A 144,179-nucleotide genomic window follows, 5' to 3' on the forward strand; every position below is an offset into this window, starting at 1 on the left:
GTACCTGAATCTCATAACTGATGACATGGACTTATTAAGGAAGATGATGCTCCTCACTTGCAGCATGAATGATGTAATTTTAATTTATTAAAAGATTATCTTTCATCACTTTTCCTATCAGCTGAATGTGAAATCATACATATATGGATAGTGGAGCCTGGTGACAACTGAAGTACAATACCCAGTTATGTTCTGCAGTCAAGGAAAGCATTAGTGCTCTCCCCATCTGTTCTCACTTCCATTGTAGTGGTTTGTCTGCACATAATATTGAAATACTGACAATCTCCAGCAAAACACAGACTGAATGTTTGTTCCTGTTCTTATCATGTTCAAACAGATGTGCACGTGGTTCTTACTTCACCATCACAAATTGAAACAATACACTCTGATTTAGCTGCAGCATTCCCATGTTACCATGCTTACACCTGCAATGTGCCTCATAAATCATCACTTGATGAAAATTAAACTGGATGAAAACTATTTTATTTATATGTTTTATATAGAAACAAATAGGAATTTTATCAACAGATGTGAAAGTCAACATTGTACACAGCTATAGATGCAGAAGTGCCCAAATCCAATATATATATGTACATATAATAAATTGATTATAAATAAAGAGGTTTATAATATTATATTAGTGTTATGTCTATTCAAGAAGTAAATAAGCAATGAAATACTTTCTTTACTAGTTGCTGTAACATAATTATAAAATCCTGACTTTCCCAGCCTGGTGAGTGGCATTCTCAGAGCAGTGTGTGCTGTTTGCTAGACAATAGTAATTGTGAACAATAAGTTTAACTTTATAGTGTGTAAAATAGGGAGCTCACTCTCAGTTAGGTGTGTGCAGCTTCAATTCAAACCAATTGTGTCATTTGGGAGGTATTTAATACCTTCTCTTTTCTCCATTCCAGAATTGTTTTTTAAACCATTTTTCTCATTACATAAATGCAGAAAACAGGTACTCAGTGTATGCTCTTACTGCTGTGAAAAATCAAGCCATCTGTAAATACAGAGTTAAACTCTGTGTGTATGAGAAAATATGTATGTGTTTATCCTACCAGCCCAGTGTGGCATTAGTTTGGCCCACTCAGACAGAGTGTTCTGTGTGGGATTATAGCATGGGTTTGTGAGCAAAAGTGGGACAGAGGGACAGAAGGACAGAGCTGTGTAATCAGCGCAAACTCATTTATTGTATAAACAAGAATCTCTTCTTGATCCAGATGGATTTTCCTTATGGACAGGGGGTGGCGTGGCCTTCATTTGGGCAGATGGGGTTATCAGGCTGATCTGATTTTTGAAAATATGAGAATTAGGTTTGTAATCATGTTCTTTTATTTGTCTGGGTTTGGGTCTCTGTTCTTATAGGAGTGTGCACACAGTGAGTGATGAGCCCCAGCAGTGCTGCCTCACTCCACACCAGTTCCCACAGCTGCAGGTGAGCTCTTATTGCAGGGCCAGGCACAGGTGAGACACCCTAAACACAACACTGCTCTGATGGGTCAGACATGGAGTCAGTTTGGCTTAAAGAGTGCTCAAAAGCCAAGTCCTGTAGGTAGACTCCACTCTTTGAGACACCGTTGGCTTGCTGCTCATTTTAGACCAAACCAGCCTTTTTAACATGAAGATATTTTGCTGTTAATGGTGATGTACAATCTCATACAGCAATGGAATCATACAGCAATGGCGCCATTCAAATCAGGGCTTATTTCACCCAAGATTAATTCTCCTCAAGGTGAACATCTGGTTTCTCCTTTCTATCACTTATATTTGGGGAGAAGTGCCACATTCTCAGAGATGAAAACCATTCCAGGTACCTGCTCACATTCTCCCATGCACCTTGCTACTCATAGCCATACTGCTTCAGGACATATTCCTAAATAGGTGTATCTTGGAGAAACAAGAACAGGTTCTTGAGACACACCAGTATGTGCATTCTGATTACCCAAGGATGCTGGAGGGACTGAGGAGCCATTGTAACAAGGCAGAAAGCATCTTACTGCAGAAGGAGAAGTTGCCATTCTTCATCTTGACCATAAATTAGCTCTCAAATTAAAAAAGGGAAAAGGTGTAGTAGTTTGTTGATTTCATGAGGTACCCAAGGTACAGGGGGCACTGCAGCGCTGGGGCCAAATACCAGATTACTCTCAAAACCAGTGAACAAAGGATACATAGCCCAGCAAACTGCAAATGCCAAAACCAGCCTTTAACACACTCTCAAATCTGATGTACAGCAAGACATGGAGTGTGGCATGGAGCAGGTAAGGGAACAAACAAGTCAGTGTCAAGAACATGTAAGTCAATATTGCAACCAGCAGCTGCTAGATAGATATAGAATTAGTTTGCTCTACCACGCTCTAATTGAATTTATTATTATTATGAACACTTAGTGCCCTGTGTTGGGTGCCAGGAAGGATGGTGGTGGGCTCATCCTGGATGTCAGCTCAGCCTCATAGATCTGCTTGTTCACAGATCTCAGTGGAATAGGAGGAAGAACTGGCATGGCAGAAATGAGGAAAGTCATACTTTGAGATAAAGTACAGCATAATGAGTAGAGGGCTAATAAAAATAGGATTAAAAGAAAAAAAAAAGAAAACCAAACCAAATAACCCAAAGTGATGCAAAAGCAATCGCTTCCCACCAAATGACAGCTGCTGACCCAGCCCCTGAGGAACCACTCAGAAAACTCACCACCTCACATTGCGGAGCTTGGCATCCGATGTTATGGAATATTCCTGGGATCAGCTGGGGTCAGATGTGCTGGCTGCATCCCCTCCCAAACCATTGCCCACCCCCAACCTTCTCACTGGAGAAAGAGAAGGCTTTTGTGCTGTACAGGAAATTCATCTCAGTCAGCACCCACACCCCAACTCTGTGCTTGTAGAGTTTTAGAGGTTTAAATTTCGATTTCCTCTTGGCCACAGAATGAGTAGGGTCTTTGATGATGTCAAGGGAAAATGTTAGAGCCCTTCCTGAGATTCATACAGCCCTGGATATTGCAGAGAAGAGCAGAGGGTCAACTCAGTGCCTTATGGCCTGGAGTTACCTTTGGGTCTCTATTCCATGTTGGGAAGTGAAAAGGCAGGTTTTGGCATACTCAAAGGGGCAAAGAAAGTCAAATGTCTGCTTTATTGCCCATTATCTAACTGTACAATGAAGCTTAAAGTGTTCTTTTTCTTTTGCATGTCACATTAGATATTGCTTCCCCTCAGCCTGGTGGGTGGTGTGCACCAGCCACGATGAATGTGGATCAAAAGAAATTCTTTCAAGCCTAGTCAGTTTTATTCCTTAATTGACCTGAAGGATGTTAAAACAAATAAACTAAAATTTAGCTGATAATTTTTGTTTGCCTGTTCTGCTGTGCTTGTATTGAGGAGATTTTTCTTGAAACACTAAAAAGTCTACTAATTCAGAAAACCATCCTTGGTTTGAAGCCTGACAAAACATACAAATTAGGACAATTACAGCAACAGGAGTAAGTGCATAAATTTTGAAGCACATGGAGTACATAAATAATTTGTACATATTTTAAGAATAATTATGAAGACATGAAGCTACCTGAAAATTAGGGTAAAACACAACATAAATATACCAGAATAGATGGCACCCAGCTGTCCTGACAGCTCTTCCCTGTTTTCTAGAGAAAGGCAAAGAAATAAATCTCATACGGCTTTCTGTAAACACTTCATTATCATCTAATTTCTTTTGTGAAATGTGCTTGACATTTCTGTACAAATCCTTAAATTTTAGATGAATGGATGCTGTCATGTTTTATTAATCAAGAACTCTCCTAGTGGCCTTCCTGTAGCCCAAAGGCACTATATGGAGAAGTACTAACAAAGGCATAGATGATGGTGTAGAGAGCCAGAGAAGACAGCCTTTAGTCACAGGATGGATCAGGTGCTTCCTTCCCCTTGTGGGTGGGTCACCACAGCTGGGAACTGGTGTGAGAATGGAGCGGGAACGGATGGAGAAAGGAGGGAACAATGGGCTGTGTTGCAAAGGAATGTAACAGGACATGGAGCAGTGGCCAAGGGAACTCCTTGAGCATCATTCCTATCACCGCTCATGTTTGAAATCTCTGATGACTCTGAGTGTCTAAAAATGAAAATTCCTGATTGCATTGAACTTGGATGCTTTGGCAAAACAGAGGAGGGCCAGAATTAGATAAAGGAAGAACTAAACAACCTTGCCCACAGTACAGCTAGGGCTGGCATCAAATTCAGCGCACAGAATGAAAGGGTAAGGTTTTGTGCTCAGGGTCTGGCAGATACAAGTCTTCCTAGAAGGTCAGTGTTCCATTACAAAGCAAACACAAAGAAGAAGTACCTGAGAAGAAGAAGCTGGATACCAATTTATGTTGTCATGGAAAAGGTGAATGTAATTCCAGAACATACCAGGACAAGCATTTCTGGCAGTGCTGGCATGGAATGTCGGTGAGAGTGCCTGGTGACATTCCCTGAAGATTGTCTTGGCAGGACCACTGATGTTTCCAAAGGGCTGGACAAAGAGACAGGCACTGAGAGAGCTGGGGAAGGGGAGGTTAAAAGGAGATCTGTTTTCTGCCTGTGAACTCTTCTGGAGCTTCCCAGGTGAACAGAGGAGCTGTTTAAAATAAGAAGGAAGGTGGCACAAAAGCAGAGGCGTATGTCCTTTTCATCTTCATGTCACTTCACAAAGACTCTTTAGTTTCTGTGCTGGGTCCTTCTATGCCTTACCTGAAAGGAGACCGTAAGGAAGCAGGTTTTTCACTGTTTGTCAGGATGCTTCAGCCAGGAGAGTCTACATAAGGAAAAGAGTGGCTTTTGAAGCAATGCTTATTTCACTCTAGTCCCTCTAGCTGACAATAATCTGTTAGGGTGGGTAAGAAGATTTAACCATTAGGCTTTTGAAGTGTCTTAAAATAATCCTGATTTTTTTTTTTAAATGCTGTCAATAATAGAAGGAAAGCTGGATAGAAAAGAAAAATACCTCTTTGTATTAAATACAGATTTCTGATCACAATAGTATAATTTCTTTTAGAGATATGATGGGTATTTTTTAACATTGGACATATAGTTGTAATTATTTTTCTCCTTAAAGATGTACAATGGCTTTAAAAGAATAGGTTTTTGGCTAGTTATACAAGAATGAATGGAATGAAATACCTGAATTGCGTGCTAACACACCTTCACACATACCCTCATTCTTGCAGCTGATTATTGTCCTTTTCTCCCACAATAATTACAAATTCTCTGAACCATGTAAACAGTCATTGACTATTTGGAAAAAGAAACAATTATGTGTTTTGAGAAAGGGACAGAGGTCTCCCGGTGCCAAACCTTCCCAGAATGATACAAGAGGAAAGACATGGTCTTCCCTTCTTTACCTTTTCTGAGCATTTTTATTTACAGACACAGAAGATTGGCCAGATTATATAAACTGGTACACAATGTGAAATTAAAGATTGTTTTTGTGGCTTTGAAACTATAATTTGTATCTTTCTTATGGGTGGAGACAAATAGTGAAACTTTCCACAAAATTGTCATGTAATAGAGCTTTCCTCAAACATAATTGCGATTGCTCCAGTTCATTAGTCGCAGTATTTGCTTGAAAAAATAGCGGTCTGCAATTATTTGATAGAAATAGTTGTCGCAGAGATTCTTTGCTCTGTAGACAAATCAAACTTGCCCCTTGTTATACAGCAGTTAGTTTTTGAAGCTCTGAATTATTTGGAAAAATAATCCAGTCACTGGAATTTCTCATATTCTAGCCTGTTAATGTCCACAATTAATTATAAGTGCATTCTCATCCTATCCGGATCAATAAAAATCTAAAATTTCAAAATAGAATAAGAAACAATAGGCCCAGTAAGGGTCACAAGCTTCATTAGGTTCTTCCTGCATTACACTTTTTTATTTCCTTAAAAATAACACAGAAGAAAGACAAGTTTACAAGGGGTGTTGGAGGGAAATTTGCCATACAGAGACCACTGCTATAGCAGACTAGTGACAGACAGCAGAAAGGCCTGAAATCCTACAATGCAATAATTACACTTCATTACTGACTTCCATTACTCCATTATTTGGAATTTCCAAGTATTTAATGAAGTCAGTCACAGCCCCAAGGGCTCTTTTACCTCCTGCAAAGCAGCAGCACTACAGTAACAAGAACAAACTTCATCTTTCTATCCCTCCTTATGTCCTGGGAGATGAAATCTTGATGCTCAGGCCAGTCTGCTAGAGCAGGAAGGGAGTAGATAATTCCTCCCTGATCTTGAAAATATTGAACTAGGTGGACCTAATGCTTAGCAAAGGAGCAGTAGGCCAGTCACAAGCACAGTTATTCATTAGTGCCCTTTTTTAGTGCCTGTCCAGAAACCCACTGCCAGGGTGGACATTATAATTTATTCAGTGTTGAACAGTGATCTGAAATCAGTGAGCAACACTGTGAGGAAAATGCTTTTGTTTTAAATGGGAAAAAAATGGTTACGTGGCAAGAATCCTGCATACTGATCCACTGGGAGAGAGAGGGGTTTTGAATTGCTGTACAAAATAGGTATGACAGATTAATTAGTGCTTTGGGCATTAATTATATTAGGGTTGATAATTCTAAGATAAAAGCTGCACAAGAACACTGTGAATATTTTCACTGGAGAATATTCCATAACTGAAATCTGTAAGTCACTGCCACTTCCTTTTTCATGACACCATCATCTGAGTTTCATGTTTTGAGCACTATGCTGAGGGAAAAAGACTGCTTCAGTGGAGACAGGTGCTCTTCAAAAAGCTCAGAGTTTCTGACTGTGTCTTTTACACTTTGTAATTTTTCATCTCTGGAGATGCCAGGTATTTCCCATGCAGAAATGGAATGGAACTCATCCAGCCAGCATAGTCACTTGGTTTGCCCACAATACTTTTCCTTCCTGATACCAGCTAACAAAATCTCAGCTGGTGGTGGCACACAGATGACAAGTGTGAGATACAAAGAGAAGAACTGAAGGCCAGCCTATGCACTTCCTGCTCCTGCACACTTCTTGGAACAAGGTGTTTTGCAAACACTATGGTATGGCTGCAGCTTACAGTTTTCGGGTGTGTAAAAACCCAAAGACAGAATAAGGCACTGGCTTGTAAACAATGAGCAGTACCCATGCAGGGATAATAAACAGTCACTGAGAGAGCTGCTGTCATAACAGATAAGCAGAAAGAGATATTACTACCACAGCACCTCTTGTCTTCCTAAGTAGCCCTGACTGAATACATGGAAAAATCCAAATACTTATAAGCAAAGAGTTGAAAGTAATACAAGTTCTTACTTCAGTGCTTTAAATGTAGCTCATCTGTGCCCTAATGAGTTGCCAGACTCCCAGTTCATATTATTATCCAGGAGAAATATGGAGCAGGATGCAATTTAGCTAGTAGATCCAAAGAATGACTGAATTCAAAGCATATGTGTTTGGACTACCCAGACATCCCTCACATTAAAGATTATAGTATGTAAAGAAATGCATCTTTCTTGCCATAGAATAGCATTAACTGGAAGAGGAATATAGTCATAGCTGTCACAGTCATTAATCCCATGGTTATAATTGCCACCTGCTTACTGCAGTCAGTGGTTGAAGTCAGGACAATTACAGATGGTGCCCACGAAGAATCTGTTGCCTGTTTTGGAGATGTGGTACCCTGCAGTGTAGTCCATGACAACTTTATGGGCTTTATCAAACTACTGTACTGTCTCTAAGGGTGTAGTGGACACTGCATGCAATCCCTCTTTCCACTTTTCATTCAGTCTTTCAAAGCTAAGTCTTACAGTGAAATCTCCTTCTAACATCGGCATAATTTTCAATTAACAAGCTTGTAAATATTTTCTTCCAGCACTTGAGAGTTATTTGAAGGGAATTTAAGCCTGAAAATGTATTTATTTTCTCTTTAGTGTCTTATTGTCTATCTATTAGATAACCCAGGAACAAATTTTTTTGTCTATCTATTAGATAACCCAGGAATAAATGCTGATTTATAGAGCAATACTGCACGTCACTGGTCTGATTTATTGAGTAGCCTCTGTTTTCTTAGTTCAGCAAAACAAGAATGGTATTTTAGGGATCAGAAGTGCCAAAAAATATTGTTTATCATTAAAAACCTAACTTCAGGAGCAAGTTGAATGACTGAGGTGCCAAAGTAGCAGGGTTATGTCATGTCCTTTGTTTATGATCAGCTGTTAGATTAGAGAAGCACAGAGCTCCAAGGTTAGTGCTGGCTCACACGTGCGTGTCTCTATGCCTGTCTCAAGCTGGCTTGATGGTCTAACTGTAGGTTTGCCATCCTTGTGACAGGCTCTGGCATTATGTCATGATCTATTTTATGCATCCCCTGTTCAAACTATGAATAAGTAGAAAAATGTGGTACTCTTCATAAGCAAATCCCTTTTCTGTAGTTAGAAGTGTAGATGTGATTATGTATGAATTCTCTGTTTGCTAAAGAGGCTTGATTTGATTCAATTTTTTTTTCATACTACTTTTTTTTCTGAATCTCAGCCTTTAAATAGAAATCCTCTTTCATGTCTTTATTGGTCATGATATCTAACATTCTTCAAATGTACAAACTAGAAGCTTATTTTTTTTTTAATTATTAGCATTATAGCTGTTAATCTTGCACTGAATTTGGTGCAAATATCACACTAGTATCATTTCTCAAAGAGATATCAAAACTCCACCCACAGTTATTATGTAAAACTTTTAAACTCCTTCTATAAGCTTTCTTCATAAAGCCCTAAAAATATTTTCTCACTTATCTTAATTTTTTCTGTCTCATATTTTTAGTTTTTGCGTCAATTTTCAAAGAGCACTGATTCTTTACAATTTTATGCATTTATTTTTAACAGTAACCAACTGAGGAGGGTGGCTTATTTAAGTACATGTATATCTCTCCATATAGTGATATATCTGGTCATCAGTATCTCTATAATGACATAATTCTACATCTATATCTCTCATATAGAGATATGATATCTCATATAGAGATATTTATATATCTGTTGAGGGTTTTCATCTCTATGAAATTGATTCAGTGTTTTTCCCCTTTTGCTTATTTACTAATGTTTCTAACACTACGGTGTTTAAGCCAGTTTGTCTACAATTTTACTCTTTCCTGCTTGAGTAAGAGCAGTAGGTGACTGCAAGACTGATTTCATTGTTAGTCAAAACAACAGTAGCTAGAATTTTTTTAAAGCATATATTTACTGTTTTTTCCATGAGTCTCATTCACGATCATGTAAACATGAGTTATTAAATTTCATGGGTAGATTAATTCATGTCTGTACTTCCCTGTGTATTGGGGTGTGATCAGAAATTACAAAACTCCGTGCATGTTTAATTTTGAAAGATACTCTAAAGATATTTGGAGAAGTTCAGCCTTTTTATCCCCATTTGACACTTGGTGGTACAATGTTTCTGTCATGAAGAGAATAGAAATAATGCAAAAGAAGTTTTTCTACATGGCATTTTCTGTATTTTGATGGGATCTTTTTCACTGTATTGTTTTTGTAGGTCAAATCTCCACCATATACAGAATAACTATTACTGCATGAGTTATTTCTGAGACTTTCAACTTGAGATTTGGAGATGTGTTTTGTTGCACAGGATTAGCTGTCTCTGAGGCACTGTAATCAGTGATTTCTAGAAGGATATATGGTCTCTTGATGCAGTGTTTTCTGCATTAAGATACCAAACACCTTACACATTGCTCCTTTTTCTGGTGTTATCTAACAACAGTTCAGACATTCTTGGGGTGACATAGGACCAGCAACGACATGATTTGCTCAAGTACATCAACAAGCCCATAACAGAGGTAAACAGTTGCCAGGATGGCTGTGCATGGAGTCCCAATGACTAGATTGCACAGCCTCCTTTAAATTTGCATGTGTTACTATCAATATTTTAAACCCTTAAACCAACCAATTATTTATATCATTTATAACCAAGAATAGTTGGCATGGATGTTAGTGTATGTTCTCAGTGGGTGCAATAGATCCAGCGTTATGCATTTATATTTGAGTTTCTACCCATTTAAGGGATTGTTCTGTAAAATTAACAACTCTCACACTCAAGATGCCAAGGCAGTTTTCCCTGCATAATTGAAGTGGTAGCCAGAGAAATGGCAAAAGACACAATTTAGTATAGCACACTAAAATTCAGGCTCACAGCTGTCTACACTGATGTCTGATGCTGTCTCAACCCTAAGTGTCATTGGAGAGAAAGTGAATAATCACCTCATGCATACATGAGCCCCGTTTCAGGGTTTCACTCTTGTACCAAGCATCAGCAACCACTGTGCCAAATCCCCTGGGCTAGGCTGATGCCCTGCTGCAGAGAGGGGAGCTCATTTTTCACACACTGCTTGCCCAGTGTTGCCATCCACATGTGTGATGCTGCTCTGAGCTGCTCATTGCCAGTGTCGAGCACACCTGGGGGAGGTTCTCCTCTGTGTTCTCTGGGCAGAGACCCAAAAGGGGATTTTCCCAGTTGTACTTCTAAAATGACAAGTCCTGATGCTCTCTGAGGCTCATGGAGAGACTGACAGTGAAGTTTAAAAAGACTGCAAAAAGACAGACACACAATTTTAAGAAATTGTGGTCAGTGTTCAGGGGTCTCGTAAGGACAGAGGATCAATAAAAAATTTAATTCTTCTCTGAAAAAGCTTGAGTAACTTGACTGAGCATTGTTTCCTCTTGTGCTTTTTCACCCCACATTTTGGGGAGCTTTGAACTCTGCTCTAAACCACACCCTTCTTGCAATACTGACACTAAAACAATTGCTATTTTGAACATAGGCACAAGATGTACTGAGATGCATTCTGCAGCAGTTTACATGCCTTCAGCAGACAGTAATACCCCCTGATCAGGCTTGACCACCCAAGCCATAGTCATACATGATACAGCCAAGGGACATACATGGCAGCTCAGTCTTGATCCAGAGGCAGTGGTAGCTGAGGGGTGCAAATGCTGACCAGGAGGGCAGGACTGCAGGCCTTGGCAAGTGGTGTTGCCCTGCCTGAAATTGGTTTCACCTCAGAAGATGCAATGGAAGGAGGAGACCACCTCACAGGGCACTCTGCACTCAAATGTTCACAAATTGCAGATGTTCTTCCAGTTGACAGCAACATCTGCACAGTCAAGGTCTGTGAAAGTGATTTACCAATTAGTCTTCCAGAGCTTGGGTCACCTACTCAAGTGGGTCAGCTACCTACCTCTGGCATGGCAAAATAATGCAGAAGGATGTAGGAGAGGGCTTCAGATGCTGGTGATTATTTTTCCTTCTTCTGCCACTCTATTTCTGTCCTGTGGGAGAAGAAAATGACATTTAGCAAGAAACCAGCTTTTGGTGCCTTGTAGCAGCATGTGTGAGCTCTCCACAAAGATTATGTATGTGGTTTTTGAAACATTCTCTGTCTGTGTCGTATTGGGGCCACAGCATATGATCATCCCCTTTCTGCTAAAGGGAAGATAAGTAAACAACTACACAAATGCGAGAACTTCAATGCTGAGAAATCAACCCATGGCACACAAGGATAATATAAGCAGAAATATTGTCCCAAGAGTGATTATTATTCAAGCCATTTACAAGAAATCTGCTATAAGTTCAGCATGTATATTATTTTCATTTACAAGAATGGCAGGCTGAAAATAGCTGAAAATTTTAGAAAATAGCTCTGAACTAGGCTGCATCGCTTTCTGTGGAAAAACCAGCTGGTGGATCTCAAATTTGGTATTTTAGTTTCCCAAAGCTTCAACATTTATGATTCTTCCTGATACTAATATATGCAATTCAGGTTTCATTTCTGTGCTGAAAATAGAGAGTAAAATGACATCCAGGAGGCATCAGCTCATTGCCTTGAGACTTGCAAGAAAATTGTTCAAAAAGCAGTCTAACAAGGGATCTAGCTTTCACATCCCTCACATTATCTGAACAGAATTCCCCTTAATTGATGAAATACTTGAATAAAACACAATATTGGCAAGGCTCATAGTAATTCATAAATCCTGACTGTCAAACAGGGATCCACAAGAGGAGGAATACTAGGCAGAACATTTTGATGTTTTTTCAGAATAAAATTGCACTACAACAATATCCATCATTGAGAAGTTTTCTAGCCAAATCCACCCACAGTCCTATGAAAAGACAGGGATTAGATTACAAAGGCTAGAGACACCCTAACTAGTCTGAACTTGAAAACAGGATGTAAGTCATGTAAAAGGAAAGACTCACATTGTACTAATAACTTCTACTATTCTGAAGTGATTTAGGTCAGACAGAGATTATCTTTCACTGTTCAGAAGCAGATTAATCTCACCATTTGTGTTTTGTGAATGTCAGATTCATAGGTATAGCTGTGAACTAAAATACTGACCTTGAATAAACTGAAATCCTAGACAAATTTACAGCATTTTTGCTGAGTTACAGTGTAACAAGCCCTCTGAGTGTTGTTGATTCCAGAAGAATTGGGGCATTATAGGAAAAAAAATAAGTTAACAGCCATACCCAAGAAAATAAGGACAAATTTATCCTGGATAACTCTGAAAAATCAGTTCATGCAAATGTTTAACCTTATGTGAAATGACACTTATTACTGTCTTGTAAATGGTGCTGTTTTAAGAAATGGCAAATAAATAGCTGGAAATAACTTTCCAGAAGACAGAACCAGAAAGGGTTCCAGATGGGCTGAGGGTAGGTGGTGTGGAAAAGAAAAAGGCATCTTGAATTCCAGTTTGGAAGAACTAGTCTTGTTTGCTAACTGCATAAAATGCTGAAAATGTTTATTTATTGGTAAAGAATGATGTAGAAAGATTTGATTTGATGGCATTTCTCCAAGCAAGCTTTTTAAAAAAGGAAGGACATTTATTGTAATTCATGTCAAAGCTCAGAACAAAAAGGACCCATTTAACTTTCTGTTTTCCAGTAAAGTTAAAATGGCAACTCTGCTAGGTTATTTAATTATTTCTACACAAAATCTCCATTTCATCAAATTTCAAGTGTGCAGACAAGAGAAGGAATTCAGTATTCATCACATGAAAAATTAAACCATAGTGTAGACACATTCATGAAAGACTTAATCTATAAAACATGAAGGCCATGTTACTCTAACTTCAACCTTGACTTCGTCCTCTTTTGATTGAAGATATTGATATTTAGGTATAGACATTAGCCAGAAATGTTCATTCAAGTTTTTGTTTTAACTTGCTGTCTTTATTAAAGCTGATAATTATTTGGCAACAAAGGAGATAATTGATGTTTCCTGCTGGAATTTTAATAAAGCATTATATGAGTAACTGAAGGACAGCTATTGCATCTGAAAATATTTTAGCCAGCTCCAGTATAGCAGTTAATGCATCACATCCTGCTGCTGCCAGGACAAGGCCATTTCCTGCCAGAAGTAACAAAGAAGTAGCTCAGGCATGATACAAATCTTATAAATGTTAGAATAATCTAATATCAGCCTCTACAATTTACATTTTATAATCACTATAAACATCATTTGGTGTCTCTTAAAAGTTGCATTGCTTTACCAGGAACTCTTACCAATATGAAGTCTGTATCTGCAAATCTCTGGGCAAAGGAACAATCTCACTTCAGTGTAACATCTGTGACCTCCACAAATCAGCTGAGCACTGCTACAGCTGCCACTTGAGTTGTGATGCTGAACTGGCACTTCTTGGTCACCTCCCCAAATACTGTGTTCTGTTTCTGCTACGTTTGACATTACTTTTAGATTTGTTTTTCACTGTTTCAATCATCTGTAATTAACTGCAAATTTTGCCTTATGCTTGAGCCACGTCTGGTGGAGTTGGGGAGTAAACAAATGACTTGTTATACTGACTTCTCATTCCAGTTTCCTCTTTGAGGAAATAACTGAAATTACTGTTTTACTTCCCACACCTCAATAAGTGACTTAAATTGAGGTAACTTTCCACAGCTGTGTCCTGACTGCAAATGTACATTAATTTGACATTTTCTCCTCATCAAGAAAGTTTTCAATATTCAATCTTTATTTAATAGCAATCCTAGATTCTTTTTCAAGGGCACTGAAGCTTCAGTTTAATTATTTGGACAGAACTATGGCTAAGGTTTGGTTCTATTCCAAACAAAATAGATTCCTCAGGCTCTGCTCTTGCACTGGTCTGGCGTGTTGAATGCAACTAGTTGTTATTTACAGCTGGCTGACAGCTGGAATACATTTGTAGCCTTCACTGTTGCAGCGTATCACTGGCAGGAAAGTTTTAGCAAGGAGCATAGCTGGACCATAACAAAATGGTTCAGTGACTCTGCTAACACTCAGACCACTGCATCTCATGCCATGAGTTTGTTCAGCCCTGCTGGACATGGGACTAGGGCTGGGCAGCATCATCAGAGCCACTGCACAGCAGGAAAACCAGGAAAACAGGCAAAGACAGAGAGCAAAAAGTATGGGTTCAGATTGCCACCATCCTACAAACAGCCCAGAGTGGAAGTAGGACACAGGTAGAGGAGCAGGCACAGAGCATCCTCCTGGCTTGCTACCACTGCACTATTTCTCCTGTGGTTTTTCAACAGGGTGTGAACTGGGACTCATCTGTATAACTGTATTTACACTATGCAAAATACAAGGCAAAACCCAGGAGGATTTGACTATGAATTGACTGGATATAACCCTCATCCTTTCAAATATTTTTCCTATGATTAGCATGCAGTTTATAATGTATTACTGTGTTCTTTTCATGGATGACTGGAACTTTGGTTCTTTTTTTTCTTCAATATAAAGCACATGAAGGATTTTGTCCTATTTAACTGTCTCTTTTCAATAAGTTTCCTCTCATCTGATGCAAAAAAGGTTTAACATGATGAAAACACCTGAACAGTATAGATTTTGTTTCTGTTTTGTGGTAGTACATTCAATGTTAAGAAATGTGAGACAACTGTAATTTCAATTTAACGGAGTCTTTTCCTCTTCTCTTTTGTCCATTATATTTCTTTTATATACCCCCTTTTCAGGCACATGCTCTGTTATTTTTCTTAGTTCATTTTGTAGTTCCAGCTAAAATAAGATGCAATGGGAAGTTTTATCTTGTTTTGTACTTTTGTATGCTTTTAGTCCAACTTGAGCTGCAAGAACTGTTCCTTAATTAAAACATAGCAAGTTTTTTGCCTCCATTCCAGTTGCCTATTTTGCTTTTTGTTGCATTTTAACATTGTGAGCTTAGAGAGTAGCATAATTCCATTAGATGTCTGAGTTCCATTTCCAATGCTGTTACTAAGTAGTTGTATTATTTAATGCTTATATGCAGTTCTTTTAAGCAGGTGACAGGAAAAGTATTAAAATAATGACTGCCTACTGCAATTAACTCAGTAATGAGTGCAATAATGATACTGGATAGAAGGCATGAGAGGAATTCTTACCGTTTTCTAACAATTAATGAAAAAAGGGTGCTAAGCTGTATGAAGAAGAGACAACTGCTAGATATACCCTGGAGACTGCTGGGTGCCATGCACAGTCCTCAGTGTGTTACATCCTTCTTGACTCATATGATTCTAGATCTCAAACTGACTTAGGCAGCTTTTGTGGAAAAAAACATATTACCAGCTGAATATCCCAAAACAGCCTGCTGGGACAAAATGTCCTCATTGAAAATTTCAGTTTCCTACTTTTAAGGGCAGAAGTTGTGTAATATTATCCAAAGGCAAATATCCTGTTTCACTTGATTCAGGTTAAGATAACTGGTGTGGAAAGTATTTGTTTACAACTTCTCAAACAGCCAGGACAGCTACACAGTTACAAGAAGTCTTGTAAATGACATCAGTGAAAAGAAAGAAAACTGTACTTTTATCTTTTCATACCAAAAATTAAAAACCAACCAAACAACAACAAAAAAACCCCACACCAAAAAACATTAAGTCTGCCTGCAATCAGACAATCTGTTGTAGGCTCTACGCTGGCCCACACAATCAGAAATGTCTCTCTTCATCCTTTTATGTCAAAGGTCACATTTATCACCAAAAAATCTCATTTATTGGTCCCTTTCTAGACATTCTCCATCTCTGATGTCCTTGAAGATTGCTGTGACACTTCTCCCCTAAACTAAAGACTTTCTCACCCCTTTCTACAGAGCTCATTTTTTCATATATATCCTGCACTTTATTGCTCTATTGAGTTGGTTATTAATAAAAAGTAAACATTCCCCAGCCTGTACCTGCTGAGCTATGAAGTTTGTGTATTTGACAGGCATCATTAATACCAACACACAAATGAGATTTACCCATGCAGTGCATCACTGGCACCTGGCTGAGAACAGTGTGGGAGGCACCTGCTTTGGGGTGATATTTGCATTGTGATGACTGAACTCCAGATTCTATCTTTCAAAGGTGTGGCAATAACAATACAACTTCAAATGCAGCAAGCTCCAAGATGTACATCAGGCACTTTGTCTGATGAAGAAGGTAACTAGAGAAATTATGATGGCAGCTGCAAAGGAGGTTGTGCACTGCATTTCTGTGACTTTAGCTACTAAAGCTCTTGAAGTTGTCATAGTTCAAAAAGTTAATATTTTGCTCTACTGTCAGAATAGTAATACAGGAAGAAATACAGAAGAAATAAGATTTACTTTACTTCATATGTAAGACTTTTCCTGAAACATATGAAGTCTGTTAGGGAGACAAACAAAATCCAGTCCCCTCAGCAATGTGTCCTATCTAGAGCACACTCCATCTACGAAGGGATAAAGAGAAAGTTCCACAAATGAGCAATCGTTGCTAAGTAATGTCCATTAAATAGGCAGAATCCAGTTATCTACTCTGGAAATAACTTTTTCTATGTTATTTTTTGAACACTTTGGAAGAACTAGTGACATTCATTGAAACATTGTTTTTTTGTCTCTCATATAACAGGTATTTTCACAGTTCGCTTTGCCATCTCATAATTTTAATGTCACTTCTAAATTGTTAAACATTTCCAGTGCATGCACATCATCACAACTCTTGCACTCCATTCCACACTGGTTTGATAACAAATTACTGTGGTAATAAATCACACTGTCCTGTGGGAAAGTAGAAGCAGAAAACAGAGAGATACAAACTGCTCTTCAATGTACTTATTTACTTAACCTGAGAATTTGATAAAGGAAAACTCTTTACATAAAACTGCTGGATCATGGGAGCAAAAGGAATGGCAAATCAGAAAGTGTTCCTTCATTACAAAAGGTGAGGGAGGTGGTAGCAGTCATGGAGCAGTGACATTACTCAGATATTATTCCTTTGTAACTAGAAGAGAAGCTGCTGGAGCAATTTCTGCTCTTGCTTTGTCCCCTAGTAGGGACTGTGTCTGTTATCTACACTTCCCTGTTATCTTGTGTTTTCACTATGCACAGGATGGTTTACATACATAAGATACATCTTTGCTCTCTTTGCAATTCCCCTCTCCCCCAACCAGCTCTTCCCAGCTCCCAAGGCTGCATTTCTGTAGTCATGAGTCATTGACCTTCTGTGGTTTGTGCTTCCACCCGAGCTGGAGCCTCCACTCTTGGCCTCCCTGGCACTCTTGGGGGCTCTGTGATGTTCCTGCAAAATCCAACAGGCTTCTGGCATGCAGTGGCAGATCTTCAAAGGGCAACAGTGTCCCAAAGCTCAATATTAGCATAGCAAGCCCCAGTGCCTTAGCTCCCCGCACTGTCAGTGAAGAGAGATAAGCACTCCAGAGAGAAATTCAAAGTTGCAAAACTGGAATTTCACTCCTGAACCTCTTTCTGAAGAACCTCAGCTCTGAATGTTAATGCTAGAAGCCCAAGATGCTAAGTCTCTGTAGGTTATATCAGCATTTGAATGTACAGCCCACATCCATCACCCCCACCTACTGCCTCCACAGCCTTGCAAAGGAAGTATCAATGGGTAACTTAAATTCCCATATGCCAAACACCCCAAATGCCTTTGGATTTCTAAGTGGCAATCTTGTTATATCACTTTTTAATATTCCTTCTGCTTGTAAGGCAACAAATCCACCTTTATGTAAGAAATGCCTATTGCTGTTTTTGATGGCAAAATCACTACCAATATCTTTTTATTTAATTCTAGTTTATGGATCCCTAGCAACAGCTCTCTGATGCCCCTGTCCTTTTTGACAAGTGGAAGATAATTTGTGTTGTGCATCAACCTAATGCACAATACAAATTAAATTTGTTAAGACAGAAGCACAAAAGAATAGTAGCCTAAGAGTATAAAAATGACACATTAAGCCACACTAACCTACCAATCTGTAGCAACCAACAGCAGATGTCTAATGCAGATACAAATCCCTGTGATCACTTAGTGGTATTTTCAGAGAGTGGTTTCTTCTTGCATTTGCCCAACCACTTATTGCATCCATATAAAAATCCATTTTGCATTGAACAACACTGTCTCTAGAGTTTTTATAGCTTATTTACGCATTGTGTGGAAGATCACCTCCTGTTATTTGTTCTGCATCTGCTGCCTGCTTGCTTTATTTGGGAGCAATACTGCTGTCTCTTCAACTGTAAAACACAATTGTTCTCTGTTTATTCTCTGTGTGGCAGAGGCCTCCACGATATTCCCTTCTCAGCAGTTTCTTTCTTGTGCTGGTACTTTCTCCTCACAGAGCTGGTCCAGACTTTGATCATCCCTGCCTTTCTCTGAATCCATTCTAGTCCCTGGGATAGAAGAGTCATAACACCCCAGAATACACAAGATACAGGAACATGGGGTTCCTATAGGGAAAAAAATAATGTTTCCTGTTGTGTCCTCTATTCCTTTCTTTGCAATTTCCAGCATTTGATTTGTTTTTCTGACCTGAGCACTTGACCACCTAGTTGACGTTTCAATAAAATTCTCAATTCCAGTAGCAGTCAGAGAGACTATTATTCTATATATAAGATTTTCCTATGTGAATCATCTCTGCTTTAATACTTTTTTTCACTCTTTGTTTTGCTCCCAATACTCATGGCCATTTTTCCACATAATTCAGTGATGATTTTGAAAATATTGTTTTGATTCAGATCATTTTCAGCTGCTGGCTGCTTTACATGCTGGAAGTACATATCCAATTATTTGATGTAAATCAAGCTTCCAGGCTACTACTCAATTTAAATTTTCCTTCAAAGGCATGTCTAATTTGAATAGAAAAGGTTAATATCCTCTCTTTTTATGCAGATACATATTTTAATTCAACCAAGTTTTCATCACACAAGACAGTACTAAGATTTCTACCTTAGACAATATGAAGTTCTTTTTTAAAAATAAAATGTCCTTATACTTTTTTCCCTCAAAGAGATTTCCATCAGTATTTTTTTTTGTAAATGCAGATCTATCATCTTTTATTTGGTTTTGATTTTGCTTTCATCATTGAAAATGCTACTATCTACTTTTCCTTCAGTAGCATGTATATTCCATGTAGAATCTACTAACTATGAAAATTCCTTATTTTCTGGATTCTTGCTTTTTACGAAACTTATGTTGTCATCTGACAACCTGCACTTAGTCTTGCTGCAATATTTTTTTAGATTCAGGAATCTGAGGCAATGCAGGAGTCACAGACCTGTATAATATGCTATATTGACACTAATTCTCCTGTCATTGCCTACCTTTTGCTTTAATGCCTTAAGTATATGGATGTGCAAAAGATTCTCCTCTGTCAGTGCCACAGAACTGGAAATTGCAACAAAGGCTTTTCCCCTTTTTGTCCTGTCTCCTTCCATGATGGACACCTTAGGGTCTGACCAAAAATTCACCATTAACTGCTCGGTGATAGTACTAAATATTCATTGAAGAAACCTCTCTGGGGAAAAGGCTACCAACAATTTTGAAGGCACACAACATGTGCTATTTCAACAGGGAGAAGAAAAAGGCAGGTATTTCCTCTCCTGAGGTTATGGATAAGTCAACATACTGAAACAATATTATACCTGATTCAGATTGTATGTGCAATTATATGCTAAAGAAGTAGCAAAAAGGCTTTTGAATTGATTTAATTTTTTATGACCATATATAATTTCTCTATTTGCAGTATTCCAGTGGAGGTGCAGAGCACTATCAAATGAGTATATTTTTCCATTTAAATGTTTTCAGGCTTTCAGGCCACTTAGAATTCTGATTCAGTCAATCCCAAGAGAATTGATTTTGTTTTCTATTTGAGTTTGTTTTTCCATTTTGCGTTCTTGCATGTAGAAAAATATTGTAATGTTGTGGGCGTTCTGTAGAGGCTTATTCATCTGCTTCAGTGAGTCTGCTCATTTTGTATCCAAGTACTCAGTTGCTAAAATCAGCAGACCTTATCTTGTGTATGTCTAGACCCTATCTGGTATAACAGCTGATATGAGAACAAATAAAAATTTAAACAGTTTGTATAGATTCTTAAGAAAATCATTAGAATAAATTATCATGAATTCTAAACACAGAAACACATTTGGTAACTGGCACTGACATGAATAATTTCTTTTTTTGTGCTGACAGATATGATATTTGCAATAGAAGAATTTGTGTGTGTGTGCTGCTAGGAGGGACCAGAGGCCTTGAGAACTTTTGGTCTTTTCCTCATGAAAGATAGTGTTAATTGAAGATTATGACTGGGATTATTACCAAACATACTTTCTGCTTGCAAATGTTATGATAACATTCCTGGAGATGAGCATCAACTAGAACCACATGAGGCTTCTATACTGAGCCTTAGTACAGAAGTAAATTCCTCAGCGAATTTACCATCCCAAGTTTTGGGTTACCTTCCTGGACCTACAGCTGATATAAATGGTCACTGTCTTGGAGACAACAAAGCTGTGCCAGTTTCTCACCTAGTTTTATACAAACCTATGTAATAATCCAACTGACTATGCACTTTTAAGAAAGATGTGTTGCATGTTGGGGTAGTAAGAAAAAGTGGTTGAATTGACTGAAAGTCAGTCAATTGCTGCTGACCACAAACCTAGAAGGATGCCTGTGAAAGGAAAAGGCAACACAAAGACTTTGGGCTGCTGGGCAGAGGGAAACAGCTGGAGTCAAGGATTTCCCTGGGTGGTCTGACAGGGCCACATAGTCTCACTCATGAGGTAAAGCTCCCTTCAAATTTGCAGGTCCCCACTGCACTCTACAACGTTATGTACATTCATCCATTATGCCAGCATCAAAGGTAATTGAAAACAAAGACAGGGAACATGAATAGCCTTATGTTTATTCTGAAATGTTCAGTTTGTAGCAGGTTGTATCAAGAGAAATTAAGATCAGAGAGTTAAATGGCACTTGCACAGCAGGTTGTTTCAGGTCTGTCTCTTCAAAATCTGCCTTTTGCTAGTGTGCTCTTTCATCAGTGGCCTGTCCCCCACAGTGAGATTAAATGAGGCTTTTGACTTGCTTCATCACTTCTGTAAACATGGAGATTCAATGAGTTTCAGCTTGTTCATTGACGTCTGGGGCTTGACCAAAGCCTAGTGAAAATCAATGGAAAGACTTCCATCAGCTGTAGTGGATTTTGAATCCTGCCTTTGAAACTTGGAACTAAGATGACAGTGATAAAGGAATACACTTCTGAGCATAAAAAGAATGGATCATACATCCATGTTTTGTTTGGGCCAGTTGATGACTGACTTTTAAACACAAAACTGAACACAGACCTCATGATGTTTCTAATTGTGTTATGAAGTGTCTAGATAAACATTTGTTACAAAAAATAGGAATATGAATTAAGTAAATTTAATATTGGTAAAATTGCATAACAGTGGAAAAGTATAGCAATTTGCACTTCTTAATTTTTGTTCTGCAGAAATATAGTTAAAGGAACTAGCAATCCATGCAGCATTCTGTGTTATTATATAGGTCAGTGATGTGAGTTGGGCAAGGGCTTTAAAATTCTTTTGAAGAGGTAGATGGGGTCTTGGGGACATTCAGGTATTTTTTTTTTAAGCAGGACTCTCAGAAACTCTCAGTAATAACATGAAAACAGACTGTTAATTTGCTTCTAGAATAAAATGCCTGTTTAAAGCTAAAAGTCTAAACTCAAGATCTTATACAGAAAAAATAGTTCATTTTAAGGACTTAATAAATTTAATAAAATTTAACTCCAGGCCATGTTTTAGTAATAATAATGCAAATTAAAATGCACTACAGTAAAGTAACAGTATAGGGAGTGTCTCCTGTGGAATTTTACTGTGCTGTTTCCCTTTATGTTGAATAGTTTCCAGAAATGGAGATGCTCTATTCTCTTGAAAAAAACAACAATCTGCAGTTCCTGGGAAATGTATTCTAGTCTTGGAATTCTAACTTGACTAAATTCCCTGTTGAAAACCTCATTATTTTATGAAATTATTTACTGTAACTAAAAATATCACTAAGGATGCCTGCTGAGACACAAAATTGACTTCAAAAAACCAAATAAGCTCATTAGGTGTATTCAAAGATTACCTGCATCCATTATCTGTTCCAAATAAATTAATTTTTTTAAAATAAACTTTTATTTAAAAATAGAAATCCTTTCTACAACAGTGCACCTTTTTTTCCAATGGTGATTACAAGACTGAACACGTGTAAAAAAAATAAAAAATTCAGAATACATATATGTAAGTTTTTCCCCAGCATAAGCTGTCTGTATCTATTTCCTTCCAATGGAGATTGTAAAAGCTGCAAAAGAAATGAGGTGAATCAGTCCTTAAACAGAAGCTCCCAGGTGTCAAATATTCTGCCAGCACAGTTCTTCTCCCAACACAGTTCTTCTCCAGAGCTGTTCTCTGGACTGTCCAGACTGATGCCATCAAACCAGTCACAGGCTCCTAAATTGTGAAGCCTAAGAGACTTCCCCAATTACTTGCGTAAGCTCCCACAGATCACCAGGTATCTCTGGCCTTTTGAAATTGTGTATAGAACTAAAGAGGTTTAAAGCTCCCAAGAGAAGAGACTAACTTTAGGTATGTGGGGTTGAAAGTGGTTATAGTAAAGAGACTTATTTTTTAGCCTCACCTCAAGTAATTTATTATCATCCTTCTCATCTGGCTACATGTAAAATAAAAATATCTATATATGTAGTGTATTGGGAACAAGTGTGACTATTTATTAGATTGTATTTAGCACAGATGATAATGCAAGGTTTATAGCGTTCAGTCTGTTTTACCTGATGCTTACAAAGTTGTTTTTCAGATATGTGAGCACCCAAGGTTTTTGAGGCTCTATTTTGGAGCTGTTTGGTAATGTGATGCAATGTTTCCTCTCACTATGCTTATAACTATGTCAGAAGACAAGGAATTTGGTAATATTTCTTTTGTGATTGTACAAATATGAAACATTACCTCTTCGCTCCTTAATATTAGACTGGAGAGAGTGAGTGATTGATGTAAAAGAGCAATGAGACTCTCCAAACAGTAATGAAATGGTAGTCCACCACTGTGCTGGATTTACATTAATTGATATTAATTAATTAATTTTGCATTAATTGACATTTGGTGAGAAGGGAAGAAGCCACCCATGGAAATGATTTTTCTGGTAGGGGCTGCTAAGAGCTTCCCCTGTGCCTAGCAAAAGCTAATAGCTGGCTGGCTCTGAGAATTGACAACCTTTTGAACCACATAGAAGCTAGGTCTTCCTTTATGAGATTCACATTTTGTAGTTGGGCAAGGCCAGGAAATCTCTCTCTTGGCTTCTGCCTTTTGAAGAGGGAATTGTGTGCTGGTTGGACCAGCCCCATGTGGCCTGTGCAGCCAGGCCGAGATTTTCAGCCCCTGAGGGGTGGTGAGCGGGCTGAGCCCCTCACCGGGGAGCCCACCGGGCCCTCTCCCAGTGGGGCCAGGCCCCTTCCCAGCAGAGCCCTCTGGTCCTTTTTTCAGTGGTGCCGCCAGGCCATGCCAGCCAGGGGCTCCATCACACTGGGAACAGCCATGTGGCCAGGACCAACACCAGGAGTGGCCCTGCAGTCAGTGCTGGGGATGGCCCTGAGGCCAGGAGCGGCCTGGAGTGGCCGCTGCCATCTCGTACAGGGAGCGGCCACATGGCCAGAACTGCGCGGCTGGAATCAGCACAACAGGGACAGTGGCATGCAGCCCTTGTTTATCCCAGAACTTTGTTTATCCGCTTTTAGCCAGCCATGCTGTGCAGAGAAGGAAAAAGTGGCAGCAACAGCTTTTCTTGTTTCCAGTGCTCTGTGTGAAGAAAAGCTCAGAGTGGAGCCGGCGGCCGGCACGGCTCGCATGGTGTCGGCAGACACCGCAGGAGCAGCAGTGAGAGGCACGGTGAGCGATCTTCCCGATGCACAGCCTGGGAGAGATCCACCTTTCAGTGCTGCAGAACTCTATAAAACTGTGATAAAGCTTGAGAACAAATGAACTTACAAACACCAATTCTCTCTCGAATCAGGAAAAGGAAAGGGTGAAGACACATAAGGAAAACAACATGGGACACTGAGTAAAGAAGTAGTCAAATTCTAGTTACGACAGGATTGAGGAGATGACTTGGTCTTGGGCCGAAATTCTCTTTGTAAGGCTTTGGTGAAGATATATTTTTGATATATTAGACTTTGTTTTTTCCCTGTAATTCATGAAGTGCATGGGGGGATGCAGCATCTACCCACAGTCCATGAGAAGAGGGCATTTGTGCTGGAGCGTGCAGATGCTGAAAAGCTATAATCCAATGAGAAGCTTGAACAGAGAGAGATGAGAAACTTTGCCCCAGGGATAGAAGAAGAAAAGCCTCTGTTCCCAGAGATAAGAGAACTTTTGGGTTTTTTATGCTAGAACAGCTCATTCTTAAAATACTACCCCATTAGTTGACATGGTTTATGAAAGCAGCTTTGGGAAAGCTGCAAGGCATGGGAGGAATTTTCCCACTGGGAACAGATTTTCCTGGGTGGCTGATTTGCTGTGACATTGAAGCCACAGGAGAACAGTTTCTTGTGGAGAAGTCTCCATGGCATGGTGAGAGAAACTCTTCTCCCTACAAGAACTGATGAAAGACTATTGTAAAGGTGGCAACTGATCAAAAATCCCAGGTTTTGTTGTCAGTTGGGAAAGAAAAGTAGTTGTGGAGAGGGGAGGAGAAGTGTTCTGAAGGTTTTATTCTGATTCTTATTATTCTTTTAGTTCTGTTAATACAGTTTTCTTGATACCTTTTAAGTTTTGAGCCTTCTTTGCTCTCCTCCTAATTCATATCTCACAGCAGGAAATGAGTAAATAATTCTAGTAGATGCACTGGTGATTTAAGCCAATGCTAAACCCACTACAACCACAAAGAGAGTTCAATAAACACTTGTGACTCATTGAAGTGGTATGTAAAATGCATTTCATGTCAAAGCCGCCAGAGCAGAGGGAAACTTAAAAAACAGATGTCTTAAGTATGGAAAATTTGAGATTCTGCAGTGTTTTCTAAAATTCAGGTTATTTTACTTCAAATAATAAATTGGGAAATAACTTCTATAGTAACAGGCTTGCTGGAAGACTGCCCTAAAAACTTCACTGTCCTCTTAAATTGCACAGATACAGCATTGGCACCCTTAACTATTAGATGTTAGAAACACTTTACAGCATCTACAGGCTCAGGAAAAAATGTATGTAAGCCATTTTTTAGCCAGCCTGTAAGCTACAAAAAAATTTAATCTTCTCATCTGTTTCTAAGATGAATTAAAGAATATCAATTAAGAAATTAAAATATGCCCCTTAAATATGATTTTGATCCAAAATTAGGCAGTTTTGATACCACATCATGTCTCAGGGTTGCACTGAAATCTCATATTTCATAAAGCACATCTCAGGCCATTCATGGTGCTCTGCGCTGACAGCAGCTCCAGTGCTTTGTGATGTTGAGCAGCCAAAAGAAAATGCTGTTCTCAGGCTTGACTGAAACACATATTTACTAATTCTAGAACCCTGATAATGACCATTTCCTTCTACTAATTCTTCACCTTTACTTCTTCAGGAATTAAAATTCATAGATACAAAAGTAAAATACAAGTGATAATGATGTCTTGGATTTCTGAGTTACTGGAGAAAAACAAAACCAAAAATGGCCCCAAATCCTATTTTGCCTTCCCTCATCATTCTAAATAAAAAGGTACTCATTAAGCAGTTTGGATTTGCATCATTCCTGAATATTTTTTTTATGTGAAACTAAGATACTTTTAGAAAAACTCACACAATAAAATTCTTTTAAATAAAGGAATGTCATTTAAAACCTCTATGGCTTTAACAGGGTTTAACTATGTACAGATTTAAGAGGGATAATCTGCTTGTCTCTAATTTCCTCATAGATGGCAAAATTAAAAAAACCACAGAATGTGTAGTTATCGTTGTTTATCAGTTTATTTATCTGAAAAAAAAACCCTCTTGTAATAGTTGCAACACCTAGAGTAATCTAATGCAATGAAATCTGAAAGGCCTAAAAAGAGTATTATGACTTATTACTGGTATCTGGATAAGCACTATTTTTCTAAATTTTGTGTAAAATGCAAGACTCTATTTCAGATTTCTCCTGCTGTATTAGTTTACAGGACACATCTTTACTATGAATATATTTTACTGCCTGATGAAGAATGGTATTCTATCCCTAGGTTGTTTCAAATATTTTTTTAAGGAATAGATGTGAGCCACAAAAATAAGTGATGAGAGAGAACTGTAGACTTGTAACTGGGTGCATTTTTAATCTAACTGATTGAATATTAATTTTTGCTTTTGCTCACTTCATCTTTCCTGCCCATTCTCTTTCTAGGCAGCTGTAAGATACCCTGGAATGCTCACCACTTTCTTCCTGGGGGCTGCCACTGGAGATGTGCTGGCTGATGGCTGCAGTCCCCGGGCCCTTACCCTGGGGCTTTTCTTAGCCCAGCCACCAGCAGGGAACACGGTGCCAGGAGGGCCCCAGCTCATCTTTGGTCTCTTTCTTGCAGGTAATCATTGCTTGCTGCTCTTCAGAAAAGTGCCCAAGCTATGCCCAAATTGATGATTGCTCACAGCCTGTCTGTTGAAAAGCCATTGCAGGAGTTCCAGGCTCCAGCAGTTCAGAACCTCGTTCCAGTTTCTGCCCTGACCACATTCTCAGCCGGCTCTTCTCTTCTCCACCTTGACTTTCATCTGCTGACCTGAGTTCCCAAAGAATCGAGACATGTTATTGCACAGCCCACAGCCTTCACCCTTATGCTTAATGTATTCCCGAATGAAACAATTTGATAAATGAGCTGAGGTCTAGATGGGAGTGTTTCCCGTAAGACTCTAATGCTTGCTGGAGGACCCACCAAGAGCAGCAGGGCGCTGCTGCCAGCAGCCGCCCAGCCGCGCTTTGCCCGGCGAGAGGCGGCAGAGGCGCTGCCACGTAGCTCCGGAACACGGGGCGAGGCTTTGTGTGTGCTTTGGGGCGGAGAACAGACCCTGCCGCTGCGGTCACCGACGAACGGGGACGTAGGTGGAAATGCTAGAAATGCGGCGGCCAGAGATGACGGAAAAACGCGAGAGGCGTGTGCGCTGTCCTCCGCGGGGCTCCGAGCGAGGTTCCCTGCAGGCGGGGCGGCGGCCGCTGGGGGGCAGCAGAGATCCGCGAGCCGGGATGCGGAACGGCCGTGGCGTGTGAATCCTCCTCCGCGCCCTCCGCCATGGCCGTAACGCCCTCCGGCCCGGAAAAGCGGCAGGGGGAAGAGATCTGCTCACCGGCAGCAGCCTGTATCTACAGAAGCCTAGAGAATACGTCATGTGTTATACGCACTTTGCTCAGCCACTGCAAGAGGGGACGTATCAAACAGCATCGAGAACAGCCACAGAAACGCGAAGCAACAACCCAGCTGTTTTTCAAAGTCCTTCTAAGTTCAAGCCTGCAATATGTAGGGCTGGGAAACTCAGAACTGAAACTTCTGCTCTTGCTGTTTTAAATCCTTATTACTGTCATTGTATGCACGTTTTGGAAAACAGAGAATGTATTTCTCTTTTTTAAGTGCTCTGAATGCTTACAAAGTAGTATATTTTTACCCTGAAAGCCAAATGTTCCACCAACATTTGTACAAACTGCATTTCCTGAGTTTACTAGACTGTACTATTGCATTATTGCTGCCTATAGAGTGAAAAAAACCCATATCCACTTGGCTATAGTTTCATCAGCATCCTGAAAGGAGACAGGAGAAGCTGTTACGTAAAGGTACTGCAATGGCTCGGAGAGAAATCTTGTTTGTCTCAAAAAAGTGCCCCTCCTCATTTTCAACTTGAGTTATCACTGCTGGTTTTCCAGCACATTGTTTTGGTTATTTTTTTATTTTTATGGTAGGAGTGTTGGAAATTATACAACTTTCCTAGTAACTTTTCCAAGTAACTGTTTTAATTGACTTTTATAATAAATGTTTTAATGAACCATAAGAAGTCTCATTTTCCACTCTGTCACGTGCCACTGTAGCCAGCATATAGCAAGTGCTGGGAGGAAGGGGTTAAAACTGGAAGATTTAGTGAGGAGGGACTAGTTCTGCTAAGGATGTGAAAACTCCATTTATTATGCCTGGTGTTGTTTATCCTCTACCTGTTTTGAGGAAGCAGTGGTCCTGTGTAGGGATAACACACACATACATGACCCTCCTGCTGGGAGAGGGAGAGATTATGGGATAAACTCACCTTGGGATAAACTGTGCATGTCTGAAGTCCTTTGATATCCAGGGGCAGGCAGTGAGCTCCTGCCCATCCTCATGGTCTGCTAGGCTGCATTGTGTCTGACAGAGCCTGTGTCCTCATGTGCCTCTATTTCCTAGGATGAACTAAGCCTGACAGAACCTGTGTCTCTGCCACCTGCTGTTGTCAGTGAGGTAATGAATGAAATAAATGCACTGCACTTCAACTGGGACTTGGTGGTCACCCTGGTTACCTCTATGCATTGATTCACACAACAGGCTTTGCCACAAGCTGCTCTAGTGGGAACACAGCTTGGGAAAATTACTGAAACTTTAACTTTCACTCAAACAACTGTAATCAACCTTGAGATGCTTCAGTGAACCAGACCTGAGTGAGAGATATATTGCTGAAACTGGGCACTAGGAATGCAGAATTGATGAACCACAAGGACATTTTGCAGAGCCCTGAGATAAAGATGAAACTAACAAAGACAATTCAGCAATTGTACTGAAACCCTCTCTACCTTGAAAAAAGGTAATAAAAAGACTGAAAATATGGGCTAATTAGCATGAGAAGAAACAAATCAATCAACAACCAGTAGAGGATAGAATAATAATTAATGAATAGAATTATATAAATTATAGCAAATGAACATTAATTTCTTTGTTTGCTAAAATGTGCAAACAGTGAAAAGCTTTGAAAGTGGTTATGCATGTTCAGGGAAAGATGTGGCATGCAAGCAGTGCTGTACTAAAGTAATGCCTGCAATCTAGTACTAAAAATAGTCTTAGAGTCTGATTTTCAGTGACAAAAGGGCTTGTGAATTTAGTAACACACAAAGCAAAACTGTTCAAAGAGAATCACCTAGAGCACCTGATTTGCCTTGTAGCTCATTTACTTGCCCTTGTTATTTTCTTTTTTTGTGAACCTTCTCTAAACACAGCTGTTTGACAGTTTTGTAGTTGAGCTTCAAAGCTGAAGGAGGTGGGCTTGTTCAGCCTCAAGAAGACACAACTGACAAGACCTCACCAACATCTGTAAGTATCTGAAGGGAGTCTTCATGAAGAGAATGGAGCCAGGCTCTCCCCACTGGTGCCAAGCAATAGGACAAGAGGCAATGGAGAGAAATTAATGCACAGGAAATTGCACCTGAATATTGAGGAATAACTTCTTTACTGTGCAGGTGACTGAGCACCAGAACAGATTTCACAGAGAGGTTGTGGAGTCTCCATCATTGGAGATTTTCAAGAATCATCTGGACACAATCTTGTGCCATGTCCTCTGGGATGGCCCGGCTTGAGCACAGAAGTTGGACCAAACGGCCCACTGTGGTCCCTCCCAGTCACACCATTCTGTGATTACATTATTCTGTCTACCTGTGGTTCTCACGGATCCACAAGCAACAATCAGCACTTCATATCAGATAATTTTGTTAGAGGATGGAAAGGAATGCAGGATGGCAACAGGACAAGCAGTGGCAACTGAGAAGCCATGGTGAATTCCTGGTGACAGGACCAATTTCATGGACAGCAATACTGCAAAGGATGCAGGAAGTTAAAGAGGCTTCTTGTTTGCATGCTGATTCTGTTTGCCAATTAGCAGCGCTGCTACCAGCGTTTCCTACTTGGGTAACAAGCCTTGGCATTACCAGCTGCCATCCCTTTGGGAGCCTCAGCCAGAAGGCTCACGAATGCCCAGCCAGCACTGTGGGGGGCTGAAGCACAGGACAAACCAAGAAGGAACGGAAGACCAGGCAAGAGCTGGGAATTCAGAGGTCACCAAAGATGGCTTGCAAATGGCAAACCAAAGGGGACAGATAAGGTGGAAACTGCAGGGAATTACTCCCTGTTTGGTGTTCTAAGTCAGTTCAGGGCTGGAGCCTAAGTGAGAAAGAGGCTCTATGATCTGATCAGATCGGGTCCCACTTGAGTCTGCAAAGAAGAGAGAGCGTTCATGTGACACGAAGGGAAATCGAGTCGCTTTGAATGCCAAGTTAGAAAATGCAGGGGACGGACTGCATTTATGTAGCGGTAAAACATTGAGGAAGATGCAGATTGTCTCTCAAGCATTCCATAACAAAAGCTTTTTTTGGATGACATTGCTTCATTTGGCCTTATTTAAATACTGAATAATCTATTTGCATTTGCTAGAAGAAATTGCTATTCTAACTCAGAGCTGGCTAGCTACAAATATCTAAGATAGAGAGATAAAAGTGCTTAATCAGTGCTGAGTATCAGATAACTGATTCCATTTTACTGATACGAAAGTATACGTGGACTTTCTCAGATACAGATAGCTAAGGTGGGAAAACCTGTTGGGTAGCAAACTATTTCTTGGATTATTGTGTAAAATATTATATAATCTTGTGTTTTAGGAGTGTTCCTAATTTTTCTGGTTTTGAAAAAAAACTCGATCTGCTAAGTGTAGTTCACTTTTATGAAAATTTCCTCTTTTGGTGCTGACCAAGAGAGAACAGGAAACAAGGTATACAATTACAAGAGTAAATATTTATTCATGTGCATGAGGTATCCCAGCCAAATTGGGTCACCCTGAATGTGGTTTTACACAGGGTTCTTTTACCCTTCAACCACTCTAGTACAACATGATTTGACTAATAACTAAAACCCACACTACTGTTTTCTAATTACTGTAAAATTATGCCAGGCAACTATTTCTGCAGTATTCTTGCTGCTTGTCTATTGATCCAGATTACCCTGGGGTCAGTTTTGACAGATAACACTGGAAGAGTTTCAATGACATATTAGAGGGATTAGAATTCTGGCTTTATCTGGGCTGTCCATGGCTGTCCTTTATCTTTCATGGACAGTTCTATGCTTCCAGGAAGCAAAGTCCTTATTTTCAGGGCTGGACTGTCCTTTAGTTTGTTTTACTTGGGTATGAACAAACTCAAAGTCTCCAGTAAAATTCCACTATCTCGTTCCATTTCACTGTATTATGTGAACTAATACATAGTAACTAAGTGAATACATGTTCATGTGTCAAAGACTGACTGATTTAACAGTTAGGGAAGTAAACTTTCATAACACTACATTAACCATCTTTGCAGAATAGCTGACACCAGCCATTAATTAGTAAATTGTGGTGGCTTTCATGGGATCCACACACACAACTTCCAACTGTAACTGCTCACAATTACAATGATCACTCATGATTTTTAGCCCTTTGTTATATCAATAATCTTTTTTTTTTTTTCCTTTTCAGATATAAACTTCCTTAACTGTTCCTTTCATGAAAGTTGAGAGCAAAGTACCTTTGATCATCCTTTTCACCTTTCACTGAACCTTTTCCACTACTATTCTATCTTCTGAGCTGAGGGAACTTAGAAACTCAAAGAGCTTTTAAAATGTGTTAAATCATGAATTTACACAGCAGCATTAAACTGCTTTGTTCTCTGTTCTCTTTTGAATTTCAGCATAAGGCTTATTTTTATCAACTCGATTAAGCGCTGCAGTGAGATTTTCACAGAAACTTTTTCTAAGGCCAAGATTTTGCTCCTGTACAGTACTAGTCAGCTTAGAGTTGATAATTTTTAATTTGAAGTCAGGATGTTTTTTGTCACTGTGCAGCACCTTTATCTATCCAAAATCTAATCTGCTCTTTCACTGTCATATTGACTATATATTCATATAACGTTCTTCCACAGATCTTTAGTGGGTTTTTGTCCTCAGGTCCCTCAATAGCTTGGTATGATCGGAAGGTTGTCACCTGAGTGCCCAGCTCCCTTTTCAAGTCACTTGTATGTTGAGCAGGTCCAAGAAGAGACTGATAGAGCAGTGCACACGTCATCTCTATGCAACAAGGACCACACGCTCACTCCACCTTTAACTGGCTATTCATAGGCTCTTTGACAGTCTTTGTCAAAAGCCTTTTAGAAATTCCATCAAGCTCCAGCAGCTAGAAAACTTTCTTCACAAGTTTAAAGGTATTCAGTAAACTAGAGTGTTCTGAACTGCCATTGAGAGTGCCTTCTTACACTGCTAATCAAAAGATGTAACAGACTCTTGAAGGCAAGATCTCGTTTTGGAACTAAAAAAATTATCATTGACAGGGCTCTTTCCCCCCAGACTTCCCGGTGTAAAGTTTTCCCTTTTCTTTCTTTGTGACCTGAAGAGCCTATCCCAAAATCCAAGATCCCTGAGCATGTATGTCCATGCCTAGACAAGATAAAGCACTGTCAAATCATTCCAGTAGAGAACAGATCAGAAAATGTGTCACAGCAACGCAGAGTTCAACTTTGAAGACATGTACGAAAAAGCTTAATTTCAAAGACCTCATCTGGCAAGACTTCGGGCCCTGTGTTAGATATGGTTTGCTTTTGAAGTGCAGTGATGTGATACTGCAGTAACAAGTGACAAGGGTACTTTGTAGGGCAATATGCAGTCAGTCAGTTAAGTCCTCTTTTTCTCCCTTCAAATTTTGCTGAGGAAACTTTATTTCAAAAGACATCTGGATTTCACAGGAAGGATATGAACATACACAACCGCGTCATTGTAGTACTTTACTGAGCGATGCCCGTGAAACGCGTGCCCATCACACCATTCCCCAGTAGAACACAACGGCACGGGAAGGGACGTGGAGCGGTTCTTGGGAGCAGCAGCGCATCCTTTGGCCTGCTGTGGCAGCGCCGAGGCCCGGCCGGCGGGCAGCAGCGGGCAGCAGCGGGCAGCAGCGGGCGGCGCGGCCCCGGGCAGGTGCGCCGCTCGGTAGAGCTCTACGCGCGGCGGGCGGGGCGCGCTGAGGTCAGTTCCGCCGCCAGGCGGGCGGGGGCCGGGCCGGGCCGGCGGCGGGGGGCTCGCTCGCCCTCCCTGCCGGGGTGAGCGCCGCAGGGCGGGGCGGCAGCGGCCGCGCAGGACGCGGGGCGGCGCTGCGTTCCTCCCGTGTCCGGAGACAACGGGAGCGGCCGGCGGGGTCAGCGCCGAGGGAAGGAGCCCTTCCTTCATCCCGCTCGTCGCGCCCCGAGCCAGGTAAGGCCCCGGGCCCGCGGCTCCCGCCGCCCTCCCCGTCTGCCCGCGCGGGGCCGCGGGGCGGGGGCGGTGCTGCCCCCTGCGGGCCGGCGGCGGCACTGCGCGGCGGGCGGAGGTTGCGCGGCCCGCGCAGCGCCTGCCCCGGCGCGCATCGCCCGCGGCTCCGCGCCCCGGCCCCGCGCTCGGGCGGCGGGCGGCCCGGGGAGGCCTCCCTTCCGCGGCACCCGTGCGTGCGTGGGCTGGATGCCCGAGGAAAGGAGGCTTTTGGTGCTTGCTGTCTCGTGGACGCCATCAGGCCGCTTTGGACTCGTCTGGACTGAAGCTGGCGTCAAGGTTTGTCGTCTTGGTCATCCTCCTGAAGAAAAGGAGCTCTCGGGTTAGTAAATGTATTCACGAGCAAAATAGAACGTCCTGTGTTTTGTGTGCTGACGAGGTTCTTTTGAGTATTTTGGCATAAGATTGGCTTAATTGAATCCCATGTTGAATTTTGTTGCAAGATAATCTATCATTGAAAAGTGTTACATTGGACACTTACAGTAATTTCGACGTCTAAACCGATTTTCTTCTAAATAAATAATCCAGTGTTATCGTAGATATAGCCAAAATGTCGTGCAATGTACATTTAATTTAAAAAAGTCTCTTTTATGTCTAAGAGGACTAATGGTGTTTTACAGGATTTTTCTAGCAGTCTGTTGTGCATTGTTACTGCAGTAGGTGGTTACAGTCAAGGCTGTTTTCTTGTACATACATACAGTATGTGGCTAATTTCAGCAGGAATGAAATCTGTGGAAATCAATTAACATCTACATGAGTGCTTTGAGATCTGGGCATGGAGGGAATATGTGCTTTTAATGGCACTCTTCCCCCTCTTCTCCCATTTTCTTCAGTGCCATACTTCCTTGCTGTATTTCCTACAGGCCTTAGAACTCAAGAGTAGGGTAGTGCTGTATACTAGTCAGTATGCTCTGGATATGCATAAACACTTGAAAATTGTTGTGAATTGTGGGAAATGATGAATGAGCAGCATAGATTTAAAGAAATTGATCAAACATGTAATGATAAACAACTCTATAAACGTTTCTGAGTACTCTCTAGAATCCTGCTTTTGATTCGGTAGTTATTTGTGTAGCTTATTGCAGGAAGACCACCAAGCAGTTGAATGATATGACAGAAATGTGTATTTTTTAGATAGAAATAAAGCTAGGCCTTGTTCCTTGAGCTGCAGGGAAGCAGACCTCCATTTCAGTAGAATGCTGCATGATACATACATGTACCTGCATCCATACAATGGCAAAAAATGTTAGTAGATTGGACAATTTCTCACAAATGCATTCAAAAAATAGTGATTTCCTTTCAATTGGTGTTTTGCGTGACTTTATAAATAAAAAAGCATTTTAAATGTAATAGATTATTCTGTAGAGTGAAAGAACTGTATTTTTTTAAATAAAAATGAGCTCTGAAACCTTGGTGCATGGTCCTTGCTCTTCTTAATTGTCTGCATTGTCATTCCTCATTCGTTTTGCTTTGAAAAACCTCATGTGAATTTCAGCTAAAAGCCAAGAAGTATTATGACTGTAAGATTAGCTGTTGTGAGAAAAAATGGCTTTTTAAGAAGAAATACTTGAAGACAAAATTTCTTTGCTGTGTTTGAATTGTTCGTTTTTAATACAAAATTAATTATTTTAATTAATACAATATATAATACTCGAGTGAAGCACTTTGGCTCTCTCCTGGTCAGTAGGTCTAAAATAAATGACTGATAATTGGCAGCCATGTAGTTGGGTCAGTAGAACAGTTAACATTGCTTAACAGAGATAGTCGATGTTAAATATATGTCTATATATATATATCTATATATAAAATTGTGAAATACAGGCAAGGTAATTTTAAGCATGCACAGAGATCTAAGTTTTTCACCGTGGCTCAGATTTTATACACTGCATCCTCCTGATGCGTTGATGCACAGTGTCTTCCAATTCTGTTTAAAATTCTTTTTCTTAGGGATGACTTACATGAGCTATTCAATACCAAAGCACACCTCGATTATTGGCTGCAGTCTGTGATCTTTGTGTGTGAGAGGTGTGTGTGCTTTGCTGAAGTAGGGGCTCATTTATTTGATCACATAGGCTAGATGCATCCTGCTCATCACACCTTTTTCGTTGATAGCAGCATATAGTTTGAACTAAAGGAAACTAAAGACCTGGAATATACATATTCTTGTTTGAAATGATGAACAAATTTTCAATGTATTTGAAGTAAATAGAAATTTCCAGTTTGTCAGTGGCCACATCAGTGGTTTGTTACTTACTGCAGTGCAAAAACCCTTGTAATGGTTGAATTTGGCATAGTCAGGCTGCAGAGGATGTTTTGTCTTATTTTCCTCTGTTTTAATGGATCTTTGTTTTTTAACCTTTGTATACTTGGGATATCCACACTTCGGAATACTTTTTAATTCCTGTGGATCTGTTAGTCTCTTGTATTTTAAGCAGCAAAGTACAAGACATGAAGTGTTGTGTGAAAGGCAGAAATGTTTGTTTTGTTGAATGCCTGACCTTATAATGTCACTGAATTGCAGGTGTTTGGTAGGATTGAATGGGAATATTTGGTTTATCTTTCTTGTGAAGTATTTTTTCCATGTGCTTTTTTTTTTTTTTTTCCAAACTAGGTTTTCTAATTTTTTTCAATGTTTCCTGATTTGGGTACTTGGTTGTATTTCTGAATTTTTATTTTTTTTTTTTTCTGAATTCATTCCCGTGAAGACAGTCACTGGAATTGATTTTGACAGTCATAATGTCTCTTACTTCATTCTTCTTTCATCCCATTTCTGTGTTTGCCATTGAGACTCTTTGTAGACTTCGAGGTCTTCCTTTAATGATATCTTTGGGTTGGTTTGTGTGCACTGTATATGATTATAAATCAACTATCTATCTTTTAATTAAATCTTTTGAAGCGTGTTTCTGCCAACCCTTGAAATACCAAAACAAATCTTTAGGGGAATTCCTCCCCCTCCCCACCTCCCCCAGTGGTATGGAGTGAATGTATGTAATGTTCATCCCCCTGTGTACATTGATGATCTTGGCTTTCTGAAGTAACCAGAAAAAAAATAATAACAAAAAAAACAAATATATATATATATTTAATACATTACATGACATTACAATATAATTTGGGGTTTGTTTTATCCAAAATAAGTATAAATTGGAGCTGTTTGTATTACAACCTTTGTTATTAACTTGTCAGTGTTCAGGGTACATGGTGAAAAACTAGCTAGGAAGATGTCAGACGTGTTACTTCGACATCAACTGGTTATTCATTTCTTTTTTTACCTTTTACTGGGATGGAGTTAAATTTCTTGAAAGCAGCCTTTACAGTGCTGTGTTTTGCATCTGTGGCTAAAACAGTCTTGATAACACACCAGTGTTTTGGTTGTTGCTGAACAATATTTGCACAATACCAAGGTTTCGTCTTCCCCCACCTCTCTCTAATGAGTAGGAATGGGGTGGGCAAGAGACCCCCCCCAGAGCTGGGACAGCTGCCCAGCATTGGTCTGGGGGATAGTCCCCATCATACAGTGTTACGTTTAGCCATTAAAACTGGAAGTAGAGGAAGAAGGGCAGAGGGGAGTTCCCTTCCAGGGTGCCTGCTGCTCAGAGACTGGCTGGGCATTGGTTTGCTTGTGGAAGGCAGTGAGTGATTCCCCTTTTGTCACCTCCCTGCTTTTTAACTTCTGCCTTTGTCCTGACCCATAAACTTTCCTGTGCTTCTTCTCTACTTCACTCTCCTTGCTACTGAGGGAGGGGAGGGTGGGAAAGCAGCAAGCAGCTCTGTGGCTGCTTGGCTGCTGCTTGGAATCAGCCTTGGCACATATGGAACGCAGGCACACACCAACGCTTGAAACATGCATTCTGGCAACGTGGTATTTGTCACAGGTCTGCATGAAAGCGTGGTTTTGGGCTTAAACCATGACAGACTTTCCTACATACAGCTGTTTGAATTAGGAAAATTTGGAAGGATTACTAGCCTGTTCTTTGAATTACCTCTGTTAAATTTTTCTGGCAAAGTCTTGGATTGAGAAGCCCAGAACTGTTAAATTGAAGTGTTCTGAAAATCTTGGACTGTGTTTCTTGTACTCTCTTACCCTTTAAATGTTGTCAATTCTTTTTTATGTTCTCCCATAAAGTGAAATCCACAGAGTTTAAAAAACAAGAAAATTCTCTGGGTTTATACTTTTTTTTTGTGGTCAAGGATGTTGATGGCATAAATGCTTTATACTTAGCTTTCAGTTAGTTCACATGGAGGTCAGTTTCAGTATTAATGGATAGATGTTAACAGCAGAAAAAGGCAAATACTGATATAGCTTCCCCATTTCCTTTCAAATGCCATATACTTCTTAAAGCTGTAGAGAAATGCATAAAGTGTCTTTGGTCTGGATCTTGAGCTTATCAAGATCTCTTATCATCTTTCTCCTGAAACAAAACAGTGGATGTCGTGAACACAGGCCTACCACCACACTTGTGTGTCAACAGGTTAATCTTAAGTCTAGAAAGTGGTAGTAGCCAGGGAAGGATATTCCATCTGAACTGCTGCAAATGTTTTGCTTTCCTTTCCTCATTAGAATCGGAGTAATAGAGCACATAATGTCATCCATGTTAGAATTGCTTGAAGAAAATTCTCCAGATTGTGATACAGCAGTCATGTATACTTTCTTCCTTCCTGCAAGGCTGCCATTGATTTGTTTTTCACATTGTGTGTATTTTTACAGCTGTCTGCATTGCAGTGAGATGAGATTACTACAGCTCTAGAACTACCCAGTAAGGAGTTTTGATGTACACCCATCCATCTCCTTAAGAGTGCAAGGCTTGTTCTGTTGTCCCTAACCATTTTTTGAACTTACTTTTAGTGTTGTTTGTGGTTACATCAGAATACTTTGAAGAGCCCCATCTTTAGAGCATCATTGATATAGTAGTTATGGATATTGATGGAGTACAAGGAAGATCATGGAATCACTGGGAGGTTTGTGTTGGAAGAGACCTACTTCAGTCTCCTGCCATGAGCAAGAATGCTTTCCACTAGACCGGATTGCTCAGGGCTCTGTCCAACCTAGTCTTGAACACTGGCACAGATGGGGCACCCGCAGCTTCTCTGTGCAGCCTGTGCCAGTGCCTCACCACCCTCACAGTAATGAATTTCTTCCTAATACCTACTTTAAATCTACCTTTCTTCAGCTTGAAGCTATTCCCTCTTGTCCTATCACTGCATCCCCTTGTGAAAAGTCCCTCTCCAGACTTCTTGAAAGCCCCCTTTCAGTACTGGAAGGTGCTGTAAGGTCAGTGTGAAGCCACCTCTTTAGGCTGAACAAACCCAACTCCCTCAGCCTGTCCTCATAGGAGAAGTACTTCAGCCCTGTGCTCAGTTTCAAATGGGTCCAGAAGAGAGCCACGACATCTACCTTGTGTTGGGGGCCCCGAAGCTGGAGCAGTCCAGGTGGGGTCTCATGAGAGCAGTGTAGAGTGGGAGGATTGCCTCCCTTCACCTGCTGGCTACGGTGCTTCTGATGCAGTGCAGGGTATGGTTGCTTTCTGCAGGAAAATCTTCTTGGATCAGATCTTCTTGGATCAGTTTAGTCCTGTCAAGCCATTGGGGAGATCACAGAATTATTTAGGCTGGAAAAGACCTACAAGATCATCAAGTCCAATCTGTAACCCAGCCCTGCCAAGACAGCCACTAAACCATATCCTTTAGTGCCCAGCCTACATGTCTTTAATACCACCAGGAATGGTAGCTCCACCACTTCCATGGTAGCCTGTTCCAATTCTTGACAACCCTTTCAATGTAAAATTTTTCTTAATATTCAATTTAAATGCGCTCTGGTGCAACTTGAGGCAATTTCCTCTTTTCCTGTCACTTGTTACTTGGGGGAGGTGGCTGACACCCACCTGTCTATAGCCTCCTTTCAGGTAGTCACAGCTCTTCTGAGCCCCCTTTTCTCCAGGCTCGTCACCCCCAGCTACGTTAGCCACTCCTTGTAAGATTTACTCTCCAGACCTTTCACCAGCTCAGTTGCCCTTCTCTGGATTCTCTTGGGCACCTCAGTGTCTTTTCAATACCATAGTTTAATTTCTTGATCAGCATATAATTATTGTGATGGGAAGTTGCTTAAATGATCTCAGCACCTTGCCTTTGGAGTCCAGATCAGGTCCTGATCTCTGTTAGGTAGACTTGGTGAGGATCTGGACTTCAGAAACCTTTTGTAGCATGTATTGAAAAACAGAAATAACCTCATGCAGTTGAGTCTGTGATTGCAAATGTGTGCAACAGTATGTCTACAACTAATGATGTTAAAATAAGAAAGGTGTTGATTTGACTTCATGTATGTCTCAAAAGCCTAATTTGATTGTTTATTTTCCAAATAATAGCGGTCTCATAGTCTTGCCAAAAGCTTAATGGCTGAGATCTTCTTCCTGTTAAATATAGTAGACAGAGTGCTGGAACCTGTGGGCCAAATACATTGCATGTGTTAATTTGGTGTTTTACAGTGATATTGCTGATCTCCCTCTGCCTTATGTTGCATTGTTTATTTTGCTTGATTGACGTTCTGTTTCATTAGGACGAAGTGAATTATTTATATGCTTGTCCACATATATAGAAGTGATTACACTTATATTAATAGAAGAGAAAGTAATTAATTTTGCAGCCACAGATTGTTTTGACTTCATTACTTTGAGAACATGTGAAGCATAAATCACATCTTGTTATGTATTAGTGATCAAGACTGTTTATATCTGAAACACTGGCACTGATTAGAAAAGAACTTCCTTCTGTATGTCAGGAATTTTCCGTGCTAACTTAAAAATATTTTATTTAAAAAACCCCTTATAGTTCTGTGTTTATAGTAACCATTGTAGCCACACTCTGTTTCCCTGCTATTCACATATGAATGGCACTTGCAGTGTTTCATGAGAACTTGTCCTGAGATGTGGGCTTTATATTAACTGAAATCATATTCTGCTGCTCAGTTCTGTTACCAAGTGTCTTGTTCAGCTTATAAATTTGTTCCTTAAGTGTAAAATTTTTCATGACATGGGAGAAGTACCATGAACTCTTCAGGTTTCGATGCGTAGCAGGTAATTTGCAAAATTGGGAACGTTTTGCAAATGTTAAAGGATTATTTGATTTGGTATGTTTTAGAGTTATTTGTTGTATGTGCAGAATACATTGATATACAATGGTATATTAACAGTGGACTTGAACTCTGTAATTCAGCTGTCATCCACTGATAGTTCAATTATTAGTTCATTGTATTTCAGTGATCATTGAATCTTAATTGACTTAATCTTCTGCTTTTTATTCTTTAGTGCTGCAAGCTGACTAAGAACATGGAATATAATATGGATGCAGTTGCTTGAACATCATTTCTTCCAAAGCATATATTCTGCAGATGGATGGCCTGAATGATTGACTGATAAGCAACATACACAAGACGAATACCAAGAAAACTTTCTGTCTGTTGCTGCTGTGTTTAATGAAAATGGTGCAGAGTTGCTTCTTCTGAAATGCAGTTGAAGAAAATGAGGGAAATTTTACCAAAATTGTACCCTGGCCAAATTAATGATAAAAGTAATTCTTTAACTACATCCCCAAAGCAATCCAATGATAAAACAAATCTGTCAAAAGGGGTGGATGACCAAAACTGCTGTTACCAAGGAACTGAGGCTGAGAACAATAAGTTGTCACTGATAAGCTGTATAAAATGCAGAAATGTTCAGAAAATTTCAGTGCAAGATGTAGAAAAGCATAAGAAGCTTGACTGGACTGAAGACAAAAATTTCATCTGCAAGAAGTGCAGTAATATTAAACCACCAGCTTTCGGTTTTGTTCCTGAGGGTGCTAATGCTGCAGACTATGAAAAACTTGAAAGAAAAACCCCAAGTAAAACCCAGAGAACATTTAAAGTAAAAAATTTTCTGCCAGGTAGATACTACTGTGATAAATGCAGATTTTCAACAAGGGATCCTTTACAGTATAAAAAGCATGTAGGGCAACATGAAGAAATTAAGTTTATTTGTTCCCACTGTGGTTATGTATCCTACACCAAAGGAGAATTCCAGAGACATTTGGTGAAACATACTGGAACCTTTCCGTATCAGTGTAAGTACTGTGAATATGGTGCTGTTAGACAGGATTATATAGTTAAACATACGAGAAGAGTACATGAAACACCCAGAAAACGACTGTCAAATACTCTCATGAACCACCAGCAAATGAAGCAGAGTCAAATCACTTTATGTAAAACAGAGATATACAATATAATTCCTTTCCAAAATGAAATTTCAAATTTGTCTTCAAATGTGGTTTATGAGATTCCGAGTAAAGCAACTCAAACAGTCTGTTCATTTCAAAATGTAGAATGTAGCATAAACACATCATCAGTCCAGGATAAGACAATATTGGAGCCATCTGAAATGAGTGTATGTGAGAATCAAAGTGTGGAGGTTGAGGTTTATTCTCCAAAAACAGAGCCTTTACAACCTGGAATGCCTTTAACAGTAATTGCACCATCTGAACTTGTAGTTCCTTCCAATTGTTTAGCTCAAATAGTAGAGCTTAAAATAGTGAATGGAGCACAACAGCTGGTTCTTAAACTAATTCCTATAAAAGAAGCAACTTACAAACCTGTGAACTGTGCTGAAGAGGAACTTGAGAATCAAGGTACAGAACAATCTGCAGAAGTAAAAAAAACATCTGTGTGTCAAAATGAGTTACTAACTATGGAAGTGAATGTAAACAGATTATCCAGCGTTAGTAACCAGCCTGATTTGGATAGTACTCATGATAAGAATTCTGAATGTTTTTGTTCTTCTGATTCTCAATTCTCAGACTGTAGCTCTGTATCTGTGCAGAGGGAAGATACATCAAAATTATCCTTTCAGTTGGTGAAAGGTATTGATGTCCATTCAGGTGTTACAGAGCTTTGTTCTCCATCTCTGGTGATGAACAACACTGAAAAAAAAAGTGATCTTAAATCCTCAAGGGGAAAAGTAAATGGGAAAAATAGTTTGCATCGTGATCTGTATAGTTATGAAGAAGGTGAAGATACATACCATCCACAATATGCTCCCATTTCTGAAGGTAAAAGTTTTGAGAATGTTTCAGTAGAAGCTGCTCAGGAGGGCAAAAATTTTTCTGCTGTCTGTAAAGAAAAGGATACATTGTCTGTGAAGAGGGTTGGCAAAGAACGGAGGAGTCTACCAGTCAGCTCTGCCGAAGCACATTTAGCTGGAAAGGGTTTTGATAAAAAATCTATTACATCTTCTGAAGCAGGAAAAAACTTCCATGTTACTAAAACTCCACCTTTTGAGGATATAACTTTTGGCTTGAGCAGAGTAAAGAGACCTGAAACCGTAAGTCAAAAGAGTAGTCATCTGCTGGAATCACTAGAACTACAGAAGATGGAAAATAAAGGCAGTCCTTTTGAAGGACCTGTTATTTCATCTGTATTTTCTCTTAGCTCTGGGGCTGAAAATGTACCAGAGGATGTCAGATGGGATTACACAGCACGCAGGAAGAAATCAGCAACATTGCTGTGTAGAAAGATTGCTCAACTCATGTCTGCTGCTGAACCTAACATGAAATCCGTGCCCTTGAGATGTCAGGCTTCTAGTAAAAAGTTGCTTTTGCCTCAAGAAAGTTCAGCAAGTTGTGAGGGAGCTGTTTGTGCCACTGAAGTGGAACAACCTATGACTTTGTCTGAAGTGCATGGTGGAAGAAGTGTGATTAGTAGTGAAGAACGCAGTGAAGATCAGCTCTTGAAGTTTGCAAGAACTTCTAAAAACAGGGTAACTAAAAATTCCCATGTTGCTACCCCAGTGTTTATCCCCAAAGGGACAATGCTGAGAGTGCTGAATGCTACTAGCAGTCAAAACTCATATGGAATAGAAAACAGGGGTGAAGCATCAGCTCCTGTGCATCGCAATGAAATGTTTCTGCCTCGCCCGGTCCCCGTCAGTGTTTCTGAGACACCTAGCAGTAGTTTCCCATGTTTACCTAATCAGAGTGAACCGAGTGCTGAGTCCCAAACTATATCACTCAGGCAAAGACCAAAGCGAGAGGCAAGTGCTAAAAATAACAGCAACCAAACTGGTGTACCATTTCAAAAAAGCAGTGATGTAAACAAGCAAAGCAAGCCCTATTCAAGAAGTCAGCCAGGTCCCAAAAATAAGGCAAAACAAGCAAGCTTCAGAGAGCTTCCTAGGAGGAAAACAAGAGCTCAGTCAGAAACCACTTCAGGTTCTGATACGTCATATCTGTTGACAGCAAGACGTCTTCGACTTGTTCCTCTGAAAACAAATCAGTTGATAAAATGCCCTCGTCGTAATCAGCCAGTTGTGGTACTAAACCATCCTGATGTTGATTCACCAGAGATAATTAATGTCATGAAGACTATCAACAAGTATAAAGGTCAAGTCCTGAAAGTAGTTCTGTCAGAAAGGACAAGTAGTTGTCTTGGTGTCAAGCGTTATCGAAAACGTCTTACTCTTCAGAATGCTGAGACAGGAAACCAAACAAAAAAGCAGAGTATGCTAAAAATGAAGCTAAAAAAGACCCACAAAAACAACTACCAAGTGGTGGAAACTTCACCAGCTGAAGCACTTCAATGTCTGTTTAAGTGTTGGTTTTGTGGAAGAGTATATATGGACCAAGAAGAATGGATAAGTCATGGACAGAGGCACTTAATAGAGGCAACCAAGGGTTGGGACGTTCTTTCTCTTCAAGCAAGAAAATATTAAGTGAGAGCCTAGGGGAGGTTTCCCCTCTTGCTTTTAATGAGTGACACTAACTTGCTTGGAATGGAGGATGGAAATAACTGCTTTATTTTGCCAAAAGTCCTCTACTGTTAGCAAAGTGAAGAAGAGAGCAGAGGTATAGAGAGGTAGAGAAGCTGATAGTGAGGATTACGCACTACTTTGCACTCTTGTGTTTGAAATTTGTATTGGAGGTCAGCTTCATCTGTTCCATAGAAGAAATTTGAAGAAGATTTGCTATGCAAACATCTTTCTAGTTAGCTTAGGATACTGTGCTGTATATGGTTTGTGCTAGGTATGTATGGATTAAAATCTTAGATGATGAGTTCTTTGTAAATTTAACAGGATTTAATTGGCTTTATTATAGCATGGCATTTCAGAGATCGAGCACATCTGTATGGAAATGCACCTTTAGTCCTCCGTGGACAGCAAGTGTATGTTATAGGTTTTAGTGGCAAATTAAGCACTACACATAAAAAGTAAAATTTAAATGCAAGTGCGCTGTTTCAGTGAAATAAAAACAGTTCTGCTGACTTCAGAGGAGGTACAAGGGTGTAAATGAAAAATCTATGGAATCAGTTACTCCTGCTATGTCAAATAGCACTAAAAAAATTAATTTTGTTTAGTACTGAGTCTTTACCTAGACTGTATTGTGTAGATGCGAGGGAGCAGAACACTGTCAGGATTCTGTACCATCAAGCCAGAGATACCATCAGGCTTGGGCTGATAGTGAAAAGCGCTTCTCTGTATGGCCTGAAGGCTGTTGTGAAGTAGTATTAGTCAAACATAAACCCTCTACCACCTTGTGTGTGATAGAAGCACTTACAGACTCGGTATTTGGTTAGAACTCTAGTTAGTGAGCATATTTACTGGGGAAGTTGTTGATGACTTTTCAAAATGAAAAGCCACGTTGCACAACTTTTACATTGACAGTGTTGAAACAGATTTTCAGTGCAATCTTTCATGATGCTTAAGAATTTAGGTGTTGTTACAATTTATTTTTTGTAGGTCTCAAATTCATACAAGCATGTGCCTCATTACAGGTTATGTCTGATGCATAAGGACTTCAGTGCAGTGTAAACATCGCTCAGTTGCTTAAATACTTCTCTAAATCAGGGCCAAATTACAGTTTTTTAGTAAAAAAGGGATGGATGACACTGAAGTTACCGTTTCTGTATGTGAGTTGTGGATGTTTCTCGTAATTTTTAAATCATTTTATAGTCATACAGAATGAAGTATATTGAAGCACATACTTACAATTAAAATAATGTGTTACAGTTTTAGAAATATGAAAATCAATTCTGACTCTAATGCTGGATGTGTGTTCTATGTTTGAACTGGGACTTCTCTGGTAAACTGGTAGTCCCTAACTCTTTTCACTGATGGTGCATTTTTGTAAACAGTTTAACTGGGAATATTTTTTTATATACTCCAGCAGATTATACATTGTTTTGATAAAATATTTATCATATCTACATTGGATTGTAAATATTTTAAAACTACATCTGACTGAGGTTTATTTTCAAAACCACTTATTGCTTTCCCATAATTTTGCAATACAGTGTTAAAATCCTTCAGGTAGCTGGTGCTTTAAGTCAGATCTTTTTCATCGTGTACACATGGAAAGTTTTTGTATCATTTGTATCAGACTAACCTATTCCGCAGAATGAACTTTGTTTTTCCTGTTTTGTCAATAATAAGGAAATGACAGTTCTCATTTTGTATTCAAATGGAATTATATTTTTTTAGATGGGTACACAAGAGGGTTTTTTTTCCATTTCATATACTTTGATGCCAAACCTAATAGTGCTATTAGCATTTTCAATGGTGAAAGTAGTTTCCATCTTAAAATTATAGTGTATCATACACAATAAATACTGAAATGTTTAACACGAGAAACCCCCATGGTTAGCATTCCTCCTTTGTGTTAATTCCTTCAGTCCAGGTTACTGATTGAATTAATTTTGTTTCTGTAGAAGCTACCAAATAAATAGTTTTGAAATGGCTTTGTAAGTGTTGTCACTGGCAAAATCAGAACATGGCTCATGAAAGCTGTGCTGGGGGGATGGGGGAAGTGTTACTGCTCAGCTTTGTAAACTCTGGGTGGTTTAAGTATACTAGTAATGCTTTGTCTTCTGTAAGCAACTTTACTGTTTACTTTAGTAAACAGCTGCAAAGCTCTGTATGTCACTGCCATGATCTGTTATCTAAATTGTTAAGCCTTGGGTTTTTTATAATTTTTAATTTAGCTTTTTTTTTGTTTTGTTTTTGTTTTATTTTTTTGTTTCAACATGAAAACCTTTTGTAAGTTAAATTGTGTTGTGCTTAAGAAATTCTTAAAGTAGATTATGTCATGCTTTTTTTTATGAACTCTGCTAAACTCTATTTTAGCAGCTTCTGTTTTGTTACTTTTATTTGATAAAATTATGTCAGAATAATTTCCTTCAAGTTTAACAGTCTCATCAATTTGAGAGAAATAATTTACAGTGGATGTTTTCTTCCCTTTGATACAGCATTGAGAAATAAAAAGGTTGTAAGAAAACAATAATCAACTGCTAAATTTTTTTAGAGCTAGTTTGTGCCACTACATAGTACGTCATAAATTGGGTTGGAATGTTGTGGTTTTGGGCTTGAGTGGTTTTGTTCTTCCCGTTCCTATTCTATAAGGATAAAGTAACTGAGGTTCCTTTCTGGTATATTACAATAGCCTAGTCAAATTTCTGAGTGTGGTTAGGAGGATTATCAATGCTCTGCAGAAAAATCCCTTCATGTACATATGGAATTATAGTTTGCCTTCATATACATACAGTAGTTAGGTAAGCTTCCAAAACTCAAATTGTATAAATAAATATCTCTGTATTTTTTTTTCTGGAAGAATAATCACATTCTCATGTTCTTTGCTCATACACACTGGAGCATGTTTTCTTGCTGATTTTTAAGTACATCTGCTTTTCCTGCTTATGAGCTTTACATTTGCACATGGTATGAATTCAAAGTGAATGTTTGCATAATGGTCCTACTGTATAAGTGTTTGAAAGCTCAGGTTTGGAATACAAGTATCTGCTACTTGAGCTAAAGAATAAGAATTTACCTAAGTACAGCTAGCTTTAAAGTCTCCAGTGCCTGTAAGCATTGTATGACACTAACTTCAGTGGCAGCTGAGCACAGCTTGTTGTTGAGCAAACATATGCACACCACATGAAATTGTTAGACAGTGAGAACTCTGACACACTGTTTCATGTGTATTTTTAAAAGCAAGAATATTTATTTAATGACTGTGGTATATTTTATTAGGTTTTTGCTACTCAGCGAAGTTTCAGTGACATTTAGGTAAGCAAGGACAAGTTTAATTTTCATCTTAAGTTAAGCAAATTGGTCAGTTGTCAGTGTATCAGAAGTTGGTCTCAGCACCTTCCTGTCATTTAATATGTTGACATATTCATGTATCCTCAAAGTGAAAATGCAACAATCAAAAGATGGAGTATATCTGTGGAATGCTTCATTATATTATGTGGAGCTCCGTGCTCAAAAGGCAGATCTGATTCTTGAGACATCTAAATAAGTGTTCTATTTATATCTGTACAGATGAATCAGTGACAATAAGGCAGAAGACGTCAGCGTGACTTGAATGGATGTTTGAGGTAGCATTGTTCTCTGTGGTTTCCTGACTGATCCTTTCCGTCAATGAGTGTTATGGGAACGGATTTGTAGAAGTCTATGATCTCTTCCACGGAATTAAATTTCTGGGGGAAAAAAGATAGTAATCAGTGACTGAAAAATGAAATTGCTAGATGATTTAATCTATAACATTAAAAGACTTGCAAATGACAGGATTAAAAATAGGTAACATTTTCATGGAATTATGATTAGATCAAAGCAGTTCTGAAAGGAAAAGCACCATATTTTGGTCCTCGTATTTCTTTTTTATGTCTCTGTTGTGTGCAGGACAAATCAACTAGCTCCTTAGGGCAAAAAGGGAGCATGTCTAAGCCCTGGTAATGTAGTAACACCTATAAGAGATTGTGATGCCAGATGTGATGCCAGATCTTGAAATGATGAAGCAACCATAAATTGTTACTAACTTTTTTCTGCCACAAGTTAGACTTAATTAGCAGTATGTGATATTTTACTCTGCAAGTTTCAATGTACCTTATTAAAAATGCACTTTGTTTTCCCATTCAGTTCATTGAGACAGTTGCTATAGAATCCCTTTGAAGTGTGGAACAAGAAGCATCTTGTTCTCTCATGCCCAAGAAATGACATTCTCCAAACAACTCCTAAACTGATAAAGGTATGGTTCAAGGTTGCTGACCTGATTAAACAGCAACAGAAAGCTACCCAAGATGTTTATTCTCATCCGCCCTAGTGGAAGAATCCCATTCCAATTATTAGTAGTCCTTCAGTTTAAGTATTTCTCTTCCCTGTGTGTACCTTCTAAGCTCTTGTCACACCACAAAGCTCTCATCATATCAGTGTTTTCCTCTTGAGCTAGTCTTTGTACTCATTGGTATTAAACCACCAAAACTGCCCACCATAATGAAAGCTTACTTTGACATTAATACTTATCACCTATTTATATAACATTTACTGTAAGCATGTCTCTTCATTTTACACCTGGTAGTGTCTCAAGGCAGTGTCTCTCACCCCCACCTGATTCACACCTAGTTTGTAACACAGAATCTGATTAACGATATGATTTGGTGAAACTGTTCCTGTATTAAGATGAAAGTTATTTCATCTCAAAGCTGATATGGTAATTTTCTAAACTTTTGATAATTTTTACTCATATGCATTTGTTTTACTTTGTTGTTTTGTCTTATGTTCAAAGTCACTCTTGCTGCTGAAAACTGAGCCAAAACTGTGGTCTGTATTTCATGCCTTATGAAAGTAATCTTTACTTTTTTATTTGAATTAACTTTTCCAGTACCAATTCTTTTCCTGTTGGTTGGGAGATCAGAAGGTCTACTGTAATTGTTCATCTGCTTTGGAAGTTTTATTAGGCTTCACTAGGTTAATGCCACGTTGTTCATTTTTGTAGCTCTTTGGTAATGGGTGAAAAATGTCTCAGAATTTTATGTCCTTGGCTCTTTTAATGGATCTCCATATTTTGTAAAGAGGTATAAAGACACCCAAAGATGTAAAGATGAAGAAAATTCAGTATTTGACTTGTTTCCCTTCACTGTGTGAAGATACTCAACCCATCTTTGCTGTTGTAGGAATTTCCTCTCTGCAGGTCTCCAGGCTGTTCAGGGGAGATGGGAATAGGGTCTCCAGGGTTGCTCATGAAAGGTGTAGTTCTGAATTGTGTTGGGAAGCTGGTATAACTTTGGGCTGTGTTGCATATCCTGAATGAGACCATTCGTCCCTGAGCTGTTATTTAAGCTGTGGACAAGATGCTTGTCTTGTAAACATCTCTCAGTTGAAGGTACTGGCTGTTTGTTGTGCCTCTTTTCCTGGCAGTAATGCCCCTGTCAGTGGGAGGCATTGAGGCATTGTGGAAGTGCTCCCTAACCTGCTTGGACTGGCCAGGCCAGTTTGGTGGCTACTGAAGGTAGGTGGAGCTGATCTTTTTGGATCACATGGAAATGAATCGAGTGAAATGGTGTTACTGCTATGACTGATAGCTTGAAGATGAAAAGTAGCTACAAATGCATTGGTGAGGATGGATTATCTGTGGCTGGAACAGGGAGATCCAGAGATACACATCAGGCTCTGCTCTAAACTTCTTTGTAAAGCAGGTACCAAGCTGAAGAGGAGCCTACTTCTGCCTTTCATTTTTACACATTTTTCACTGCATTGGGAGCTGAGACTGATGCTACAGACATGCTAAAACCATGTATTTTGCATGTGGCAGATCTAGTTTTGAGAAAGAGATAATAATATGTAAATTTCATATCATGATCAGCTTTAAATATGAGCAAGGTTTGTATTTAATCATTTTCAAAAGAATTATGAAAAAAGCCAGTGTTACAGGGATCTCTGGATCTTTAACAGTGAAATTGTCAAGTAGAGGAAGGCAAAGCCAAGCAAAAGGTGCTCAGAGTACCAGTCTTGAATGTAAATTCCTAAATTCCATGTATGCGTCATTTGAGGATCTGATCTTTATAGCTTTATGTAATTCAGCCTTTAGAAAGCTCAGTATGGTGTATCAAGTATGTATGTAGGTGTGAACATCTGTGGCTAAATAGCTAGCAAAAGATGTACCTCCACTAAGAAAGTAAGTGATTTTCTTATTTTTTACCTTTCTGTTTATTATATTAGAGTTTGATACTAATTTAGCTGCATGGAACTTCAGTTACTTTTACCATAAAAATCTGATCATCATCCTCTTCTTTCCCCCCCTTATGACCTTATGGGGCTACATGGGAACTAATGATAAAAGCACTCATGAGAGTTAAATGGCATTTTAAAAAATAACTGTTAATTTAAAACATCATTTGATGATACAGTATGTTAACAACTTGTAGGCTGTATAGTAAAAATCAAAGGTTGCAATAAGATAGGAAAAACTTTGAATACTTATGTGTAAGGAAAAATGTGTTTTTAATGGATTAAAATAGACTAATTCAAAAGTGAAAACACGCTGCAGAAAATCTGTTTAGACCAAACCTCTGAATAAAATCACCAACTGGGGAAAAATGTAATAGGTCTGCACGTATTCCTTGGTGTTTAGGTTTCTTTCTGTTTGGCTTGTGAATAGGGAATATTCAGCTAATCTAGATAGAGCAGCTAGGTGTGGCTGCACTGCAAGATGTGGTGAAACAAAGGGTATCCCTGCAGAGGGACAAAGCAGAGTGCTCTGGAAGGCTTTTTAATGGGTACTAAAAAATTACAGGAAGCAATTTGCTAATATTTCGCAGCCTTACAAAGTGTTTTCACTTTCTTTCAAAAAAAAACCCCTTAGATGGGCTGCAAAAATTGAGGTGACAGTTTTCAAGAAAGAGCCTTTTTGGGGAACCCTTTGAGGCTACCTGAGCTCTTCTGAGCAATGTTGATGCCACTGATTGTTCATTACTGCATCTGTTCTTTGTGCCCAGTTCTATTTTCATGTCTGCTACTGAGAATAATGCATAGGAGTGGAAGATTACCATGATTGTGATTCCCTGGCACGACACTTAATTGACCAGCAAAGAAATTCTGGGGTTTTTTTCTGTTGTGCTTGATTTGGAAGATTTGAGTTAAAGAGAAGGAATTCTCAAAAAAGAAGGCATAAGATAGGCAGTCATGATTACAGATTTGGCCTGGTAGAGCCAAGTCTTGGATTCACTCTGTGTTGTTAACTAGATGCTTGGAATCCTTATTTTGGAGTTGTACTTTGCAATTTGACTTGTCGGTCCAGACCCACTGTTTAAGATATGTACTGTCTGTGCAGAAGTTGGAACAAACAACAAAGTCATATATTTTGGTATTTCCTGAGATGGGAGGGATTGTGTTCTTCCTTTTAGTTCAGTGAAAATTGTTCATGTACTGTTCAAGTGATTTTCCAGTTACCTTAATTGTTAAAGCTGTTAATGTAATGAAAATTTAGTTCTATGTCTTTATTCTCTTGTGAGGATACACACATACTCCATTATGCTGTAGCATGTCTTATTTCTCTCATTGTTTCTGTTCCGAGCTTGTTTGTATTAGAGCCATTACAGGAAGACTAAACAATGTCAGAACTATGGAAAATTAAACTTGCTTTCTCCTAAGTCATACTAAAATTCCAGGAAATCATCTGGGAGTTGCAGTTCAGAAATGCAGCCAGTGCTTTACAGAAAACTGATGGTCACTACAGCAGCACCGATACCTGCAGTATAGTTCTTGGTGTGTGCAACCATTTAGCTTCCAAACTGTTTCATTCTGCTTGCATAATGAAGGATTTTTTTCCCCCCCCTTTGTGTGAGAAAAAACAATGTCCTTGAAGAACAACTTGCCAGTAAACCTTGTTCCTCTTGTTCATGAATCCTATTCCATGTTTTCTAATAAAAATTCTAATATAAATTTTGGACCCATCAAATGCCATAAATCAGCTTGCATCATTTTGATTTCAGGCTTTATAAAGTCTATCTATACAAAAGGTAAGTTCTGCAAAGAATTGAAGTGCATAAAAAGGATATAATTGAAGATTCTGCTACAGAATTGTAATATATGTTGGTATAATTCGCGTTTTATTGTACACATATAAAATCAAGTATAAAAACATGTTTTATGTAAAAAAACACAAGCAGCTTGCGATTGCAAAAGCAGCTGCTGAAAAACCAGGAATTTGTGAGAGGATGACCCAGCAATTAAGGTAACACTGAGAAGAGGTGGGTCCACCCAAGCAAGATAAGCGCTCTGAGACCCAGGGATTAATGCCTGATACTGACCTGATCCGATTCTCCAAAACCATGCACCTCAATGTGGGTTTCCCAAAAAATTACTCAGACTCCCTCTCCTGAGAAAAACTCACCACGATTGTACATCTCAAAGCCTGCTTCCCGAAAAAACCTGCTCAGACTTCATGTCCTTCTCATAAAACTCATCAGCAGTAACTGCATAGCCTCAAGCTGAAAAAACTCTATAAAACTCAGCTCTCCGAAAGACAGTTTGTGAACTTGGGAGAATCAGTGCAACAGAGGCTGATTCAGAGTTCACCCAGCGTCGATCCCAGGCTTGACGCTGACTGATTGTGGTTGTTTCCATAACTCAATTTTGCAAATTTTTCAATAAAATTCTTATTGATAAATTTGGCTGCATTTCATTTTTAACAGAATCTTTGCAGCTTCTCTTAAGTTGGATTTTTGTCAGTGATTTGCATGGCTAATAACCCATAGGAGTTTGTTGCTTTGCATTTTTGCTCTGCAGCTGAGCATTCTTTATGTCGTGCTTTTATTTTTTTATTCTTTTTTGTTAAGTTTTGATTTTAGTTTTTCTTAGTTTTGTTTTGCAAGTATCACATTTTTATAGAGTTGACTTTCAGTTTTAATGTTTTATTTTTTCTTGTGTGAAAGACTTGCAGATACAGCATTTATTATTTAACCGTATATGTAGAATAAGAATTAGACTCTTATCATGACTATAATTGAATTTAATTATATAAAGAATCATTGCTCATCTAAAGGGATTTTCTAATTGAAATTTACCATATCTGAGAAACTGATTGCTGGGTACCCACATGATTTAATTGCTTCTGAATATCCATGACAAATGTCCTATAGCACCAGGTCCTGCTGTCAGATATGTGGAGCTGTATATATTTGAAAATTCCTTCTTAAATTATCACAAGTTTAAAAATATGCTAAGATAATATTTATACCAGAAAAAGTAGAACTTCTCTTTCCTTTTTACTTTGGAGGTGCTACTTAGAGTAGATAGAAGTATTGTAAGTACTTAGGAAATTTTTGCATTGATTTAAATCTGAGTTTGAGCATGGTATGCAAAATTTGATTTTAAGTTATTATGTTGAAGCTGCGTGAAACTTGAGACATACTTAAAATTAGAGTATTGTGAAAGAAACTTTAATAAAACAAGAAGTTTGTTATGTGGGAGAGTGTGTAACCAGTATTTAGTATTAAGAACTTGTGAAGTCCTACATAAAAGCTACAGGCTGTAAGAGCAGATGGGGTTTTACTTACACTCTCTCCTCTGAGCCCTGTTCCCAACGCGTACTGTTGGCTTTCTTCCAGAAAACGGACTTTAATGTTGTATACTCTTCTTCCATAATAAACAACCAAAACGTACGGTTCAGCCTTTGATTTCTTTGAACAATCTCTAACCAAGAATGTCTCATCCTGTTGATACAAATTTAAATTATGGGTTGTATGGTTAGTTCACAACAAAACTTGTAAGCCATTGTGGACAGCTTACAGAAATTTTCCCCCCAGGAGTTTATATCCCAGGTTTTGAGATAAATGGTACTTACAATGTTTTTCTGTAACAGTATCTTCTCTGCTTTGTGGCGATCATATTCTCCAACATACCATTCGCATTTGTTTAAATCCTTAATTTTAACATAGCATAATCAGTGTATAAAAATTAACAACAACTGGCAGAAGCAAAACCAGATTGTATCTAATCTGCCTTAAAAGCACATTCAGCATAGCATATAATGGTAATGCATGTATATTGAGAAGTCTGGTTAGGAAGTGTTAATCAAATCAAACATTGAAATTCTTATCCATGGTTTCAAGTGCTCATATTGGAATAAAGCTTGTCTTTTTATGTAGCAAAGTTGGTCTTTACCTTTTCAGTGGGTTGGGTAAGAGATTGCATTTCCTGTTTTATGAGCAGATGTTTTGGTTTATTTTTGCATGCTGCATACGATGTAGGAGGTAGTGGCTTCCTCACTTTCAAATTATCTACACTTAATGTGGAACCTGTAAAAGTAAATTCAGAAGGAAAAGAGTTGCATTCTTAAAAGTTCTAATTTAATTTTATACTATATTTTACTTAGTAGTTTTGAGAATAGTACTTTTAGAGCATTGTGATATTAACCTTTAAAATTCAGAGCTTCCAGTTACAAGCGTTCTTGTGCTAATGCAGCATCAGTGATTTCAGATGAATGCCCCCAGAGATTTACCACATTAGTTTCCTGATGGTTTTTAATTGACTTCAATCTGACAGGCTGTTGTGCACATAGCAAAATAATAAACTGTTAATAAAACAGCAAATGCTGAATAAAATACTAAATATGGGACAAGGATAATGGTTCATTCTGTTCTACTTTCACCTTTTGAGTCCCTTTTATTTGTGTTGGATCCCAGTTGCTGTTACGTTGGATCACATTAAAGCTCCTCATTATTCCATTGCCAACTAGCAGTGTTTCTACCAAGCTTTTGAAACCTCAGATGATTTAGAAGTTCTTCCATGCTGGAGAATTTCAGTCTGCTCTGTGACTTGTGTCAGTTAACAGATTCAGGAGCAAGGGGTGAGGCTGCTCTCGCATTAAGGAGGAGGTGTTGGTCTTTGGCTGTGTGTGCCTGCTCCATACAGTGCTGCTGGCAGGGGCCTGGAATAGCTGAAATCCTCCTCCCAAAGCAAATGTGATTGTCATTATTCTCCCTGCTGGCTGTGGGTTTAGGGCTGCCCCTTACCAGCTAGACCCAGCTCTACAGGTCTCTGTGGAGCTAAGGGAGTGCAGGGCTTGGGTCAGGAACACAAGAAGTCATGTAATATGGGAGGCTTGGGCTGACTGAGGATGCAGCAGAAACAGCCTGAGAAAAGCAAGGGCTTCCTTTTCAGTGTAAAGATCAAATGTCATTTTCAGATATACGGCATGGGGAAAAATTGTTAATTGAAGATAAAAACCACCATGTACTGCTGTGTAGCAGAAAACAGTTTTGTGTGTTTCATGCAATGCTCGTGGGAGAAATGATCCAGTCTCCATTTTAAAAGTAAATGAGAAAAATGTGGTTATCAATGGCTTCCATCTTTTCCTTCAGGTTATTGTCACCAGAGACAGTGCTGTTTGTAAGGGTGGTATTTTCATTGCTTTATCTGTTCCTGCTTTGTCAGTTTATTATTTTTATGCTGGTATGTAGCATATTAAATTTTACTAGGAAGACTCTTTTACAGAGGGGCAGCGGTTTTCATTGTTCCATTCATATATGTACCCTGTTCTGATTTATAACTGCATTACTTTTGTTCTTAAAACAAGATCCACTGTTAGATAGCAGTAGACAAAGAGCCATGATCTTCAGCAGGCAGTCAGTCTGTTCACTAATGAAATCACTGTTCAAAGGGCTGGCACCAGACATCAACCTTTTGTTTCTGCAATCACTTTGACTTGTCAAAATGTTAATTTTTTTTTTTCTGTTCAGCTTATTGGATCATGATTTTATCATTTTTGTTCACAATGCATTTTTAGTGGCTATCCCCAGAGTTGTTTTTTTTTTTTAAAGAGACCTCACTGCTAGGACCATAGTTGCTTTATGATCTGTGCTGTGTATGTTTTGCAGATTTTTTTTTCCTGGTATGTCTTTAAGGTGTGGGACAAGAAAGGTAAAATTCTCTTGCAATGCTTATGTACCAAGTCTGGCTGAGGTGGAACTAACAACAGCATGTCAAGAAATTAGATTTAATAAAATTAAATTTGTTCTTAAAGTATTTTTAAGCCAAATACAGACTTTAAATGCAATTATAGGGTAGCAGGGGGAAGGCTCAATATTTATTCTCTCCCTTGCTTCAGGAGGGCAAGGAATTGACAGAAGAAAAAGGATTCTCTGCTCTCCCAAAGAGCCTGAAGGAGCAGAAGCCCTGGTAGGGATGATAGGGAGAGTCTGAAATGGTAGCAGCAAACAGAGACCTAGATGAGCTTTATGGATTATGTAAAGAAGGATTTTTAGTAGGAATCCAGAGGGAGAATGTGTGGAATTGCACCCAGCACAAGAAGGAAGCGGCTCAATGGAGGGAACCCACCAAAATCTGAGAGCTGGGGCCTGTGAAGCAAAGCTGGGGGAGGTGGGCTTGGTTAGCCTGGCAGTGACCAAAGTTAATTTGAATCCTACTTGATCTGAACAAAACATGCAGTCCATATGTTGTTCCTGGTGGTATTTGTGTTTGCCATAAGTTTGTGTTGCACACTCATGGGTTCTTGGCACAGCTTAGGGGTTTGTTTCCTTGATAAAAAGGGCGTTTGCAGAGGCAGTGACAGCAGAGTAAAAGTGTGCTATGTAGTCAAGGACTGGTCTCAGTGCAGACATACAAGCATAGCAACCTGAATCTCACTCTTATTTTTCCATGTTTAGTTTGGCTTTCAGAGCAATCGCTGGTTCTTACCTGATTTGCAGATGTTTTTAGAGCTTCGTGTACATTGAGGGCTAGGAAAAAACAATGAATAAAAGTAATGTCAGAAAAATATTTCTTCTGGTGGCAGTGTGAGCGTCAAATTAGAGAGAAATGCATAGCTGTTCTTCCCCAGAATACCCCTTCCTCTTACTGATGGCAGCTTTGGGCCAGGTTTTGGAGGGTATTTTTGTATTTAGCGTCTTTTGACAGATTTCCCTTATTTTCATGGGCCACTTTTTCAAGTTGCATGGAATTTTGTTTTTTTTACTCTCCATAAGAGATGCACATTTTAACTGCATGTGCAGTGAAGCACAGTTTGCTTTTGTTCACTGCTAATTTCAGCTGATGTTCCCAGTGCCTTCATAGGAAGACCCAGGGAGCAGTTCTTCCTTGCCTGTTCTGATTTTCTAGACCGCTCCTGAGTGGCCAGTTAGTATTTTGTTTTTTTACACTGGGAGGAATATTGACCAAATAACTTCACATAACAGAAGCATAAGAAGAAACAGAATACTAGGGGTCACTAATATGGTCATATTTACTTCATACAATATTTTTATCCCAGAGAAATGCCATTGTTATAAACAGCACTACATGAGAGATTCTGTATTTGTCTAGGAAAGATGTTAAATTATTCATATACTTACTGTGCTGTCTCCTATACTTTTGGGGTTTTGTTGCATGTTTCAGGAGAAAAGATATTACAGACATTTAGAAAGGAAAGATTTGTATAGGTTAGAAAAACAAAGTAGGTCTAACTACAGAAGATTTTTATGGAAGAATGATCAGCCTTTGGAAAGCCAGGTGTATATCCTTTGTAAATAAAAATAGAAAATGGGGGGGGGAGGAAATGCTGGGGCTGGAGGTAGCAGAGCTTCTTTATACAATATATTTTAACACCCTAGCACAGAAATAGCAGCAGAAATGTAATACAGCAGCATGCTATTAAAGATAAAAATTGGCTGTGCAATTACAATAGCTTGAAAGCAATTCCCAAAGATGGTTCTTGTCATACATCAGGGCAAAACAATATATCACTGCATGGCATCAGAAAGTGGTATCATCTTGCTGTTACTGCATAGTGAGGTATAATTTTCTAGGGCAGAATGTTTAGTCCTTGAAGCATCCAGTACAAACTCATGGAATTTTATTCCTACCTGGCTTCAGGAGGATGCTGTTGTGCTTGAAAAGATACTTCAGGTTTCTTTCCCAAACTTGTAACTATTAGTAAAAAGGATAAGAACTTAATATTTCTTCTTTTGTGTAACTGACAGCATCAAGGAACTACTGTGAAATAAATTAAGTAAATTCATACACGAGGGTGAAGCAATTCAATAGAAAACCTTAAAGGGCTGTAATCAGTCTGGCTTGAATGAGTCAGCTAATGGTTTCAGTGGGAAACATTTGGGCTAGTACTGAATGTTACATGGGGGACATTACAGGGTTTGCTCATGCCAAATATGGCTTAACATAATAGTAAATCATGTAGAATGTTGAAGTAGAAATATGTGGAGAGTTCATAAATCCTTTTTATAGGACAGGATAGGCATTGAATTTATTAATGCAGTCAATTCTATTTCTTGCTGAAAATCAGGAAATGGTGCCTTAATCTACAAAAGGAAATGCCAGAGGAAATTATGAACTTATTAACACAGAGTGTAAACAGCTTGAAAGCCGTGTACCCTGTATCTATCTTCAAAGTATTTTGGAATAATGTTGTTTGTCATGGACCTTTGTGCATGTGGACACAGTGAGTGGTTTAAGCCATTTTTGCAAAGCTGTTGATACATCTAAAGAACTGACATGTTTTTAAAACTTTGGAGGTTTCAATTTTTATTTTTAAATTTTTTTTTTAGCTTTAAAAGCCTAAAGATTTTCAAAAACATTATTTCAAAATTCTCACCCTCAAATAATGGTAGAGCAGCAAGATTGAGAGAAGGGTGATATCCTCTGTGCAGATCTCTTTTGGATATCCTTCTCTTGTTTTTTTAGGCACCAGCACTTTCATTTTCCCCAAAACCTTAAGACATTTGCTTAGGGCAAATGTGATACCGTGGCTCCCCAAATAGCTGCAAGTTATTAGTAAGGCCAAGTTAAGTTTCCTTTTTTTCTGCTGCTCATCAGCAACTGTTGAGGTCTCTTGAACTCTCTGTTCTCAGCAGATGTATACTTGGGGGATGGTTCTTGTTTCAGTTAGAAATTTAATGGCAGAATATTTAGTTTTGGAATATAAAGGAAAGACAACAAATTATTATGATATTATTGAATACTGACCTTGCTCTCTTCCAGGTGCCTATAATAAAATGATAGCATAGTAAATATTTTTCTTTGGATTCATAACTTGAATTTACCCCAACAGACCCAATTAATCCACCAGTTTTAAAATAATTTATTCAGTCATCACCTGATCACTTTGTCAAAAACCTGGGCTGAATATTGGTACCAGTCTACCAGCAGCAATGAGAGTTGAACTTCATAGAGGCGTAACTGAACATGTGGTTTACTGCAAAGATCACCATTTCATATAACTATTGTGTATCTGCTTAACTTACAATATGATTTTCCTTTCTTGATCTTGTATTAAATCGAGATTGATTATGGTTAACTGGAGAGACACGATCCAAAGATTAAAATCAGTCACTTACTTTCAGGCTCCTTAACTGACAAGCAATTATTTTTACTGTCTTGGCAGATATTTCATTCAAAATCAGTGTGGAGAGTCTTAATCCAACATATTATGTTAAAAATAAGAATGATAGTTTTTTAAATATCAGAGTTTGACTCCTAAACTTTCACTATATTTCTGAATTATTTTGATTCACAGATCAAAATGATGGGAATATCAATTATTTTGTTTGTTAATTTGATGCGTTTTAAGACTATAATTCAAAAACATTAAAGAGGAAAATAGTTTATTCTTTGTAGATGTTGCATTTTGAGCCTTCCTTATTAGTTACTTCTCCAATAATGTTTACCTGTTACTTAGGAATGTCAAGTCTTATTCAGGCTGGACAAGACCTAGGCAGGTCCTAGCCCAAGCTTCTGCTTAAAGCATGGAGAACTGCGAGATGAGACCTGGGGTCTCAGGGCTCTGACTGGCTGGGCCTTGCAAACCTCTCAGAATGCACATTTCACAGCATCTCTGGGAAGACTCTTTCAGGACACTCATAATTAATTTTTCTTCCCTATTTTTGTTTAGAATCTTCATAATTTCTAGATTGTTGTCCCTTGTACTTCCACTGTGCACTCTGTAAAGCACCATGCTCTGCCTTTTTGACAAACACCTCTCAGGCACTGACTGGCAGCTGTTGGGTTCCCCCAGGCTGTCCCCTCTCTGGGCAAAGGGTTCTCATCCCAGCAGACTCATTTCACAGGGCAGGTATGCGTGTCCTGGCTGTCCTGGTGACCCTCTCTGCTCTGACAGCTTCAGCCTTGAGCAGTACTCAGGTGTTGTCCAATGAGTGATGAGGAAAAGGGAATAGTCCTTAGGAGTGATGAGGAAAAGGGAATAGTCCTTATGAGTGATGAGGAAAAGGGAATAGTCCCTTCCCTTGATCTCTTGGCAGTGCTGCTGTTGACACAGCTTGATATGCTGTTGGCCTTTATGGCTATCAAGGGTACACCAGTGGCTCATGTTCAGCCTTTGGTCTCCAGGCCCTTCTAAGCTGATCAGAGGGTTTAGTTCATTCTTGGGTAGCATTTTGCCTTTGTCCTTTCCAATTTCAAGAGGCTCCTCTCCTGCAGTGTGTCTGGGTTATGGTGAAGGGCGGTCCTTTTCTCAAACCTATTGATCTGCTCTTTGGTGTCTGAAGCCCTGACAAGGACACACTCTGTCTTCTCTTCCTCCAGGAGGCCTTCATATCCATATGAATGTGAAATGATCAAAACTAAATTTTATCTTTTCCATGTCATGAGGCACACAGTATTTCTCTTTAAGATGTAGCCAAACTAAGAGCCTATTAAGAGCTGAAGTATTTGTGCAGCTGTACAGTGTCCAGCCAGAAATATTAATTACAGCTGTAAGATATTTATTTTTCTTGGGAGTGTTTTCATATTTGGTTTGTAATGTATCAGTATCCAAGGCAAAAGTTTTTTTTTTTTTTTTTTAAATATTGTCTTTCTTGCCAATATATCATTTTTTTAAAGCATTAAGTGTTGATTACAATATTGCTATAAAAACATGTTTTTGTCACCATCTTTCAAATTAAAGAAGCATCTAACCAAGAGGAGTGAGGTTTGGGGCAGTCTCCCAGTCAGAACTGGAGAAGGAAAACTCAATGGATTTAGAAGTTAGAGAAGTCTGTAGATCTGTGCTACAGCTTGCTGTGGAAGTAAATTTGGGATTAACTAGTATGGATTCCTTTCTTCTGTTCCCTTTAATGAGAAAAAAAAAAATAAAACTAATTGAGTAGGAACACATTAGTGCATGAAGTAAAATATTCAGTAAGAAGTTCAAAATGTTATAAATTACAACCTCTTTCCAAATTTTACAAATATCCTTTAACACTCTGCATGATTGTAGGGACTATCTCTTAAGTTTTCTAGGAAACCACTTGTCATAACTAAACTCCCTTTAACCATTTCCTCTGCTTTGCTTCATTGGTCTGAGTAGAAAGTGAGTGGGGAAGGAGAGGCAAAAGGGAGCTGGGGGATAGCAGGCACTGTTAAAACTGGATTTAAAATTTATCCATTTTTGTTTCATATTGAAATGGATCATCTTGTATTTGAGCTATTTATATTACATTCATGCTATTACCCTGCTCCATTGACCTTATCATTTCAGTTTGCTGCTTGTAAAGAAGTTTGTGGCATCTGTCTGAAGGAGAGTGTCTCCTGCTGCTCGCTCTTCACAGGTGTGCACATCAGGCACTTACGAGAGATGTTTTATGTGGAAGGTTGGATAGGTAGCTTTGCGCTGTTTTTATGTTTTTATTTCTTCAAACAAATTCAGAAACTTGCCCCATTCAGGAAGTAGCAGTATTGAAATTGAAACACACATTAAAGACGGGTACTTCTGTGACACAAAGCTAATATGACTCAGTTTTTTTTTAACTTGATAGGCTAAAATACTATTACAAGAGAGGCTGTGTAGCTGTGGAATGTGTTTGGCTTTTATGGTCCTAATGCATACACAAAATGAATACTTACTTTATTTGATTCCTTAACAGATGAGTGTCTGGAAAAGAAAGAATAATACACAAAACATTTAAGTATGATAAAAAAGTCACTTTGGGTACATCATCATTGATGATTGCATCATCACTGAAAACTAACAGCCTTTTACAAGGGAAGGATTTTGTTACTGCTGTAGAAGTTCAGAGGCTGGTTATTTTTTTATATGAATTATCTTCAGGAGAACTAGCTTGGACTTCCTTAAAAAAAGAATAGTGTCCACTGAATTCAGTATGGTATAATACAACTTTGTTAAGGATTTACACTGGGGAAAAAGAGGAGAATCAACTTCAGCACTTTTCATCTCATGCCAAAAGGTCTTATTTCACCCTTTAGAGTAAGCTGTAAATGGAAGTAAGTTCCTTGAAGACTGAAGAACTTAAAAAATGAAACACTCATGGAGCTGAGAGGAAAGGAGGTGCAAACCCGGGAAAGATGAGTGGAAAATGTTCCTCATAGCCCTGATTAAGTAGGTGTTAAAGTATTTTTCTGCCTTCTCCTGATATGCCTGATCAACAGCAGTATCATCCTTTCCCCGGAAGGAAATAATCTCCCTCCAAAGAAAATGGACAAACTATTGAGTCTGATGTCTTCCATTAGATGTTTTGGTTATGATGAAAGCTTACGCTTTTTAGCAGCGTGTATCTCCTAATAAAAGAGACAGAGGACCAGATTTTACAAGCTATTTAGCAGCATAAGGTGTGAATAAGCTTCTGGTAATTTTTGGAAGGCACTGAGATTTAGTTCCTTTTTAACCTATCTCCTGGATTGAATAAATATGGCAGTGAGATGTTTTGCTTAATCAGTCAGAAGACAAAAGGAAGATCTGGTACAGGAAACCCTGGGAGCTATTTTTCAACGGTGACAAGGGCTCTCTTCCTCGTGCCTGTGTTGAAAGCAGGGACACCTGAGGCAAGAAATTTAGGAATTATCTGTATTATTCAAGAAGGCTAGGAGAAAGGAGAGGAACTCTTTTGGTTTGGATAGTTGTTTTTTGTGTTAGTTTCTTCAATTTGTTAGTTTGGTCTCCAGGGCCGTTACTATATGTGTGAAAACCCACATTCAGGACATTGGGTGTGTGGTAAAGTTCTGTGACATTAAAGATGTGTTTGCAAGGCTCCAAGGCCCTTGCATGGCTTCCTTACCACGGGCATATAAAAATTTCAATCATACCAGAGCTTCTAAGATACATTCCAAGACTAGGAACTTGCCTATTTTTTATGAAGATATTTTTTAGAGTGTATAAATAATGATGTGTTAAATTTTGTAAGTCTTCCAAATTTTGTTGGAAAACAGGACTTGCATTCCTAAATCACATCTGTGGTTGGACAGCTTTGCTTACAGTCTAGCAAAGGACTGTAAGCTGTGGTGCTGTACTCCTTCCCTCTGCAGCTCATATGTATATTTTCTCCTAACAAAGCTGTATCTGGACTGAGGACGGGTAAGAAATATTTTGAGTGAAGTGCTTATGGGAAATTTGTCAAGTGCCTTTCCCAAATATTGTGTGGTCTTATTCTGTTCCACTTCGGCCTTACTCATGTGATAAAACCCCTAGTACAATAGACATGACATGTATTTATATTGCAGAATTTGGCTTTACAATAGGACTTTTAAAATCCAAGTGCTCTGCATACTGATATCTGCTGGCAACACAGATTATGACATTTCTCACAGAGCTTTCAATCTGTGCTGCCCTGCCAAGGGAGGAGATCAGTCAGGTGTTGCATCTGAATATGAAGCTACTTCTTATTAATAAAATGTCTTAGCAACCAACAGCTTTTGGAACCTAATCCATGAAAAAATTTAAGCACCATTCAGGAAAAAAAAAACCCACCCCAACAACCAATTAGAGCTCACTCATGAAGTATATAGTTAACTTTAGCAAAAGATTGTCTGCTTGATTTGTAAGCTTATTTTCCCCCCAAGGGATTTGAAGTGACCTCTGTAAAATGGAGCAAAATTCCATCCTGATGAGCTGAAATTGAAATCATTTAAGGAAGGATGGACAAGATTGACACAGCTTCTGGCTGCTATGGGTTTTTGTCAAGAGTCATTTGAGCATCACACCCTGTGTCCCCTGGATTTGTGTCATTCCTCTTCCCAGCATGTGCCCAACACTCTGGCCCGTTAGGAATGTGCATTTTGGTCAGACAGCAAGAGCAGATGTACATATGTGGCAGTGAGCAGAGTGTGTTTGTGCTCACCTGACCAGGCACATGTTGTGTGGAAAAAGCAACCAGACTCATAACATGCTGTAAGCCTGTGCAGGGTCATAGAGCTGGGCACAAGTGGTTTGTGCTTCAGGTGGCTCATCCTCACTGCCATGTCAGGATGCTGGATGACCACAGGCCTTGTGTGGCTGAGGAGTGCAAAATGGAAAGAGCAAGAAGTGTTTTGTAGCCTGGATCCATTGGTCTCATGGGCTGAAGCCAGACTTCTGCCTACAGATGAGTCATTTCTTTTTCTCAATGTAATGTCTTTGGGATGTGGAGTGTGTTTCCCCATCACTTGATTCATTAACTGTGCTAAGTAAATAGCATTTTTGTACTTAAAAGTGGTTGCAAGACCTGTAAATATTATTAAAAAAAACTAGGATAAATCTTAAAGTGTTTGTGAAAATTCTGTCTACTTTTCTACTCCTTTACATCTTTACCATTATTTTGTCAGTTTTTTTTTTTAAAAAAAAATGCCAGTGTCACGTTATACTAAATACCACTTCTCTCAATTATTCACAGCTGTCTAAAGAATAACTTTCTTAAGTAAAAGCAGAGGTGTGATGGAGGTAAAATTTTGTGGTTTGAGCAAGGAGAATGTTTTGATTCTCAGGGAACGAAGATGAGGAATGCACTGTACCTTGTGACTTTTGCTGATGTTGGAAAGGTGGGATCTTGGCTGAATGTGTTCCTCTTGTGAAAGATCTGGCTGCTTATTCTTGGCTCTGGAGGAAGGGGCTGATACTGCTTTGGCAGCATCTTCAGAGGCCTAGAGAAGTCAAAGGAGAACTTGAAGAGCTAATAGGGAATAAAGGATGTGCAGGGATTGTGAAGAACTTTAAAGCACAAGTTGTAGAAGTAAGTTACTGGAATTTTCTGAGTATTTCAATGTATTTGTGCTGAACCAGATCCAGCTCTTCAGGGCCCTTCAACAGCAATAGTAATGTTGGATAATATTCTACATTTGCAAGACATGCCTATGCTCTGTTTTGTGCCACTAAGTGGTGCTTGTGTGTGCCAAGTACAGCTCTGCAGTGTGGGTATTTCCAGGTGGGTATGGCTGTGTATACGGTCCAGCCAGGGAACACTGCAGTTTCAGACAGAGGGGAAAATGTTCTTCATCCCAGAAAAGTCACAGTACCGTGGCCTGCTGTTTTCTGAGGGATGTGGGCACGCCCTGTGCTCTGAGACTGGGCAGTCACAGCCCAGCTGTGACTGGAGAGGTTGGCTGGACACAACTGGAGGTGGGTGCATCCAAGGTGCCTGGCAGAACTGCCTGCAGTGGTGTGCTCTTGGGCAGGGAGCCTTGTGTGTTTGCACAGCACATACCCAAATTAAGTCAAGTGAGAGAATGAAGAACCATTCTGGCCACCATAATACAAACAGAAACAAATAGTGAAATTTTATAGAATAATGGTTGAGAATGTTCTTATTCCTGCACTATTACACTTTTGAATTTGTGAAATTTTACTGCCCTTTTATGCCATTTCATATTTTATGCCATTTCATATTCTTTAGAATCAAATCTAAATAAGTAATGCTAATCATATTTTATTTTTTAAATATTTTTTAGAGCAGTCAGTATAGGTATGGAGGAATAAACTTGCCATTCCTAGATGACCTTTTGAAAGGATTTTTTAAAATTATAGCAGTTATCATTTGAGGTTGACCAAATCAAGAAGCAATTAATTTTTATTTGTGGGAATATTATAGAAAAATAGATTTTTGGAGTAGAGCTTGGTCTACCTTCTGTGGGAGTAAGTGGAAATATTCCAGTTGATTTCTATACATGATTTAGATGTGTAGCAAAAAGCATTGGCAAATTGATTTAAGTGAGAATGAAGTCAATATTATCTCAGTGAACAGAGCCTAAGGCACCGATAAAACTGGTGGAATATTTTTTTTTTCCCCAGCAATTTATATCTGGGTTGATCCAGATTCAATATTTCTGTGTTTTTGACTTGTCCATAGGCACGGCCAAGTTGGTTTCGAAGATGCAGGCCTGAACTCCTGCTATGAATACTTAGAGCTCATGCTTTGTTTTCCCCAATTCCATATCAGAACCTGTAAGTCCAAGGAGAGGCAGCAGTAAAAGGATGCTGGCTCACTTCCAGTCACCTCATTACCATGAGCAGCACAGATGGATGTGAGCATTCATTAGCACTGGGTTCCCTGGGGACCTCAGGTAAGTGATCTCTGATGTGATCTTACCGTGGGGGAGGTGTAGGCTCCTGGAAAAGAGAGGAAACAAAAATCTCTGTAAGCTTTTTTTCCCCGCCTTGGTTTTCTAGAGAGAAATGTGAAGAATTTAGATTAAGTGTCAAGAGTCAAAGGGTTTATGTGCTCTACAGCACAAAACATCATGCTATAACTGCCATTTTAAAATCACTGAGGAATAGAAGACATCCTCATGTGAGTGCAAGTGAGTGAGATAATGTAGGACTGCAGATAGGAGTTCTCTTTTCCTTTAGCTAGTGCTAGCAAAATGGCAGCCTGCTTTTAAAAGTCTATTAAATGGCAGTTAAAATTGTAATTGATGAGAGATTCTGCTTACCTGATATCCATGTGTTTTCATTCTTCCTCCTAAAAATAATTACACATATTTCTTAGTAGAGTGCTACCCATATAATTCACAAATGAAATTACAGCTTTATTCTGATGTTGTTATTATTATGGGCAGTCCAACTCCATTCCTTGTCTTCCCCTGGCTCTACCTCCAGAACTCTGCTCTTGCTTTCAGAATGAAACATTTGAGGGTGATGTTTATTCAGGTATTGTAAATTTAAATATTTTTCAGAGACTTTGTAAATATATATATGCTTACTGAGTTAGGAATACATTTTTTGTCTGTTTTTGTATTTATATAGAAATTTATAAAAAATACTGAAAACCAATGAAATCAGTTCTATTTTTTTCCAAATATACCAAAATATGATTGATTATTTAACATCTTACTAATAAAAAAAATTACTTTATTTTTGCTAAATTGAAATAATTTTTGTAAGTTCTATGTGCTGAAATCCTAACTAATGCAAATAACATGCAGCAGATCTCAAGCTCTCCTTCAACTAAACCATAGCAAATTGCTCTGAATAAAATAATGATACTGTAAACGTTTAACATTTCTAGAAAATACTGCTGAAAAAAGTCTTCTGTGCTATTCATGCCATCTTGTGGCAAGGCTACTTAATAACACTGGGCATGATGAAAAAATGTTAGGATATATTTAGAAACGGTGTAGCTATTATCTAAAAATAATAATGTGCTCTGTAAGCACTATTCACTCAGGAAGTACTAAAAATATTTATCAGTTGTGTTCTCAAACACTGGAGTTTGATTTATCTGCCTGCACTGGCTATGGTTCATCTTAACATCAGCACACATCACATGGAGACATGTAAAACCAACCTACTAAGTCCTGGTGGAATTCAAAGCTTTAGATAAACTGGCAAACTGTCCTTGCCTACTGATTTCTGCGGATTTTGAAGCTGGCTTACTCTAATTTTTCTCAATTCAATTTTTTTCCAGGCTACATGGGGATTTGATCGCAGGAATCAATCTAAACTTTCATTTTCAAACTGTATAGTGCTTACTTCCTCATCATCTGTAGGAATTCTTTCTCTACATTTTGCATTACAGTGTGAAGTAAGAGGGGATAAAAAGCAAATGCTGTTTTGCATGGAATTCTTTGAGTTATTTTTCTGGCTGATGAAATTATACTACTTTCTAAAAATCAGCTGTTACAGCAAACACAAAAGGGTCACATTTTCTTGGCTTGGCAGTTGCAGTCTTTTTAACCATATTACCTTATGTTTCAAAGATTTGAAAATGGTAAGATAAAAAATACATTTTATTTTCAAAGATAATCAGATATTTAATCCTTCAGTAGCTGACTTCATGATATACTGCTACATCCAAAGTTAATTAAATATAAAAAAGTGTATAGAAACCTGATTTTAAAACAATCTTAAAATTGAGTAAAACTCAATCAGAGGATTTAATATTTAGACTCTTCGTTAGATTATTGAACAATAAGATAGTCTCTGATTTCAGCGCAAGAAACAGAACAAAAATTAAAGGCACATTTTGCACTCAAAGGATTTTGAAGCAAATTTAGGGTTAAACGTAAAGCAGCAGAGGAAAAAATATGCTAGGTGATGTACCACACAATTAACATATCCTGAGTAGGTGAACATTGTCAGACAACCCTTTTAAATAGTCACCCCCCTAGGATGTAAGTCCTTATTGGGAATAGCTGAAGTTGGTATTACTAGTTAAAAATAGTTATTAGATTATGTTTTACAATATATTCATGGAAAAAAAACTGAGAAGGATAGGGAGTGAAAAAGAAGTACACTGTGAGAAGTAAAGCACAACAGTTTTTGGTTTTTGTAGCCTTTTGGTGGAAGAGTTCAGGAGACATTGGCTTCTCCCTGCCCCTTTTGTCCTTACAATATGGTGAAAACAAAAATCTGATTTTTAAACTGAAGGGTTTTTTTCCTCCCCCTGTAGGAATGGGAACTCTTGAGATAAAATATGTCTCCTTCTGTAAATAATTACTTCAGTGTTTGGTAGTTGAAAGAGTATTGCAGAATTTGCAGGATGATTGTTTTGGAAAGCAGCTGCTGTTCTGAAAACTGTGTCTGTTATGTCTGTTACATATGATCTCTGCCTAAGTACAAAAGGTAAATATGGAAGTAACAATTGCTATTTCTGTTTGCAGAAATGGGTAGGTTTGTTTGTTTTTTTTTTTTTATTATACCTCTTACATTTGGCACTGTTCTCCCCTCCGGATCAAGTGTGCAAATCTGTTAATAAACCAGAATAAAGACGTGATGTTAGTCATCATTCTTGTAGCTATGGCCAGTAGAAAGGGCGCTGCTCCTGGCTGGGATGCCTCTGAGACCCACAGTCAGCAAGGGAAAGCAAGAGGCAAGGGCATTGTGCAAAGTGAAACAGGAACAGCTCACAGGAACTTGGGCCAGTGATGTGGCTAAGATTTTAAATAGCCTGCACTTTGAGGGGTATTACAGAAAAGGGGAAATCAGTTGTGAATACAGTTTAGTATCTTTACTTACAGCTGAGTGTTGAAGGGGCTGAGATGGGTTTTCACTTGTTGGGGAAGTGGTACCTGAAGGCCTTAAGCAACGTTTGTCTGCAAAAGAGGAAGAGAAAAATGAAGCCTGAGTAATTCAGTAATATGATGTTTGAAAAAGGACGGGGTCTAAATGTTCAAAATGTGTTTTTCAGGTCAGGTCTCGCCATTTTCATTGAAATTGTTTTTCCTTTTTTTCCCCCGGACTTTACAACCCTTTTAGCAGCTGTATTGAGGACATAAGTATGACCCTGGTAGTACCCTTATGGTTAACCTCACCACTGTGGTTATAAATACGAACCTTCACAAGCTGGTAAACAGTTAAGGCAGATATTTGACCTTAACTGTGGTTAGATTACTGAATTTGTTTTTCATGTGAACCTTTACTCTTGGCAATGCTGTCGTGTTGTTCTGGTTTTGTGACTGTTGTAGGGGTTTTATTCTCTAGGTAGTATTTTAATTTTTACTTTAGCTTTTAATAAAAACTGCATTCCTGGCCAACAAAAAGAAGTGTTCATGTTGTATACTAACATGTTTTTCAGTCATTAATTTTACATCTCAAGGGCATTTTGACTGTATTTATCTGGAAAAGATGTTAAAGATGATAGCATTGAATTTTACCCTTTTGAAATATATTTTCAGTCCTTTCCTCACTCTTATATCTTGCCACATTATAGTTACTGGACATAATACACAGACAAAAAGCAGGTTTTTGTTTATTGTGTTTTACCTGAAATCACAAAACAAAAACTAAGTCTTTTGGCTATTTCAGGACAATCTTACATGAGCAACAAAAGATGCTGACTGCTAAATGAAAGTTTTTCCTACTAAGATAAAAACTGTATTTGGAATTCACTTCAGGTTTCCAAATAAAATGGAAAAATTAGTCTTGGAACATAATGTAAATATCTGGTTGTTCAGGCTGATTGTGATCCTTTCACAGACTGATAAATTTACTCACTTTAATATCCATCTATTTGTTTAGACATCAAACAAACTCCCACAAAAAACGAGTAGCAAATGTCATTGCTGACTTTGATGTGAACTGGAGCAAGCTACCTGGTTTATAGTTTCCAGCCTTTCTCACCTAGGACTTTCCCCCATTTTTTTAACTATTTAAAACCTCCAGAGTGTTTATGTCTAGAGTGTTGGAGCAGTGCACAGTTAGGATGACATTTCACTTCCATAAATGGGATATTAATTGGCTCTGTATATTTAGACATTAAATGTTACTTAGAATAGCTTTAGTAAACCAAAAGGTGATTAACCTTACAAGGTTAAGAATGCTTGAGAAATACACTCAAAGTAATTGCTTATTACTGCTATTTAAAGCATCAGAGAACACCTTTAGAAAGAATACTACATTATCATCTGGAGGAAAGTTTAGTGTGTTCTTTAATATGTTTCCCATCTTAAAGGTTTCTAGGCTTAAATAGCAGTGAGATTTTCTGAAATGGCTGTGGGTTTGATCAGCCAGATTTTGCACATTCCATGTGGAATTCAATGTGGAATTACAATGAAGGTATTACTAAAATTAAAAAGCAGTGTGTACTTATTAATTTAGTATAATTTAATGAAAATCAGGGTAATTGTTGAATACAAAGAAGGAGAAAAAACTCTTCTATGTTTTTGCCTACCAGTGTTATTTGCCAGTTGAACCATTTAATTAAAAAAACCAAACATCTGGACTGAAAATTCCAAGTCTGTACTGTTCCTATATAACTCTAGGTTTTGCTCAGTTTCCACAGACAGAAAATATTACCTGCATATTCAGATTCTTGTAGAGGTTTGGCAGGAAGGATTCTCAGAGAATCCATGGCCTCCAGCATTGAAGAACTTACAGTCTCGTACATATTTTCCTCCTCATCGGATAGCTGGGAGGAAAACTGTAAGTCACTCATGCCCTTCATTGTCAAGTATTTGCTCTGGATAGAAGAAGAGATACACAGATAATACAAATAAATTTAAGTTCAAGATTGATTTCAGTGTAGAAATATATGATTGCCGTAACCAGACATTTTGGTGCATGGGAAATTTTCTGATGGAAACTGAAGGGTTGGACAGTAGTTGAGGAAGTGGTTTGAGTACCTAAATTTTTAATTTAGATTCATGAAATAGCCATTTGGGAGACAGTTTAATGTCTCTCTGAATTTTGCCTCTCTGCTTTTGAAACATAACGAGGGTGTTTAATTTATGATCATTGCAGACATTTGAAACTGTATCTTTTATTTTAATATTATCCATGTGGTATTTGTATTGTACTGACTGTTTACATATGTTACTTGCAAGAATGTATTAACTAGCTCATCACAAATGTCATGCTTCAAAATAAAAACATACGGTGTTTTGGGGAATTTGTGCTAACAAATGTGCAGTCCAAGTAAATGTGCTAGTGAGTATGTTTTGAACAGTGGAGCCCATGGAAATATGGTGCTGAGAGTGACTCAGGATGTCTCTGGATGTGTCCATACACTTGTATGGGTTTGTTCAAGGTTGTGTTCTGGAGTGCTGCTCCACCCTTCATCCTCACTCTTCACTCACTGAAACATAACTGCTGGCTCCATGTATATGTAACATGTATTCCATGCCTCTGGAAGTCATAGTTTGTTACCAACAGTGTAGGTGCATCCATGCACTTGGACCTTTGATGTTTCTTTTATTCTCAGATTTATTCCCTGATGTTTGTTTTATTCTCATTAGTAATGGGGGGTCCATAGCTTCCTGATGTATCTTTTTCTATCACTTAACTGCCCTTTCAGTTCATGCTTTTTCTCTTGAGTGCTAAAATTTAAACCAATTGGTTTTACTCTCCAAGGACACTAAAAAAATTGATTACTGTCCACTTTATTTCAAACTTTATTATGCTAATGCCTATAATTATATATATTTTTTTTATTCTTCTCACTAAGCAAATATACTTTAAATCTTTCCTGGATTGTCAACCAGAGACAAAAAGACTTTGAATCTCATATCCCCAGTGTTACTTTCCTGTGAGCTCACTCCAGGTTTTACACATCTTTGTTACAGCATGAGGCAGACCTCCAGGAAGTGTTCTTTGCAGTACATTGCAGGGTGAGGTTTGTCTTTATGACAGTACATAAAAATGTCACCATGCCCTAGACAGACCCCTGCAGGGTACCTGGGTTTTCAGGCTCTTCTCTGAACAACTCTTTCTAGTTCCACAGCAGACTACTGTCAGCTAGGCTGAGAGTGGCTATCTTTCCAATCAGTTGTGCAAGCACTTTCATCTGAATGAAATGCACTTTCATCTAGACCAGGCATGTACTTGTGAGACTGTCTTCTGGGAAATATCAGAGGTGCAATAAAAATCAATATATATCACATTTACTGTTTTCTTTTTCATTATTGTAGTCATATTTCTGCTGAAGAGGAAATTACTTTTAGTTTGAGGAGTTGATGAGATGTTCTTCATGTTCAGATTAACAATTCTTTGCATAATCAGATCTATTATTTCCAAAATATGCTTTCAGATTGTTTAATAGTCTCTCCAAGTACCAAATAAATTCTCAGGATTTACTTTCTTTCTTGGAAGAAATTGCAGTAACCACTGTTCTTTTCCATAATTTTAGGAACTCAGGACTCTGGAGAATTCTCAAAGATAATAAATTAATATCTCAGAAATTTCTTAAATAATTATTTTAAGTGTCTTAGCATAAGTAAATAATTTCCTGACCATTCTTTCCCCATTCTCCTCTGTGCTATTTTTGCCCTCTATTTGGTATTAATTTCATGTAGTATCTGATAGTTATTAATCATTCTGTGAAATCTGAAGCAGTCAAAGTATTGATTGCATCAAACTTCTTTAGTCATCCTTTATTTGTCCAACTATTCTATAAAAACATAGATCTGTGCTATATTTTCATCCTTCTGTGATTAAAAAGGTATTTACACTCTTTTCTTGTATGCCTGAACTGAAACTCAAACCCAGATTTTGGATACAAATGGAAAGACATTGAAATATCCACTGTTTGTTTTTCAGCTTTCATTTGTATTGCTTACATATTTAATATTGAGATTTATGACTTACATCCTTGTTCAGCTTGACTCCTGTTATTTTTACCTGATCTTATGATAAAGGTGTATTTTAGATTCAGCCCGTAGATGGAGAATTGGCAAGTCACTTCTCCAGTCTAGATCCCACTAAAAAAAAGTAAAAGTTCTCATCTGTGTTTCACAATTCTCATGCCTTATTTTGCATTAAAATCCAGTGATGGATGCATTTTTTGTATAGTATTATAGCCCAAGTGATATTAACATACATCAGGAAGTGAAAAAAAGTAAAATTTTTGGAAGAACACGTGGTACTTACAGAATGATAGGTGTTAGCAGGAATAGTTCTCTTTTCTGCATAAAATGGAGAAAAGCTGTCAGCAGGTCCCATTCTGTAGTAAATGATACAGTAGCTAATACTTATATAAAGGAATAAAACTCTGCCAACTGCAGATTTTAGAGTATTTGTTTACAGTATCTTAGAGATACTGAAAAGAGGACATAAAGTAGGTCTAGCCATGAGTTTGTGGACCTACACAATGCATGAGGAAGTAGCTGTGTGGAAATGGGATTCACAGTCATGAGCATGTCTAAGCCTGCCCACCAAAAACACCCAAAGAAGGATGTGCTTGAACTCCTCTCTCTCTCCTGAGTTTTGCTTCTTGGTGCAGAACTTTGAGATCTATGGGATTCCTGGTCTGGAAATCCCTCTGTGGATAGAAAAGTGTTTTTGTTCTCTTCGTAGCAGAAGAAAATCCCAGATCTGAGAGGACTCCAGCTATCAGGCTATAAACTGTTCTTGGTGGTGTTTGTCTGTCCAGGAAGCTGTCTCATGGTGTAGCCAGGAGAGCCTGAGCTACAGGGCCCAAGAGCTGGCCAGCAGAGACTCTCAACTTCTGCACTTAACCTGATCCACACATTTAATCCAGTGACTCTTTAATGCAGAACAGCAATGGTGTGACCTTGCCTGGTATGTGCTGTTCTGGACTGTTCCAGTCCTTTCTTAGGCTGCCTGTAACATCACAAATCTTGCATCTCTGGCTACATTATGGCCTGATTTCAGAAGTAGAGCATGAAAGTCCTTCTATCAAGACCAGCCGATAAGAAATAATTACAGCATGTTGTAATGCTTAGAAAAAAAGGGATAATTGTGCACTGAAATACTTTTATGCTAAGGAGAGAGTTAAAACCAGAACTACTTCTTGTCTGGCTGAAAGGCTGAAATGGTATTAAGGACAGCCAGCATCCCACAGCCCTCCCTTACAGCTGTGTTTTGTAAGAAGCAATTTTCTGCCTAAACACCTTTTTTACATGTTGCTCTCCTTCTGTGAGCCTGGTATTGCATATTTTTATATACCCCAGCAGATGGCATTGAACGTTCATTTATTCAATATATGTAGTACCTTAATCTCTTCTCAGAGGAGCATTAATGGGTTACAGGGAATGAGACTTATTCATGCAAGCTACTTGTCTGATTTTCTGTTTAGTTATACTGGTGCTAATCAGAAGTAAGCCTAGTTAAAGGTGGTACCAGGATAATGATAAAAAAGACAGTGTCTTAATTTGCAGCCTTTGTACTTCTGTTCATAAAAGAAGCATGGTTGTTTTATCCTCAACAGTAAAAAATTAATAACAGTGGTAAACGTCAATGCTATTGCCCATGCATTTCATGGCTTAATGCTAAAAGGGGACTGTTTGACATAAGCCTTTGGGGTGATGTATTGCTATCCAATATTAGTTTACAATTTGATGTCCAGGTCAGTTTATCGTCTCTTCTGTAATGCATGAATCACTGGAGTTGGGATGAACTCCATCCGCCTCCTTTCTTCCTAGGCCTCCTTTGCACTGGAGCAGTGAAGGGAGCAGCACTGGTGCTGCTTTTCCATGGGTCTGCCCTCTTTGTAAGGTATCTGCCCAAATATTTGCTCTGTGCTAGCTGAGGAGTGAAAACCAGTGAGAAAACATTCTTCCTGATATTAAAGAATATAGCTTTCATAATGAAGATGAATATTTCACTCTGTAAGCCTTGCTGTACATGTCAGGCCTTCAGAATGAGAAGTACTGCACACTGTCCAGGTGAGATACTGTCGTAGAAGCTAAATACCTAAGGGGAGGCTATTTCTGCTGTTATCCATCTATCTATCTATCTATCTGTCTATCTATCTATCTATCTATCTATCTATCTATCTATCTATCTATCTATCATCTATCTATCTATCTATCTATCTATCTATCTATCTTGCTGGAACAGTCAGTTTTTTATAGAACTGTAGGCTAATTTGGGTTGGTAAGGACCTTTAAAGGTCATCTAGGCCAACCCACCAGCAATGAGCAGAGACATCTTCAAATTTTCTGGCTTTTGCTGCACTGGCTGTTGAACAAGGATGAAAGAGGGCAGAGTCTTTGTGCCAGGTAGCTGCAATCAGCTGGGCCTTCTGGCATAATTTTTTTCACTACAAGCTAAAGATCTAAAGCTGGCACAGGCTAGAGTCTCCTCAAGCTACAGGGACTCATCATGTTTTATTCAGTCTGAAAATTTTTCGTTGCTTTGCTGCATTGCCTGTAAAAATGAGAAATAGAGACTATCACTTATAATAATAGTAAGTTGTTATATTTCTGTGGCATTCATGTGGGTGTGTTTCTGCCAGTTGACAGAGAATGCTTGTCAAAGGACAAAATGGAAAAAATTATCTTGTCTTTAATTTGCAATAGAATGAAAGAGTGTGCGTATTTGTGGCAACCTTGACTTTTCATGATGACCTAAAAAAGTTTTGTTTAAAAGGGTGACAGGTTAGGTAGGAATTTGTACCAGCATCAAAAATATAGCTCTTTAAGTGGGAAAGCAGAAGGCAAATCTGTTCCCATTGGCTTCTCTGAATCTATCAGTGCACAGTGGGTTTTTTTAGTCACTGTGGTCTTTCAGCCAGTGGCTGAAAGCAATAAAGAATTGTGGATTGTGATTTAATAAACCCTGTGATCCTGACAGGGATCAGTAGGAAAAAATCCTGAAGCTGGAAATGCTGCAAGGAAGAACTGCATAGACATTTTCAGAGTCACTTTTATACTGCCTTGCCAAAAATTATCATGCAAAACCTTTTCCTGTTCAGGTGTACAGGCATCTTCCTTAAGCCTATAGAGGGGCTAGATAAATAAGCTTCCTGAATAATAAAGGTTTAATTAGAGTACCAAGTAAAAGATTAGGCAGGTTTCACTTCAGAGATGTGAAAAAGGCATGTGAATAAATGCCAGTTATGGTGGGCATTTGGGCTAAGGCCAGCTATCCATAGACAATAAAAGATTTACAGTTAGATGATAGATTGCTGGGTTTTATTTTCCCCAGAACTGCTTTTTCCAGACCTAAGTCTAAATCGTCTATATTATATGGATATTGAATGCATTTAAGCAAACTTCACATAACACTATATACATATGGTACATAAAATAAATTTATCTGGCTAGTTGTGCCACTTTTTAGTTAAATAATTTTATAAGCTTTGCTTTAAATGTCTCAGCTCATCTACAGTTGGGAACTGCAGTGTCATTTATGAGCAATTTAAATTAGTGCAGTGTTTTACTTTTGAAATTAATGTAGTTCAAACACATGCTTGCTACTGACCATAATCTGTCATGAAAACAGATTTAGAGATCCTATGTCATTGTCTTGTTGTTTTGGAACAGCAAACAGCAAAAAGAGGAGACCTTCAAAGGTGGCAGCAGACAGAAAAAGGAAGTTCCCTCAGTTCCTTTCTAGATGCCATCAGCCCAAAGTAATGTTTTCAGTCTGCATCAAGAGAATAATTTATTCCTGGCTTTTTGCAGTGTATACCATCATAAAACCAAACATTTTCTGGGCACAGTGGAAGTTTTTGTTGTCTGCATTAGTGGGTATCCCCTTAATGGGTATCCATTACTTTTCATTTATTCTGCCAATTCACTTTAATGTTTATGATATTAAAATGTTCAGATCTGTCACAGACTTTTACTGTGTAAGCAGTAGGCTACACAGACATGCTATAGTACTTCCTTTTTCAGCAGGGAAAGAATTTTACCTTTTGGATGTACATTTGGTTTCATTACTTCATGTATGTTTGGGCAAGATCTAAATGCATAAAAAAAGAAAAAAAATACACTTAATTAAACATTAGAAATTTCCACTGTTCTATGAAACAAAGGGTCCAGTTTAAATTAATGAGTGAAAGTTGCAAGGATAATAAGTACATTTGAGAAATGACTTGGCGGATTTGGAAATTCAATGATCTTGGGTCTAACCATATATTTTTGTTCACTTACAGCTCCAAGTTTGTTGCAGAGAGCTCTACTCATTTTGCAAACATTCGTTTTAGGCATAAATATTGTAACAGCCTTATTGCTGCTTTAGGATATTCGGTGTATTGGTGGAGGGATGAGTTTCCTTAGGGAGAGAGGAGCTAAAACTCTATCTGCATGCAGCTGTGCCACTTCACATGGCTCCCTTCCCATTCTGCCAAACAAGTATAACACTTCCCCTAGTCCTGATGTGATATTCTTCCATCCTGTTATTGCTCTGCCATGGAGAATATATGAGATATATTGGGTGAGGAAGAACCACATAAGCTTTATTCTGGTGTTGGTTCTCTCACCACGACCCTCTTTACCCACTGGACTGTAGCTCTGTATCAGCCTGTCCAGCAACATTTGTGGATCATTGCAGTAGCAGTATTTAGTATTCAGAAGCAGCATCAAAAGTTATTTTGCAATGAAGATGTGGCCAGAGATCACATTAAGACTGCATTAATGCACGCTCACTTTATCCATATCTAAGCATCCCCCCTTGGAATTGCCTGAAGTTTGGGAAATGTCACCACAGACCTCTGAGTTTCAGCTACCCACTCTTACAATTACAAAATAATTTAGGTTAGCAGCACCTTTTAAGCACAGGGGGAAGCTGAGTGGTTTCCTGTTCAGTGAGCAAGTGTAAACCACACAAGAGTGTACTGGAGTAGAGTGAGACAATAGCATGGACATATCAATAATGAAACTTCTATTTATGTTACTTATCCGTGATTTTAAAAGTAGTTCATTTACTTACTTGTTTTTTGGCAACACTCTTTTCCTGATGTTTGTGTCTGCTGGGTGATATTCTACTGTTTTTCTGTTGGCTCAGAAAAAAAGTTTGCTGTTAGAGAGCAATAATAAGTGGGTAAGAAATGCAAGTGCAAGCTGAGCTCCAAAACTAATTTTCAAAACTTTTCAATGCACATATGTAAATGATTACCCTCTTCTCTACCTCAAACATTTTCATTCTCTGAATATTTTCCCGATTTTTTTTTTTTTTCCCAGCTATTTGGAAAAAAGAACAACGCTTTCCTGCTGAGGGAATGAAAAGCTGGAAACTGAATTCCTGTGTCCACTGTTTTGGTTACATTAAAATAGGGTACTTATTGAATTCAACTGAATAGGAATTAAAACCCAGGGGCACCTATCCAAGATCTCTATTGCTGGTAAAATAGTTGCTAAACAGCAGTGGTGTAGCTGCCAAAACAACAGAGCTCAGTTCTCTTGGCCTCTCTGCTTCTGATTGCTCTTGAGCCTTTCTTAGAAACAGAACTCCTTATTTTACTCAGGTGAAATAATACTGATTTATAAATCCTTGAAACAAAAACTGAGATGATTTCTACTTTAACCTTTTGACTACTAGACATTTCAGTGTTTTCAGCAAAAAGAGTTAGGAATATCTCACAAATAATTCCTGCAGATGGTCATGTTTTTTTGGACCTACCCAAACTCATTTAAATGATAGATCTTATAATCAGTGTTGCCAAATCAGGTTTCAGGTTTTCTTTACAAACATGCTCCAACCTATTTGAAACAAACAAATAAACAAAACCATCCCCCCAAACACTTTAATCAATATTTAAATGCACACATTGCTAATGACTTTTTCTAAGTGTCATATTAGACAGTTTATTATGGAAATACTAATGGGCATAAATGCAAAGATGCAAATTTAAGAAGAATGGCAAGATATGTTCGTTTTCAGCTGTGGATTTAGCAGAAGTATGCTTGAGCAGTTGCTATAGCTATAGAGATTTTGGTTAAGTGGTTAAATCTGTACTGCAGTGATATGTCTCTGGAGCATGTGGAATATGAACAGGTAACTGATTTCTGTCATCTCACTGCTCTTTATCGTTCATGTGTAATTTTTCTGACTTTTAAAAGAACAGTTTCATTCCTTGCAAAACTCTTCCTCCAGCTCCCCCAAGGCAGTCTGTACTACAAATGCAAAAGGCTGTTTCATGAGTATTATACATACAATGAACATCATTTTTGTGTGTTTGAATTTGCTTCATCCCTCCCTTCCCCTTCCTGCAGCAAATTTCCCAACATTCACCTACAGAGTGACCCTCTGCAGGTTCTCCTTTGCCTGCAGCAGGGAACTACTTCAGTTTGTTTGGTAGTTTTTGTGTCTGTGTGAGATGCAGCACTGATGTTTTACTGCTGTCTCTAGGAGTCATCAGAACTACGTACATGTTAATGGTAACTAGTAGCATGGTTGGCTTAGGATTTATCAGAAACTTATCATGGCTGAGACCATGAGGACATTTAGGACCTTTTCAATGTTCTGTGTTAATAAAATCCTGACCTTGCTTAAAGAGAAGTATTTTTCACCATTTGTGCTTTAAAATACTGCTATGCTATTTTTTAAAATCACCCTATCTAATTAAAGGGCCAAAGCGTTTTCACAGGATTTTCTTCATTCTCTGGTCAACACTACAGCAACATTGTTTCCTCCTGCAAAAATAGGGATTTTTTTTTTTTTTAATGCAATTTAGGACACTTTCACCTCTTTTTACTTAAAGAAAATGTAGAATTTATTTTAGCTGGGTATGTTCTATAAGTTTTTCCATTTATGATACTCATACCAGTCTGACCAGATTCAAAATCCTAAGTTGTGTGTTTGTGATAGTACAACATAGTGGCAGAGACAGAGCAGCAATACCCATTCCTCTCAAGATCCAAGTTACATTATATATGGTCAGAAGATACACTGGGGAGAAAAAGTGAGGATAGACTTAATTTTAGGTGATAATTGACTCATATTTAAATGCACACCAATTGTCATGGAGCACCTACAGAAATAGAAATTACATTTACATTAAAGCCTACTGAATTCATCTTGATTATTCCGTTGCAATATTATGATTAATTTATGATAAATTGGTTGTATAAAAGTTTGAAAAATCCTATAATTTCTAAGAGCCATGAAATTAGTAGTTAAATTTTAAGACACTCCATTTGAAAGTTTATTTATTTCACAACATTTAAGGGGTTTGTTACCAGAGTAAATGTTACTTGCTAGGAATAAAGGCTAAGTACAGATGATTAAAAGAGACAAAAGTCCATTTCCTTTTATTTTGATATTCTCTCTTTTCTTCTCTGTCAACAGTGAAACAATAAAAAGTAGTGATCATATTTACCAGCTCTCCTCTGACTGCAATACTTTGTGTGTAACACTGAAATATTGCCTGATGTTTTGTTCAATCAGTTGCTACATTGCAAAGGCCCTGCTATATTCATGTCAAATCCTTCTTCATGATAGACTGTAAATGGCCTAAACTGGCCCAAAATATCCAGAAGCAATTCCTTATTGCTTAAGCATTATTTTGGTTATTTGGTTTTATTGTTTCTTATTTTGTTATTTGCATATTTATTTGGTTTTGCAGATATGTTTGAGAGCTCCTATCATAGAACAGACCTCCTGTGACAGATGAGTCACAATTGTAAAATTAGTCCCTGTCCAAAGAATGCATAAACCAAGGGAAAATAGGTGGATACAACTGAAAAATGGGGATAAAATAACTAGCTGAAGGTAAAAGGAGCTTTTCTTGAGGGAAAGGAATAAATCATGGAGCATGCAACTCTGTGCTGACTGTAGGCATCTAAATGGGGCCAGTCCCCAGTTTGAAAAACAGGCACCTCTCAGGTCTGTGGAAATACAAACCACATTTGTATTTCATATTTGCATTTCAATTACTACTATTGAAAGAGGTCAGTACTATATTTTATGGGCTACTTAATACAACAAAAAGATCATACTGTTTAGCACTCTGATTTTAGCAGAATCCAAGGCTCAAAGCTGTTTTCTAAATAAATTGTTTCCAGGGTGACTATTAAGGGATGCTCTCATTCAGAAACCATCCTGTTTCCTGAAACAGCTGCTAAAGGTGGTATGTGCACCACACATGTCAGTGTCATTGGACTTGGGGGCACTTGGCAATCACAGGGTCCTTCAACTACACAGTGGTTTGAAAGTGCACAAAATGAATATTGTACTGTTCATTTTGTCTTCTGGTCACATCTTTATCTATAGATGCTCTTACTTAATAGGGGGGTTTGGGCTGGGAGGAGGTTTTAGCCACATCTGCTGTGGCCCAGATTAAGCAAAACTGCAGTCAGGAGGGCAGAAGTAACTTTGAAATAGTTTAAATCAAACAACAGTTAACATAGCCAAAAACTTCTAGGGAATTACACAGAAGAGAGTTTACTTTTGAAAATGGTACTTGCAAGTACGAGAGTATGAACATGGCTTGATTGGCCTAGGTCACTCTTGAAGACAAGCTTGGATTTCAAAGTTGGCTGAACACGTGTGCCTTTCTGTTTTGGGTGCCTGGGTATATCCTGCCTGGCCTGAGATGTTGCTCATGAGGTCATTTTCAGATCTTGAACTTCTTCAGCTGGTGCCCACCTCAAAGCAGGGTCTGAAATCTCAAGCTTGCTGAACAGAGCTGCCTCGAGCTAGCAAAGAGCAGCTGCCTGAAATGAATCTTGGAGTCTGCTCAGGCTGCAGAGGAGGTGCTTGCAGTACACAGCTGGGAGCATCAGGCAGACGCTTTCCTCAGGAAACACGAGGGATAGCTATCCACCATCCTTTGTATTAAATAATCTAGTAGTCAGAGAAGGTATGTAGCTTTGTACTGTGATCATTTCTGTGTCTTGCTTAGTTCTCCACTGAAAGAAAAGAGGTGCAGGAGCCCAGGGTGGGCTCCTGTACCCCAGCTGGGCACCTGCACCCCTTGGATCTTCCCTACAGTTTGCTTTGACAAAGGAGGGGAGGTTTTCTGCACAGTGCCTGGGCAGGTGGTGAAGGCTTCTAACCAGAATATCCTGCAGTCCTCATTCTGTGGGTGCTATCCACAAAGAGGGCTTGGATCTCCCAAAAGGTCAAAAGGTGAGCCCAAATATTTCTATTCCTGAAGGCTGTACCTACATGCAGAAGGACAGTGTGAGAGTTTTGGAAAGGCACAGTTACTTCCCTACGTATGTCAGATATTTTTGCTGTACTGGCTCTGGCTGGGATGGAGTTAATTGTGCTGGGAGAAGTCTGTTGGGTGCTGTGCTGTGGATCTGTGACCAGAACAGTGCTGACAACAGACTGTGCTTTGGCTGTTGTTAGCAGTGCTTGCACAGCACCAAGGCTTTCTCTTTTTCCTGTTCTGCCCTCCCAGTGAGAAGGCTGGGGGTGGGCAGAGGCTGGAATTGGACAAAGCTGGCACAGCTGACCCCAGCTAACCCCAGAGATATCCCACACTGCACAGCATGTGCTCAGTACAAAAAAAATTAAAAATATCCCAGTGAGGGGTTTTTATTCTTTTTGGAAAACAGCCACTGCTCAGGGATTGCCTTCATACCACTTGTTTTGTTTCAGGCTTTTTTTCTTTTTCTTTCCTTCACTCACTAAACTGTGTCTGTCTCAACCCACAGATTTCCTTACTTGCTTTCCATCTTTCCCCAGCCATGGGTAGCCTGCTGCAGGCACATCAGCAGGTAGGGATTACAGGAAGGGAGGGAAGAGCCATTTGACCTTTCAGTCGATCACAGGGGGTTCAGGATCACAGTTTTGACACTGGCATACAAATATCACCGAGGTCCAAGGAAAAGGCTTGACCACTTTGATATAATCCCAACTACTGCCCTAAAATGAAGCTTTTTTTTTTAATTTTAACTTTTAAAGGTCAGTTTTATGAATCAGTAGTAAGATCTTCCATGGCAGCATTGTACTCACTATTGTGACTTACAATAAATACTCCATAAAACAGATGCTCTTCTGATTACCACATTTAAACTACTATAGTCCTCCAAGTGTGCCCTGTTGAAGGACACTTGTTCTGTTCCTTTTACCTAAAGTAAATGCTAAGAACATAATAATAACAACAGAATAATAAATATTAAAAGCTCTATTATCTCAGCAAAATTATGTAACTGACCACTTGAAAAACTACTCAGAATTTATGATTGGCACAATCAATTTGGATTCTCTTCTTCCTAAAAGAGTGCTCTAGGTTTCCCTGGCAACCTGTAAAATGCTATGTGTAAATACAGAAACCAATCAGCACACTATCTGTTCATATAACCCCACAGAAACACAAAGATTTTGAACAGCAATTAATTATTGTACTGGTTAAATTCAGATTTTAGAAATGTCAAATGGAAACAAGGCACTGTAGTACCAAACTGCAGTAACAAGCTGCAAAGTGGCAACTCCTTGCAAGAATCATATAATCATAGATTGGCTTGAATTGGAAAGGACCTTAAAGATGATCTAGTTCCAACCAACCTGCTGAGGGCAGGGACAGCTTCCCCTACACCATGATGTTCAGGACCCCATCCAACCTGACCCTGAACTCTTAGAAGGCATTCACAACTCTTAGAGGGCATCCACAAATATTTACTGTATTTCAGTGTCTCACTACATTCACATTAAAAAATTTCTTCCTAATATCTAATCTAAACCTGCTGTCTTCAGTTTGAAGTTATTTCCCCTCATCCTATTCTTACATGCCCTTGTAAAAGTCTCTTTCCATCTTCCTTGTAGGCTCCCATCAGCTACTAGACAGCTGCAATTAGGATACCTCAAAGCCTTCTCCAGGCTGAACAGTCCCAATCCTGTCAGCCTTTCCTTATGGGAGAGGTTCTCCATCCCTCTGATCATCCTGGGGGCCTCCTCTGGGCTCACTCCAGCAGGTCCATGTCCTCCCTGTGCTGGGGACTCCAGAACAGGGTGCAGTACCCTAGTTCCGCATACAAAATTGTAGAAGACATTGAAACTAGTTTTAACAGGGAATCAAGTCCTTGGTGGATATGCTATAAATGCCACTTCTCTAGCACTGGTTAGTACAGGTATTCATGCTGACAATTAGGATACACAGAATATTCTTTATTTGTATTAAAATATCATCTCAAGTGGAAATGTTGTAATGAATCTTAGCCAGGCGACTCTGCACTGGATGGGAGCAAAAGAGAACAAAGCCTGTGGATGAAGTAAAGGTTGCCACTCTACTAAGGCATGTTTCAAACCAAAAGCTTGCAATCTTTTAGGAGGGGAAAATGTTTCACTCAGTCTCAATTGCAAATAATGACAGAGACTTCTTTTAAGCCATTGCTGTTCTGAAACTGCTTGGTCTTTGTTGTGGTGCATGACACCGCGCCTTGCAAAGTAATGCCAGGAAAAGATTCAGTGTTTGGCATGGTTTTCTTCCCACAACTTTTGTACTGAATCAGATAAAACATATTCACACAGCAACAGAGTAGTATGGGTAATTTCAAGCCAAGTGCTGCAATATAATCTGAACCATATGGCAAAGATTTCCTGGGGAGGTGTGTCACGAAAACTTTGCCTCTGAATAAAGTGGTATGAACAATGAGCTTTCCCCCTCCTTGCATTACCCTTCCTGTATGTTTCTCTAATGGTATGCATTGCACAAGGCAGTGTCATAGCTTAATTAATAATATGTACTTGTTTAAGCATAACATCTCTCACCTCAAGTCCATAAATGAGACTAACCTGCTTTTACAGAGTCCACAGCATATTGGAAGGGACTCACAAGAATGATCCAGTTAAACTCCTGGACCATAGGACAACCCAAATTTAGTCAGGTTCCTGTAGTCTGAGCTACTGATAATTTGTCAGGCAGTGACAGGCTGGCTGAAGTGATGTTGTCAGGCAGGACAGGGGCTGTGGGTACCTGAAAGGTAACCACAGATATTTGGCACTTGAAAGAATGCTGCTGGGAGACCTGGGTACCTGTAAAACTGTTCATATTACTGTGCTTGCTTATGCCAAGCACTTTCTTATCTAAAATAACAGCTCTGCCATGGCACAGTATAGAGCAGAGAGATTAGGCAAGCAGTGGTTTGAAATAGAAATGCTTATTAAGAATGAATAAAAATTATCTCTCAGTAAGTTTTGCTAAACTCACTGAAAATCGTGTATTCTATGAGAAGATCAGTAAGACTACAAAAGAACCAAATCTATCATGTGGACAGGGTTTTCACATTTTTCAGTCCAAGCAGGTAAATACTAAACTGAGTGGACATGACTGAGGGAATTCTTTATGTTTGTAAAGTGGTTTATAGTAATATAAGAACAGTAAAAAAAAAGATGCTTTTGAAGCACTGGTGGTTTGTGATCATAGAAATGGAAGTCACTGAATTAAAATGTTCCATCTGAATTTGTTTGGGATGATATTAACCCTTTGTAGAGTTTTAGGGGTGCATCACTATGACTGCACTAATTTTTGCATTCCCTGGCTTCTGTGCAAACCCTTGAGATATTTCACATCTAAATCATAGAGGATTTCTTCTGGAATGAAGAGCAAAGGTGTGAATGGGCAGAAAATGTGTTTTAATTTTCATGAAGATCCTTGTAACAAAAGCAGTCTCAGAAGACACACGGAATTTGAAAACATGCCATCTAAAGATAATTCCACCGACAGTGTGTCTTTCTGAATGTTCATGTATGTATTTTAAATTATTTTCTCTCTTGTCTCCCTCATAAGCAGTACAGTTTTCAGACTTTTTTCTGTGTTAGTACCTACCAAGTTATTTTTTATCTCTGTCCCTGTATCTTGTAATGAAGGGTGCATATCCCTTTTCACCTGGAGAAGTCAGAGGGAAAAATATTTAACTTCTTAAATCTCCTGAAATCTTGGAGTTACCACCTGCCAGACATTTTGGGGACTGCTTCATGTGAAAAAGGAAGCTAAAGTCTTCTTGTTTTCCACTATTTCCACTCACCTAGGGAATACCTAGGAATCCCAGCCTAGGTAGTCAGAGGAGCTGAAGATTTATTATCTCCCTGTTCCGTGGATGAGCAGCATCCTGGGAGCAAACAAGAAGTCAGGCAGATGATACCGTATCTCGGTGCCAGAGAACGTCAGGGGTTCTGTGAGACTCAGCACTGCCCTGGCTGCTCTCATTACATGTGTAGCTCTTCCTAGCACATTCCAGAGGCCAGAGTCTGGCAATCTGCCCCATAGCCCTGGGCAAGCCTACTGTTTCAGCAGACATTTGACTTAAAGTGCCTGGATCAAAACCCCCTCCTTATTCCCATTATGTCGATGGTTTGCTGCTTCTCTACAACAGCAAATCATAAAACAACCTGAGCCTACCTACTGCACGTGACAGGCAAGTAACAAGGTAGAACTTGAAGAAAATCCATTTCTGCTCCTCCTTGCTACCTGCTGTCAGAAAGGAGCTAGCAGGTAAGCAGCTTTTAATTTGATTTCACTCTATCTGAGTCAAGGTGGACTAATTTGCATATAAATGTAATAATGTAAGTCCTTGATCCCTCCCTCACAGACACAGAATATAGCTTAAAATATGGCTCTTAATATCCAGGGAGAATAAAATTACCCTGCCCAAGGTTGGAGAGAAATATGTATCTAGTGAAAAGATCAGGGGACACTGAAGCACTCCACAGCTACTGTCCTCTAAACTTATATCCACATTTTTAGTATCTGTGAATCCAACAGTGTCATACTGTATTTACAGGTTGCCAATAAATTCCAGTTTATGGGAGGATGGAAATGATTGCTCCAGGTGTTACCACAGGAATGGTTTCCATGCTGTATTAGAGGAAAGCATAGTGGTAATTCTTCCAAGTAAAAATGAAAGCAAGCAAGGACCTTCATAGTTGTTTCTTTTGTTTATAAGCATATTGATGGAGTTTTTGAATCATCAGCAAAACACAAATAAAAATAATTAATTTTTTTATTTTTCAGTTTTTAAATTACCTCATTGTATTTTTTTTTAGGAAAACAGCTAGTGGCATTTCCTAAACACAAAGTTCTTCAGGGAGAACAACAAATCATAAGTCAGTGGTTTATGCAGGGGATTTCTGACTGGAAAACTGTATTAATTATATGTAAATTTCATAATATTTTGATATCTTGATTTAGCAATCTGTTGAACTCACACTGAAAAATCTAATGTAAGAAATGTTTCATTTGGGAGAAAAAGAAGAGATTTTGCTGAATAGATTATATTTAAACATTCATTTTACTCAGACTGAGGTTTTATAATATAAATTACAAGGCTGAATTAACCTGCTGTTGACTCAGTGTCAGTACTCATGGTTCAGAAGAGTAGCTTTTCTCTGGCTGTAGCTAAGGGCCTCTGAAAATAAAAAAAACAACTAAAAGTTTTCTGCTTCAGAAGAATTCTCCCTTCCTCCCTCTCAATTATCCATCTTGGAGTGAAAGCTCATGTTCTTGACCTGTCCTGTATTGCAATTGGTGTCTGTTTCTGACTAATCCCAGACTAACCCTCTTCTCCCTTTTGACCGCATTTGTGACCCTCAGAATTTACAGTTCTGAGTAAATTCCACAGAAGTCACGGCTGGGTACCTGCTCATGCTGCCGGCTTCCCCATCTCGTGGCTTCCTGGGATTTCAGTGGGTGCTGCCTGACAGCAGCAGATGTGTGCTTCAGTGAATGGCTGGGTGTCTGCTTGGAAAGCTTGCTAAAGGAGGGGGACTGGAGGGGAATAGCCCTTGCTGTTTTGGAAGCCTTTGTGAATAAGTGCCTGATGCTGGGAACTGGTAAGATGAAAACCAGACACGTTTCACAAGCAGCACGATGCTACTTTTAGGAAGGATTTCTTAAATCATCTTTTAAGTGCCGCCTGATGTTTAATCTTTGTCTCAGTTCTTCTCTTCATGAAGGCCATTCAACAGAAACAGAGTCCGGGAACCACAAACTATTTACTATATTTACTGTTGTAAATAACAGTATTTTCATAAAGGATCAGCACAAGTTTGTTAAAAGAAATAGTTTATCTGCGATGCCTGGGGATTTGAAGATGATACAACCTGAACGGTCCTCAAGTTGTCCATCCTTTGTGTATGAAATAGTCTTGAAATTAGACTGGGAATGGGGCTTGACTCCACACTGGGCTAGTTAATATCTTCCAGTTAACTGTAATAATTTACTTTTTATTTTTTGTATTTATTTCTTACATCTTTAGTTGCTGTCAGATATTGCATAGAGGAGCACAGGGCACACGTACTGTTTTTGTATCTGGAGAGAGTACAGTGATTAGACTACTTGGTGAAAACCAATAGTGCTCACTTTATGTCATAACTTTCTCAAAAAATCTGCTTCATCTCTATTGCTTCTGCAGTTCACGGCAGAAAATTAATGATACATAATTCCATCATCAGTTTCATTCATAATCTAATAAATGCCAAATAGGTTTATGGGAAAATTCCCACCAAATTTCAAAAGGTTTGATCAGATTCATATACTTATTTACTTTGCAGTAGAAGACTGTCAAAAAGCAGGACTGTGAGCAAACTGCTTTTCCAGGTTTCCTTCTTCAATAGTGGTACCATTACTGCATTCCCTTATTCTAGCATGCTGGAGAATACTTTAGTATGAACGTGTGTAGATGTACATTCCAAACAAATGAAGGAATTCAGCAAAATGAACTAGATTGACAATGCTAACAGATGACACTTGAAATAAAGCTATCCCTAGCATCCACTGTTCAGATTATATGGCTAGCAAAAAAACCAAAACAAAACCAGCTCTTACCTCCGGTCCCAAATTAAACAATGAAAGGTTGAATGTCAAGAAGTGTGTGAAAAATGCCTGCAAATAGAAACTTCTGCTGGGAAAGTCACTCAAATGAGAATTGATAGGCTTCACTGGAGGAAAAAAGATACTTCACCAGTGTCTGGTGAAAGCTGAGAAGAGTTATGCTGGGCTTTTAACTCAAACTTAATCCGTTTACAACAAATGAAAGTTTCATTCAATGTACACCCAAAATTACTATTGTTGGTATTCTTTCTCCCATTACAATATGGGACAGAACCTAGAGAAAGACACCCAGGAGAGTCAAAAGGAAGGCACCATTTATCCTCTTCTGCCTTGGCTGTTACACATCACACTCAGAGGTCTTTCACTGCCTGTATAATGCCCTCATACTTTGAGCTAACCCACTGGCACAGTGTAAGTGCAGACTCTGCTGCTTGTCCCTGAGAGTGATCAAAATGATACCAGCTGATTTACTCTCAGTGCCAAGATCAGTGCTCCTGTACCCCAGCCAGCTTTACTGTGATTGAGTACCCAAAGGGGTGGCTTCAGGAAAGTCCTCTGAAAGGCTGAATAATTTTCCATCTAGTTCAACACATTTGCTAAGACTGATACTTTGGTCTCAACTTCAAGCATATTATTAGTAATATCTAACACTCAATAACGTGAATTAAACCAAAACCTCTTTGGAAGGGGAACCCACATTCAGTATTTGCCCATGCTGAATTGACCGTTGGCACATACACAGAACCCCATCTATTTTTCTGAAGGAAGAAGATTAGATAAACCCTTTGTCCTTGCTTTAGGTCAATCTACAATTTATTCCTGTTCATTTCCAGAAGTAAAAAACTCAAGAAATTTATCTTCATTTTTTTTTTTTTTTTCCATTGCTGTGCTTTAACACATCAGGCAACTACATTAATTCACAGCTCTTATCCTAGCCTACACTGATCTGGAAAGAAAGGGTACCTTTTATTATATTTATTTATAATAAATTATATCTACCTCTCTATCTATAATACAAATATATATTATATATATTATAATAAATATTATTCCCTGAGTGGAACTTAACTCTAACTGTACTTGACTTAAACCTTTCATAGACCTAACCACCATACTGCTGTTGTCAGCCCACATCCTGATTCTGTGGGGTTTATCTGGCACAGCTTAAAGCTATCTCATAAATTTATGCCTTTACCCTCCACCCCAATTCTGAACCTAAAAGGTAGTTCAGAAGCTCTTGTCACTACTCATCATTTGCTGTCAGGACCCTGAGAGCACTAAAGTCCTTAAGGGCTCTGAGCAGCCAATCCCGGGGCCATTGGCCCAGCCCATCTTCCTGGCCCAGGATTCCCTTTTCAGTCCAGTGGGGCAGTCAGGCCCTGCACAATGAATTCTCAGAAATTCCAGGCTCCAACTCAGTCATGGCCATGCCAGTGCCTGTCCATGGACCCTATTGATTGATACCCCAACCCACAAAGGATTTCCCAGCATGATTTTGATCCTGCCCAGCAGCCACAGTACAGTCTGACCCTTACTACCCCCATCAGATGGAACCCTGAATTCCCATGTTAGCCTTGCCCCTGCCTCACTGCCACGAGTTTGGTCTTGGCCCTGGGCTGAATCTGGCTATCACTGCCTGGCAAAGCCCTTGCTCTGATAGCTCTACCAATTCCCTTGTCTCCTGGCTCTGCATCCCCTGGGACAGTTTTTATCTGAGCTCTACCAGTCCAATAAAATTGACCATGATATTTAACTCAATTCATGCTCATTTAATTCCCACACCTCTGCCCCAGACACTACTGTGTCTCAGCAAACCATATCCATTTGTGAAGTCACCTTTGGTGATGTGCATTTGTTGTCCCTCTGGGTCTCACTGTCATTCATCAATACAGCCATCTTCTCACTGCTTACCCTCTGAGAACTTTACACTAACTCTGATTCTAGTGCTAATTATAATACAGCCTCAAACCAACAGAGACTCGTTGTCCATAGCAGCAACAGCATTCACTTAACCTCAAATACCTTTCAGAGACCTGTGATAAACAAGGTCTGGTTTCTTTAGACTCAAACTCCAGTCCCAGATCTGATTGTGTCCCAAATTTAAAGAGTGCTCCATAACCCCATCTCCACGTCCCACCCATGGCTGGATTCACCCTTCTATTGACTGTTTTCTACTCAGCCTCCAGCTCTTTCCACACAGCTAGAGTGGCCTGGCAGAGAGCCAGGGATACTGGCCTGTGCTAGAGACATTTGGCCAGACTACTGATAAAGGGAAGGGGTCAAGTTCACCTTGCCCAGCTTATTGGATTCCTTTGGGTTATTAGCTCCTTGTGACCCATTTAATGTTATTAATAATTTTTCCTGAAAATTATTCAATTTCTAAAAATAGAATTAGAATGATATTGCATATAATAATGGAAGCAGCAAAAAAAAAAAATTCAGGAAATTCCATTTCTCTGCCAAAAACTTGGGGATTGATGCCTACTCAATCTGCCCTCCCAGCCATGGTTCCTGTCTTGCTTTCCCAGAAGCCAGAGATAGCATATGCACCTTAAAAATTGTTAAGTACTTGTGTGTGAATTAAAAGGTGAAATTCTAGGCACACAGTTTTCGAAATATAAATATTTAACATGCAAAGGAAAGCAGATGGGAAGGAAATCATGAGTGTGTTCAGATCAAAACCATAGGAGCATCAGATGCTCTACCAGTTACTGGAATGTTGACCTTAATAAAGCTGTGACAACTTGTGCAAGCTTCACTCTGCACCACAGGGCAGGGAGAGTCATAATGACTTTGAACTCTGAGATTTCCACTTCTCCCTAATGCAGGCTACAGTTATGTCAGATGCTCATAAATTGCTCAGAATGAAGAATTAGAATGGAAAAGAATATTTCACTGGGGAAGAAAAAACGGATAATAAGAATTACAAGCATGTATTTCTGACAGAGTAAAATAAAAGTATTTCTGCTCTGATAGAGTAAAAGAAAAACTAATATTTAGTACAAATGTATTATAATTTTTGCCTACTCCCCCAGTTATGAACCATCTAGAAAAGCATTTTCCAGCATCTCATAGAGAGGCATTACTTTTAAACTTTCACCATAAACTGGAAAATCCAACATATTTTGATAATAACAGATGGTTATGAAGTGAATATGGAGCTGTATGTCACTCCTGGGGCTTTATGGCTATTCAGAAGCCACTTGAATTATACTCTCATGGTTAATAACATCAGCAGAGCCACTCCAGTTAATTACAGCATTATAGTTACTCCGTGGTTCTCTATTATACTTTAAGTTGCAGTAAGAAAAGGGCAACCATATAATCCCTCCAAAGACATTGTGCTGCCCTTGTTAAAGACTGGAAAACTTCATAGCTGCCGACAAAATGTAAACCCCAGTATGGAACAAGAGATGCTCTTTAATGTCTCTTGCACAGAGCAGCTGAATTGACACTAATTCCAGCCTGGCCAGATAGCAGACATTGCATTGCTTCTCATTGTGGGCTAATAAAATGGAGTGTTGCCTCTTGCCTAGAGAAGGGAGGAAATGGGAGGTGTAATGAGTATGCAGAAATGATTCTCAGGAAGCTTCAAGCTGTCTACAGTTTAATTTAGCTTTTGCTCCTGATTTCATCTTATTCTCTACATTTTTGTCTCTTTTCATCTCATTTTGAAGTAAAGGAAAAATACAAACAAAGCCAAATATACTAGAATGCTTCATTTATGAAATGATTCAGACAAAGTCAAATAAAGCTGTTTCACCAAGAAAATATTAAGGATTTTTAAAAAGAGACCTTTTTTTACAAAGCAAGGCTGTAAATTATTGACTTAGATTTTTCATTAAAAATAAAAGGGCAAAGGCTTCAATTAAGATGAACTAAACACCCTGACTAAAAATGGAGTTGATGGCCTCCAAAAAGCCTGTACTTAAGATACTTTTCCAGTCCTATTGGCTAAATACACCCTGCAGACAATGGACCAGCAGGAGTTTTCCTATTGTGCCCCTTGCCCACTGCTAAATCCTTTCTTTAGGCTCCAAACTCAGGTGATGGAGAACGGCGGAACCACATTATCTGTGGGTCAGGGATAAGAGGAGTGGATCTGTGGATTAATCTAGGAAATACTATTTAAAAATGTATCAGTGGGATTTTTTTAAAGCAGTATTATAAAATCTGTCCTCTACCCCAGTGTGAGCCAAGCTTCCCCTGGATACAGTCTCTGTGATGAGGAGCCTGTTCTCACCTGCTTTGCCACACTTACAGGGTGGTAAAAGCTGCAGTCTCACTCTTGGCTCTCCCTTCACATGCCAAGCTGTGTGCTTGAAGTGTTTTAGTTATTTCAGAACAAAGTCTGGGAAATAATGCCATCTTTCCATATAGTAGCACTGGCCTTTTTGCAGCTTGAACATTGTACTTGGCTAGGATATGGAGTAATTTCTCAGTATAAAGCATAAATATTTCAGAGGCCTTGACTGATCATAGGAAAGTTCTACCTAGATATGCTAATAAGGGCAAGTCTTACTTTCAGCACCTTACCAAACTACAGGAGATATATGTCTGATCCTTTGAAAAGGATACTCTCTGAAAAATGTAAATAATTCACAAATTCTAAAATGTCTCCTTCATCTAAATAATATTTAGAGTGTAGCTGTATTTAAAATTGCAAATTAGTGTTATAGATTACTTCCAGTTTATTAAAATGTATACATTGATAAAAATGATGATGAAAAACTTTGAATCGTAAAATCTAGCATATGTTGTAGCTGGCATCTTAATTCTAGCTCTAGTACCAGCTGTGGAATCTATGCCTTTGAAGCACTCACAGCTGGGGTTGAAGCTCCTCTCTGCAGACAAAGAAATACACTGTCTTAAAACACTGGCTTTAAATTTGCTGCAGCTTAGTTGGAACTTGACTTGAAGAGCCGTTTCTCAATGCAGAGAGACATCTCTGAATTTACTTTAGAGGCAGGTGATGCCACATCTTCAGTCTCAGATGTAGTTAAAACCCACTCCCACAGCAAAAGTAAGCCACCAGCTTTAAAACACAGGTTGAAATTCAGTTTATAGCTATGTTACACTTAGGCACAAAGACCCTGGCTTAAATTTGAGCTCCTTTCCCATGCAAAATGTCATTTAATCAATTGCAATATTTCTAATGCACCTATAGCCCTCCTATTTGAATTTGTATGCCTGCAGCTCTGCAGGATTTTTTCCAGAACAAGCAGAAAATAAGATCTCTGGGTTCAAGCTCCTTGGTTTAGCACAGCAGGGCATTCTCTGCTGAGCTGCCTCTACCTGCGAGCACTTCAAAGGAGCAGTCGCAGCAGGGGCTGCTGCTGACACCAGAAGTGGTGGTTTGATCTAACATGGGAGATTTCACCAGTCTTCAGCCTCGAGGGCAACTTCTTAATTTAAAAAAAATGTATTTTAAAGTGATATATTGCATGGCTGTTATTAGACCTTGAAGAGAGTAATCGCAGCTGTGTGTTCCTTCCCTCTGGTCAGCTTTGTGAGAAAATGTAGCGAAAAACAGAAAGGAGGATGGGTGCACTGTTCCAGAAACTCTGTGTTAACCCCATTTCTGTACTGCACTGTGAGAGTATGTGGAAGGGTCAACCACAAAGGTTGTTTGTACTCTTTGATGTTATTTAATATGTACAAAGATAGTTCCATTTGAGATATTGTTTTCATTTGTGGTTAGTTAAAAGTATCAGGAATAATGGGTTATGTCTTTGCTTTTGTACCAGAGGACTGACTGGAGCAAGGTTTTGAGAGGTTTTGGGAATATCTTTTTATTTTTCTTATGATAGGAGAGAAAACATGTGCATCACTTATTTTGTATTTTTTTACTGACTATAACTCTGATATGATAAATGCTAAGTGACTTTGTACATATGGGATTTTTCCACCAGAGTTATACAGGGCAGGTTCACAGCCATGTGTTCTGTTGCCAGCTGAAGGAACTACAGTAGCTCATTCAGTGATCAATACATTTCTGTATTTACAGAATACATTCTGTACATTTACAGAATACAATACATTTCTGTATTTACCTCATGGTGTAAATTAACACATGACCATTTTTTTTGGATTTTATCAAGCATTCAAAATTATAGACCCACACTGGGTGAGTCCTGCCACTGATCAGTCATGGAATCATAGAATATCCTATGTTGGAAGAGACCCACAAGGATCACAGTTAAAAAAAACATGGGTAAGCTCAGATAGAGAGCTGTCTAGCTACATATTTGACATCTATAAAAGCTATAACAAAGTATATATAAACTTGTCAGTACCTCAGAAATAGTCCTTAATTTTTGAATTTGCATTTGTCCCTTTCTGTTTGTAAGTCCAGTGTCCCACTGAAGTCTAACTTCCTTAAACATGAAGTGTGTTTTTTGTGATAGCTCATAGAAGGAATATTAATGAAGCCTTCTCATTTAGCTAAACCTGAGCAGTCCCCTTACCCATCTGAAGAAGAAAAAAAATCTGCAAGTGCAGATAGATATAATTTTTTAGACAGCATTACCTGATATTGGGTATTATACACAAACCTTTTTTTTTTCTGTAAGGAGCTGACCAGCTGATCAGCTGGTAACCCTGTTACCTGCCAGAACACAAATTTGTACTGGGTTTTATGGCAGTGCTCCTTCACATGCACAAATTCAACTTCATGCATAAAACCTGCCTCCATAACTTTAATTTAGTTACCAGGGGGACTTCAGTCAAGGTGAATCTGCTAGAGCTAGTTTTGAACTGAGAGGCTTTCCTGCTCATGGAGGTAAATCCTCTGAGATTGCTTTCATCGAGCAGTGAGCTGCTCTTGGTATGTTACTCTCTGTAGTGAGCTGTGTAGTTTAAGATGAGTTAGCTGTTTCTGTACAAGTCATGGTAGCTGTAGGATGCTTCTGCAGAGACATTTTCTTAGTGTCAAGGATGCCTAAAAATAACCACAGGAGAAAATGAAGTAGAGGCTGAGCTTTTCTACAGAAAGAAGTCCTTTTTCACAGAACCTTATAATTCCAGTTAGGGTGCAAGGCAGAAGCTGCAGGTCCCCTGCTCTCTATGGAAACGTTGTGAGGTGATTCTGACTGATGGTTCCAAGTCTGAATGAAAGAGTGCCATACCTTAAAAGATTTCACTAACCCCACACCCTCCCCAAACTATGACCTCTTGCTGCTGCCAAAAATAACATCTGAAGTATGGCTTCTGGTGTAGCCTCTGTGACATGCTAAACCTGAGGGTTTTGCAAACCTTTAAGCAGGAAATTTCATGGCCTCCTTTATGTTCCCTGTGAATTTCAGTTCTTCCCTGAAACCACCAGATGAAAAAAGTGAAATGTGGTTGTGCTCCTGGAAGAAAACTACAAATCAGCAAAATTCAATACTTGAAGCAAAATTACTGTTCCCTGAACTGCACAGTCCCTACACCGATCACAGGGTGCATTGCTCATCAAGCCCCACTCTGGGAATGTCAGGGACATTAAAGCAAGTACAGGATGTGCTTACACATACATCCCTTTTAACATTATGTTAGAAGAATGGGAAAATAATAGGAAAAAAGAGCTACAGCATAATAGAACGTGCATATGATTCACCCTCATAGACAAGCTGAATGTGAGTTAGACATGTGGTCAGTAAAGAGTATTGAAAACTGTCTGAAAGCCAGGCCTGAAGGGTTGTGATCAGTGGCACAAATTCCAGCTGGAGGACAGTTGCTAGTGGTGTAGCACAGGGGTTGATACTGGGGCCAATACTGTTTAATGTCTTCATTACTGACCCATTTCTTTTCAGGAGATGGAAAGCTGGGAGGAGTTGTTGTACAGTAGTCAACAGCAGTCAGTTGTACTGTCATTCAGAGGGACCTCGACAGGATGGAGACGTGGGCAAAGAGGAAACTCACAAAGCTCAAGAAAGGGAAATGCAGACTCCTGCATATGGGAAGAAACAGCTCCATTCACCAACCCATGCTGAGGCTGGAAAGCAGCTTGGCAGAGAAGGACCCAGGGGTCCTGCTGGACACCAAGCTGAGCATGAGGCAGCAAAGAAGGCAAGGAGCATTCTCAGTGTTGCCAACAAGGCTGAGGATGGTGACTCTGCACCAGTGAAGCCCCACCTTGAGTATGAAATTTGGGGCTAACCGGTAAAAGAAAAAGATGGACTTGCTGGAGTGGGTCCAGTAAAAGACCATGAAGATGATCAGAGGACTGGTCTCTTTCATGCAAAGAGAGCCTGAGATAGCTGGTACTGCTCCCTCTGTAAAAGAGAAGGCTTGGGGAGATCTTGCAAGTGTTCATAAATACCTGACAGGAGGAGTGAAGGGGAAGCCAAGCTTTTCTCTGTAATGTGCAGTGACAGAACAAGAGGCAATGGACACAGACTAAAATACAGGAAATTCTGTTTAAATGCAAGAAAAAAACTCCCTGCTCTGAGGGTGGTCAAGCACTGCCAGAGTTTTCTCATAGTCTCTATCCATGAAGATATTCAGAACTCAACTGGACACAACCCTGGACAAGTTGTTCTAGCTGATGCTGCTTGAGCAGGGAGGCTGGACAAGGCAACTTTCAGATGTACTTTCCAACCTCAAACATTCCATGATTTGTTCACTTACATATTACGTCAAATTAAAGCTTTCCAACTGTCAAAAATACATTTTCATGTTAGTATTTAGAGGATCTGTTCAAGGAATTAAATTGTGTTTAAAGGAAGGCCCTGTGGGGTGTGGACTTGTCATTTGGGGTCACTGAAGGAAATGTGAAAAAACCCATGGAGAGGAGGCAATGTGGAAAGACAGTCAAAGGATAAAGCATGAGAAATATAAAGGAGAAAGAAGGTAAAGCTTTAACATCTGAGACACAAGGATCTAAAACAAAAGACTGATTTGGGGAGTTATTTCCCTTTGTCAATTTTAGTAATTGCTCTCAATTACCTAAGACATGTTTTGAAATAAAACACACATTCCTGGCAGCATATGAAGTGCTCTGCTCCTTATAAGTGAATTGTTTTGCAGCAAAGGGAATATATTTCAGAGCTGAATATTTCCTTTCTGAGTGTGCTGTTGAATCCTGATGTAACACACACGCTTCCAGGCAGCTGGTATGAGTCAATGTGCTTTAGATGTTTGCTACAGAAGAGAGGAGGGTGGGGATGGCTAAGTGCAGCAAATGGACAGTAATTTTGTGATGCTACCCAGAAGCAAAGCCACTCTGAAATGAAGATAAAGGGATTGCATTCATTGTACAACAATGCAATAGCAGTGAAAGTGGTGAAAGTGAGGTAACCTGAGAAGTTCAGGTACTCATTGTGGGTAAAAGACAAGATGCCTCATAGCAGAAGAAAGATGGGTCACCTTGTTAGACAATTAGATTTCCTTTGGGGAAAATCTCTCAACAGCAAAACAGAAGTCCCTTTAAGTCTTTGCCTCTCATTTCTGTCTTAATATTTTTGCAAGAATCAGACATAAATTTTGGGAAGTATGCAAGAGGAAAAAAATAAAAACACATGAAGAAAGTAAAAAGTTATTGAGTCCATCTCCCAGATGAGTTGTTAATTTTGGATGTTTATACAAGAGAAGTATTTTTAGGGATAGTGTGATACACAGTAATAATTTTAAAGTTTTAAAGTTCACTTATTTACACATGGAAAAAGTCCATTGGCTCCAGATTATTAAAAACATATTCTTAAGCTCTCCACTAATATATGACTCTGGAATTGCTCTGAAAAACTCTGTGTTCAAAGGCTCCAGTTGAAAAGAAGCACAGGAGGTGGTGTTTCACACTGAGTGGGATTTGGAAAGCTTGCATTCCCTGCTAGGATGTGCTACAGAATCTCTATATGAGTTTGGGTCTGGCCATGCATTCAATGTGTTTTAACTGGCTTCAAAATCAAGCCTCACCTTTTTGCCCTACTAGAGGTTCCTACAAGCTGAGTCTAGAGTGCTACATCTGTTTTTCCCAGGTATTGCAAGATCCTTAGTTGCATGTGTGAAATCTGTGATTTCACTTCCTCCCACACATCCCCTCAATGCATGACTTGCATGGGGCTGATGGCTCTTTAGCCTTCTTTAAAAACCCTGAAATGTCCTCCTAGAAAGACAGGTGAGGTTTATATACTTGGTATTTAGAGGTTTATACTCAGTTTGTGTAGAGGCAAGTATAGTGGAATTAAAGACACCCTTCAGAAATCATCATGGAGGGGTGATTTGAGAACGAGGAGATAAGGTAGGACATGGCAGTTTCAGTGTCAGAAAAGGCAAAAGTAGAGGGCAGTAACAGATTAGAAGATGTGGAAAGACTGTGACTGATGCCATGTAATCCTTAGCATGAGTGAAGCATAAAACTAACATCAATAATCAATAGTTGAATGCAATAACAGCGAAGTATTGGTTGGGAAAGAGAGGTTGGCAAACATTCAGGTGCAGTACTTACTCCTTGTTCATGATTCCTGAGTCAGGGAAATGCATATACTCAAAGAGTCTGTGATAAAAAAATAAACATACTGTTTAATTAGAGAATTAAAAATCTAGATGTATTCATTTTCAGTACCTTTTAATATTTTTTTTTTCCAGAAGAATATTTGCTGAACTGAAAAAGAACTTGAGTTATCCTCTATTCCAAGGAAGAAATGCTCCAGTTTTGGCAGGTGTTAATCTGCAGGAGTTTGAAGATATGGTGATAACTGAGTAGCATCCAAAAATGTTTAGTGTGATCATGCTTTTAAAAGTGGCCTTAATGTTACCTCCATTTGTACATGGACAAATTTTCATTTATTGCACACATTATTCTATCATTACTATCTGCACAGTCAGTAATGGAACTTGTACATACAAATCTGCATTTATATGACAATTTTGGAAGTGAAATTTAAGTTTTAAAAAACAAACATAAATTTTGAAAAGTATCTCTGAAAGCTGAATCTAAACACTATGGGTCTGTGAGACTCCTTGGTCATAAAAGAGGGAATTAAAATACTTATGTATATGCACAGAAAAAAGCACACACACACACAGTTTTCAAAAGTTTTATTTTACCATTTTGTTGAAGAAATCTAGAATTCTAAAACCTGTTTCAGAGTTGTCAGCTCTTGTATTGCCGAGACTTTTAAGTGGATGCCTCAATCAATTTTCCAATTGTCTGCTTGTCTCTGCCTGATATTTCCTAATAAAAGCCTCAGTAGTCACATAATTTAGACATAAAAATTGAATTTATAACTTTTCCATTTACTCTGTCTCTATCTCTGTCCACTGCCATTACTTTGTCTCAGCTTAATAACTGCAATGAGAGTAAAAAATAATCTTATTGTCTGCTCTCCTAATGTGCAGCAACTTGTCAAATGGCAGGGACTTGCAACTGTATGTATATCAACTGTTTCTGAGCTTTCTATTATCTTCACCCTATTTTACATTTTCTTTTTAAATTTACCATAAATTCACAGACAAAAATTATTAAGCTTTCTATTTACCCATGAGTGTGCACATTCAGTTTATTTTAAAATGCTTTAACCCAGTTTTAGCTGTTGCTGAATCATATTGGTTGTGAACCAAACTGTTTTATTTTTCTACTGCTGTTGTTCTGTACAGATTGTATTTATCCTGTGTATTTTGGTATTCTTGGAAAAGTTTCTAGAGCAGGTTGCTCTTTCTCTGAAATCACCATAATGGGTTTGTGATAGTGGAAATTGCCAATGATGGCTTGTGAATTACAGTATTGGTAAGCAAAGTTAGTAAAGCAGATGGACATCTGAGAAAAAGGGTTCCTTAGTTACTTTTGAAAATTAAGAAAGGATTAAAATTTTGGAAGATGTGCAAGAAACAGCACTTTTCTCTAAAGAACTTCTTTTTAAAAAGTTCACCAAAGTGTGCTGACTTCTGTTACCACATACTACAAGAATGAAAGGAATGAAAGCTATATTTCCTGCTTTAAATATTGAACATTATGCTTCCAGTGTCTGAAAAGTCCTTTGTATTCTGAAGAAAGCTACCTGAAAATTTGCTATCAAATGTGCAATCGTGTTTGAAGCAGTTTGGCAAACATTTCCTTTGTGTCTGCACTTGTTGAACCTATTTCAAAGTATTCAAAAATGGCATGAGACAAACTGTAAACTTCTAATAACTCACAGTATTGCAAATGAGTGTGTTTTTATGAATTTAATAATTACATAGTTATGCAATAATCCCTTTTTATGAAAATTTATAGGCATTTTGATGTAGACTGGATCTTAAAATACAAGGTCTAAGTGCGACAGGGAACAAAAGAGAAATCTCACATGAAAAAAGCCCTTATTTTTGTAAAGTTTGCTTTGAGAGTATTAAAAGACTGAAGTTTTCAGTAGTGGGGGTGAAAACTATTGTAGGGAGAAAGCATTACCAGATTCAACTGAGAATCCTATTTAGCTGAATCACAGAAATATCTCCTTATTTCTTATAACTTAATCTAGCTGGAAATCACTCAGAGCGCAGAAGTAACACTACACTAAGTTTCTTTACACAGGTGTTGTGATAAGCCACTTTTCTGGCACTTTGCACCTACTGAATTTGTGTGTCTGCCTTTACTGTGGGTTGCGGGGGGCATTTGGAAATAAAATCCTTGGAATAAATACGACTAGTAAAATTACCAATCACATCTGTTATTGATTAAGAAGAGGTTTTTGCAATCATTTAGACTAGCAAGCTTTGCCCAGATTGTAAATGTAGATGTTCCATGGATGAAAGGAGGAGTAAGTGACAACAAATTGTAAATGTCTGTCTGCTTTTCACCAGCAACACAAAATATTTTGCAGACAAGAAAAAAAGCTGGGACTTCATGATGAGCTTTACCCTGCTGTCCTCCCTCTGCCCATCAAACATGGGAACACAAGGACATGCAGCACATTGTGCAGCAGTCACGGAGATTGGCTGCTTCTTTTGGCTAAAACCCTGTGGAACAGAGGCCCCTTGCCAAGCAAACTGAAGGGGCACATGCCAGTCATGCCCCTGTCCTTAAAGGACCATCTTAGTCAATTCAACAACAAAATAAATTCCAGTCTCCCATAAACTAGGCTCAGAAGGGATGCTTCTATGCAACTTTAAAGAAGCAAGAGAAATAAAGAGCCCCAAGCCACCAAGAGTTTGTAAAAAGCGTAACTGAGGGTAATGAGAAAATGAGACTTAGCTTTTATGTGCTGTCTAAAAAATTGACTAGTCAACATATGAAGCACAGTTAAAAATTTGGCCAAGTACTATTTGCCAAGAACAATAAAAAATGATCAAAACCTTTCAATTATAGTTACTTAAATGAAATTTCAAAATGAAAGTCAGGGAAAAATGAAGATGTGTAGCTTTGCTTTTGGTTTAGCTCTGTTGCACAAAAGGCAGCAGATTTCCTGGGGCTTTTACTTTCAGAAGAGGGATGTGCAGTGCAAACAAATTTCAGGGCCCTGCAGGAAATTTCATGAGTTGTTTCTCCAAACATCAGACTGGAGCAAATCAGAGGAACTTGCATTATCCTTGGGCTGACCCAGTAAATTAAAATGCTGAGCATTTTAAAGTGTTTCATTTTATAACTGAGAAGGTCTCTGTCTGTTCATTTGGATAGTTAGTTCAAGTTTGTTCTATTAATATCTTGCTAGACAGTACATCCTTGTTAGAGCTTTTGGGGTTTTTTTACCATTGTTATTTGACTAAGAAAAAAAATACAGGCTCTTCAGGACATTTAAATTTTCTGTATAAACCCCAAACAAATGCAAACCCAACAAGAAATAACCAAAAGCAAACCTACATGGAGTTGGTGCAGAAAAAAAAAAGAAATTTCTTATAATCAAATGTGAGTTAACAAAAATGTAACTTGCTTCTGAAAATGGGACATAACCTTCTAAAATCATTTAGACACCTTTAGAAAACTGGATTTGAAAACTTTACTGACAGAATAGCCAGATTCCTTGTAAAGCACTACTGAAGGAAGAACTGAAGAATTTGGTTTTCAGTTCTGTAAATCATTAACTCAACCTATAAATAGCTAAAAATGTCTGCCAGGGGCCAGATCTTTGTGCTGAGACTATGGTGCTACAGAGTGTAAACTTTTCACTGGTTATTCTTGCTCATTTGGCCATCTGTATTCTCACATTAAAGATAAATGGAAATGAGTAGAAGTTGCCATAGACACTACTATATTCCTGGTTTGGAAAATCAGTCGTGAGATTACAGTTAAGATGTGGGAATTCTTGGGAAGCTTAATTTTTATGCTGCTGAGTCTCCTTTTGAAGTGTTTTATAGCACTAGGCCAATTGTATTTGGTACAATAGGGAACACTGGTAGAAACTGAAACAGTCATTTCACCAGCAAGTGAAAAGCAGTTGTCAAAAGGCATTGTCAAAATTTTTTTTCAAAGGCTGTCTTTACAGCAACAACAAACAGTTACATGTAGGAGGAAGTACTTATTTATCTGATTTAAATGAATACAATCTAGCTTCACTAATTTGTTTCTGGCAATAATTAGCATGTTGCTCAATTTATTTTAATAGCACACTAATTTGATTCCCAATCTTGCCAGAAATGCAACCAGAAGCTTCACAGTAACAAAATATATCTCTAATAGAAGCTGCCAAAGCTCTTTGTAAAGAGAGATATTAAGAAAACTATTTGCATGAGTTTATTAAGTGTAACCTTGTAATGCAGTTCTAATACCTAACTTTCACCCAGAAACATAAATTAGTAATGCAGAAAAAACATTCAGTGAAATTAGGCAAAACAAGTACAGTTAGTTTATAGGGGCTCTATAGATTTTCATAATGGAGAAGAAAGCAGCTGAACAAGGCAGGCTCAAGACTTCGCTCTATGCTACCACCCAAGGTGTCAGGCTATTTCTAGGACCCTCATGCCATGAAAGTCACAGGTTTCAAGGCATAGAAAGCATCTGCTAGAGCAAAACCAGACCGTGAAACACAAGCTAATTACTTGGATAGAACTCTTCAGCAGAAACCTTTTAAAAGCAGAAAAGCATAGGAAGAATCAAGGGCAACTCACAGACGTCTTCCTCCCAGAGTGTGAGTTTGGAGCTAGCACAATGCCCAGGTGATTTCCCCTGTAAAAAAAAAAAAATAGATTGCAGCTTTGCTAAATGCTCCACAAAGCTGTCTGAAGATCAGAGGTTGAAATGGTGCAAGTGGACAAATATTCTGGTTTTGGTGAGTTTCCTGTGGACGGCCACAACAGCCCTGGCACCAATCAGCTCTGTGAGACTGGTAGATATTCATCCTTTCTGCTCTAAGAATATACCTCAAAGTGAAATATGACAGACAAAATGTTCTCATTCTCATCAGCCTTAACCCATATTCAGCAGCTCTGTCTTCGTGACAATACCTATTTCAAATGTTAACACTAAAAAATTTTTTGTTTCAATAGGCTGCTGCTTAATTTTAATGGGGAAAAAAATATCTCCTGATTTTAAATTTACTTATCTTCTAAAGCTTTTCAAAGAGCTTAGACATTATTTCAAGGTATGTTTAACTATTTTCATTATCTACATCTCAAAACAAAATTAATAATTTGGGAAAAATGTGCTTATTCTTATGTCATGGCTTCAAGAGATTTCTGTAAATCTTTGTTCCTATGTATAGGACTATCATGGAGGAACTGAAGGAATGTTTTTTGCTTGTATTTTAAAACAAGATTTATATGTAAATAGAAAATATGTATGAGGTTTCTAAAGGTATACTTAATTAAATATTTTTTTCCTATTAAAATAACATTTCATAAAAAATGTCAGTGTTGCTGTGAGAGACAAATGTATGTCCTGAAAACATCAGTCCATGGTATACAGGAATGGTGTCCCAGCACAAGAACATTGGCAGCATTTTAGAGAGCCCAGAAACCAGAATGCACAGGGCGCTAACGTACAGCCCAAATAAATCTTGTTGAATTTCCAAAACAAATAGTGTTCTAAGCTGACTCCTCTTCCAATAGCTTTTATGCTAGCTTATTGTGTTTCTCAGGAAGAAAGGGTATTTTATCTGAAAATATGCTTTCTATACAAAAAATCAGTAAAAAATGTAATAGTAATTTCCAGCTCTCAATCAGATCAGCCTATGACCCACAAACCAATTGATACATTTTCTGTGTTTGGAAAGCATGCTATATTTTATTTGGAATTTTTAATTATAAACATTTGAAGCCATAACATTGACAGTACTCTGTGCATAAATAAAATACTATAATTAAAATGTTGCATGGAACCACCATTATGATAAATGAACATATTTATAATTATTATCTGCAAAACTGCAGAGTGACAGTTTAGCATAAACTGAAGTCAACATGAGTCCCATTCTTCTCATTACTTGTTGCTTTAGAGAATGAAGATGCACACTATGGTGTCCTTTGTAAAACACCCTTGCAAATTCTGTTTCTTCTTTCTTTTATTGCTGTGCTATGGGCAGTCCTTACAGTCCTGCTGAGGAGGAGTAACTACAGGAATCCTTAGGAAGAGTTTTGATGGAGTGATGATCCTAGTACTGTCTCTTGCAGGATGGACCTTTGTGGTGCACACTGCAGAAATGCCTCCACATCTGCTCATCATCGCTTGCTTTCTGCTCAGGTCAGGGTTTCATCTGACTGGAGCAGTAATAATGTGACTTTTGGTTTTGTTCCAGGAGTCTGTTCTTGCTCATGATTTGCAGAACAAAAAGTTCTGGAGCTGTGTGGCAGTTTCTGAGGGACAGTGTTTTTGTGCTATGCTTATGACTCTATGACTGTGGTATTCTTTTGCTGAGACTTACTTGCTTTAATTGTTGATAAAAAATAATTTCAGTTTATCTACATCTACTTGCAGAGTCTGTTAACACTGGGATCCAGTAAGAGTTCAATTGAAGAAAAACTGGGGGAAAAATATCAGCCATTTTGAAACAGTTTGTTTTGAAATTTTTTAAATTAAACATTTGCTAGACTAGGTTCAGAAAGTTCACAAAGGTACCACAATATTACTCTTACTCTTACTCTTACTCTTACTCTTACTCTTACTCTTACTCTTACTCTTACTCTTTTACTCTTACTCTTACTCTTACTCTTATTACTCTTTCTATACTATAATTATTTAATGATACTATTTCATTATACTATTTGATTCCAATGAAAAAAACCTCCCTGAGAAACTTTTCATGCAAAATGTTTATGACAAATACATCTTTTTAATGGCTAAGCAATAAGGTACGTGCTACTGCTATGGAGTGACCAGTCTAACAATTTTTTGTGTAACCATCATTCCAGTGACAGACACTGACAAAAGCTGAAGTGCAAGCACTGACCTCCTGTTTCAATGAATTTGAAAACTCTTACTTCCCTAGAAAATTTTTCCGAGTCTCAAAATGAGACTTAGCTTTTGAATTCCCTCAAAGTCTCTTTCCTTTAGAAAATGTTGTTTTAGCTGTATAATTAACATCAATAGCACTTTGCCTTTAGTGAACGGTACATTACTTCTTTAATACCCAAGCTGTTCACTGTGAGAAAATGTCTCATTTACAGTGGAGGGACTCAGTGGCCGTGTCTCTGTGCCTCTGAAAGTGCAGCCTCCCAGGACAGATGTAAGCACAGCATGGCTCACCCCCTGCAAGCTTTCCATCTGCATGGCTGCCTGTGGGACAGGCTTAATGCACACGAGCACGCTGGGCAGCCTTGGACCTGCAAGTTCTCTTCTGCTGGAAAGGAGGCTTCCTGTCCCTGGTAAAGCCACTCTTGCAGGCCTCCCATACTGAAGAGTTGAGGCTTGATGGGGCCAATAGAAGTGCCCTTTCATGAATTATAAAGAGCATTTTTCTCTATGAGGTAAAGAGAAGAATTGCTGTAGAAGGCTGTACTTTGCCTTTTCTGGTTTGGAGAGCATTGACTCTTCTGTGTTGCAGGACATTCTCTTTTCTGTTCATTCCCTTATGTTCTTGGATGAAGAATTGAATGTCCTACATTCACATCTCCAATTTACTTCAATTAATTTCTGCATCTTCTCTTTTTCTTTTTAGTCAATTATCTTGTTATTCATGACAGCATGGGAATATCCCTCACATTATTAAATACTACAGGTAGCCACCAGCACAGGATGAAATGCCAGAATCACCAGACTTGTTTTCTAACAATACAATTATGATGGGAAAGTAAACAGAGAAAGACAGTTTTTACAACACAATTTGAATGATGAATAAACTCAGCTTTGAGATAAATGGAATGAAAATTTGCTTTTCCAATTTCAGTGAAAGGTTATAAAAATATTTAAAGGTATGAGTGTCTAGCAGGAACCTTCTGTCTTACCTGGGTTCATCCAAACCCAGTGCTGAGAAAAGGAATTTTTAAATGGCAGGACAAGACCTATTATTTATATGCTGTTTATGCTTGTGCTGTACAGATGACATCCTGTCTGACAGACATTGTCCTTGTGTCTTGGTCAATGAAAAAACCCACAACATTTGCCCATCTTTTTTTCCCAAGTTATATTTTGATTATGGATAGTTTTATGGGCAAATCCATAATGGAATTTCTAGTATATGTGGAACATGTTTATTCTGCATCTCTTCCCTGAAGCAATAATAAGGTGCTTGTAGCATTACAGAATTGTAATTAAACCTTTCTAGGAAGGTTATTTTTCAATCTCTTATAGACAGTTCTCACTGTACTCTTGCTTGTAATACTGCATTGAAAAGCCAAGTATGCCCCTCTATTTACAAGGCATTTTGCTGACTTCTCAGTTTTCTTTTTATACATTCCTCAGTGTCACTTACAAGGCTGAAACCTCCTGTATGGAATGCTAATATAAATAAGGCTGGTGTATCTGATGGGGAAGCTCTGTGTACAATGTGCCTCTGCAATTTTTTGAGTGGAGATCATGTCCATATTAAAATGTCTGTGTTATCAAAGTCACAGACTCTACAGTAACAGTAACTCTGTCAATATAAATGAAGTTAGAACATATCTTTTTAATCCAAATGTATTCTTCTTCAAAGCTAAATTAAAATACCATAATTCCAAGGAAACCTTATGGGAGCCTTTGCTTAATTACTGGTCAGGTGAGGTTGCAATACAGTATTATTTTTTTTTTGTCAAAATAAATTTTGCTATTTTTGGATCAGGACATTATACTTTGATCAAATTTACCAATATTTTTGGTTTCCTTTCCATTGCAGTAATCCCCTTTTCTCCAAGTTGATTAGAAATGTGATATTTGCATGTAGGAAAAGTGTCTGTCTGTGAGGTACAGAAATGTACTGAAACAAATGATAGGGGTTTTGACTGATAACAAATCAAATTTTCATTGATATTATGCTGATTATGCTCATTTGCATGGGATTTATTTTATTGTTTTTCCAGAGATACAAGCTTTGAAAACTACATACAGTGCTGTCAAGAAGTGTGACTTAAATAAGATGGAAGTTTTAGCACTGTTTAAGAAATAAAAACCTATCAGGCCTGCTGAACAATGAAAATAACATCTATTAATATTTTATTCCAATTCAGCTTCCTATAGAATATTGTAATTAAAACCAGCACAAATCATTATGAACTTAGCTACTTTCAGCTTAGGTGGCATTTTGTACTCAGCCTGTGGGTTTAAATAGCAGAGTTACCAAATATGGGTTTGAGTAAAAGTTGCTGACATCAATGCATTTGTGGAATAAGAGTGTTCAGGTTAGTTTGTGTAAATTGCAAGAATATCTCTCTAATCAAGTTTGAGGCTAGGGAAAAGTTCAATGGTGCATTTTAAGTAAACCCAAAGATACCTTTGTGAAATGTTTTGAAATTCCTCAACAACATGAGCATGCTTTTGAAGCAGAATGCTCCCTATTGCTGGTGTTAATGTGGGATTGGCAAAAGGATCAGCAAAGCACTCCTGAATCCTCGGCTTCCAAAAACACTCAAACTCTACTTTATTTCTGCCTCTTCCAATTCAGCTTATATGGTGAGATAACATTCAATGTCTTATATCTAATTGGTACATGAAAGAGCAACTGAGTCGTTGAGGCAGCTGCTTTCCTGTATGTTTTCTTTCCTCTGTTTCAGAGCCATGATCACACTGCCCAGGCATTACATGTCATACCATGTCTTTTCAATTTTCATAAAAGAGGCTCAACCTGCACTCCAAATTCCAAAATTCTATAGATGGGAAGCATGATTTCTTTGGGTTTTTTTTTGTTTGTTTGTTTGGTTGGTTTTGGTTTGTTTTTGTTTCTGGTTTTGTCTTTTTTTTTGCTTCTTGTGCCCGCTCTGAGATGTTTGCACGTGGGGGGGTTTCAAACAGTTAAAATTAGCCCACCTGTATTGTGTACCTCAGTATCAAGTACTGAAGGCACAAATACAAAATTTCACCAGTGTACACTGGTTTAACACTGTCCATCATGGATGCCCAGCTCTCATCCTGCATTAACCTGTGCAGTGCAGAGGACCACGCTGATCCTAAGGCTGAGGAATTTTTGCCACCCTGAGGAGCATTGGGCTTCTAATGAGACATGCAGCTGAAAAAAGTGTCAAGTAGGACTTGCTGCCTGTCCAAAAGCCACTGTCCACCCTGGCACAACAGACCTTCAGCAAATGCTAAGCTCAAAGTTCAGCAGGAAGCCCAAGTCAGGAACCAAGCCAAGATACTGTGAACAAAACAATCACTTTTCCTTTGTGAACTGTGAGGCTTCTTGAGCTGAGCTGTCTAGTTGAGAATTCATTATCTCTCACTGGGTTCCTGTGCACATCCCCAGCTGTTTTCTACTGGAAGAGTCACTTTGCTGATATTCTGCTCAGAAAGAAAAATCAATGGATGAGACTGATTTTTGGGTACTGCATTTCTTCTGCATGACCACCCCTTTCATTTTAGAATATTTTCTTAAAAAAATAACATATCCCATTCTTGTGTCTGACCCAAGACTAAGTACTTCAAAATTTTACTTTGAATTGAACAAGTCCAAATGTGAGTTGACCAATTTTAGAAATAGAGAAGTTAGCAAAAACTCATACTGAATTGAAAAACTTGAAAACCTCTGTGTAAACTTATCTTTTATGTAAGATACTATTTTTTAAATTTAATCTTTTTTGTGGTTGGCCATACTTCCTGGAACAGGTTACTAGAGCTAAGCATTCAGTTAATAAAACTACTTGTTAAAAAACAAAAATATATTTACTGTAGAGCTTAGAAAATAGATTCTCATTTACATAAAAATAGTAGAACACATGCTTGTACATGATGCATGGTACATTAAATGTATTAAGGCTCTATGGTAAACTACATCTAACAGTGTGTTTTAATCTGTGAGAAATTATATAAAAATCCAACTTGAGAAGAGCTTTCTGGAAGTTGCACCATCTGTACTCATAATTAAGAAATGCTGTAATTTCTGTGTGGGCAAATTCATTCAGATTCCCTTTTCCCCTGTTTAATTTCTTGTTTAGATTTAAAAAAAACAAAACAAAAAGCATTAAGATGCAGTGCTAGGTACATTCAGTGAGTGGGATTTGCTCAGAAATAGTTTATTCTTTCTTTGCTGTTAACTTTGTCCCTCATCTTTTTGTTTCATTTTGTTGGAGACCTGCTTTGAAGAGTGGGTATTTACTTGACAGATTTCCTATGGCTTGACTGCTGAGGTATCTGAGTGTTTCATAAGCAGTAACTAATAAATCTTCACAGCACCCTTGAGGGGTGAAGGCATGCTATTATCCAAATTTGACTGATGAAAAACTGAGGGATTCAGGTAAAATCTTCCATTAATTTTGGGAGTCCACTCAGTATAAGTCACATCTTCCTGTTTCTAGACACTTTGCTGTGAAGCTGAGACTTAGGACTTTGGAAGACCCTGGAGTACTCTGCAAGGACAGGAATTTTCAGAGTCAGAACTGGCAAAATTCTTCTAGAAGTCACTCAGAAATCTTACAGCTCAGTAGTCTAAGCACCTATAGATCTATGAGACTATTTGATCTGCAGAAATCTTCAAAATACAGCTAATTTTTGTGAGTAGAAAAAGTGTCTATATATAAACACCATTTTTCTGTCACAGACTTTCTTTAAACTTTGAGTGCTGGAAAACTAGATTTCTACATTAAACAGTGAAAATTATTCTGATGTGATTATAATGTATCTAAAGGTGTACGTGGGAAAAATATTATAATAATCTTTAGTATCCACCTTACAAATAACTGAGTCATTTGGATCAAGGCAGGAAATCATTAAAATATTTTTCTTGGTTTTCTCTGAGTTTTTAAGTGCAATAGGAATATAAAAAATTATAAGAAATAGATTAGTAATAGCACATAGAGGAATCTGATCATCTTTTAGTAGTACCTGGAAGAGGAAGTTTCTGTTAGCAAAATTGCTCTATTAAGGCAATTAATCATATTTGCCTATATATGCATGCAGGTATTGTGTATGACCTTTTGCTTACACTGACTGGCCAGATGTTAAATGCAGTATTTAAAATTTTTACGTTAATTTTAATTAATTAAATTTAATTAATCAGGTCAAACACTAGTAGTCCATGAGAACTTGCTTGATATTTTTTTATATTACAGCTTGTCAGACATAATACACACGATCAAGGACTTCAGTACCTGGAAAATAAATGCTTACTACACATAACAATGAATTGGTTTTTCTGCAGTGAAAATTACATGGAGAAAGAAGAACTATTCTTCTTACATTATAAAATTGTGGAAAATGAGTGTTTATGCCATCCTCACTGGTGAGGAAATTTATTTCCCTACATCAATTTATATTATTAATTAATTGATTTATTTATAAAGTACACCAACTGGAAATTGGTGAGTTATCACTCAGAGAGTGATAATTCTCCATGTTTTACCCTTCCCCATAGTTAAGCTCTTTTGCTTCTGGGGGAGGTGAGAACCTTTTCCCCATTCTGCACCAAAAAAAGTTTCATGGCAAAACACTTATTTTCAATTCTTCACAGGCATTTTGAAAAATCCAAAAGCATGAAATTTGTAATCCTTATCTTAATGCAGAACTTCAGAGCTTGTGGTCGATGTGCATGCAGGTCCTGCTTTCCCTGAGGCCCAGAAATAAAAGACATGACTGATACTAATCCAATTCAAGGAGTTCAAACCCAGGAAGATTCTCCAGTCTTATTCTTCCTTTCAAGCCATGATCACAAGCCAAAGAATTTCTTCCAAAAGATGAATTAATTCTGTTCTGGAGAAATGTATCTAATCTCACTTTACAGGTTCAAGGTGTTAGTAAAGCTAAGTTGTTGAAGTATTTAATCGGTGTCATTTCTCTGAAATTTCATCTTTTGTGAAATTTCAGCTACTTTGAAGTTGAGTTGCCTAATTTCCATTTCTAGTCATTGGATCTCATTATGTCATTGTCAGCAAGGTTCAAAGGCCTCCCACTATTTCATGTATTCATGATCAAGCACTTATTTTATAAGTTGAGCTCTTTAAGACTCATATAATGGGATTTATTTTTCCTATCCCTTCGTTCATTATTTTGGCCCTCCTTTGAACTGCCTTTGCATTTTCACATCTTTCATCTGTGGACAACAGAGAAGATACAACATTGCTTGCACTGGTCTTACTAACACTGGATGTGGGTCCATAGCTGTTCATTGACAGATCCTCTAATTAGCCTGTCATTGTTGGCAGAGTCTATTATGTGCTCTTAGTGCTACATACAATAATTTCTATGTTAGTTTTTCTATAATGTTCCTGTAATATGCAGAGGAAATATCCCTTTAGGGCTCTAGTTCTATACAATGTACTCATTATTTTGCAAGCAAATTCACTGGTGAACTTTGTATATTTATTATTTCTCTGCATTTACATTATGTATTTAGTATGTTAAAGTGCATCTGTAAATTTTTTTAATCACCAGTAAGAATTCTGCCCTGTATGCTACAGAAAAGGCCACTTTTCTAACACAGGAGTGCAAAAACTAAAAACACCTACCATTGTATTAAATGAGAGCAAAAGTGTTTAGCAAACCAAATGAGAACTAGTTCTTCAGAGTAAACCAGAATAGGAAGTGTGTCAGTGTCTCTTTATGCTGAGGTCTCATGTGTGGTTTTGGCTTTTTATTTTGTTATTCATATTTCTTTTATACATTTAGTCCTTCAAGGCACTTCTGGGCAGTTACTGAAGCAGTTTTCATCTTTGCACATGCCTCTCATCGTATACAAGGTCCATCCTGCTGACTGGGTGTAACTCATTAGTATCCTCCACCAAAAGCCAGCCCTTCACAAATAACCAGCAATTTCTGAACCTCACAAGCTGACTGAGGAGACAAATATACTGAAAATATTTTCTAGGACTTTGATGCTTTGAATTGAATGATTGTGTCAAATAATTGTGTTTATGAATGTGTGTCAGGAGCACACCCCAATGAGAAGTACTGTACATTACCAGTATATATGTAGATTAAATACAGATGTCTACTTCAAACTGCACAAAGAATGATTCCTAAAAGTGCCTGTAATGACACAGGGATAGAAAAGAGCAGGTTTTTTAAGAGAGATGGTTGCATGAAGATTTCTCTGAAATATCTGCAGAATGGGAACTGGCTGAACAGAAGCTACCTTCCAGTAAATATTTTGCTCCGCTACTGCTGTGTTTATGCAAGGGGCTGATTTGGATAATACCGATTTTTTTTTTAGTATATTTTTTCCAAACAGTGGTTTTGGGCACTCAAACCATTATTTTTATAGGTGGCTGGAATTTTTAAAATAACAGATACATCTGTTTCACATAATGTAATATATTTTGTTGGGATTCTCGACTAGAACCTAGTTCAAAGCATACTGAAGTCACCAAAAAGAAAGCTCCTTAGCTGTGTGCCACAATAAAGCATCATGGTGTTAAGTACTGTAAGAAAAACAATGTCTTAGAGACAAATAGATAGGCTGTGATTTTCAATTTCTTAGAAGTTATTGCTTGCAATGATTAATTTCTGGTGTGACTATGTTTTCTGTTATGAAAAGAAGCATAGCAAAGCCTCACAATTCAAATTCATTTTAACATCTTAATTATTATGTCATTAAAAGTCTCTTTCTACTACTTCCTAAAAAAATCACTAAGGATACATTATAAAAGGAAAATAAAATAAGAAGTAATGGTTATCATGTCTTCAAGAGCATTACTTTTATTGAGATTCAGACAAGCTTTTGTTCTTGAAAAATATTATATTTATCTAGAACTTTCTTCCTCATTCTGTTTTCTGGGGACTATGCCAACTTAGATTTGGCTTGCATACTAACACTGCATATAAACAAACTTTTATATAATTGAGACTGGCAGAAATATTTGTCACATTTTATTCTGATTTCATGTATTTGATTCCAAACATTCTGTTAGGATGATTGAAATGCTATCATTGCATTCACTCTGCCAGTTCTCATGGGTGACTCTTGTAATACATTACATCTGTCTCTAACAGGCCACAGTCCCCAAATCACATGGTTATGTGAGATTCAGCTTTTCTTTAAATGGGAATTATGTTTCTAACCCTCAGAGGAAAAACCTGAATATATAAAGCCTATACTTTTAAAAAATATTCAAACACTCCTGGTGTGAACAATGAGAGCAGTTTTTTTCCCCCCATCCAAAATACTTCTAAGTGCTTCAGCTCTTGAATGGTCTCATTTAGCAGTGTTGCTTTGAATGTCCAGGTTTGAAGACCAGTGGGGTTGCCAGCAGAGGTGCTGACACTACTGCAGCCTCCCACCTGGGGCTTTGTAGTGGAAAGAAAGTGAGGGGTGGTGTGATGGCTTGAGCACAGAGCTGGAGCTGAGGAGCTGAGGCTAGGGTGGGTTTACTCTTGGTGCTTTTTAAATAGAAGGACAGGGATAAGCAGAAATAAAGGTTTGGAGAGAGAAAAAGAGGATGAAGGATGGATATAGGCAGAGCTGGAAACTCAAAACCTGAAAAGATAAGTTTAAAACTATTCCGTTTTACCCCTGCTAAAATTAGCCAGCCTTGACATTTTGTTGCTTTTGCTTTGAATCAGGATGCATTTACAGGCACCTCTACATTATTCAAATGCAACCTATTTCACCATGTTTTCAAAACAACTGTTCCTAAGGAGTTGTCAGAAAATAATGAGGATCTTTTGAGCCAGCCTTATAGTCATGCATTCCTGTGGCTGAGGAGCTTCTGCACTAGAATGAATAATTTCACTTTGTCAGCCTGACTTAAGGGGGACAACTAATTGAAAATTTGATAGAGAACAATTTCAAAGAGCTGTAGATTAAAAAAGCTAATACTTTAAATACCATGATATGCCTTCACCCAAAAAGCTGCCAAATGGCTCAAGTTTATATGAAATGAGGAGTAAGAATAGAAGCAACCTGTATCCCTCACTCAGGAGAGACAGAAGTATCTAGAGAATATACAGAAACAAACATTTTCAACTTTAACATTCTTATTAGTTGTACACGAGTGTGACTCAGGCTGAGCAAGAATTCCCTGCACATTCAGTCTATTTGAATATCACAGGGGAAATTAATTTTTAAAAAACATTATTCTATAATAGATACAGAGCCCTGGAGTTTGTAGCTGTGGTCTCAGGCATGTCTTTGTGTTTACATGAAATTTCATTGATTTTTGAGTGCAATGCTGTACCATGACTGAAAAGTTTTAGGCATATTATACCATTCTCCAAAGTGTGGGCTATATGATAATGATTTGTTTTTGCTGATAGCTGCTTGTTCAGCAGAAAATTTAAGTACCTGTTGAACTACTAATGTGAAGCAGATAACTTGTTCCTTGTGAAACAGGAGGACAGATGTGAAACTGGGCATAAAAATGTCTGTTAAGAGAGGTCCATTTGTCTTTGTTGTTTGGAAGAAAAATCTGAAAGGTTTCTATACAACAGATGACATGGTTATGGCTAGAAGATTAAAAGAAATTCTCACCTTTCTATAGAAAACAGTGTATTATTACTTTATCATTCTACAGAATCCTCAGTTTCACTGTGAATTTTTTTTCACAATGTCCACAAGATTCAACTTTTCATAACTTTTCTCCATCACTGACGGCTCTTTGCCAAAATATGACCAAGGTGGATGTGGGTGTGTTTGTGTTGCCATTATTATTGGCTTGCTTTTTGAGTGATCAAGTCTGTTTTTCTTTAGAAATTTAAAAGAAGAGAATTAGAATGCTCAACTCCTTCTTTCTCATTAAATTATTTCCAAACAAAGGTCCTTATGTAAATGTTGCTGCAGGTTAGTGGGGAGCAAGAATGTTTTCTAGAATCTTACTTGAAAATAAGAAATTGAAATACAGAATGTAATGAGAAGGTAAACAAAATGTATATTTGATGAAAATAAACAGGAACAGTTTGTATAACAAAGTCTGTGAGGAGATTCTCCATACTAGGAGTGAAAGTAACAGGGAGACAAGAGTTATCTAAACTAAATTCTCACAGGAACAAGTGTGTATGAGAACATAAATGTGACTAAATTTAGACAAATGTTAAAGTTAAAAGGTTATACAAATGTTAAAGTTAGAAGGCTATATAAATCAATGAAAAGAATTTGTGTTACAGTTTCAGAGAAGAAAGGCTCGAGGGAGAAGCTGTCTTTTAAACTGTGAGAAAAAATCCTGTTCCACAAGAGTCAGTCACCTGCTTTTGAGTGGAATAGAACCCGAAGTGCTATGAAGTGCTTTGGAGCTGGGGACAAACAGATGCTGGAGACCTGAATTCATCCTCTAAGGCAGAAGAAAAAAAGCCATATATTGCACTTAATAGGAGGGAGGCCACCAATCTTTATCATTTTTTTAATCTTTATCTGGAGTCCTGCTGGCAGCAGAGGAATAAAAGAATTTGTCACAGAGTAAAATGAGGGGTTTTTGGAACTGCAATAAATATGTCTCCATACCAACAAAAACAATAAATAACTTCAAAAAATTATATATATCATACTTGGCATCATATTAAGAAATTTCAAAAGTTTATTTATTCATTTATTTAAGAATCCTAAAATCATAGAATGGTTTAGATTGGAAGAGACCTTAAAGATCATCTGGTATGCTAAGGTAAAATAGGTGTTTAGAAATTTCATTTCTTTATAGAAAACTCAAAGTGAGCAAAAGAATAGTCTACTTTAAAAGACAGGAAATAAATGCAATACTTATTAGTACAAAGCTAATAAATCTTAAACAGACTTAGCTGAGTGAGGCTGTGGCCCTGCCCTGAACTTATGATTGCAGAACCTATGAGAAAAAATTTTCCAAATAAAAAAAAGCACATGTATAATCACTTAAAGGTTAGAACTGTTTAGGTGGAATGTTTTTTATTTTTATTTGGAGAGAGGCAAAGTAAAGCCAGAGCACAGCAGGAAAAAATGAAGATGCCAGAACTTGCTGTGAACACAAGCCTTTGGAGAATTTGTGGTAGAGTACTGACTAAAAGTGCCTGGTAGCTGAAACATCATTATTGCTTTATCCCTGAAAGACTTAGTAAAAAACATGTTTGCACTAAAGTTCCTTTGTCAAAATCCAAGGTAGTATCTAAGCTACTTATCTGAGTAAAAGAAAATAATACTGAATTAAGTGATCTGAAATTTGATTATTTATGCACATTTTAAAATTTTTGCATATATATATGTATGTTTAGTTATGTGTTGGGTAAACAGTGATGAATTATTTAAGGTGTTTTTCTTTCAAGAAATCACTCTGGATCTGACATCATCAGAGTGCTGAGTATCCATTTCTTCCCATTGGTTTCCCCTCATCTCCCCCCAAGAAAGGAGAAACTTTCCCCCTTTTTCAGGTGTCCTTGACTCAGAGGGCACATGCTGAGCCAAAGAAAATGAAGCAACTTTTCTACTTGCCCAGATATAACTTAGTAAAGGATGAAAACCATGTAAAGCTGCACTGATTGTGAACAAGCCAATTAAACAGTTGCACATTCTGTAACCAAAAGGGTGTGAGGTTGGAAAACCTCCTGTCCTCCTGAGCCTCCTAGCTGGGTAAATGAAGACATGAAATAGATGAGTGATTTCACTCAGGGTCTCGTCTGGAAGTGTAAAGTATCAATGTTTTGGGAGGGGTGACTTATGCAGGGACGTCTGTGTGACATTTAAAAGTGATAATTATTTTTAAAAATGTATAAAGAACTCTCCAACAAACATGTTTTGTCCTTTACTTCCCTTTGAAACTTGTTGTTCATTCTTTTTCTCTCCTTTTTGATGTCATATCAGAATTTAGGCTGGCATTATAATCCTGAAACATCTGGAAATTGTAAATCCAGAAGGAAAACTCTTGATCTGAGTAATTATGAGATCACAAAATTCTTAAAGGTTGTTTTTTCACATTGGCTTTCATATCTGGGAAAAAAATGCTTCTTACACCCTAGTGACACAATGTCCTCACGAGGACATTCCTTCCTACCATCACTTTTTGCAGAAAATATACCTTATAGTAGTGGAGAAACTCTATTTGCTGCTTATTCACTGACTTTAGTGTTAGAAGACTATGTCAGGGTGCACATCTCTGACTCCACCTGTGCAGAACTCTGATTCTGCTGCCTCATTTCCAGTGATATTTGCCAAAGCTGATGCACTGGACTTGTAGAAAAAGCAAGGCAGATTAAAATGTAAACTTCTTATTATTTACAAAGAAATATTGGTATTGGCTATTTTCTATTTTAAAACCTATCTTAAGAAAACTGACAATTGACAGTGCTTTCATGCGCTAAAAAAAACCAGACTGGCAAAAAGCTTAAAGCTTAATTTATTTCCATTAGAGAGCAGGTGTTCGTGGAAAACAAACACTGGCAGAGTAAATAGCTATTAAAAATAGCTGGAAATACCAGTTTTAATGATGGATAAAAATAAATTGGTCTGGATCCAGATGCAGGTAGAGCCTAGACCTATGTCAGAGGGATAAGGGGATGCCTAGATCAGCCTAAGGTCAGGTTTTCATATGGCATTTGATATTGATTATTTGGGGGGTGGAGATTTAACTCTCCCTGAAACATCTATGCCTCAAATTCATGGCTGGTAGCCATTTCAAAGTGCTGAAAGGTTTGTATGTAACACACTAACACCTCCTTCCAAAATGCCTTAAAAAGTTCATCAGGAAGGAATTTTTTCTGAGAATATCCTGACAGTTTTTTGAACAAGGTCAGTAGAAATCCAATGATCAATGGCATGTTTGGCCACGTAGTTCCTAAATTTTTCTATCCTATTAGTGATTGTTCTGAGAGTGGTTCATGTTTGAATTTAACAATAAAGCAATGAAAGCTCGTTTTAAAAATAAATTATAGACCTTCTTCAAATAAGTGGCAGCATGTTCCCAATACAGCTTGGGCAAAACTGCCAAATGGTTAAGTAGAAAACATGTTTGGTAAGGTCTGTGCATCAATACTAGACTTGAATTCACATCAACCTGTTTGTCAAGGCAACCAGAGGTCTCACTCTGAAATTGTGGGTGTGTATGAACTGAAGAACACACATAACTGTTCTTATAGTTTGCTGGAGTTATATAGTAAATATTTGATTATATTATAGTCTTATAGATGTTTTAGAATGTCTAGAGGAAGTCTTAATTATTTTTCTGAAGATGTTGCAATAGAGCAGACTGGAAAATTGAAAGCTACATTTTCATAAGAAAAACTGAATTAAAATAATCTGATGCTATCACATGAGCAGATCAGTTCTAAGGGCAGTTTTCTGTCAAGGAAAGGACAATAAAAAGTTTGAGCTCTGCCACCTGATATCTTTGATACTCTGGGCTTAGTTAGTGTGCAGCATCTTTAAGTCTCTCATTTCATACTCTCCCTTCCTCTGTTACTCACCCTATTACATTGCTGAGATGTCATGAAGCTACAAATAATTGTAACATAACATTCATTATTTGCAAACCAGGGCCTCACTTATCTGCAGCTTTGTACTAGTTAATGGTGTACAAGAAGCTTCTGGAACAGCTACATGGATAGATCCTTGGAGAGCACATAATAACTTTAAAAAATGTATATTAAATTCTTCATGTTTTTAATTGTGCACTAAATTTAAGTATTAGCAGGATTTCATTGTGTCGAGTCATTCTTCAGAAAAGAGTATCTGAGATTCAGCTATTCATGTAGGATTAGTGGAATTTCTATTTATTCTTAGATTTCAAAACAGACAGGATAGATGGATATTTCTACAGGGATAAAGTAATAGCATTTGCAACGCCTTTGGAAATTAATTAAAACTTCTTATAGGTGAATTAATGGAAGCAATGGACTGTGAAGACCCATGTTTTTAATGCATGTCCAAAGTGCAGTATTTGGGTATTTGCATGTTGTCCCTGTTGAATAATCATTTGCTCCTTCATATTTTCTATTTTTAAAATATTTAAAATTGCCTCTTAGCCATGCAGGAGCACCATACTCTTTATTAGCACTGGTAGGGGATTTGAGCATTGAGAGACCAAATTCTGAGTCAATTGCTATTGCAGACACATCAGAATGGAACTACCTTCTTAATGGAATCACCGTCAGCTCATTTTGTGTTTTGTCTCTCCAATATGTCAAAAGAAAAGCCTATTGATTTGATCAGATTGAATCCATTTCTAGGGACACAAAGCTGAGTTAATTCAGCAGTGGGAACCATGCAGAATTTTCAGACATATTTATATAATTATGAAAGCACAGGTGCATCTAAATTTAATCTGATTTACTTCTATGTTATAATAGGTTTTCTTTAGACTTATATGCAGGAATGGAATGGGAAATGTAAATAAAAATACATCCTTTTTAATATCAAAGGGAAATAGATGCCATTTGGAATAGGCATTTACTGGCATCAAATAATTATTGAACTTTTGAGGTCACATAGTTCCAAATTTTCTAATCTGATAACTCTGCAAAGTCTGGAAAGTTTAAAGAAGTGACAAAATTGCCATGTACTACAAAGCAAATTAATTCTAATTAGTGCTAATGGAAATCTGTGAAATTTGTGCCAATTGTTGACAAGTAGGATGGGAGGAACAGTTAAAACTTCCAATCTGAAGCCAGGACAAAACAACTATGCATTCACCAGGTTATGTAGCTATCATTGCCAAGATTCCTCTGTGAAAAATATATTATCTTCTTAGGAGCTATCCATAAAAGAATTAGCATTATAGAATTCATCTCTTTCTTCTGTTGAGAACTTGCCAGACTAAAAGCTGAAGGCAGGCATTGCACAGAAAGCATAAAACTGTGATACAGGAGAGCAATGTATGCAGATTGGAGTGCTAAGGTCTCTTCAGTCCTCAAGTCCATTACAAGGGAGGCTACAGGTTAAGTAAAACCAGAGTAAAGACTGAAGTAAGATATTTTTTTCATCTGTAACACTCTTTAAGAAGACTGAAAATTTGCCTTTACAACCCTTGTTGATTTCCCCCCAGTGAAACTTCAGTTAAGATTTCTGGTTTCGTTGCAGAATCGCAATTTTAGCGGAAATGTTGCTTTGTCTTTGTCTATGCCAAAGCATGTTTGCTCATGTAGTGCACCTGCTTCATCACTGATGTCAGCTGAGCCCTGGATAGGGTGATTTCTAGATAAACACTCCTGCAGAACCAGCCATAACAGTATGAAACTTATGAGCAATTGCTCTCTTCCTATCAGGAAGAAAAAAAAAGGAAAAGAAACCAGTGGGTTTGAAACAGTGAGGCTGTTAGTGCAGTATTTTCCAGAATTATGGGGGAGATGTTGACCACCCAAACCACCAGTATAAACACATTTTAACTGCTGAAGTGGCCCACAGGAAGTTGGAAATCTCTGTCCTCTCATGCACCTCACATGTGTATGTGCACCTGGGCAGGGTCTGACCTTGTTTGTAGGGCTCAGTTAGAAAAATTAAGTGTAATATGAAAGGGCTTGCAGCTTTCTGTGCTTGGGTAACTCCCAAAGGTGGGGGCTGCCTAGTGGGAACATGATGCCCCTTCTGAGAGGCTCAGGCAGATCCCTGCACACAGTAAGCAGCAGGAGTCTTACTCCAAATGCTACTTCTTTTTAATATCTTTGACAAATTCTCAACAATAAAGAGAAAAAACCCAATCATTTCTATTCAATGAAATGTCTTTCAAATGTTAGCTTATGAAATAATGATTCATATTTGCAGAAGTTCCACTGATAATCAAATTAATAATAGATTTATGTCTGAATATATTATAAAACTAATGATAAAGCATTGAATTTTTCTTTCAAGTATCAAATACTTTCTTATTTTATAGGTCCTTTCCCTTTCCCATTAACACTACCCTTCGTGTACTTTCTCTTGCCCAATTCCCTGCCCCTACAGAGGTGTCACTGAGTGGTGACAAGCACAGTGAGCAGTGACTCCAGCCTGCCCAGCTCTCTCTTGTGGTCTGCACTCAGGTGTAAGCTTAAGGAGACACTTCCAAGCAGTTTAACGTGTGAACTGGGACTTGCATCTAACGATTGACATTTGTCAAGTGTGTGTTATTGCACACTGTCCCACTGCATCACCTGATGCCACAAGCTTTGCCTGCACCAAGGATCACACTGACACTGTAGCTCCACCTTTTTTGCTGTGCTGCTGAGCAGTGCCCCAGCCTGTTTATCAACATTCAGTGACAATAATGTTATTGAACCACAATTTGAGTGAAAAGGGACCCACGGAGGCCATCTTAACCCTCCCTCCCTCAGCTGGAGCGGGAGTGACTGGGTTACTCCGAGCCATGTCCATGTCAGTGCTGCACACTGTGGGTGCTGACCACAAACAGCAGCTGGACACCGCCCTGCCAGTGGCCACCCCATTTTCAGGGCCCTCAGGAGCAGCCCCCAAATTTCCCCCACCTCAGGCCATGCTGCAGAGAGGTGGTGCAGGTCAGCCAGCTTCCATGTGGTAAAGCAGGCACGAAAGCAGTCCTGACTAAATCTAGTCCTGACTAAAGTAGCATGAGATGGGAAGGTAATGAAGCATCATTAGGCAAACCAGTTAATGCCCAGCCTTCCTCTGGGCCCCACAGCGGCAGATCATTGTGCTGGGGAGAACCACAAATGTGGCTTGTTGGCCGAGAAACAAACACCTTCCTTTTGTGCTCAAGGATGAGTACAAACAGGTTTTTTTCAAGGCATGTGGAAAACTTTCCAGAGAATCACAGAATTTTTAATGTTAGAAAGACCTCTAATATCATAGAGTACAGCCTTTAACCCAAAGCCGCAGTGTTCACTGTGTCCCCAGGTGGCACAACTACATGTTTTTCAAGTACTTCCAGGAATGATGACATCATTTCCATGGGCAGCCTGTTCTCGTTCTTGAACACCCTTTTGGTGTAGAAATTTTTCCTAATATCCAACCTAAACCTCTCCTGGTGCAACCTGAGGCCATTTTGTCTTGTTCTCATTAGGAGGGAGAAGAGGTCGACCTCCACCTGGGTTCCACCTCTTTTCAGGGAGTTACAGAGAGTGATCAGGTCCCCTTGAGACTCCTTTTCTCCAGGCTAAACACCCACAGCTCCCTCAGCCACTTCCCAAAGGAGGAGCTCCAGCCCCTTCACCAGCTTTGTTGCCCTTTTCTGGACAAGAAGTGCTTTCCATTTTGCTGTTTTTTTGCTATTTATTACCACTGTGTCATCGCCTAGGTAGCAATGTGTGTCCCCTACGCAGAAGGAGGCTGCTCATAATTCTGGATTTGATGAACAGAACATTGATTTTGTTTTGTTTTTAATTTTTAATTTTTTCCTGGAGAAGGGTGCATTGTACAAAACTTCATTAAAAATTTGGCATTTCCAAATAGTGCCATAAATAAGCAGGTCTGCAGAATATTCCTGAATTTTTTCACCTTATTATCACTTGTTCTGTGTTGTCTTTTACGAAAGTGTTCTCCTGAAATACTGCTGATCCAAATTCTTTCCAGCTTCAGGGACTCCAGGGTCTGCAAGCTTCTGGTGCCATCAATTCAGTAGTGCAGAGTTCTCTGTAAAAGGCACAACCAAAGTCTAACACATTCTTCACCTCTCCTTTGCATTTGTTCTGGAGAAGGGAAGAAAGGTAATTAAGCAGAAAGAATGTGGAATGATTCCTTTCCATGTGTCTTTGAAAGCAAGTTATCCTCTGCAAGTTGGTGAAGAGATTTTTACATCATTTTACGTAAAAGAAAGGAGAGGCCCAGGCAGGATATATACTAAACTAAACCTTAGTTATTCCAGCACAAAAAGGCAAATCTAAATCTGCTAAAGTCTTTCTGTTGAATTAAAAAAATATTTTTTTCCCAATTAGTTAATGCTAGCTCTAAAACATGATAGCTCCTATAGATTTGTCTTTTAAATAGCCATTAAGAGTAAAAAGATAAAATAGAAAAGTGACAGAGAATTAGCAAACAGAATTTTAGATCCTACAGACCACTGTTCAGACCATTAAAATAAACAGAAATACTGCATAATTTATGATGTAGGGTTAAAATAATCAATTTCAAAAATTAAACAGTTGAAGGTTTAGTAGGAATTTATTAGAGTTGGGCAGCATATGACATTTTTAAAGAAATTTATATTATACTTTCTAAGGAATACTACTGAATTAAATTTAATGAGCAGAGAAAATTTACTCATCTGTATGGTTTCCAGTGATTGCAGGTAACCTGAGATGAAAGAAAAATAAATGGGCTTTTAGAAATTCTAGTAATTTTTGCCTAGATTCATCTTACTTTATTTCAGCCATCAAAAAAGTTACAGCTCTAATCTAAAGTAGTCATCTAGGTTCACTCTGTAGTCAGTGGAGAGAAAGAGCTATCTCCAGAGAGCTATTCACTCTGTCTTAATATAGATGAGATGAATTACCTTTTTTTTCAGTGTCCATCTCTCTTCATTGAATCCAGAGGAGTGTAGATGGTTAATTTAGACTAAGACAGCAATTTATGTCTCCAGTCCTTTGTCCTCTGAAACATAGATGTTTAGCAAAAGGATTAGGCTACAACAACTCAAGGCTTTTAAAATTTTTTACTCTAGGAAGTATCCTATGAGGATTTCAAGGTCAGTGTCTCTGGAGGCATGGACAGAGCCTCCATCAGCAGGGCTGAGCTGGTGATTGTGTCACTGCCTTTGTGGCTGCTACTCCAACCACTGCAAACACAGATGCCTTGCACTGGAGAGATCCATAGGGCTCTGGCTCTTACAAATCCATACCTTCATCTGCACTGTCATGTAGCCTGTGCCTGCACTGCCTTCTCATTTGGGCAATGGAACAGGTGACAGAAAGCACTTAGCTGAAAGCAGAGAAAGTGAAGAGTCCATGTGGCTCCCCCATCTGCCACCTCGTGTTTCCTCCCTCTCTCACAGTACAGGTGCAGGTATTTTCATACAGGCTGTCAATGCAAACCTTCCATATATTTTTGTGTACCATGAAAACAAAGATTACAAATGCTAATCACTAACATTTATCAGTTATTTTATTTTTCTTTTTATTTCAAGTTTCACTTGTGGTGAGAAATCAACACTTCATCTGTTGGTGCTAATTAGCTTGTGTTGTGATCTCCACAGCAATATCACTTCTGAAGCATGTTTCTTAGTGAGTTGAGTGAAATGCCAGATGTCAAAAGTTCAGATTAAGACCAGTAATCCAAAACCTGAGATTTAGCCACCCTTTGATACTTTAACATTTCTGCTTAAGCATCTGAGGACACTTAAGAAACCGAAACCTTTACCTTTAGTTAAATTGAAATTTCTAAATATCAGTGCTTTAATAATCTTTAAATAAAAATGACAGTGAAGCACAAATGGACTTTATTAAATCTGGCATATTGTGCTGATAGGGCAAACAGAGCAACACAAGAGCAAACAGACTGAGATAAATCAAAAGATTTTCTGAGTAAAATGATTAAATTCTTCCCCTTCCCATCCTTTTCCTTCATGTACGTGAGACTCAAATTCAGTATCACACACCAATATACTAGCAATTTTTTTAAAGGAAGGGACATATTGGTAGGCAGAAGGAATACCAATCTCTGTGAAAGGGTATTACAGCCCTTGTTTTTAAAATATGTCCTACATTATGCTTCAGGACTTAAGTTGTTCTGTTAGCACTGACAACTGGGGGACTGGCAGAGACAGCACCTTTTTTTTTTTTTTTTTAATCCAGCATGGAACTTCTTACTTTGACTGCTTGGATTGCTGATTGTGCATGCTGAAAATTGAAGCAGAGAGAATTGAGGTTGTGGGGAGGAAGAGGGGAGAGAAGGAAAAGCAATAACATACAAATTGAGTATAGAGTGTGACAGTTGTGTAACAAATGAAAAAGGAAGCATAACAGAGTTGTCAGGAAGATGCTAGATGATTCTTCACAGAGACACATGCATCTGTGAGAGACAAATTATCCTTTTCATTATCCCTTTCACTCACTTGTCCCATGAAACCCACTTATGGTTTGGTTACAACAAGTATTACAGCTCTACAGTTTTGATATGTCCATGAGGAAAATTGCCTCAGCAAGTGATGTTGGGCACAAGACTTGTATTTCCTGCATCTCATTTAGATTTAATGATTTCAAAATTATATAGCAACAGATTAGGAAAGCTAGTTTGTGCTGTTGTCCTCTGAGACATCAACAAATCTCTTTGTGTTGCAGTCTTCCAGAAAATCATCTCTGTGTCATCCTCTGCTTTCAGTACCTGTGCTCAACCACATATTCACTATGACACTCAAGCAGAGAACTAATATATCTGAGACACTTAAGCAAAATTTTCATTGCCAAAGCTAAATTGATGGGCTTAAGATGGAAATTTTTCTTGTCTGAGTTCAACTGCTAGTTAGTACTGAGTTCATGCTAAGTTGTTGTTTTAAAGACAAAGTATCTTTAAAAGATATCTGAGTAGAAATCTAGTGCCAGTGAAGCTGTCTTTCTCTTCATTCATCTAGACAGGGATAGAAGGTTCCTTCATTATGGAGTTGTACTTGTATCTGAGCTAAATCACACACATACACAAAGCAGCTTTGAGGATGCTCTTTACACTTCCTGTCATTCTAAAGAGCTCTTCTTTCTCCACAGCAGCAGTTTCAAACATATTCACAGGTGACCTTGTTTCCAGTGTCTTGACCTTATTTCTGAGGTCTGTCATCAAGCACTAATTCATTTTATAGTCCTTAAAAAAGATTTAATAAATAAAGCTTAGCAAAGCATAAGTGAAAGTCATAGATAATACAGATCTGGTTTGGCTTTAGTTGTATGAATGGGAAATAAGATGACTGGAAACTGTTGTCAGAAAGGAGAATCAGAAATAACAAATGATTCAGGGCTTTTTACAGACAAAGTTTAGAAAGGCATTTTAATTCAAAATAGACCAGTAGGTTTCTTTTAAAACATGAAATAATTTAAAATCATTAAAACTTAAAATATGTATACTTATTTGTCTTATGTGGTTGAAAATCATATGATAATATTCACTTAACTCATTCAGAGTAAGAAAATAATTCTGCATTACAGAGAAGCTGTGCTTTCAAATGGTATTTACCTTGCACTAAATTTATGTTCAGGAACAGGTTCTAGTTTCCACTGAGTTCAGTCCCCTGGGTCTTTGGAACTATGTCTCTAAACTGAAGTTAGCTGCCTTTCCAATGAAACAGTGACTCATTAGTGATATTCATGTTAATACTTGAAGTTATGAGTACAAACATTTCTTTTTGGTTTACTATCCAGGCACTCTGATTTTATGCTGCTTTACATGCTTTTTCTGTAAACTGTTTTTATCTGCATCTTTATTTATTGCTGTATTTGAGATTATGATTTTAAATGAAGCTCTTTGTTAGCCTGAGAACGAAGTTTCTTTGGCAGCTGTTGGTTCCCAGGTTTGATTGCAAGAACCACTTTTGCAATAGAATTTCCATCAAGTTCAGAACTTTACTGGTAATTTGTATGACCTCAAGTGGCTTTATATTTCTTCTTTGGGAGCTCTTGGTTTAGCACCTGAGAGTTTTAAGAGCTAGTTTTAAAGCTGGTTTTATTCCTTCTATTCTTTTTTTCATTGTATAAATAAGTTTTCTTTTATGTTCATTTATGCAATTTTATTAATTCCATTTACCCGTTTTATTTGTTGTTTATTTTTTCTCTTCTGTCAAAACTCTTGATTTGCATTACACCTGTTAAAATAATTTTAAAAATGATTTTTTAGGGAGTACTGTGAAAACATATCTGTTCTATGCTGTTTTCAACATAAAATTCTGCCTTTAATTTGGAGATACATATTTGTCAAAGGGCATACTTTCTTCAGATATCCTTGGAGGGGACAATGGACCCTCATCATAAAATGCTGAAACAGAACCAGAAAAATCTTCAGAGTGTGCAATACCTATTTGTTAGCATTTGCATTTCTTGACCTCCAGTAAAATGAAGATGGAAAGTGTACCCAGTAACCACAGATATGTTGCAGTAACACTTGATTATGGTGTTCCTTTCTTGGTTTGCCTGTATATTGTCTAAGCAATCCATGCAATTCACACTTTATATGTAAATTACAAATTCAGAACTGTCAGGAAAACTATGTTTGGGAAAACCCCTCCCACTAAAACAAAATCTATATTTAACAGACTGTCTTCTCTTGCATAGAGGGGAAAAAGTCATAATAGTGACATTTGGTGCTTGGTGCAATAGGAAAAGTAGAAATAGGAGGAATGTTCATAATCAGTCCCCTCATGGACTTAAGAAGACACAGTAAATGGCAGTGACTATTTCAAAATGAGGAAAGAAGGACAAGGATTGTCAATATGTATAAGACTTTTATGTGAAATAGGAACTGAACCATTCAGCCTAAGTATGACACAAAAGTTTTGGGATACTCTTACTTAAAAAGAGAATGAAGAATGGAACTCATGGTTTTTAAAGTCCTCCTGTTATCTCTCAGGGATGCTGACTCATAAGGTAAAATAATGGTGTATAGCCCTGATAATTTTCAGAACTTATCTGTGCTGACATATAGCGGGTGTAGCTGTACCCAGCATGTCACAGCTCACAGCAGTGTTACCCACATTAATACTTAATACAGTCAGTACAACTACTATGCCAGTAAATTTGTAGAATTTGTCTCATATTCCCATACCTGGTGTAGATACTCAGCCACTAGAAATGGCATGATTCCATACATACTGGAACACAACTGGTATGGCTCACTCATTAGAATAAATGATGCCATGAAAGATGTTCGTAAGGGAGAGAGAAATGGATGCAGAAGAAAATGAAGAAACAATGTAAATTTCTAGGGAAATATTTTTTTTTTAAGCTGTGATAAATCTACCAGCGACTTTGGTCAAGTGCTACTCAAAAGTCTCAGGCTGATAGGAGTTGAATGGCTCTTCAGCTCCAGTGGTGGACACCAGTATTTGGATTATAGGAATATGATTTCTGTCACTAGTGGTATCTGGTTTTGACAGCCTTGCATCTTTGAACAAGTTTTCATTGCAGCACAAGAAAGGTAAAATCCAGGAAGAGACCTGATGTTTACTGAAGTCAGAAACCTGTTGATTAAGAATGCTATTAGGTTAAGGTGATGGCATATTCTGTTACATTAATTTCCTTCATGCAAAACTTACACTTTTAGGGAAATTGTAATGTGTTGGATTCTCAAATTCATTCCGTCAGTTTTAAAAAGTCACTATTTATATTACTGAATGCTGTACACTCCACAGAATTTACATTATGGCTCTTAATTTCAGTTGTCACTTTAAGTGAAAGTATATCAGATCTAACCAGCCTTTGATTGCTGTTAAATCTTGCATGTTGCAGGGCTGCACTCAGACCATGTTCTTCTCAAAAAGATTCAGAAAGCTGGTTATAAAAACTTATTAAAATGCTGAGCTGAATATATTGACAGCTCTTTAATTGTCATATTATTCTAGAAGGATTTGATATAGTCCTACACAGCTACATGAATGGACTGCCTTTCATTTGGAAGTAGAGCTTTGTGGTGTGTGGGCTGCTTTCCTGAAATCTCTGGAGCTGTCAGGTTTTTTGCATCCTGTGTCTGTGCTACCAAGCAAAAGAGGGCCAAGAAGGGGCCATTAATACTCAGTATAAATGCAAATGACTGGATCATGTCTGAATATTTTAGGACTTATCTTCCTTATAGAAGAGCTGTCTTGAAAAGAGCTGGCTGGAGAGAGCTGCAGCAAAGGCAATGCTGTCTAGCAGTGACATGATGCAGATGACTGGGGATGCACTCCCATTTGTGCATTTTTTTTTCTCCTTACATTGCTTGCTCAACTTTCTAATGAAATCAAAGTGATTTATATATATAATTTATTATTGAGTTTTTACTATTACATCTATTACAAAAAGAACAAAAATATGGTTAAATCAAAGCTGTAATTAACTTACTAGATCAATGATTTCCATTAGTCACATCTGCAAATAGATTTAGTGGATAACCATTTTTGTTTTGATTATATGGCTGGTGCTGAAAGATACTCCATCATTTTAATTCTCTCTTGATGAAATTTAAGGAAGGACTCCCAGATACAGTGTTTTAAATCATGAGGGCACTGATCTGGTGAAAGTATCTGTAGATCATAATTTTACACTAGATTTTTAGTCTTAGAACATGAACAAAGGGATTAAATCTTGCTGAATCCTCCAGAATAGAAAGGTTGTAAAGGAGCTGTGAGTCCTCCTTGATCTCTCAAAGAAATTGCCTTGTAGAGTGTGGCTACTTGTTAAAAGGCATATAAGGCTGAGTATCTGTAATCTTAGAAGAAAAAGCATTGCAAAGATGAACACTTTTGAAAGAAAAAGTGTGAGGATTTGGGAAGTCAGAGTTGTAGAAGGAAAATGAGAATTTTTACAGTCAAAGCTTTGAGGGTCCAGGAGCCATTAAAAATGTTGGGTTTCTTTCTATTTGTGATAAAAATCTGTGGTCATAGACAGCTATGCAAATGACATCATTTTATTTCTATCACTGGTGTTCCTTTATTTCTGGTAAGTATGCAATAGTCTCAGAAGATCTGTCTGCAGTAGAGATGCATTATTTTATCTACAGATTTTCTGAACTATGTAACCAACACCTTCTCAGGAAAAATCAGATGAGAAAGCAGGCTGTGGAACTTGGACAGGTGTTACCTTTTTGGAGGCTGGCTTTTAACATTCAAGTCGGTGTCCAGATAACCTGTATCCTTCCACTGCATAGTTTGAGTGTGTTTTGCTGAAAGCAGAATCTCTTCACACTGAAAAATCATAGCTTGAGAGCAAAGGGGTAATATATTGAGAGAGTATAGAGTAGTTATCATTTGTGACAAGTGATAAGAAGCCAGTGAGATAAAATAACTGAGCCTTTTCTTTCTTTGCTAAATTCATACATATTTATGGAAAAAGGATGATCTTAAAGCTATTTCCAGTTCCATGGATTGTTTTGTTTATGTTCAGCTGTAATCCTTAATGGTTTTATGAAAGTACCTCATGCTGTGTCCCTTATTGTAAATCATAAATGCCATGATTGCTATGAGATAAGTAAAATTGAGATTATGTTATCCAATTGGTATCACATGCCTTTGATTTGCATTATTCATTTAATGCATTTTCATTTGGGGCAGATTTTTTTAGAAAAAAATATTTGAAAAACGATTTCTTTAGTTATAGTAAGTGTGGATTTGAGTTTTTATAGATTTTGGTAGACAGAATGAATATATAGGAAAGAACAGTAGCAAGCACTAACTGCACCAGTTTTAGTATAAAAAATGCAAGTAGGTCACATAATTGCAGCAATCACTTTGATTAGTTAAAAGTAGGGAGATGGAAAATTAGAGACATTTATGAGTTTAGAACAGGATGTGAGAGAAAATATCTAATCCAGTTTAAGGATAACAAGGAGTGTGAGAAAGTAGAATACAGGAATAAACTATCCAGTGGCTTGGATACCAGTGATAAAATAATGGAGAAAAATATTGTGGTAATGTCAGGGACTGTTAATGATCAGCAGCTCAATTTTATTTCTAAACGGAAGGTGGAATGGTGGAAGGTGGCTGTGATGCAGGGAGTGCACTCAGATTTTTGTGGTAAGTGCTAAGTGTGTGTCTAAGCTTGACCAGGCAAACCTGCTCTGATGTATTCCACAGAAGGTTTGTGACAAACTCTGGAAGGTTTGTGAGTGGCAAAGATGACACAACAATTAAGGACCATCTTTTACTGCCTCAGAACTGCAGGTCCAGTGCCTCATAACAGTGGATTGTCTCCTCAGCAGTAGTTTGAGCTGCTGTAAGTATTCAGCTTGCCTGTGAAGAAGAAAAAGAAAGGACTGCTTTTCTCAACAGAACAGATCACCCCAATCCTGCAATGCTTTTAAATGGCAAGGGTGCAGCATATTCCTTGGCTAAGCCTGGCCTGGCATGGCTAAGTCTGTGCTCCCTTGTTTTCTAGTCTGTTTGTCTAAAAGAAGCCATAATGAGGAATTTAGAAAGACAAGCAATTACTGCTGAAAGGCAGCTTGATGCTTTGATGAAGACTGTGCAAATGTGAGTGTGGGCTCAGGCTGTGTAGGCACTGATTATAGGATCTAAAGCAAGTTCACTGCAGAGTTTTATGAGCTGAACAAGGACCCCAGTCCATGGTCAGAGTTTGAGCCCATGGCTCTGGACAATAGACTGGAAATGCTGACTGGGTTGTGCTTATTCGAATGGGAGCATTTGGTATTTTGATTGTAGGTTTTTCCATTCCTGATACTGCAAAGATCAAGGATTGGTCATAACATCCAACATAGAATATGGGGGTTTTGTTTTGTTTCTTCTGTTAAATCTTTGGGTTGAATAACATAATATGCAGAAATATTTTTGATCTTGAGGCAAAAATTTCTAATGTGCTTTATTTTCAATTCACCCCTTGCATCTGAAATGAGAAGGGATGTGGAGCCTTGTTTGGATCTTTAATCTATAGAAATTATATCTAAGAAGGTTAACAATGTTGAGAAGATTCACCCATCTTTTAATTTACAGGCACAACAGAGAGAAAAGAGAAATGCACTCACATCAAGAAGGGAACTTTTTCTAAGTTACACCTCTTGCTCCACAGAAAGTACAGTTGCAATTGGCACCCCACCCTCAAAGATCCATTAAACTGGATGTAACAGAAGCTACAGACACAGACATGCCATTGATTCTGTGGGCCTTGGTGCATTAATGCATTTGATTTAAACACAGTAGGAAAAGGTTCCCGTTCAGAGAGGAAAAGAATTTACTTAAACTCATCTAGCTTTTTAGAGACCTTAATGTGCTGTCTTGGCACAAAACTTTGGCTCAATTATTTATTTTTTTTCTCCTCACTGTAATTTAGGTATTAACATTTTACAGAAAACATGTCAAGAAAGAAAATACTATGCAGGTAAATATTTAGATTGAAATTTTTAAACATGTTCCCAATGTTAATTGGGACTTGAAGAACAAATAAAGGAAAAATGATGTTAAACCACTGATCATTGTAACAATAATTGCTCTCAATTGTTGTTGTGAAGAATTTCTATTCTTACTGCATGGAACTTCATGTCAGTCAAGGATGCTAAAAGTTCACCAATCAAATTTTCTAAACAAATTTTTAATATATGCTTACTTAAAATATGGGATTTCTGAATTGTATAGCTGTATCTCTAGTATTGTACACTGGATTAGAATGTGCCCCCAAATATATTTCATTTTCCTTATGAATTATGAATTCCCTAGAGGAAAACACTTGAATATCTTCCATATGGCCCAACTTATGAAGCTATGAAACAATTAGTAATTTTCATTATTAAATGAGTTTTTCTGCATTCTGTTTAAGATTATTACTTTATGTGGATAAAAACAGCCTACAAAACATACTGTGATATAGCAATAATACATATGAGATATAGTTTTACACTGAAAATTTTATTTATTTATTCTTATTTCATTAGGCCACTAAATGTTAATGAGAATATATTCAGATCAAATCAAAGTATGGAGCTTTTTACTAATACTATCCAGTGATAGGAATAATAATTTAAAGAGCCAGTGAATATGTCAAATGGAAAAGAACAACATCAATATTTTTAAAAATTAATTAATGAATCCTTATTGCCTCATTTTATCTTTGTTCTATTATAGATGCTTGTTTTACTTTGCCTATTTCCTTGAATCTTAGATATTCAATCTGCAGAAGACAACTTTCCCCATTTCTAATCTAATGACTGCATCTATCACTTCTGCTGTAGCTTACTATATTACACTGTTCATTCTAATACTTGAGTTGTATGTTATGTAAAGATGAAAAAGCAATCATCACTGAATATTAGAAGGTTTTTTCAACCCTTATTTAACAATTTGTTTCATCTGGTGAGTCTATAACGCATGGCAGAGGAAATTTGACAGTCAGCTCAGCAAGATACCTCAAATTTGGCCTAGTACTCAAGGCATAATTCCTTTCATCCTTCCTGAAGCTGATGTATATATTGTATTTTTCATGTCAAAATCTGGCTGACTGTTTACCCCCTGGTATCCCTGCCTCTGTTATTGTGAGGGCTCCAGGAGAAGCCTCTAGGAAAAAAGAAATCACAAAATTTCTCTCGTACATATCTTTTTTTTAATTTTCCCAGACTCCTGCTACTATAGAAGATATTGGTTAAATACAAGAAAAAAACTGTTCTATTGTTCCCCAGATAAACATAAACAAACCCCAGTATCAATTGGTTCTGTGCTGTAACACTGTCAAGATGTAACATGTCACATGGTTGTTACAACAACGACCACTTCTTATATTTCAGCATTGGACTAGTAAGGCAATTAACAACGCTCAGAATTACAGAGAAAATGTTTTCCTTAATCAGAAAATGCATGCTTTTCCACCAAATACCTAATTTACACTTTATTCCCAAAACTCACCAAAGGAACTAGGCTGAATAGGTGAATATCAATGAGGGGCCTGTTTATTTTTGGGAGGGCATGGGGGAAAGATAGCCTGGTATCTGCTGTGAGTGTCCCAGTGTAACTGCTTTGCCATTAGGGGGAACTCCACAATCTGATGCTGACTCCTGTGATTTAGCACACATATTTTTTAATCTTTCTGCCTCACTTAATGCAAGCTGTTGAAGGGATGATACCAATACCAGAAGGATTTTCTAAGGATTATGTTTAGTAAGATTTACATAGCAAGGTTAAAAAAATCTTGTGACACCAGGAACTTTGAGGTGATAAATTTGAAATGGGTCATTCCTCCATTTGCCCCCATGAGGCAGTGCAGCTCAGAGGGATGCTGTTAGAGCTCTACCTTTCACTGAAATTTGATTGTGTTAAATTTTGCACGGAGCTTATCCAATCCCTTGATAGTTTAACAGAAGTAGTTAATAGCTATTCCACTTTTCAGAAAATGAAAATCTGAGCATGCTGAAAATAATCAAATATATTAAAACAAATGCTCAATTTTCGCAGAAGAAGGACTTAAATTATCTGTTGTAAGTTATTGCTTATCAGTAACATTGCTGATAATTGCTATACCTCCAGGTGACAAGCAATAATTTCTTCTTGAAAAATGAATGTTGGAAACCACTGTGTATTGTTTAGCAAATGCACAGCAGAGCAGTCTTCGAAAGAGGAATTTTCATACGATTCTAAGGTTATTGCACTACCTTTTAAGTTTTATTGATGGGTGAACAATTGAATTATTATCATCTTGTGATAATTCCTGTCTTCTCTATTTTGTTTCTATCATTAAATCTCAAAGCAATTTGCAGTGGAAGTCAGTATTATTATTAAGACTTCCCAGGAAAAGCAAAAGTAAAGTGATTTGTCCAGCATACAGGGGCTGAATCAGAAATGGACAGATAAGTGCAATTAGGTTTGGTTGTCTAGTGGGACAAGATGTCTTCTGTGCACAAGGGAGTGCAGAGAGGAAAACCCTATTTGTTTCATCTTAATTATGCCATAGGGTAGATCACTTCTTAAGAAAAAAAGAAGCCATGGTCTGATTCAACAGCAAATATATAGATAGAGTTTCATTTTAAACATAGATATAAGGTGACCACAAGCTTGGCATGACTAAGCACTTAGTTATGGTGGCTTTATGCACCTATGCTGTGCATCTGCCACAATCTACCAGTATTTTAACTGTGATATTTTAAGAAAGAACCAAAGTACCCTTTTAATTTTCTTAGGTTCTGATTGGAAGTTTATGCTTTAGTTAAAGCAATATCCCAAATAATTATGAAGTTTATGTCTTTACTATAGCAGACTTGAGTAAATGGGACACTGTATGAAAATGTAGTTTTCTGAGTTAATTAAGTAAAAGAAAATTTATCCTTGCTTCTGTTCATTGCTGATTTTCCTCTTGGTAAAAAATTCAACATCTCTCTATGAGAGCCACTCAAAGAACACTGTGCCCCTTTGGCACAGACTAGTAAACAAGTCCCACAGAGCTTAGAAGATTATCAGCTGCTGAGGAAGCAGACGTTTGACTGTGAGCCTGTAGACATACTCAGCAGGGTGCATAAAATAGGGTAAAAATAATTGTGCCAATGTGTCTGGTTGAGAAATTCAAAATTCCAGCAAGTGAGAAAATAAACAAACATATGAGATGGAAAATTGCAGTAACATCAGAGAGAGGTGCTTTGTGGATGAGCTGCTTGAGAGTATATTTTTGCTGTTTGCAAAATTTTGCAGATAGGACCAAAAGGATTGTGTTGTGGTTATATGACAGAAAAGAAAGAAAAGTTTGGGAAGACTTGTAACTGAAAGTTGTAATTGAAAGTATTATTTAAAATTATTGTAGATGGGAGAGAGAAACCAAAATAATGATATAGCTCTTCAATAGGTATGAAGCAACACAAAAATCAGTGAACTAATTGATGTAATTTATATCACTACTTACATTTATCCTCTGTAAACTCTAACCCCAGTATGAAAAGAATGACCTTCTACCAATTACAAATTGTAAGAGGAAAAGAAATTAATGAACTAAAAGTAGTAAAGAAATCACTTAGGTTTTTACGTGTCTTGAGAAGATACAGCTTTTACCTCACATTCTGCAAAAGGTGTGAGACTTCCCACAGCAGTGCCTTTGAACCTCTAAACTTTGCACTGGAGTAGAGGAGAAGTGTGGAGAATGTGTCAGGCTGAGATCTCAGCAGTTAAAAGGAGGCATTTGTGAGTTTGAGGTACCCAGGACATGGGTGCTGCTGAGGAGAAAGGTCAGGAGGGAGCAATGCCTTGGCCCCACTGCCTCACCAATGGCTGTGTTTAATGCTCTGCTTAGGGTCAGTGTTATGTTTGGGGTTAGGGTTGAAAAAACCACAAAGCCCAGAGTTCCAGGGACACTACAATTACAAAAGGCAAGCCATTGGGAGCGTGGCACTGCCACAGCATTGCTCCCTCCACATCTTTCTCCTTGGCACCACATACCTGCTGGCAATCTCAGCCTGACAAATGACTTCTTTTGCTTCTCCACTTATTATTATTAGTGTGGTGCCTAGATTTAGGGTTAAGAAAACCACAAAGCTTGAATCTCCATGGGCACTAGAAGCAGTATGCAGCAGAAGAGACTGGAGATCTTCATGCTATTTCAATACTACTCACAAATTCTGTGGAACATTGGGGTGAGTGGTAGGTTGTCCCTAGTGAAGTGTTGCCCAAGGACAGCATTTGTGTAAAACCTCTCTGTGGGTCTGTCAGCATACTGTGAATGGGTATGAAGGCCAAAATAAGGAACAGGTACTCTGAAGAACAGTGTGATCCAGAGGGTGGCTTGTGGGCACATCTAGAGTTATGCTGAGAAATTAAAGCAAGATCTGGGCTTGCAGGCATCTTAAGTCCCTGTTTCAGTAGAACAGCATCCAACACAGTCATAGAAAAGAGCCAGAGCACATATGGTGAGCCTCAATATGCATGTCTGCTCATTTCAGTCATGGAAGAAACCCAGAGCAGAAAGATGAGAAAATAAATATTATGTGAGGAAACTGTAAAAGGAGAAGTCAGGTAATGTTTGAACAGCTTTGTCGCCTATTTTTACCTTGTGCATGCTCACTCCAGATTATCTGTTCAACATACTTTGATGAATATTCCCACAGATTGTCCACAGATTGTTGTTGCTGTGAATTGCTTGATTTCCTCTTTTTCACAAGGTGCCTTTACTGTGCTGACAGCTTCTGCTTCTGTAGCACTGTCTTACTGCATTCTTTGGTATCAGTGTGGCCTTACATCCGTAGGAAACAAGTAAGTCATGAGTGAATGATTCGCTTGGTTTTCTTTTCTTCACTGATTTGCCCTCTTTTTGCATGTTGCAGCAAGCTTCCTTCTGCTTTTGGTGTCTACTAAGTCTTTCATTGACCAGAATGAGATCAAATACAAATACAAAAAAAAAATGAACTTTTGCAACATGCAAAATCCTCTTGAAGATTTTCTTCTCATTTATTTTGGATATTTTTGTATATTTTTTTGTAGATTTTGTATATTTTTTTTCTGCAACATTCTATAAAGCAATACACTAACACATTTGGACTAATTTGGATTTACTGGAATCACCAATACATGGTGATATGGATTTACTGAAGTGAGTCTGACAAAGGGTCACATGACGATTAAGACATGACAATTAAGAGACTGAAGCATCTTTTTCCTGTAGAGCTTGAGAGCTGTGACTGCACAGCCTGGAGAAGGGAAGGCTCAAGAGGGGACCTTATCTGTGTGTATTCCCTTCTTGTGGTAGCAAATGAAGACAAGGAAATCAGGATCTTTTTACCAGTGCCCACTGACAGGACCTGAATCAAAGGGCATCAGTGAAAAAATATGAAATTCCATGCAAACACAAGAAAGAAACTTTGAGGGTGACCAAGCACTGCTGCATATTGCCAGGAGACCAACTGGACATGGTTCTGGGTAGCCAGTTCTATGTGACCCTGCTTGAGTAGGAGTTAGATGATCTCAGTAGGCCCCTTCCCAACCTGAACTATTCTATGAATTTGATTTTATGCAGATTTTTTTGCTTTTTTTCTAGTAATCCTTGCCTGAAAATCAAACTAATATTACATCATTATTCTGTAATTATCTGTTAGTGAGCAATCTGTCTTGTAGTCCTGAAACGTTCTCAGTCTTTTTTTCCTCTCCATTACATCATATTTAGTGTTCCATGAGAATATTTTTCCAGAATAATTCTGTATTATCTTTGTATCTACATATTTTTATTCAGGGAACTGATGTTAATAACACTTATAGTCCTCTAAATGTAGACATCAAATGTCACAAAATCAAGGGCCTTGTTAATTCGTACTAGCAAAGCTACTTGTGAGTCCTGCATTAAGCTGGCTGTTCAAATCCTTTCTGAGATAAACAATTGTCAGTAAAGGTTTCTCATCTCCATGTTAAAATGATCAAATAATGTGGCATATGTGTGGTCCCTTCCCTTCTTGTACTCTTTTCTCAGTTCTGTTAACTGTTCAGAATTTTTGTTCTTTGGCATCAGTGCTGTATTGATGGGGAATTTTCCCTCTATTTCAGTCCACCTGTTTAACTAAAGAGAGTTTGAATATGTTATCATAAGAGCAATAATTTACACTGGTAACTTTTCAGAACTGTATACATCAAACAGAAGCAGAGTTTCATACAGGACAGTGGATGCCATTTTTGGTTTTCTGAGAGGTGCACAAAATTTGCTACTACACTCTGATCTTCAGTTATATTCCACTTTAAAGGAATTTGCTTCTCAATATGGCTTATCAATATATTTTTTAAAGAGAGAAATAGGGCTCCATAAAAAAATCTCAAAAATGCTGAAATTATAGTCTGATCTAATTGTTTCTGAGTCTTTTTTTCTTAATAGTTCATCACTAAACATAAAATAACAAAACTTCATGATAGAGTTTCATAGTGGGTACAGTTACAAAGGACTCATTGCCAAGACCCTGCAGTATGACTTGTACCTGAACATTGAATTAGGTACAGGAATTGCCAGCAGGTTTCCTTCTGTAGTAAGGTTTTCCTCCTGTCCTTCACAGTAACTTTGCTAATATTCATTCTTCCCTTGTTTTTCTTCCTGACTTGCCTTTTATTACTGTCCTGAATGCTAATGCTATGAGAAGGAAATGTCTAAAACTTTGATTACTCACCAGGGTTCATCAAAATTAAGCAGTACTATAGTTTGAGCTCATAACATTATTGTCAATGGCTTCTCAGTTATAAATTCACTAAAGAAGAGTAAATAGTGCTTTCAGACAGTGTGTTCACAGTTTTTTAAAACTGCAATATAAATTTTTTTATTTTTCATTTTTGTTTTCTGCCACAATGAAAGAGAAAGAAATCTGAATCATATTTTTAAAAATCAATTGATTTATCGGTAGTCTAGGTGTTTGATTTTTATTTTATGTCACCATTTGTTTTGGACTCTTCATTTGACATTGAATCTCTATATCTATTAAATGCTGAGCATTTTGAATTCTACACAGAGACCTTGTGTTCCTCTAAATATATCACTTCTGTTTGCAAATACTTTTTTCCCCCCTGCCTTGAATTTGTCCTGCCTTTTTATTTTTAAAGGAAGCCAGGGGAAGTGAAATGCACATAGAGCACTGTGCTTTGCAGATGCACCCTGTGCCAGGACATGCCATCCATCAGCTGTGGGGCCCTCAGCTGCTCATTCTTCTGCTCTTTTACTTCATAATATTCCTTGACTGTACTGCTTTTCTCCATGGAGCTGTGAGAGAAGTGGATGGAAGGAGGATTCTGTTTCTTCTTTAAAGTCTTTCCATCCATATCTTCATTATGAAGATACAGCTTTGCCAAAATATTGTATCCTGATGGTACATCTTTAGTCTTGCTCTGTATTTCTTAATGTGGTCTTAGAAAAAACTGTTCTGGTAATTTTTTTATGTTTCCAAACACAGTTTCCAAGTACAATGTGTATAGAGTCAGGGATCAGCACTGTAGGATCTCTCCCTTACTTTGGCAGCCTATGGATTAGCAGCAATGGCTTGAATCTAACTTCCAAATTAAATAGTAAGCTCTTCTGATCAGAGAACTAGTGTCTACATCAGGAGTTAATTGTCCTAGTTACACTTTATAGTCAATGTAATCAATATCCTGTCTTTTCAGGTGAAAGTGAATCTAAATAAAGTAACATGAGTTCTGTATCCAATGTCTCTCTCTCCTTATTGAGGTGAAGCCAGGTTAGCAAATTAGCTTATTTGAAGGAAGGTAGAATTAAGTGAGGTGAATCCTACCAAATATGTCAGCTGGTTATTTTTTGTGGTGTTGTACACTGGCTTTGCATACTGCACTACTGGTTCTGACAGAGGCTCCTACAGGTGATTAAACAGAATACTTGTCCCTTTTGTGCAAAGAAAATCAAATGAAGGGAGCAGAAGGAATAGAAATTACTATGACTTGTGTCCTGAGACAGTCAATAAATAATATTCAGTCGTCATTTAGGTAATTAAATGAAATAATTTCCCATCCAGAGAAATTATTAATTAATTAGATTTTTGATGTCTTAATTTGATCTGAGACTTGTAGGAAAAATCAATATAAATGCATAGAATTTACACAATGTTTGCAGAACTCTGAGGTTTTGTTCACAGTATTCTACAAACATGTAAGCATGTGCTTCCCCCTCAAGCACATGAGCTGTATCAAGGTGAAAGCATTGCCTGCTGTGTACTTGGAAGATCCAAGCTGCAGTGGCAGAATTTTGAAATATGGAGAAAGCTTCTGATAAAAACAAAAAACTTTAATAGAGAGGTAATCTTCTTACCACTAATGAGAAAAGTTCCTCTGAATTAAAGACTGCCTAGTTATAATCAAGCATAGTATCAGAAAGATAACATATATATCTTGAGGCATTCAAATATGGATAGAGAAATACCAAATGCACCCATACCTTGATACAGAAATGAAGAGAGGTGCTAAATATGTTTGCATTTGACACTGTTAACTATCCTTAAGCAATATTTGCAAAAGCTTTTAAAAAGTGCTTGCATCATGAGGGAAAATGTGATGCCATCTGTTTACCTCACACAAGCATGTTGGTTTGTGCAAACTAGTTATTATGGATATTATAACTGACTTGACAAGCCAACACCTGTTTGTTTCTACAAATACCAGTACTGAAGTTTGCACACACTCCCACAGACACAGAGGGGCTTTCTGAAAAGTGAACTCATGCTGAACAAGAGCAAATGAAGACAGCATTAAGTACCGGTCTCAGTGTAATCTTCATCTTTCCTTACAGATATAAAAGTAAGTCTGTACTCCGTCTTCTTAATTTAGAATCATTTCGATATGATTACAATGACTTTCAACTTTTTAGTTATCTTGCACGTTATGCTCATTTCTCACCATCACAGATGTTGCTAAGATGCACAAGAGCAGAAATAACATGGTGTAGAAATTAGAGGGTAAACAAGCTGAGAAACTTTATGCTTTGGCTGTGTAGTGTTAGACGCGGAGCTCTATCAGCAGATTCAAAATTCATGTTTATGAAAGAAAACTCACAAAGGAAGCGGCTACCTATCTATCTGGAGTTTGTGAGCTATAGATATGATTTTATACATTTTATCCATTTTAAAATTCCAGCCAGAAAGATGTTCCAAGCCATCAGTAATTTTAAGGGATGAGAACAAGGAAAAGCAAAGCATCATGGAGAAATCTGATTCCACAGCAAATGATCAAAGAAATGATGAAAAGGTAACTGCAGTACAGTGCCTTTAGTCACATATTTTAAATGCACAGGAATATCTGAAGACGCGCATGAACTCACAGTAGGAAAAAATTAGAGAACTGAGCTGGGTCCAGCTGGAATAGATCTGGCAGATCTTGTTTGCACTCCCTGTTGTGTTCCACCAGTTGGGTGTCGTTGTGGTACAGAGCAGAAATGGAAGAAATCAGCTATGCATAGGAGGGAGAAAAGTTTAAAATTATGGGCAAGTCTGCCTCTTCTCCCTCTATCTCCTGATATTTGGTCATGTCTGACAAAAGTATGAAACCCTTATAAAACATGCAGTAGTTAGAGGGAAGTTGAAGAGAAATGAAATGAATGGGGAATTAATCTTTTACTTTCCAGAGAGATTAGATTTCATTATGCTGAGAAGTTTCTCCCATAAGGACTACATTTGTCATCCTGTACAATGAAAACCAAATTTTGACAGTTCCATTTGTAAGTAATGCTCCACCATGCAAATGCTGGGCTGGGACTCATCGTGCCACAGCAAACAGGCCTGCATTTCTAGAGCAACTTTCCACTTTGTCTTACTTGCTCACAGGTTTTTTCTATTTCTTTTATTAAGGAAGCTTCTATCCACCTATTGTTCAGCAAATAGGATCTCGTCAAGTGCATCATCTTCGGCTTGCTAGAATTGATCCAGGTGCTGAATTATATACCTAGTAATTGGAATGACCTAACTGAGAATGTGCCTGCATTTATAAATAGGATCTGAACTCAAATAACATGTAGGAAAGCAATAAACTAATCTCCAGATTTCCTGGTAAAGTCTCATTATCAGCATCCAACATCACCTTTATTAGGTTGTTCTCCCAGCATAAAATCCAATTTATTACTTTTTCTTTTAAATAACAAATTATTCCATTTGGCTTAGTCAAGGGTTTGTAAGTGAAAGATTTTGGGACCTGCTTTAGAGAGACTGGGATTGTTTTACTATTCTATTACTTTTTTTGTTGTTGCATGGCATCATGACATGGGAAAATTGGTAATTTTTTTTAAAGGTTAGCTTTCCAAGTTTCTATTGTCCGACTCTCTTTACACAGAAGATTTTCTCCTGAAACTCCCCATATAATGATGTATTCTTGGCTTTTCACTATACATTTTGAGTATTATCAGTTTGGAATTTTCCTTAAGTATTTTCTCAAGTCTATTTTCAAAGTTCAAAAGTTTTCCTTCATTGTTGCTTTATTATTAT

At 38.1% G+C, this 144,179-nt stretch overlaps 2 protein-coding genes and 2 long non-coding RNA genes across 7 annotated transcripts; 3 read left to right on the plus strand and 1 right to left on the minus strand.

Moving 5' to 3' along the window:
* The first annotated feature begins 23,518 nt into the window (after nt 1–23,518).
* Nucleotides 23,519–30,777, plus strand: LOC147652934 (uncharacterized). Its single transcript, XR_015287108.1, has 2 exons — nt 23,519–24,213; nt 26,859–30,777. It is a non-coding gene; the product is annotated as an uncharacterized LOC147652934 (long non-coding RNA).
* Nucleotides 30,778–32,632: 1,855 nt separating this feature from the next.
* On the plus strand, nt 32,633–98,399 carry ZNF518B (zinc finger protein 518B). Of its 4 annotated transcripts, none has more exons than XR_015286799.1 (5): nt 32,633–33,536; nt 40,892–44,633; nt 47,924–47,979; nt 48,521–48,629; nt 97,227–98,399. XR_015286799.1 is itself a non-coding variant. In XM_086888883.1 (2 exons), exon 2 carries the CDS (start codon nt 41,090–41,092, stop codon nt 44,321–44,323), a length of 3,234 nt encoding a protein of 1,077 aa, XP_086745009.1. In that variant the 5' UTR covers nt 32,633–33,536; nt 40,892–41,089; the 3' UTR covers nt 44,324–46,886. The 4 variants fall into 4 exon arrangements, 2 of the variants coding, with proteins under 2 accessions (XP_086745009.1, XP_023781265.2); XR_015286800.1 differs by lacking the exon at nt 97,227–98,399 and adding an exon at nt 66,442–66,655; XM_086888883.1 differs by lacking the exons at nt 47,924–47,979; nt 48,521–48,629; nt 97,227–98,399 and having other exon boundaries at nt 40,892–46,886.
* Nucleotides 47,953–74,118, minus strand: CLNK (cytokine dependent hematopoietic cell linker). Its single transcript, XM_086888884.1, has 15 exons — nt 73,896–74,118; nt 71,328–71,490; nt 69,549–69,625; nt 69,233–69,278; nt 67,025–67,053; nt 66,682–66,701; nt 65,111–65,239; nt 62,234–62,261; nt 59,360–59,378; nt 58,243–58,306; nt 57,080–57,120; nt 54,545–54,678; nt 54,225–54,302; nt 53,938–54,093; nt 47,953–48,081 (listed from the first exon to the last, which is right to left on the minus strand). Exons 1-15 carry the CDS (start codon nt 73,965–73,967, stop codon nt 47,953–47,955), a joined length of 1,185 nt encoding a protein of 394 aa, XP_086745010.1. The 5' UTR covers nt 73,968–74,118.
* Nucleotides 98,400–132,438: 34,039 nt separating the features above from the next.
* Nucleotides 132,439–133,364, plus strand: LOC147652935 (uncharacterized). Its single transcript, XR_015286768.1, has 3 exons — nt 132,439–132,535; nt 132,698–132,792; nt 133,270–133,364. It is a non-coding gene; the product is annotated as an uncharacterized LOC147652935 (long non-coding RNA).
* The last annotated feature ends 10,815 nt before the right edge of the window (nt 133,365–144,179 follow it).

Source organism: Cyanistes caeruleus, chromosome 5 (genome assembly GCF_971803275.1).
Source record: "Cyanistes caeruleus chromosome 5, bCyaCae1.hap1.1, whole genome shotgun sequence".
NCBI lineage: Eukaryota > Metazoa > Chordata > Aves > Passeriformes > Paridae > Cyanistes > Cyanistes caeruleus.

Coding starts and splice junctions, on each gene's coding strand:
- ZNF518B (XM_086888883.1), top strand. CDS start 41,090: ATGCAGTTGAAGAAAATGAGGGAAATTTTACCAAAATTGTACCCTGGC.
- CLNK (XM_086888884.1), bottom strand. CDS start 73,967: ATGGGACCTGCTGACAGCTTTTCTCCATTTTATGCAGAAAAGAGAACT. Junction 71,491..73,895: donor CTGCTAACACCTATCATTCT/GTAAGTACCACG, acceptor TCTTCTATCCAG/AGCAAATACTTGACAATGAA. Junction 54,094..54,224: donor TACTGTTACAGAAAAACATT/GTAAGTACCATT, acceptor TTGTATCAACAG/GATGAGACATTCTTGGTTAG.